At 35.1% G+C, this 144,179-nt stretch overlaps 1 pseudogene; it reads left to right on the top strand.

The window, feature by feature from the left end:
• Nucleotides 1-40,745: 40,745 nt before the first annotated feature.
• LOC131044905 (photosystem I P700 chlorophyll a apoprotein A1-like) lies at nucleotides 40,746-110,116 on the top strand (annotated as a pseudogene).
• Nucleotides 110,117-144,179: the final 34,063 nt, after the last annotated feature.

The following is a 144,179-nucleotide window of genomic DNA, read 5'->3' as shown; positions in this document are numbered from 1 at the left end:
TAAGAAGGCCTCTCACACACTTCCCAACCCCTTGGGTGAGGTGAGAGTTCCCATGGGTTGTTCTTCCCAACCCCTTACACATTACTAAAACTAGAAAGGGAAAAGGTGAGTGAGGATGGGGAAGAGAGTTTGACATCAAAAGGGAAGGTTGTTTATCTTAGGAGGAACCTTCTAAGTTGAATTTTCGCTCACCTTGGAAAAACCACTTTTTGAAGTGACTAAACAGTCACATGGGAGTAGTCACATGTTTCAAAATACCCCTAACCCATAGGTATACCCTTTGGACCTTTGGAAAAGCCCTAAAACTGACCCTAGGAGTCCTTTTGACCCCTTAGAAACCCAACTGAAGTTAACCTACGGGTCAAACCTGAGTTGACCACTCCCAAGACTCTCTACCCAAGGCAAATTTGGGACCACAGTCATTTGTTTGAATGGCTTTGGTAGAAACAAAACTCCCTCCAAGAGACAAGTCAAAGTCAATGACACTAATCAGCACATCTGTCAAGTGACACAATAAAATACAATATAAAAAATCACACATGGAATTAGTCTCTTGTAGGATTACACATATACATACAAATCAATTTTAACACTCAAGCATCATACACTTCACAAATAAAATACATTACAAACGGGGTGTTGTCTCTCCAAATAGACAACCCCTAGCTTAACAAACGTACATTGGTCTAGGTTTGGTTCTCCATATAAATTCCATGGTCACATGGATAATTTTCTTGCGCATCTCAATTAACACATTAGTAATTCCAAATAATCACAATTATACATAATTAAATACATGGATTTCATTGCACATCAAACACTCATACATTTGGCAACAATAATTCAATATCTCATTCATTCAAATTCGATTCCACATAAGCAATTAACATAATTCTCAAAATTGAACCATTCATAAAATAAGCATCATTTTTCTATCATCAAAATGAAGTCCTGCAATTCCAATAATGACATTCACCATTTCAAAGTAATTCTATTCTAGTAACATATAAAGTTTTCATAATCATCAAGCATAAAATAAAGCATCAACATATGTCAATGTGATCCAAATCATGGAATCATATAGGTTCTAAATCCATAAAGCATAAAATAAAGCATCCATAATAGTCTCAATATGCAAATAACTGAAAATGTCAAGCTGAGTCAGGGTAGGGCCTCACACCCTCCCCCTCTAGGCATGAACTTCCTCCTGGAGTTCATCAAAAAGGTGGGGGTACTGTGATCTCATACGTGTTGCATCCTCCCAGGAGGCTGTGACCTCATCATAGCAATCCCACTAGACCCTAACCTGGTCCAGCTCTTGACCTCGAAGGCCCAGCGTCCAGCGTGCCAAAATGCGAATGGGCTCCAAGGCTAGCTGCCCGTCTGACTCCACCTGCAAGGCATCGCAATCTAGAATATGAGACTCATCATAGATATACTTCCTCAAAACTGAAACATGAAACACATCGTGGATGCGTGACAAGCTAGGTGGCAATGCTAAACGGTAGGCAACTGGTCCTATCCTCTCAAGGATCTTAGATGGTCCTACAAATCGAGGTGCAAGCTTAGAACCCTTTCCATATCGGATTGGACTCTTATGCGGTCGCACTCTCAAGAAGACTCTGTCTCCAACCATGTAGCTACGATCTATCCTCTTCGCATCAGCATATTTCTTCTGTCTATCCTGTGCCTCTCTAAGATGTTGCCTAATCAAATCCACCTGCTGCTCCATATCCTGAACTATCTCAAGACCAATAGCAACTTTGTCCTCTATGCGGTCCCAACTCAATGGTGTCTTACAAGGTCTGCCATATAATGCCTGATAGGGTGGCATCCCCAAGGACGTGTGATGCCCATTGTTATAGGCAAACTCCACTAAGGGAAGATACTCTTCCCATCTGGTCTAGTGATCCATGACGTACATGCGAAGCATATCTTCTAACACCTGATTAACCCTCTCTGTCTGGCCATCCATTTCCAGATGGTAGGTTGTACTGAAATTGAGCTTGGTACCCATAGCTTCCTGTAATGCCTTCCAAAAAGAAGAAGTGAAGAGGGAATCCCTGTCGAAAATGATCTTGCATGGAACACCATGAAGTCTGACAATGTCTCGCAAAAACACCTGTGCTATTGCTGGTGCTGTGAAGGTGGTATGAAATTGTGAAAAGTGGGCCACTTTGGTCAACTTGTCAACCGTCACCAAGATGGCATCATGGCGACGAGATGACATAGGGAGACCAATGATGAAATCCATGGATATAGTATCCCACTTCCACTCTGGTATAGCATGAGATTGGAGCAACCCACCTGGATGGCGGTGCTCCGCTTTGACTCTCTGACACTCAAGGCATCGGGCTACCAACTCGGCAATAAGCTGTCACATTCCTGGCCAATCGTATAATTCCCTCAAGTCTGCATGCATCTTCTTGACCCCAGGATGTGCTGCATAAGGAGCTCTATGAGCCTCTGTGATAATGAACTCCCGCAATCCCCTGGAAGAAGGTACATAGATGCGCCCTCTATGGCGTAATAATCCATCAGACTCTAAGGAATAATCCACATATTTCCCTTCTAAAGTTCCCTGAGATCGTATAGCCTGGCAAACCTCTAAATACCATCCGTCCTCTGGCAACTGCTGCATGATCCGATCTCTCAAATCTGTGCCCATAGATATGGTGTATACCTCATGACATCTCCTACTCAAAGCATCTGCAACTACATTTTATTTCCCTTTGATGTAGTGAATGTCAAAATCATACTCGCACAAGAATTCCATCCATCTCCTCTGACGTGCATTAAGATTCAACTGAGTGAATATGTACTGAAGGCTCTAATGGTCTGAGTGCAACTCAAAATGATGGCCCAAAAGGAAATGTCTCCACCTCACAAGTGCATGCACTACTGCTGCAAGCTCAAGGTCATGAGTAGGGTAATTAAGTTCGTGAGTCTTGAGTTTCCTAGACTCAAAAGCTATAGCTCTGCCACTCTACATAAGGACTGCTCCTAAACCCTCTAGGGAAGCATCTGTACAAACCATGAAATCAGCTAAAGGATCTGGTACTACAAGGATAGGTGCGGTAGTAAGTGCCTTTTTAAGTTCCTGAAAGGCCTTCTCACACTTCTCTATCCACTCAAATTTCTTCCCTTTGCGCTGAAGAGAAGTAATAGGATGAGCGACTCTAGAGAATCCCTCAACAAAACGTTGATAATAACCTGCTAAGCCCATGAAGCTCCTAACCTCTGTCACACTGGTAGGCGCTAGCCAATCCATAATGGCTCTGATCTTTGATGGGTCTATTGAGATCCCATCCCCGGATATAACATGACCAAGGTACCTAACCTCTGTTCTAAAGAAAGCACACTTCGACAAACTGCCATACAACTGATTATCCCTCAAACACTACAAAACCTATCTCAAGTGCTCCTCATGCTCCTCCTCATTCCGTGAATATATCAATATGTCGTCGAGAAATACTATCACAAAACGGTCAAGGGATGTGCGGAATACTCCATTCATGAGACTCATGAAAACTGCTGGGGCATTCGTAAGACTAAATGGGACCACGACGAACTCATAGTGGCCATATCTAGTGCGAAATGCGGTCTTGTGGATATTGCTATCCACTATCCTCAACTAATGGTACCCTGACTTTAGATCAATCTTGGAAAATACTTTGGCATCCTAAAGTTGGTCGAATAAATCATCGATCCTGGGCAATGGATATCGGTTCTTGATGGTTACTTTATTCAGCTGATGGTAATCCATGCACAATCGGAGAGATCCATCCTTCTTCTTCATGAAGATGACTGGTGCACCCCAAGGGGATACACTAGGGTGAATGTGGCCCTTCTCTAGGAGTTCCTCAAGCTGCATCTTGAGCTCATTAAGTTCATCTGTGGTCATTCTATATGGTGCTCTAGAAACTGGTTTGGCCCCTGGAACAAGGTCTATATGAAAATCAATCTCTCTACGGGGCGGCATACCAGGTAACTCTGAAGGAAATACGTCTGAAAATCCCTTAAGGATAGGATGGTCATCAATAGATGGTTCCTTTTCCTCTTCTTCTTCTCTATCATAATGGTGATGGCAAATAACTAACACCCCTTTCACATGCTCCGCTTAAGCTGCATGGCAGAGATCATACGAAGAGACATGAGTCTCTGAATTCTAGTGATCACTATGGGAGAACCATGATCATCCTCACACTCGATCTTTTTCAGGTGACAATCCATCTTGGCTCTGTGGGCATAAAGCCAATCCATGCCAAGTACGATGCCATATGATCCGAGTGGTGTAACTCTAAGGTCTACTAAGGTGGTGGTATTACCAATCTAAAGCTGACAACCCTTAACCTCTGATTCCACTGACACTCTAGCCCCTGAAGCTAATTCCACTTCCCAACTGACCTCTTGTCTGATTGCCACTAGCCCGCAATGCTCCACAACCAATGGAGATATAAAAGAGTCAGTAGCTCCTGAATCAAATAATATAGATACACTGCTACCTCAATAACCATGGCCTGATGCTCTGCCTGGCGGTTGTCAACTGCTACGAAGACCCTATGGGACTTGCCCATATCTCCAATTATCGGCTTTGATGTTGCCATCCTCTGATTTCTTGCCATCTGACCCTGAGGACACTCTCTCTCCATGTGTCCCATGGCTCCACATGTGAAGCAAGTGCCACATGCCTGAAACTACACTCCCTGTGGTCTGGAGAAAGACTGTCCCCCTGTCTTGCTAGAACCACTATACCCACCTCTGGAGGACTGTTGAGTCCTCGCCGGAGGTGTGTAAGGAGCCTGAGATCTCTGATCTCGCCTCTGACCCTGTGACTACCACTGCTTGGGCTTTGCACCCTGCTGACTCTGCGGAGGCCTTTGCCTCTGGTTTTGCTGTGACTGCTGCAGAGGGGGGGGTTTGGAGAACCCCGATGTGTGTCTGTTGTTACCTTTCCAATGGGGTTTCTGAAACCCGTAAGTCTATGGTGTAGGGTTACGGTTCTGGAACCGATCCCTCGAGTCTTGGGGTTTGACCTGAATCTCCTCGGCTATCAAAGCCTTCTCCACAGCAACCCGAAGGCTCCCTGGAGCGGCCATTCTCACTGTTCCTGCTATGCCGGAGTTCAATCCTCTGATAAAATGATTGACGAGAAGCTTCTCATCTTTCAAGTAGTCTACGTATGGTAAGAGTTCAAAGAACTTGTTCTTGTACTAGGTCACTGAAAGACCCTTTTACTGGAGGTCATGAAACTCATCCACCCTACGCTATCTGAAATGCTCTGATAAGTACCTCTCCCTGAACCTCTCTGTGAAAATCTCCCAAGTGAGGGTTCCTATCTCTAAGCCACACTTATATTCTTCCTGTCTCCACCATGTGGAGGTTGTTCCTTGCAATAGGTGAACCGCTGCATGTGCTTTTAGATTGCTTTCATAAGAGCGCAATGCAAAGCACCTATCTAGGCTTAAAAGCCATGCCTCTGCTTCTACCTCGTCGATAGATCCCCCAAAAGATGGTGGTTGAAGACGCATAACCTCTTTGATTAGATCCCTTGGATCCCGACGTGCCCTCTCAATATACACTGGTGCTACGACTGGAGGTGGTGCTGGTAGGTGAACGGACTCGGGCTCATGCCCAGCCTGACTCTCTACGGGATTAGGAGGTGGACTCCTACTCCGTTCCCATTCTACTGTTCTACAGCTTCCTGAGTTCTAGTTCTCAACATTATGATCTATTGCCGGAAGCCTATCCTGTACTATGCCAATTAGGTTCTGAAGAGCTACCAAGATGTCTTGGTTGGGGTCAACTGATCCTTCAGGAGGAGCTTCTGGGTTCACTTTCGGAACTGATTCCTTCCTAATGACCTCTTCGCGTGCCATGCATTCATGCCTAGGGCCTCTACCACGTTTGCGAGTTTGTCACGTAGTTGGAGGCATCCTTTTTAAGAAAATAAAATAAAATGATATAAATAAATATTTTAGGAGAATATTTAGCTAATTTAAAAGCAAATACAATAAAAATAAATATAATTTAATTAAGTAAATAATTATAGCGAAACGTAATGGAGTAAGGTTCCTAGTGTTGGTAACCTGGCTTTGATACCAAAATGTCATGCCCAAACTTTTGGGCACAAACGGAATAAATTTTTTTTTTTTAAATACTCAACTAAGTGCGATTAACTTAAATAAAATAATGCAAATCTAGTTTGGTCTTAACTATGTTTTGAGTGAATCAAACAATTAATTTAATTTGGTGATAAAATTATCTAAGTTATCAATGAGCTAATATCTCTCCAAAAGAGTTATCACTAATCTTCCATTAATAAATAATTAGACTCCCTTAGCAATTAATCTCAAACAATATATATATAATTTCTAAAATTAATTGTCCAATAATCTCTTATAGTTCTTTAATTGCCTAGGGTCTAAATAAATTGTCCTAGTTATTAAATTTAACAACCCTATTAAATAAAAACCCCATAAATTAAAATACCTTTAAAATTTAAATGGGCCACTTGACCCTACAAATATCATTGTGTTTTTTTTTTCAAGGGTCTATTCTACACAAGAATTTTGAAATCTTCTTTTTTAAATGTTTCAACATTCATTAAATAATTAAAAGATCATTAATTAATTTTACAACTAACTAATTTGATTTCAAACAAATATAAAAGTTAAATTACTTATATATATATATATACATATATATATATATATATATATATATACATATATATATATATATATATATATATATATATATATATATATATATATATATATATATATATATTATAAGTATATTCTAAAGAGGAAGGGGAGGGGGTTTTATTTTATTTTATTAATTAACCCCTTATTTTTAAAAAAAACTTACAAGGTCACATGCTAACCTCAATCCCCTTCTTATATACCCCACACACACATACCTTATTTAAAAACCAAGTGTGCTTGCCCTAACCCGAAACTAGGGTTAGGGCAAATATGTTTTAACATCTATTATTCTTTTGAGTGTTGTGTGTGTGTGTGAATGACTCTTTTTGTGTGTGTGTGTGTGCAGGTGTGGGAGTGGCGACCCGAGCTCTAACCCTTGGAATAGCCGAAAGGAGGGAGGCGGAGAGAGTCGAGCAGCCAAAGGAGACGGCAGCGGAATTGGGGAATGGCGGTGGAGGAGGGTTTTGAGTGGGGGGCGTCGGGCGGAGGTCACCTAGACGCCACTGTGTTTCCCCACAGTGATGGCCGAGTGCCGCCCACTGTGGGTAAACACAGTGGCGGCCGAGTGCCTTACCACTGTAGTTACCCACAGTGGAAGGCCCCGTGCCACCACTGTGGTTGCCCATAGTGGCGGTCTCCATGCCGTCCACTGTGGGAAACCACAGTGGCGGCCCAAGCTGTGCCAGCCACTGTTTCTATGCACAGTGGTTCGGCTCTCAATAAAAACTGATTTATATTACATTTTTAAAAATAAAAAAATGTTTTTTCCCTTTTTTTTTAATAAGGTTATCCTATATATATATATGTGTGTGTGTGTGTATGTATGTATGTATGTATGTATGTATGTATGTATGTATGCAGATGTATATCTAAATCATTTTGCTTAAGAGGTATTTAAGTTTTCAGATTAATATATTTTAATGTGTAAATATATATATATATATATATTTTATAATATGCAGAAAACTAATAAATGCTTTGCAGCATAAGGTAGAGGTAATATACTTTGTTAATCTGTCAATAAATAGGCTTTAAATTTTGCCTATATTTTCTTTATTTACAAACTCAAGGCTAATTATTTCCTTAGCCTACTAGACCTAGTTTACAGGAAAATGAGATAACTATATGTTTTATTTGTTTCAAGCATTCTATACTGATAATGCATTCTAACAACAACTTAAAATACAATCTTTTTCGTAAACAAATTAGACCTAAAAACTAAATGCTAATCTTTTTTTTTTTATAAAATAAGCTACTACATTAAGATTTATTTTCTGCATTAAATGGGAAAATAAATGGCTGATTTATTTATTTGCAGTAGCATAATAACATAAAAGAACATGTAGTAATAAATTAAATTTATTTGCAGAATTCATAAAAATGCAACAGCTTGATATATGTATTTTTTTTGAAAACATAGAACTTAATAAAACTTATAAATTTTTTTTTTCACAAAAATAACTAAGTATACACATGCATTTCTTTAAGCATTTTATTTATTTCTAAATGAAGAATCATTACATATGGGATTTGAAAACCCTACTAGTCTCTCCTTTTTAATGGAGAAGAACTTATATTGAAATACATACTTTACTTGCTTTTGGAAGGATAAATACAACATTGACTCCTCTTTTCTTTTACTACAAAATAAAATACAATTTCCTTTCAAACTTTTCTGCAACATAAAACAGCAACAAAGCTCTTTATTCTTTCTTTTCCCATCCCTAGCATCCTGCAATAAAAACACAACTTGACCATGGAGAGCTCACCTCCCAGCCTAGGCTTACTAGAAGCCACCCCCGAGCTTGGAGAACCAAGCACTAGACGGGTCACACACATCAAAGACAAACACTCAACATGCATCTTCCCATCCCAAGCTACACTTTCACCAAATTTTGCGATGATCATTCCACGGGTGGAAGTGGACCAAGTACCATTGGGGAGATTGCAAGCCAAATTACAACTCAAGCCACCTCATGGCAATACAAAATACAACAAAAGATACATCTCCACACCTTATGCCCCCCAAAGGCTCAAAGGCCATATTTTCTCCCCTTATGACCCCCAAATGCATACACTAAGCTATGCAGCAAGGGTCACAAAGGACACCCTTGAGATCACTCTCCTTAAGGAGAGCCTCTCACCCAAGGTTGTCATACTTCTTCCACCCCAAGACCATCCTACTCTCCCAAGAGTAGGAGGTCTTGGACACTCCCAAAAGACAAGAACACACAAACAAAAAAACATAGAAATGAAAAAGACTTACATTTTTTTCTCCTACAACAATTTACATAACACATCTCTTTCAACAAGCATTTCTTTCTTTCAAAAACAACATAAACAAAAGGAAATTAATACCAACCTTATTCTGCCAATAGGTATGTTAGATTTAGTTGGGGATGAGCTGCCCAAATCCACACAATCTTTTCACCAACCCTTCCACAAATTCTATCCTAAAACTAATTTTCAAAACCATGCATAATCTCCAACCATGGAGAGTGGGTGATTACTCACTAAGTCCCTAATTCTTTCCTAAGAAGGCCTCTCACACACTTCCCAACCCCTTGGGTGAGGTGAGAGTTCCCATTGGTTGTTCTTCCCAACCCCTTACACATTACTAAAACTAGAAAGGGAAAAGGTGAGTGAGGATGGGGAAGAGAGTTTGACATCAAAAGGGAAGGTTGTCTATCCTAGGAGGAACCTTCTAAGTTGAATTTTCGCTCACCTTGGAAAAACCACTTTTTGAAGTGACTAAACAGTCACATGGGAGTAGTCACATGTTTCAAAATACCCCTAACCCATAGGTATACCCTTTGGACCTTTGGAAAAGCCCTAAAACTGACCCTAGGAGTCCTTTTGACCCCTTAGAAATGCAACTGAAGTTAACCTACGGGTCAAACCTGAGTTGACCACTCCCAAGACTCTCTACCCAAGGCAAATTTGGGACCACACTCATTTGTTTGAATGGATTTGGTAGAAACAAAACTCCCTCCAAGAGACAAGTCAAAGTCAATGACACTAATCAGCACATGTGTCAAGTGACACAATAAAATACAATATAAAAAATCACACATGGAATTAGTCTCTTGTAGGATTACACATATACATAAAAATCAATTTTAACACTCAAGCATCATACACTTCACAAATAAAATACATTACAAACGGGGTGTTGTCTCTCCAAATAGACAACCCCTAGCTTAACAAACGTGCATTGGTCTAGGTTTGGTTCTCCATATAAATTCCATGGTCACATGGATAATTTTCCTGCGCATCTCAATTAACACATTAGTAATTCCAAATAATCACAATTATACATAATTAAATACATGGATTTAATTGCACATCAAACACTCATACATTTGGCAACAATAATTCAATATCTCATTCATTCAAATTCAATTCCACATAAGCAATTAACATAATTCTCAAAATTGAACCATTCATAAAATAAGCATCATTTTTCTATCATCAAAATGAAGTCCTGCAATTCCAATAATGACAATCACCATTTCAAAGTAATTCTATTCTAATAACATACAAAGTTTTCATAATCATCAAGCATAAAATAAAGCATCAACATATGTCAATGTGATCCAAATCATGGAATCATATAGGTTCTAAATCCATAAAGCATAAAATAAAGCATCCATAATAGTCACAATATGCAAGTAATTGAAAATGTCAAGCTGAGTCGGGGTAGGGCCTCATAGGGTGCGAGCAAATTTTAGATTTTCAAGAGAAAGAAGGTAAATGTACACAGTGTTGAAAACTTTTGTGCTAATCTGAAGGAATATGGTGGATTTGGATCCTTTAGATATGTTAATTATCAATCCAGAAATGATGACGAAAAGAGACAAATTGAAGAAGCTATCCTTTGCACACTTCTGAAATTCCGATTGGTCCCATTAGAAGTCTCTAATTCTCTTCCAAAAGAATTATATGCACTTATTGATAACAGATGGCAATATGCCCTGGACTCAAAGAAACAAATCAGAGAAAGAAGTCTGGTACATCTCTTTCCTGATATGTCGGTAGTTGAAATAAAAGAACATCTGACAACTTACCACACAAAGTTCCTCGTCAATCAAAAAGCTTTGAAACTGATGAATGGTCTGTATATTGAAGTGGAAAATGAGACAAAAGAAAAGTGGCAGGAAATCTTTAGAATCAAGGATGTCGGTGAGCAAGTTGAAGTTGAAATAGTTGATGTCATCGAGCAAGACCCTATAGGCACCATTCAAATAGATGAAGATATCATGGATACAAAGGCACCGGAACATGAAATGATAGAAGGCAATGCATATGCAAAACTTGTATCCAGTGAATACGTTTTGGAACAAGTTTAGCCTTATCCATCGATCAAACAACCTATCTCAACCGAGGTCCCTCAAGATACTACACAAGGAAAAGAGGATGACAAGTCTACAGTAGGAGAAGGTACTTCTCAAGAACAGACCTCTCAAGCACCTTCTAGCACCAAAAATGTTGCAACCAAGACACCAAAGGACACTATAGAGGATAAAGTAACCGACCAAAGTGTTGCTTCTACTGAGCAACCTACCAAGGGTCATCAAGCCTCACAAGCTATTGTCTTAGTTCAATTGGTGAAAGGTAAAGAAAAGAAAATGAAAAAGCATAGTTTCAAAGTTGATTTGTCAAAACCAATAGTGTTGCCGAATGTTGATATATCTAAATTAAAAGGGCAAGCACTCATTGATTTTGATGAACTATGCAAAGCAAAGGCCGAACAAGAGAAACAAATGGATATTCAAAAGAAAAATAAAGTACTTCAGAAGGTGAAAGCACTCTTAACTGATATGCTACCTAAAGCTACAGTGACAACAGATGCAGCCATCCACATTCAACTGGATGAACTTCTCAATCAAATAGAGACATCTAGAGTAGATGCATCTAAATATTTGAGCAAGCTAAAAGACAAGGAGCTCACTATAAAAATGATAGAAGAGGTACAGAAAGCTATTGCTATTGGCAAAGTTAAACTCGTCAAATTTATTGTTGAGTTGTCCCCTCAACTCAAGCACATTCTTTATTTATTTCAGAAACTCTGTACATTTTCTTTATTCATTAAAGACATCAAAAATAAAACTGAAGCAATTGAGAAAGAGATCACCAATTGCACTTAAAGATTGTGTATGATTTCGAGGTCATCTAACCAATGAAATATTTTGCATGGTTATTCATTCGATAAAACATGTTTGTAAGATCGAAGCAATGAATGGATCACCGACATAAGAGATCTATTTATACAACATGGATTGAGATCAGATATATACATGTAGAAAGGAAGATATAGAAATATATGAAGCAAGACATGTGAAAGCACTAAGTGTTATGAATGTTACAGAGACACAAAGGTCACCGAGAAGGTTTTTAGAGAACAATCAAAGAACAGAGTAAACAGAAGGGTTTACCGAGCTACTATATGGGTTACCGAGGTATGCTATAAGCAAGGTAGTCTTATTTGAGCACATAGAATCTACTATAACATTTCAGATGTAAAGTTGTAGATATTTGTAATGATTTTATTGTAATATTTTGAAACTGTAAGAGAAACCTTTAACAGGGTAAAAGACTCTAACTAAGTCTATAAAATTGTAAAGCCTCTAACTAGGTGCATCATTTAGATTAAGTGTTGTAAAATCCTTTAGCAAGGTAGATCTAATAGATCTTGATACTCCTAATAGGGTAAGCTATCAGAAATAGCTAAACATGTAGCTCTAACCGAGCACCCTTTATTATTGTAGTAGTGAAGTTGTGGGTGCCATCCCCATCACAGTTTTTCCCTCTAACCAAGAGTTTCTGCGTAACCAAAATATAAGTGTTATGGAGTGAATCATGTATGATTGTTATTTATTTGGTTTAGCATTATATTATGTTACCGCACTATTCATCTTATGCTTAAAAGTAAAGTTATTGTTCAAGAAAAGTTTTGTAGTACTGATTCACCCCTCCCCTTTCAGTACATTAGCTTTCCATATTGGGCCTAACAACTTCCTCCCTAGGTTTAGGTGAAGGTTGGACAAATGGCAACAAATCAACATTTGGTGTCTTCAAGCAGGAAATGGTTTGAGAAGCAAGTTCATAAACCTTAGCATGACATCTTCATCGATGTTCTCTTGCATAATGATTTTGTTTAGTTTTAGTCGAGGGTTGTGAAGTTTGAGTATCAATGGACACAGGTTCCTTTTCTTCCTTTAAAGGATGAGAAATGAGAGAAGTTCTACTAGGTTGGGAAATAGGAGATGCCAAGCACTTTCCTTTGTAAGATGTAGAAGGTGGGACTACAACATATATAGGAGGAATAGAAGGTATAGGAGGGATACCAAGTCCATTATGAGAAGGAGGAATATGTCTAGGGTCTCTAGGATTACTCAAAGATAATATCATCTCATTTTTTCACTTTTGATAAGATAAAAAGAGAGCATCATTTCAAGTCTTAAGAGGCTCAAATTGTTTAGGCCAAAAGTAATCAAGGGCAACATTTCCATGCCTTGCCATGTGTTGGTATATTCTATGATTAATTTTTATGATAGTGCCATTAGGGAGGAATTTTAGATATTTATGAATAGTAGAAGGGATGGCCTTCATGGAAGAGAGCCATGGATTGATCCGATGTAGGAATGATAGAAAAAGTCACATCTAAGAACTTAGTACCAACCTCTATGGGAAGAGTAATGGAACCAATAGTAGGGCAAGAGAAGCCATCATACACCTTGCCCATTACATCAAATCTATCATATGTTACTTGATGCAATAGTAAAGTATAGATGTATTCTTCAATGATTACATTCATCATACATACTAGATGAATGGGCACTCCTTGTGAGAGTTTGTCTTTGATATTCGTAGTGATCTACAATGGTCCATCAAATGCATCAATAGTCTCATTAGGATCAAAGGTAATGGATAAGTCCTTAGGAGGTGTAGGATTGTTAACAAGATTCACAACATTATTAGACTCAATTCCAAAGTCATTGGGAGAATATGCAAGAGGCTTAGACTCAACCACATTATTAGAATGGGAAGGAAAATAATTAGTAAAAATTTGGAGCTTTTGATTAGGAGGAAGTACAAATTTGTTTTCTTTGTCATTGACACCAACTATGGATATGGTATTGTTATCAATGAAGTCTTGAATCTTACTCCTTAAGGTATAATACTTCTCAGTCTCATGACTAGGTTGATGGTGATATTGGCAAAAGGCTTTGGGATTATGATAAGATGGCAATAGTTTGAAGGTGTCAATTGGCTTGATGGGAGGAAGTTTCAACACATTATTATTTATCAATTTCAACATTATGCTATGCAAAGACTCGAAGAGAGGAGTAAATTATTTTCTAAAGTATTTGGATAAAGGGTCCACACCTAATGTCATGGATGCCACTTGAGTATTGATGTTGTCATTTATCTTGATGTATCCCTTGTTTGATTTAAACTTTGAAAAATATTGTGAAGAACTCTCATTCTTATCAACTGGAGCTATTGAAGGAGATGATTCAAATTGACTCACTTGAAGTTGATAATTATGAAGCATTGAACACAACTATGTAAAGGAAGTAAACTCGGAAAAGAGAAGCTTATCCCTAATGATTTTTTATAGATTAGTAATAAAAATTGTTTGAACATCATGATCAGGTATAGGATAAGAAATTTATGAATACAAATGTTTATATCTACCAATAAAATCATTCACTTTCTCTTTAACACCTTGCTTACAATTAATCAAATTGGTTAAAGTAATTGTAGCACAAAATATTATTATGAAATTGTTGGATGGGGGCATTAGCTAATTGTTGAAATGACACCTGATTTCGTGGCTACCACTTGAGTATTGATGTTTTTGTTTATCTCGATGCATCCCTTCTCCTATTTAAACTTCACAAATTATTGTTGAGCAATCTCATTCTTATCAACCAAAGCCATTGAAGGAGATCATTCAAATTGACTCACTTGAAGTTGATAATTATAAAGCACTTCACACAACTATGTAAAGGAAGTACACTCAAAGAAGAGATGATTATCCCTAATGTATTTTTATAAATTAGTAATAAAAATTCTTTGAACATCATGATCAAGCATAAGATAAGAAATTTGAGAATACAAATGTTTATATCTACAAATAAAATCAATCATTTTTTCTTTAACACCTTGCTTACAATGAATCAAATTAGTTAAAGTAATCTTAGGATGAATAAAATAATGAAACTTTTGGATGAAAGTATTATCTAATTGTTGAAATGATGTAATAGAATAAAGAGGTAAACAACATTACCATTGCAAAGCTTTATCCCTAAAGGTTCAATTAAACAATTTAGCCATAAGTCTTTGGTCATGAGAAAAGTCACTACACAAAGTTTGAAATGTCTCCACATGAGTCAAGGGATCAGTTTTTCTATTGTATAACTTCAATTGAGGGACTTCAATATGTTTATGAGGGATAGCATGGACTATGTCATTGGATAATGAGATCGCTACATCAAATGTGGGCACATTAAACTTGGATTAGGTAATGGAACCCAATTGTTGTTGTAGGGATGAAACAATTTGGGCTAAGTTATTAATAGTTTCTTCAGTGAATGGATTGAAACTAGACATATTTGATTGTGGTGGATTAATATTGTTGTATGTGGGTGGAGATTGAGAGTAAGGAGGTGGAACACTCTGATATGTGGGTATGGGAGATGACTGGGATACAAATGGAAGACTTACAGAAGGAGGTATATAAGAATGTTGATTAACAAGGTTGTCTCCATGACTAACATGTGTAGGATTAATATTTTGTGGAAGTAGTCATGATAGAAGATGCAAATGTAGGCACACTAGGCAAGGATGTAGGCATATATAGGAATATAATGATTGACTTGGCTAGTGGGTTGAGATTAACCAAGGACTTCGACACAACTTTTGATAGGCATGATATTAGTGTCAACAACATGAGAAAGATCACATAGAAAATCAACACCAATTTTATCACTTTGCACCATTCTTTTTAATCCTTCAATCAATGGGATTTCCTCACTTTTCGGGTATTGTTGACTCATCCATGTTGAATTTTTTAAATTCATTATCAATCTTCCCCATTTGGTCATTGGTAACCCTAATAAGTGACTCATCCTCATCATGAGTATTATGAAAAGAATGGGGATAAATGACATCATTTGTTGGGTTGGAAGAAGCACCAACATTCTCATGAAATAAGTTATCCAAATTAGGCTTCATATCCTTAGTAATTAAACCTTGGGAAGCCTTAATTATACAACTTATTCCCATAGGAATATTGTAGGTAGGACTAATGGTAACAAAACTCATGCACAGAGGGAAATTTAAATGCACAAAATGAAGATTGTGATTAAACAATGCAAAAAATTTGTAGAAGTGACTGGTTAACTAATTAATTATGAAATTTGATTTGTGAATTTGAAATATAAATTCCTCTAAATCATAGCATAACATGTCATAAAGATCAGATCTAAAAATGAAAAACTATGCAACCCACAAGTAAATTGTAGAATTATAAATTAGGGTTTTTATGAATTTAACCTCTAAATTTATGTAATTCAAGTGAAAATGAGATGTTTGAGTGCAAATTTGGATTTTTAAATGCATAAAAAATTAGATATAAGAGAATGAATCCAAACTAGGAAACTTACAAGTTCAAATTATAATTATAAATTAGGGTTTGTGTAAATTTCACCTCTAGATTTTTGTAATTCAATTGAAAATGAAACTAGCTAGTGTAAATTTGAATTTGAAAATGCATAAACAATCAGATTTGAGATCACAAATCATAAATTAAGGTGTAAGATGTTGGGTTAACTAAAATGTAATGGTGGTAAAATTAGGGTTAGGGTTAAATTAAGATAATAAAACCACTAAATTTTTCAATTTACAATTACATTAGGAGAGAGAGGTATCTAAAAGATCTGACCTTGGTAGGTCAATATTTTGATTAGATTATAGGCCTCCTAAATGGGGCTCTTTCTTCTCTAAATTGAATTAAATTATAATTGTAAATGATTAGGGAAAAATAGTGAATTATTGAAGAGACTAGGCATAAAAATGAGCTACAGATGTTGTGTGGAGCCACCAACTTGGATCTTAGTAGAAGAAGATGGTTCATATATGTTCTTAGAAGTTTGGCCTGATTTTTTGGGACCATTTTGTTGGTTGCCCTGGTCCTCCAAATTTCTCACCATCAAAAGGTAAAATTTGTTTGTTTCTATGAATCCTATTGATCCTCTCAAACATAACTCGATATCTATGTCTTGCACACAAAAAGAAGGGGGAAATTGTTGGGAATAGGAGTTTGTCTTAGGTCAAACCCTAGTTTTGGAATTAACCATAAAATTGAATTGATAATGTAAATGAAGTATTGCAGTAAAATACTTTCCTTTTGAGGGAAAGGTTGAAAATAAACAAAACACTAATGATATACCTTTAATGAAGTTTTGTTTGTCTTCACAAGGAATTAGGGTTTCATGTAGATAGTCTTCATAAAACATAGAACATGAATGTCATATCCAATGCTTGATATAAGACTGATTGCTTGCTTACTTGAATTTAGTATCTCTAAATTTCTCTCTTAAAGTTGATTATGAATTTGAATTAGGAGTGTTAGGCTCAAAATGAGAGGGGTAGACCTTCTTTTATACAGTTGGTTAAAAACAAATTGAATTTCTAACACAAGATGTCATATGATCTAGGTCCCCACCCAAATTAGGTCACCATTATGAGGCCCCAATATCAACCCTTTTTGAGAGGACCATGGCAATAGGAACCATGGTCCTAGAAATCAAGGCTCCAGGATCAAGGGGAGACAATGTAGATAGAGAAAAATTGTGTTTGATTGTTGGTGTGAGAAAAATTAGTTCTTTAGTTAGGCCTTAGATGAAAAACACCAAAGTGAGGCCTAAGTGAGGACAAAATTGTAGGTGAGTACAATTTATGATGCTACACTATCATAGTGAAAACTTTAAAGTTCAAGATCAGATCCTTCAAAAAGCTCACGGTTGCCCTTTTTATAGGTTCCCGGAACTAACAATTCCCCAAAAGAATCAAGCATCTTATACTCCCCAAAACCATTTGCATTCCTACAACATTTCATAATCATCATTAGGTTGTTGCAACCATATGTCCTTTGGCTTGATCATGTATTAATATTCTTTCTTGTGTGTGTGTTGAAGGCTTTCAGGTGCCACCAATTCTTTTTGTTGTATCGACTCATAATATTGATTCCCTCCACAATTTTTGTACTATCCATATTTTTTGAATCAGTGTGACAAGTGTAATTGTTTAGGAAGAGGATTCCTTAGACATACTAAGCTTGTGGCGGTCAGTCATGTATCACAAACTAATATCCCTTTTGAAATTTATGGAAATCCCATGGGGATCAGGACACATGACTGACAAAACAACTCTCCTAATGATGTTGAGACCCTTCTTGAGTCCAAGCCAAAATCCTAATATGCGATAGTATAGATGAGTTTTTAGGGGTTGAGAAAAAGGAGACTATCACAAAACATCATGGGGAAGACACGTGTCATTCCTTGGCTTGCAAGGCTCAAAAGGACGGAAGGATAGCTGCAAGGCGCAATGCCGAGAAAATTAAAAAAATACAACCTACAAAATTTCATTCACAAAACCATAGAGGATAAGAGAAAGATACACAATAAATGCATGGAAATATTTTATTTTTGAAGCAATAAAGCATGTCATCATGCATAATGATGCAATTATAATGCTCACCTCAAGATAACATCAATCCTGTCGATAACTGACAACACACAAATGAAATCCTAAACTCTAAAACTACAAATGATCAAGGATAAAGGTCTCCCAAACATTAGGAAAAAATCTAAGATTTGTGTATGATCACACATGACAATCCCCAAAGCTACCAAGTTGGATTCATAAAACGAGACAAACCATTAGGTCCTAGGTGTCACAAATGGGTTTGAGTGAAACCTTAAATGAAAATGGAAGGCACATCACCATCCAAAATCACTAAAAACCTTCTCAAGGAACCTAAGAGGATTCCCTAACATCTCTACCTCCACAACACATCTAAAATTGGGTCAAAATGACATCCCTGACCCCTAGAATCATCTTCAGACTGAATGGGCAAGTATAGACTCTCGTGGCAGAACCAGGAAACAAAACTAGACACTAGCATTGTAGGACACTAGAATGGTGTTTTTGTGTCCCCTTCATGTGCAGGTATCCTTGGGTTACATTGGCATAGCCAAATCCATAACAAAAAGAAGAATGCAGAAGAGCAACTAAAGGGGCATTACAAAATCAAGCAAAGAGAATATGTGTGTAGTAAGGTTGCAACCACTTCATTTTTTACTAGTTGGTTGTTACATGTATATGTGATGCATCCATGAGTTAGCCTCATTGTGTATATATGATGTATACATGAGTTAATCACATTGTGTACATGTGGTGTGTGCATGGGATAATCAATTTATGCAAATATGATGTATGTGTGACTGGATCACAGTACAAATTGGTTTGTTTTTATATATGATGTTAACATGGACTAATATTTTACTGAAATGCATTGAATTTCATACCACATGTGGATTAAGTCAAGATCATAAACTCAATTAATGTTTGAGGTCAAAGATCTCATGCCAATTATGTGGATGGAGTCTTTCTATTTTGACATGTGAACTACAACTCCTTGATTTCTATTAAGAGATATGTAGGTAGGAACATCTTGAATGAACCCTTGAGGATTAGGTCTATATTTGGGGATTTTTCTTGATATATGTGATTATCTTATTTAGTACAAGATTATACATTTGTGGTGTAGAGATTCTATCTTTTTTATCATTGATAAAGTTATGAAACTATCTCTTCTAATCGGAAAGAAATTGCTTGATCAATTACAATGATATTGAAGTCATAATGAAATTCAATAAAAAAGGTGATGACAATAGGTGATTATTACAAATAGTCACGCAATTTCAATTATTCCTAAATATATAATTGCAAAAAATTATAGTTAATAAAAAAAAAAAATTACAAAAATTAAGATATAAATTTTTTTACAATTTTATTGAATATATAAAAAATATATTTCTTTTAATCTACAAAAATTAAATATACAAAAGCTTACCTTTAAAAAATTAATGTCACAAATTTTGTATATATTTAAACAAAAAGTGGAGAACATACTCGAACTTTCATGCAATCTCTACAATCCATGACTTCTTATAAAAATAAACTAAACATAATATATTTGATTTCTCCTATAAGGTGCCCTATTGCTAGTAAATATAATGAAGAAAATGAAAATGAAACATTAGATTAGTATGTAACACTTCATCTTTTTTTTAGTTTTATATAATAGAATTAAAGACATTTATTGTCTTTTATATTAATATTAATATAATATTTTTAGTCTATAAAAATAATTGAAAATCTTGTAGGTAATAATTAGATATATATATATATATATATATATATATATATATATCATATTTTGATGTTAACTATTGACCTAAAAAATATTTTTAACATAGAATATATTATTGTAAGATTTAAAATATTGAAGTCACCAACATATCACTAAAAATAAAAAAGGTACTACAAGATAAAATATACATTAATACATAAAACATTTTCACAGTTATTACAAAAATAAAACCTCTATCAAGAAAATAGGTCTCCTTCTCCACACCTGCAAGTTGCTCCAGTTAATTCAATCTTCTTCCTCTCCCATTTACACTTTTCTCTCAAAACCATTCCATCTTCACTATCTTAGATTGTTGAAATCCCCTAGCAAATCCTGTAGACACTTATTTATGTCCACTAGAATTAAATGAATTCTATATTTATTTTTAATTATCATTCATTCAAGTATTAATTAAATTCACATTTAATTAATACTTTCCCATTTTCCAACTATTAATTAAATTAATATTTAATTAATTCACCTCAACCCCCTTCTTCTATTTAATTATATAAATTATTCAATTTATTTGATTTGATTCACATAGTCTAGTTCAGACTATTAATTAAATAAATAAATCATATTTGTTTAAATAATTTCCCTTTCACATTTAATTAAATCCCTCTCACATTTAAATAAATCAATATTTATTTAAAAAACTCATCCAATGCAAGTTGCACAATTGATTTAAATAAATTAATCTTTATTTAAAATCATGAAATCCATCTCACTTGCATTCTCCTACAAAACCCACTTGCACACTAACCCTTCTTCTAAATTCTTCTAAACCCTTCTAAATTAGCCTAATCCCCTTCTAAAAGTTTGCACATTCCTAAACCAAGGATTAGGAAGAAGTCACTTCTCAAAAGTATTAAAATCTTTCTCCCTTCCACAAGTTAACCCCCAAAGTCTTATTAATCCTCAAAGGCTTTAATCCAACTAACCCACCTTTAACCCTTGGTTAGATACTTTTTCTCTAATTGAACCATCCATCTAACCCTCAAGTCTCTTCAAGCATTCAATTCTTTGACCATGGTTACTCTTTAACCCTTGCACATTCATTTATCCTTTGGATAAAATCTTTATCCACTAACCTAACCTTAACCAAACCCCCTAGGGTGATCATCATGTCTCCTCAGGCATTTAATGCCTCTTCTCTCTCCTCTCAAGCCTCCTCATGATGCCACTTGTCACCATAGCATTGGTGTAAGTTGCAAACATGGATTGAGGATCAAGGCCTCTTTGTGCAATCCTAACCCTTGTTAAGCCAATTCAATCTTAGTCATCCAATTGCTCATTTCCTCTATAAATAAGACTCGTCCTCTCATTATCAAGGCTACACATGATCAAAGTTATTTCATTATCAATATATATACATTGTGGTATGGGAGTCTCTCTCACTAGTGTATTTTAGAATCATTTAGATTACAATCTCATTATCATAGCATAAAATCTGCTTTATAGCAACCTCTGACATTATCATATGGATCTTAGTTGCACAATCATATAGATCATTTTATCATAGCACTTATCCTTAATATGAGAGAAAAAACATGACTTGAGGAATCCTTGGAGATAGAGGACAATGAAACGGTTTTAAAAGGGAGAGTTGTTTAACTTGTTTTGTCAATTTAATCCTTTTATATGTAATGTTTCATTGGCATGTCACTAACATTTTGGTTTTAAAAGGGAGAGTTATTTAACTTGTTTTGTCAATTTAATCCTTTTATATGTAATGTTTCATTGGTGTGTCACTAACATTTTGATTATTTGATAGTCACACTTATGTGCTCACAAATCCATTTCCCCTCCTAATTTGAGACAAAAATCAAGGTCTCCACCAGTTGGTTCAAATGAAAAATTTAATAATGAACAAGTGGTCTCCATCTATAATTCTTTTAGAGTTTTGTGATAAGAGGATGATAACCCTATAGTCGATTCATCATGAATTCTTATATATTTTGTTTGAATGTGAGAATGCTTCCACCCTCATCAAAAATTTAAAGTCAAAGATTCTCTAGTGAAATGGAAACCAAATGTTCTACTTTTACAAGAAGTTAAAATAGCAATAAATGCATAAATGTGAATCTTTTTAACCTTTGGAAAGAAGGTATATTCATCCATACATCACATAGAGAAGCCAATGGTGGAGTTGTGCTTCGATTGTCTCCTTCGATATCAGAATATGTCAATGATAAGGGAGAGGGCCTGACACATAACTATGTCTAGGCCCTTTTATTAATGGACAACCTTTGGGTTTCTCTATATATGCTCTGAACAATCCAAAAGAAAGAGTTTCTCTTTGGAATTGGATGTCTAGAAGTCTTCCTAATGTTGATTGGGTGTTGGGAGGATATTTTAGTATGGTGGAACATCATGAGGATCATAGTTGGTAAATAGCTATCTTAAACTTATCCAAGTTGAATTTGAAAAATGGATTAATTGTTAGAATTTTCTTGAAGTTACTGATCCCACTCATAATAAACTCACTAGCCATGCTAATAATTGGTTTGCTTCGTCTAAATGCAGACCAAGTAGTGATAGAAAATTGGGCTAATAGGTTTGTTTTAATTTCTCATAACATCCAGTTGGACAAGTTCCCCTCAAATTATTGTGTGCGGGTGGATTATTCAACAACTTTATTAGATCATTTTTCAATCCTTTCCTCCTCTTTTTCTCAAAATGTGGATCTTTCCTCTCAACTCACCTTCAAACTTAATATCTCTAACCTAAAAAGCATTGAATGTGTTTAAGCTTTAGTGGGAATTTGGAACTTAATTCCTATAACTCTTAAAGGGGATTCATTTATTATTTGGTAGAATGCTACAATATCTCACTCTGATGAATTTATTTTATCCTTTGGATCTTGAAGAATGGCTTGGAGATGTAACTACAAATAAAAGTCCCTCTAAGGGCAGCTAGAACATGCTTGAAAAAATTGAACATTGATCTTTGAGATGAAACTTTTCAAAATTATATTGTTGTTATCGAAACTCACTTATGTAAAATAGATTGTTATAAATGGAAAGGTGTCAAAATCATAACTAGAATTCAATGGAATGATCAAGGAAGGGAATAAGGTTCTAAATTTTTCTCTAACTATCTCAATTATAAACATGAAAAAGAGAGAAGTGATTGTATAAGCGATGAAAGTAGAAATCGCACTTATAATGCACATAAATTATTAGTTTGTTCTATATTTTTTTTGAAAAGTTATTTAAAGAGGAAAACAATTGGACAAAATATTTAGAAGGCTTTGAAAGAAAGTATCCAAGATAATATCCATACGGGTTATATAGCAAATCCTTGGACCATATTCTCTCCTTGGAAAAAACTAAATGTGCACTTTTCTCTATGTAACCAAATAAAATCCCTAGTTTTGCCGGCTTCCAATTAAATTCTATCAATTTATGGGGAATCATACTAAGAATGATTTTTATATACGTTCTATTTAAAATCCTTTCAAAATGGCTCCTTAAGTCCAAACTTGTAAACAATGGCCTAATCAAACTTATTACTAAGGCGAAGAATGGGGATACTACCATTGATTGGCAGCCAATTACCTTATTGCATACATCATATAAAATCACTACAAAGGCTTTATCTATTAGAATAAAACCTATTGTTTAGGTTATTTGAGAGTCAAGAAAAAAAAATTCAAAAGGAATATATGTACTTGAAAATTTAATGTTGGCTAGGGAGAATATGGAATGGGCATGAAAATTCAGACCAAAATACATAGATTTTGACAAAGCATACAATATAATTCATTAGAGCTTCATTATTAAAATGTTGCAATAGTTGGGTTTTGGACCTAAAATTAAAAATAATAAATTTGAATGTTGTTCAAGGATGCTAATACCTACCTTATTATTAATAAGATTATTATCTACTCTTTTGAGTTACAATGTTCTATAAGGCAAAGATGTCACTTATACCCCTTAATATATATTCTTACAATTGATGTCTTGGGTTATCTTCTCCAAAAAGCCTACCAGATGAAGCTTATCAAAGGAATTCCTATTCCTCAAAATATTGTGGCATTTAATTCTCACTTAGTTGATGATAGAATACTATTCCTACATAAGTCTAAAGAGGAATTGAACAATACTTCAAAAAATTTAAATGTGTATTGTATTATTTTTGGTTCACATCTAGCTCATAACAAAACTAATTTTTTTATGACTCGGCTTGTTCCTATTCCACAATGAATATCAAATGAATGGAGGAAAATCAAACATGAAAAGATAACTAGATATCTTGGCATTCTTTCTGGTTTGGGAGTCCCTCTTTTTGAAATGTGGGATTTTTTTCAAATAGACTTAAGAATAAGTTGTTTAGCTTGGGCAATATATTCTTGTCCTTAGCTAGCAAGATTCAAGTTGCCAATAAGATTCTCATTACGACCCACATGTATTACTCCTTCTATTAGATGTCGTCCAAGCAAGGTTATGAAGGGTTGAACAAAATAATTCGTAATTTTTTGTGGTCCAAGTGGAATGTTAATGTCGAGTTCATTGCTTCTTCATGGTCAAATTGCATTCAACCAAAACAAAAAAGGTGGCCTAGAGCTTATAGATCCCAAAGCCCATTTACATAAAGGGATGAGCAATGAAAAATTATAATTTGTTAATTAATCGTGGAAGCTTCATTTAAGAAAAAGTGGCAAGTTGTTAACTAGTTAGAAAATGTTCATGTCTCATTTCTTTAAAATTAAAGCTTCATTTCCCCTTCAATCTATATAAAGATCATGACAAAGAGTTTGTAAAGTTTTGAAATAGAATGATTCTTTCCTACAACATGGTTTCAATCTTTCTTTAGTGTCAATACAATGGAATAAACATTAATTATCATAATCAACCATTGACTATTAGCTTTCCAAGACATGCTCATTACTTGTTCAAAAAAGGGGTTAGACATTTTAAGGATATTTGAGACTCTGAGATACTTGATTCAACTTCATATAATAATATCAAAGATCACCATGGATTAAATAATAAATAGAAGCAGTTCTCGATTTTTATTTAGTCATTAGTTCCTTTTTATTTGGCTAGGAAATTATGTACTTGAAGGGATTGTGACTTCTTTAAAGATTGGAAATAGTTGTCTTCCATTCATTTCAATCTGTTCCCGTTAAATAAAATTTATATCCAATTACTTCCTAGTTGGCATCCTACTCTTCATCTAAATCATAAGCAGAAATGTAGATTTAACTCCAAATTTTGGACCAAAATAAATCCTCAAATATGGAAATATAAAGTTAATTTTGATTACCAAGTGCTAGCTTGGAAAATACTACATTTGCAAGATGCCCATAAGAGATAGATTAAAATGTATTATCGTCAAACCAGCTAGTTGTCTTTTTTGCTATCGTGTTGAAAATTTGATACACATATTTAGGGAGTGTTTACTTGTTAAAAAGAAATGATCTACTATGTTTAGAAATTTATTTACAATTTTTTATCATGAATTAAATATATATGAAAAAAATATGCACTGCTATGCTTCTAATGACTATCATCAGGTGTCTTTTCTTTTTTGCACATCAGTTTTATACAAGAAGAATTGAAGGTCAAACATCAACTACAACAGATTAAGGAAAAAATTATGAAGTTTCAACTTGAGAGTAAGCTTACTCATTGTAAAATTTCTTGCATTCGTATTCCTCTGTCGGCTCTTGAGGCTTGGGTCAAACGAACATGGTAGGTTGACGGTGATATGGATACTATGCTCGTTGCAAATAGCTATTTTGTGGTCTCTTTTTCCAATTTAGTTGATTGGAATCAAGTTTTTGAGGGAGGACCCTATTTCTATAATCATGTTGGGTTATTTAACAAACCCTAGCATACGTGTTTTAATTCTACTGAGGAATTTCCTTCTAGGGTTCTTGTTTGGATCCACCTACTGCGTCTTCCGCTCGAGTTTTGGAGGGATGATATTATGTAGCAGATTGGTACTCTGCTTGGGAAGCCTGTTGCGGTTGCTCAACATACCCTAGAACGTAAGGTAAATTCTTATGCTCGTATTTATGTGTAAATGGATTTGAATAACCCCTTGCCGAATTCTCTTGAAATCTGTCTTGGAACTTCTTCATGGGTTCAGTCGCTTGATTATGAGTCCCTGCCTTTTCGCTATCAGGTCTATCATGAATATGGATGTTTGTAGTGGCATTGTCCTAAGGTTAATAACAATTCCCATTCTAATGGTTTCTCTCCTTCTTCACCACCAAAGGAGGTTGAAGCGGGCACAGGGAAAGCCCCAATGAGTGATACTAATTTGGGTATGGATAAGGAAGGTTTTGTTCCTGTTAAATCTCGGGCAAGGAATCGTGGGAAAAAAAGAACTCTTAGAGATAGGCAACCTGATGAGGGCCTCAATCGGTTTAAGGTATTGAATTCGGTGGCCTTAGAGGAGGGAATTTCGATGGATGTTGTTACAAATAAGGATTAATGCTCCGAGGCCCATATTTCACAGGATATTATTGTGATGAATGATCCTCCTATTGTGCAAGACCAAGATGTGCCCATGCATGAGCCTCTACAAGATGACATGGTTCTTGCAGATTTGGCTAAGGTAGTTTTTGCCAGGAGTAAGGCTTCTTCTCAGACCCTCGGTGTGCAACAACGCGCTCTTAAGAAAGGTCTCTTTGTACCTTCTTATACTGTTGGGAGTAACAAGGATCTAGAAAAGATTAAACTTACTAGAGATTTATTGGTGGAGTTTGGGTCTGTTAAGACCATTGATGCTCACTTTTATCCCCCTCCATGATTGTTCTCTCTTGGAATGTAAGGGGGTTGAATAGCACCTCCCATCAAAGGGATATTCATGACTTGGTTGCAGTTCATTCTTTGGACATCTTTTGTTTTCAGGAGACTAAGGTTTCTGTTGATGTCATGTTTCAGTATTCTTCTCGTATATGGTATTTTGGACAGTGTCAATGCATTGAGTCTCATGGTAATTCTGGAGGCTTGGCTCTTTTCTGGGATCCTCGTAAGATTGTTCCTCTTTGGTGGATTTCTAGTCATTCTTCTATTTCCATGGTTGCTTCTACTTTGGATTCTGGTGAGACGATTCTATTCTCTAATGTTTATTCTCCACTCGATATTTGAGGTAAAACCCAGCTTTGGGCGCATCTTAGGTTTTTCTGCTCTTGTTCTCCTTATCTTCCTTGGATCTTAGATGTTGATTTTAATTATGTGTTGAGTCTAGAGGAGAAAAGAGGAGGGTTGCCTCGATTGGGTCCAACTTCTGATCTTTTTCGTGCTCAAGTGGATTTTCTTGCTTTAGTGGATGTTAAGCCCTCTAATGGGATTTTTACTTGGAATAATAGATGGAGTGGAGAGGAAGCGATTTCTGAACGGTTGGATAGGATTTTTGTCTCATGTTTTTGGGTTGGTGGTGGTTTTGTTACTTCTTCTAAAATTCTTGATTGGAAAGGCTCTGATCATTGGCCTATTAAATTTTTTGCTTCTTCTTTTGCAGCCCTAAAGAATCCTCCTTTTAAGTTTCATCTTATGTGGCTTTGGGACTCTTCACTGCATGACTTAGTGGCTAAGTGGTGGAGAGAGGGGGGTCTTGCCTTTGACACAACTATGTATTTCTTTGTTAACAAGCTTCAGTAGGTCAAGTATCACATTAAGAGATGGAATGTGTCATGTTTTGGTAATCTTAAGTCCAGGAAGAAGAGTGCCTTGGAACGTCTTGTTGCGATTACTCGCCAGATCCGGGATAATGGTTTCTCAAATATTCTTCGTATAGTTGAGTCCCATGCTTTGCACAATGTGGAGGAATGGGAGCTTCGTGAGGACATGTTTTGGAAACAGAAGGCTCGGGTTGGTTGGCTTCAGGAAGGGGATAGGAATACTGTTTTTTTCTACCACTCTGTTCAGGCTCGGTGTAATAAGGGGTATATTTCCTCCCTGGTTTCCTCATAAGGGATTCAAATTTCATCTTTGCTGGCTATGTCTCGTGAGGCTCATCAGTTTTACTCTAATCTTTTTGTTGAAGATTCCCCTTGTTCTGTGGAGGAGGATAATTTGATTCTTTCTTGTATTCCTTCTCATGTGAACAATGTTATGAATGCTTCTCTCACTTGTCTAATTTCAATGCCTGAGTTAGAAAATGTTGTGTTTGGTATGAATAAAGGTAAAGCTCCAGGCTCAGATGGGTTTCTAGTTGAATTTTTTCAGGATTTTTGGGATATTATTAATTTGGATTTATTGGAGGTTGTTCAGGAATCTCTTCATCATAAGCAGATGCTCCATGCTCTAAATTCTACTTTCTTGATTCTCATTCTCAAAAAGGAAGGTGCTAGCAATAAGCTTGAATTTTATCGCCCTATTGCTCTCTGTAATGTGGTCTATAAGATTATTAATAAGTTGATTGCAGAGAGGCTCAAAACTTGTCTTCGTCTTTTGATTTCTGAGGAACAAGGGGGTTTTATGGCTGGTAAACAAATCATCGATGGGGTGGTGGTGGCTTCTGAGGTTATTCATTCTATGGTAAATTCAAAGAAGCGTGCTATGTTTATCAAATTGGATATGGTCAAGGCTTATGATAGAGTTAAATGGAGTTTTCTTCAAAACATTCTTTTAGCCTTTGGTTTTAGTAAAGAGTGACTGAGTTGGACTATGAGTTGTGTTACCTCTTCGTCTTTTTCAGTAATTGTGAATGGTGAACCTTCAGTAACTTTTAGTGCTTCATGTGGCTTTCACCAAGGGGATCCTCTTTCACCTTACCTGTTTATTATTATGGCTGAAGGTCTAGGTCTTCTTCTTAATTTTTGTGCTTCTCAGGGCCTGATTCATGGTTGGCAATGGGGCAATGGGGTGCCTCAGATTTTACATCTTCAGTTTGTAGATGATACTACTCTTATGGGTTTGGCTCGTATTAGGGAAGCTGGATCTTTTTATCATGTGTTGGATATTTACCTTGTTATTTCTAGTCATAAAGTTAATGAGCATAAATCTTCCATATTCTTCTTTAATACTCCTCTGGCCATTTAGAGGCAGAGTGCTGCTATTCTCCGGTTTTAGGTTGGGTCTCTTCCCTTTGTTTATTTGGGTATTCCTCTCACTGTTGGTCGTCATCCCAGGTCTTCTTGGCAGCTTCTTCTTGATAAGTTGCACCAAAAGGTTAATCATTGGACTCACCACTGGTTATTTACTGCTACCAAATTGACTCTTTTAAAATCTGTTATTCAAGCTTTGCCTATCTACAGATATTTTGTTCAAATTGCTCCTGTGTATTTTCTTAGGGAATTTGATGCCCTCTCCCAACAATTTCTTTGGAGTGGTTCTTTGTTGACTACTAAATGGAGTCTTGTTAAGTGGGAAACTGTGTGTAGACCTAAGAATGAGGGTGGTCTTGGTTTACGGTCTGCTATTTTGAATGGGCAAGTTCTTGCTGCTAAGTTGTATTGGCGTTGGTGCACTTGTCAGAATCAGCTTTGGGCCCATATTCTCACCCATAAGTATCTTCCAGAGGTTATTGGGTTTGATGTTCCTCGCTTTCCTGTGGAGGGACGGAGTTCTATGATTTGGAATACTCTGAAACTGGAAGCTCAGTTAGTTAAGAATAGGCTCTTTTGGATATGTCATTCTAGTTCTCAAGCTCTTTTTTGGCAGGATTCTTGGAATGGTCATCCTCCCATTCTTTCTACTAATCCTCACCTTCAGTCCCTTTCTGATATTTTTACTGATGCTGGTTGCGATTTTGTTGACCATTATAAGACTGCTCATAATGGTGGGTTGGTAGCTCGTTTTCGCTAGAAAAAAATTTCTGAATGGCTGCCTAGAGGTTCTATGGAAGATAGAAAAGAGCTGGCTCAAATTCTTGAGTCTCGTGAGTGCACTACCTTGCCTGGGAATGATGTTTTGGCTTGGGCTAGTAGTGATTCATCTAGAAAAAAAAAAATTTCTACTGGCTATGCTGAGCTATTGCAGCAGACTTTTGGGGATATTCAGGTCCCTTGGTGGAAGCAGGTTTGGTATAAGTTCTCTTGGCCAAAGTGCAACTTTTTCATGTGGTTGGTGGTTCATAATCGGTGTCTTACCTGGGATAATTTATGTAAGTGTGGTTTTCAAGGCCCCTCAATGTGTGTGTTGTGTTGTAATAGTGAATAGAGTGTTTCTCATCTCTTTTTTCAATGTTCCTTCACTAGGCATATTTGGCATTTATGGTGGGAGCTGTGGAACCAATCTTGTTGGCTTGTCTCTTCTTTGGCTGAGTTTTTTGTTAGATGGAGAAAGGCCCTTGTCAGAACCTCTTTTCTTCAAGTTGCTTGGACTCTTGGACCTTCTTTTATTCTTTGACATATATGGTTGGAAAGGAACTGTCATATTTTTCAAGATGTGGTGCTAGGAATCCACCCCTTGTGTTGGAAAATTCTCCACTCCTTGGGAGAAACTATTTCAGCAAAATGTGACTTGTATGAGGCTGTGGATTCGGGTGATGTTACATGTTCGACAATCGGCTCCATCTTCCTCCTCCACAACATGAACTCATGATAAATAGATGTAGACACCCTTTTCGAAAGATAGGTCGGGTGGGGAGGTGGTGTCCTCCTCCACAAGGTATTTTGAAAATCAACACGAACAGGTCTTCTCGGGGTAACCCTGGTCCTGCTAGTATTGGTGGCATTGGTAGAGATAGCTCGGGGACTGATCTGTTTCTCTTTTCTATTTATAAAGGTTGATATATTCACAATTTGATGGAGACTCTTGCCATTTTATTTGTTGTAGAGCATGCTTGTGCTCTTGGATGGAGCAGGCTCATTTGTGAATCAGATTCTCAAGTGGTGGTGAATTTGTTGACTCAGCAACATTCTGCAGATGGTAGTTGACAATTGAGTCCAGTTGTTAACCAGATTCTTCATTTGAGTGATTCTTTGATTTTTGTTTCTTTCAATCATATCCCTAGGGAGTGAAATGGTGTTGCCAATTGCCTGGCCAAATGGGCCTCTGAGTACATGCATAATTGGTATATCATGGATAAGGGTCAATTACCCTTGGATTTGTCTCATCAATTGGATCTGATGCCCTTGCTTTGTTATTCTTCTTCTTTGAATAAATTTTATAAATTTTAACCCCTCCTTTATTTCAAGCTTAGTCATTGTAAAAATGTTATACAACTTATGTAACTTTTGTCTCTTTCTTATTGTCTTTGTGGTTAAACTAGTGATTGCGGCTATTACATCAACTACTTATCTTTATTTCATTCTTGTAAAATAATTTTAATTGCTCTATTTAATATAATAAAATATATTAAACACAACTATTGCCAAAATATTATCACTTTTTTCTTTAATATTTTTTTTTTTTTTTTTTTAATTATTTACTGTATAAATACAAGCTGAATCTTGAAATCTGTGAAGAATTATAGAGAATTTGAGGGGCTTATATACTCTACTGACTGGCTGAGGAAGACATCGTAGGGCCAGATGGGTATTTGGGGAGATTCCATTGGACTTCTACTGATGAGGTTAATAAGCATAAGTTGTAGGCTCTGCTGATGAAGTCTGCTAATTTCATTTACTTGAGCTGAAATATTTAGCTTTGATTATTATGAATTCTTTCACTGAACAACATTTCACTATATTCCCATCAAAAAAATTATAGAAATGAAAATAGTTAGAATAAGATTGCATCATATAGATTTGGCTTTGTGCTTTGAAGATTACTTTCAAACATCATATGGTTAAATGGTTAAAAGGTAACATTTTTTGTAACAGGACATTCCATAATAAAATTTCATTTTATTACTTTTTAAAATTATGATTAACAATTTAATTTAATGTTTCAATAGAGCCATTAAACATCAGAAATTTTTCTTTTCTAATATTTACTGTTCTGTCATCATAAATTTGAAATACATTACAGAAAAACAAATGGGATAAGTTTATATCATATATTGGGCTTGGTTTTCTTGTGTCCATAGCCATAAGTTTATATCATATATTGGGCTTGGTTTTCTTGTGTCCATAGCCTACTTGGATCCTGGCAACTGTAAGTTGCTTTCTTTCTTTAATGTGTATAAATGATTATGGCGACAACTTGTTCAATGTCTTTTTCTTTTCTTTTTGTCTCAATGGAATCCAATTTAATGGGAACAGAAAGAAATATCTATTTTTTCTATTAAGATTTTTATAAACTTTTTAACATGATCCGTGATACTGTCACAAGCTTCGGATCATAATGATATGGGTTGGGGTCCTCCTAACAGGACTCAGTAATCTACTCCTACTTGGAGTGCAGCGATATGGGTACTCATTTTCTATATCCATCTTACTCTGCATTTAGTGCTTTCAGATTTTTATAGTAGTTTGGCTTGTATGTATGGACATAACTGTATCGATTAGGTTTTTTCTTCCAACTGTTTAGGTCTAACTTAGAGATTCTTCTTCAACGATGTTTTGAAATATGTGTTTGAGATAACCAACCTTGTTCTTGATTCATTTGAAAATCTCAGGTTACAAAGTTATGCTATTACAGATCAGAAAATTGGAGTTGCTATTAAATTTTCTACTATTTATAATGGCTGTCTGCTTCTTTCTGAAATGTAAAGCCCAAGTCCATAGAGGCCTTGAAAGGGTTGTTTGTTCCTCAGTTAAAGGGAAATGGGGCAACTGGTCTTGCAATCTCTCTCTTTGGTTCCCTTGTTATGTCGTAAGTTACTACCTTAGCACAGGATTTGTGGGTTGGTTGATCCACAATAATCTGCCAAAGGTGGCTTCAGTATTCATAGGACTGGTTGTTTTTCCAGTTATGGTAGTTTATGTACTGAGGATCTTATATTTGGCTATATGACGAGACAAGAAACAGCAGACATATACTCACCTTCCATGTAGGACGCCGACTCACCAAGAGGTCCCACAAAGAAGACATGACATTACAAAGTTAGAAACTTAGAATATAACAAAAAAATGCATCAATTAATCAAATAATTCAACATTTTAGGACTCTAAGGTTGAGACACCTTAATTCCAACATTCTGCACTTGTCAAACATTGTCAAGAGTCATTAGAAACAAGATTTAAACTGCTAGGAGTCAATTGATGAAACCACATCATCACAGCCATTCATGACACGACATAAATCTCATACATGCTCCCGTGACCACACAAGATACTTGCAACAACATCCAAGATGTCCACCCTATCAAGCAACAATTCTTGACATCCTCCAGCATGTGACCTATGGAAGAAAAGGAACAATCCAAGGTGTAAATGCACCAATCCAAAGAATACAAGCATTAGATCGAACTGATAACAAAAGGTTACAAGGTACCGCCACAACATTATTGTTTCTATCAGCTATCCAAAAGCATAACCAACTTCAAAACTTGTAACTAAAACACAATTTTGAAGCCAAAGATCCCTCCAATAACAAGATGAAACACCAGTTAGAACAACAACCAAAACTGATTGCTCACATCCTACTAATAAACCCATATGAATGAAAATAGGACCCACAAAAAATGCTAATACATCCAATCATCCATGCCTCAAAGGTATCCAAAAACATCAGTAGAGCTCATGCCAACAACATAACCAACCCATAAACTACAATCACAAGCTTCATGTGTCAAACCTCCTAGTAAAGAACATACACATCCAAGAACTCCCATTGCACTGGTAATGTCAAATCTTAAAAAGATAAGGCATGCAAAGTTTACCAATTAGCATCACATAGAGAGTGTATTCATTTAGTACCAAGGAACATCCACAAAGATATGCAAATCCTCCAAGCAAAGCTACTGCAAAAAACATCTAACTTATAAAGATAGGTTTTACTTTTTTTGTACATCAGTCTTATGCAAGAAGAATTGAAGGTCAAACATAAGCTACAATAAATTAAGGAACAAATTATGAAGTTTCAGCTTGACAGTAAGTTTAGCCATTGTAAAAATGTTATACAACTTATGTAACTTTTGTCTCTTTCTTATTATCTTTGTGACTAAACTATTGATTGTGCGACTATTACATCAACTACTTATCTTGATTTCATTCTTGTAAAATAATTTTAATTGCTTTGTTCAATATAACCAAAAAAAAAAATATTATCACTTATTTTTAATTTTCATATTTTAATATTCTTTTAAAAATTATTTACTGTATTATTTATACAAGCTGAATCTTGAAATCTGTGAAGAATTATAGAGAATTTGGGGGGCTTATATTCTCTACTGACTGGCTGAGGAAGACATTGTAGGGCCAGATGGGTATTTGGGGAGATTCCATTGGACTTCTACTAATGATGTTAATAAGCATCAAGTTGTAGGCTCTGCTGATGAAGTCTGCTAATTTCATTCACTTGAGCTGAAATATTTAGCTTTGATTATTATGAATTCTTTCACTGAACAACATTTCACTATATTCCCCTCAAAAAATTATAGAAATGAAAATAGTTAGAATAAGATTGCATCATATAGATTTGGCTTTGTGCTTTGAAGATTACTTTCAAACATCATATGGTTAAATGGTTAAAAGGTAACATTTTTGCAACAGGACATTCCATAATCAAATTTCATTTTACTACTTTTTAAAATTATAATTAATAATTTAATTTAATGTTTCAACAGAACCATTAAATATCATAATTTTTTATTTTCTAATATTTACTGACATTACAGAATAACAAATGGAAGAAGTTTATATCATATATTGGGCTTGGTTTTCTTGTGTCCATGGCCTACTTGGATCCTGGCAACTGTAAGTTGCTTTCCTCCTTTAACGTGTACAAATGATTATGGTGACAACCTGTTCAATGTCTTCCCTTTTGTGTCTCAGTGGAATCCAATTTAATGGGAAGTGCAGCATACATGTGTTTACAGAAAGAAACATCTATTTTTTCTATTAAGATTTTTATAAACTTTTTAATATGATGGGTGATATTGTCACAAGCTTCCTATCATAATGATCCAACAGAATGATTGTTACAATAACAACATCATTACTTAAGCAGCACATTATGAAAAAAAACCTAATTTCTTTATTGAAATTTGATATATAATTCAAAACTCAATTAAATAAATCCGTATAATTAAATAAATTGTATATTATATAAAATGATAATTGTCTCCACCCATTACATATATATCTACTCATTTAGCACCAGAAATTTTGTCAGATATATCAGCTGAACCAGTCCCTTGAAAGAAAACTTTGAAATATCCCCTTAATGCAGGGATTTCTACAAGTTGTTTTTACATGGGATGTTGGAGATGGGTGTTCTTCTGATTTTTCTTTCTTCTTCTATGGACAAAGTTGAAATGATTTATAGGGCTCTTTTCTATTTCTTTTAAGCTCGTTGAAAAAGCTTGAAGAATTCCTCTTCTATCTTACAATTTATTCAATTAATTTGTCACTTGTGCACCGTATTATCTCTCTTCTTTGAAATTTTCATAATTTACTACTTCTATAGTTAAAGCCTTCATTAGCTTGCATCTTATCAGTTTTTAATTAAAGGATATGTAGATTTCACAGAGATTCTAAAGCACAGTTACAACAAAGCACAGTTACAACAAATGTAAATTACTAGTGATAAGTGGCTTCCACTTATCAGTTATTGTAATAGTAAATAATGTCTGTGTTTTCTTCAGTTATTGGAACAACTTTTGCACTGAATTTGCTGTTTCAGATACATGTATGGGTTGGGGTCCTCCTAACAGAACTCAGTACTCTCCTCCTACTTGGAGTGCAGCGATATGGGTACTCATTTTCTATATCCATCTTACTCTGCATTTAGTGCTTTCAGATTTTTCTAGTAGTTTGACTTGTATGTAGGGACATAACTGTATCGATTAGGTTTTTTTGGCCAACTTTTTAGGTCTAACTTAGAGATTCTTCTTCAGTGATATTTTGAAATATGTGTTTGAGATTAACCAACCTTGTTTTTTATTCATTTGAAAATTTCAGGTAACAAATTATGCTTGTTGGTTAACAGATTTGTCATCTAACTCTATATTCTCACGTCCACAGAGATGACAAATGTAACCATAGTTGAACTAGTCTAACAAAATATGAATTGACCGATTCTCTACTTATTTTACAAGGTGGCAGCTACCTTCTAATGATTTTCAAATCATCTACCACTTCAACATAAATTCACCAATTGATATCCATTTCAAAGCACAGAAAAGCATCCACACACCATAATTCAAAGATTACGAATATATGAAAGCCACCTATAATTCTTCTATATCAAAATAGCAGATAACCACATGCACAAAAGTTTTTGTTATAATGAGAAAAACAAAGTTTTCCCAAAAGATCCTAATTAGAAACACAGTTCAGATATTTAACACATGAAAGGTAAACCGTTACTTTAAAAGTCTTGAGGCCTCTCGGCCAACCAATGATCAAGAAAAATAATTAAAACATTAAACAAGAAACCGTCACCACCTATTCAACTTCTGGTTCTCCATCTTCAACAATCTCCACCTCCTGTTCAACACGTGCCACCTCCTGAGCTTTGATCATTTCCCTGTATTCACGGTACCTATTCATAGCTGGCTCCATATTCGGGTCCTTTGGTACAATGGTGATCTGCAGCCTTGTCCTCTTCTTTGCAACCAACCCATCAATAGCCGCTATATTCTTGTGCATCTCATCCATCTCACATTCAAATGTAGAGGCTTGAATTTGCAGGCGACCCAATACTTTAAAGGATTCCAAAGACATGTTCTAAGGATCACTAACATTCTTCAGATAATTATCTTTGAATTAGCATATCATTTCACCAAGTTCTAGCACATTCTCCTCAAAACTGTCCATAAGATCAACATCCAGAGCGCAAAGATTTTCCTTTATTTTCAGCAGGTCGCTCAAGTAATGTCTCAGGGCACTATCAATGTCATCAATATAGTCACAATAGATTTTCTCCTTCCAATCTAATGCATCATGCCAAATAGGATTAACCTCCCTTGGATGTCCAACTATTTTCTCAGTGGTTAATATAGCATGGCTCAATGACATAAGCTTTGTGACTTCTTTTGAGAGTACGAAGATACTCCCATGCTCTTTCCTAACTTCTTACAGCTCTGTTAATAGCTCCTTCCTCTTGTTCCAAATATTTACATAAAGCTTTCTGAACCTAGTGATATAACTCATGCCAACACCATACATTTCATCAATCCAGTCAGTGACAATTTTAGCATATCCCAAGTTACCCTTGACTTTCCTCAGTGTGTCTGGATCAATCCCCTACACGTGCGAGCTTGAAGACTCTCCAGTAGTAGGATTTATAAAATATGAAACGAAATCCTTCAAAGATTGTACCTGAGATTGGAGCTCAAGATTCTTCTTCTTATGTTCCTGAGCTCTTTTGATTAATGCATGAACAAAGAAGTCAACATGATAGACCTCCCCCTCTAAGGTAGAGGGTCTCATATCTACATGGTTGTTCTTATAATCTTTCTCAGTTACATTACTTGCATCCACATTCCCAAAAGGATCAACAATTTCTAGGATTTGCTTGCCAGAAGGAGGATCAGAAACAATTCAAGACATCTGTTTAGCCTTCTTAGGCTTACAAGAACTTTGCAATAGCAATGCAACTATGTCAATTTTAGTAGAGACAGGGGTGGAAACCTTTTTTCTTCTCAACCTCTAACTTCAACCAAGTTGGAGAAGTTATTTCAGATTTTGATTCTTTATTGGTAACACCAAGGGTACTTTGCATAGGAGAGGAAGGGATTTTAAGCAAAGCAAAAAAAGACTAATCATCAATGATTTGTTGATATATACCCTCAGAATGAGAGAGGTGATTTTCCTTTGAGTGGTGTAGCTCGGTCATCTTGTTCACAAGTGGTTTTCAGTCGAGCAGTGGTCTCTTCCGGCTTTTCTCCATCACTGCTTGATTGAGAGCTTCTACCCGGTAGCCTATTTGAGGACTTGACTGTTGGTGTTTGAACAGGAGAAGAAGAAACTGTCTCATACTCTTTGCGAGATGAAGATTTTTGACTTTGAGAGGAACTGACCTGCTGCCTCAATTTGCCATTTAGTTAGTCAGATGTTCTCCTTAACACTGGAGCAGTACAGATCATTAGGTCCAAAACTTCTTCCTTAGACTATTCAACCTGGACAAAGAGACCGCGTTAGCAATAGTATGATATTCTGGGTCAATGATGACCTCATCTTTGGTAACATCATTTGGGACATTGAAAGAAACACCAAGGGTATGTATCTGCTACAAAGAGAGCCTCATATAGCTCCTTCTAAACACTTCGACATCATCTAAACAATATTCCCAAAAATCTTCAAGCTCGGGATGATGCATGTAACCTTTAGCTCCATACAGATGGTGCCTTACGTACCCTTTACTGTCAAAGTTGCTTCTGGCTTGTAAGGATAAAAAGTGAAACTTCTCCAGAAGTGTCCCCACTGCCTTGGCAGCACCATTCATTTTCAGCAAAAGATATTGGTGGACAATGGAAAAGGGTATCCCCTCTTTCCCATATTCAAATATTTCACATTCACTACAGACATTTGGTGGCAAACTTCTAAAAACACAATATAATCAGAGGGAAAACAGGGTAGTTTCAGTGGCTCCTTTTCAAAACCTCCAATTCTAAGATATGAGAACCGATCGAATTGGGTGTAAAAGCTTCCAAATTTCATCACAAAGTCAGCAAAAACACGAGAAAACCATAAGTCAGGGTTTCCTTCCAATTTTCTGACTAGACCCATTGAGAATGCATCATTGACGCGGGAAAAAGCATGTGTGCTCTTCTGCAAGGTCAGCTGAGGAAATTTTTGATAAACAGGTGTAGAAATAGGGGAAGGGTGATGAAGCTCTAGACCTAGCCAAACAGACTCTTGACTAGCAAGGATGTAAACAAGATATGAGCACATGTGAAAAGCAAGGGACTGGCAAAAATTCTGCAATTGCTCATTCAAGTGAAAACTAATGATAGAGGCCCAATCAATGAAACTATCGAGAGCACAGATAGTGTGGATAAAATGACACATCTAGAATTCAAAAAAATTGGTGGAATTACTACCCACGATGCGGTGCAATAGAACTATGACTTCCGCAACTTCATCTTTGAAATGCATTCTTTTAAGCTTAGTGGGTAGCTAAGACTTACCTCCCTTTTCTGACTTTAGCTAGTTTCTAGCTACACAATTCATGCAAAAGTCACTATGTGCACGGAAATACTCCTCACCAGCCAAAACATATTTTCAGCAGCTTCTTTCTCAAAGAGGCACAAAGCACGAGAAACACTTTCAGGGTTAATTTGCGCAATCACTCTACCACCTTCCGCTCAAATTTCCTGAGTCTCGGGGTGATATCTCTCGGAGAAAGCGACAACCAAATCTGTGCAAGGAACAGTAAATAGAAAACTAGTTGCGGAGGCCAAACCACATTGAACAATTTTCTGTCACAATGGAGTTGTCTTTCCTGTTTCTAGCTCTTACAAAAAGATTTCAAAATTCAATAGCTCCGTCACTGTGTCTTGCACGCCCGCCAACTGATTTTGTATTATACTCTGCTAGATGATACACTTAGAGAACTCATAAAAATGGAAGCTAGTTCAAAAATCATTTGCCACCCCGTTCATGTACTTAATTGATGTGACATGCCTTAAATGCTGCATTTACTTCACCTCTTTAAACGGTCCCTTAATTTGGCTTGTTCTTATTGACAAGGCAAATAGTGTTAGTTCATATAAAACCTGACACAAAGGCAGCGCCCCGAAACCTAGAAAAGATTTGACAAGTCGCTCAATCTAACTTATGAACCTAAGGTCAGAACTTGTGAGTTTTCTACAACCCGCGACAGAGTGACCAAACACAAGACAAGAGGCGTCGGGCGATCGGGGACTTCTAGAATTTCCTATCTCCGCGACTAACTTAGAAAAGGAGCGCGACATGCAACATGACTTCAGGAAATGACCGACTCCGTGACTAAAGGGGAGCGATTTCAAAATTTAAAATAAGGGGGGAAACAATGCTATTACAAATCAGAAAATTGGAGTTGCTAATAACTTTTCTTGTATTTACAATGGCTGTCTGCTTCTTTCTGAAATGTAAAGCCCAATTCCATAGAGGTCTTGAAAGGGTTGTTTGTTCCTCGGTTAAAGGGAAGTGGGGCAACTGGTCTTACAATCTCTCTCTTTGGTTCCCTTGTTATGCGTTACAGTGCATTTTCCCTTCTAAACAACATTGAAAAATTCTGAGATCCCTCAAACTGAATATAAACTGTATTTGATGCTCAGGCACAACTTATATCTCCATTCAATTTTAGTCCTTTCAAGGAAAACTCCTGCTAAAGTTTCTAGAATCAATGTAAGTTTATTCATGTATTGAGGTGGATGAAAAAGCAAATTTGCAGGTACCTGATTAATCAGATAATTCTATTGCTGTAACTGTCAATGGCAGTCAGCTTGGAAATACTTCTTTATATGGAGTGCATTTGCTCTATTTTAGGCATTTCTGATCATATAACTGCCTGTACATATAACTGTGTATGTTCCTAATCCTTACTCTTTAAGACTTGACAATTCCAAGAAAACATCTTTGAATGAAACAGGCCTTTCTCAGATGAAAAATGAAGACATGGAAGAGAAATCTAGCAACACGGTGCATTGCAATTATTCCGAGCCTGGTGGTGGCTATCATTAATGGGAGATCTGGTGCAGGAAAACGAATAACAATTCCTTCTGTATGTTTTAAGCCATTATCAGTAACATCACTCATAGTTCAATTCTTACAGTGAATTTTGGATAGCTTTTTCAGGAACATTGTTAGCGCTTTCTTTCATATGGTTTGTGTAGATGATCTTATCTTTTGAATTACCATTTTCTCTCATACCTTTGTTGAAGTTTACCAGCAAAGATGGGACCTCACGAAAATCCCATTATAGTTAAGTGAATATGTTGTTTCCATTATTTTCGATAAATTTGGGTTGAGATATTTTTGTATCATGTTTTGGATCATATTAAAACATATTGCAAGATCTAGAATTTATTTCTTTTCTTGGTGAAAGATTATAGTATGATCTGAAACAACATATAAAAATATCTCATGTGATATGATCAAAACATCGATACAAAATTTTCTTTTCTCGACACAATATTATCCAAAATACTTAAAACAAAACGTACATGGAAACATCATATTTCTGACAATATATTATCAAAAGTGATAGTGTGATAAAGTGTGGAAAGATCTCTAACATCCAGAAATTTGGCTTGTAGGTCACCATTTCCGCTTGGCTTATGGGATTGATTCTGATAGGCATAAACATATACTACCTTAGCACAGGATTTGTGGGTGGTTGATCCATAATAATCGCCCAAAGTCTAGAAGGGTTCGCTTGTTTTTATATATATATTGTCTTTTATATATTGATTCATGTGTAGGTTCACATTCCAAATCTTTAAATTTAAATTTCTTTTATATTGACTTCATATTTATCTTTCGCTAATTATTATGAGTTGACTAAAACAAGAATTATTACAAATTATATATTAGAACAATGTAGTTAAGCATTAACATTAATTCATTTGAGTCAATTTAAGATTATCATGGAAGCATAATCACAACATCATAGATAATCCCAATTGCATTATCATTTTAGGCATACTACATGCTTGCTTTCTTTTTTAATCTTGATTCATTCTCATTAAATCAGTCCACTAATTGACTTAACCAAAGGAGAATAAATCCTTCCCAACAAGTTTCCAATTGGTGTGTCTATTAGGTATAGTAAACCAAGACACATCATTTATAGTTACCACTTCTTTGTTAGTTCATTTTTAAGTGTCCGAGTTTAATTTTATACATCACATCAATTTTACAAGTGTGAGGATCAATTACATAGATGAAAATCTAAATCACACTAAAAAGGATACTCTCATGTAATCATCAATTTACGGAATTTAGATAGAATTAAACTATAAGAGAATTAACTGTCTAAATTATTTTCACAAGATGAGGAAGATAAATTTAACAAAGATAAGATATCATGCAAATAGATACATAAAAGAATTAAAGCATGAAGAAACCCTTTGTGGACAAAACCTTTACCAAAATATGATTTAACTCATGTATTTACTCCAAATTTATAATATATAAATGATATCAACCCTTAGGCTATCTACTTCGGTCCTCACAAATATATGACCCCTACCCCTTCCCCCCTTCCAAGACAAGTTTGTAACTATTTGATGAACTCCCTACTCCAAAATAGTCAAAATATGAGAACACTAATAAAAATCTCCCAAAAATTGAGTTATAAGACCCTAAAACTTCTATTTATCGTAATTTTATCTCAAACATGCTTTTTTATAGATTCTCAAGCATAAAAAAGAAAAGTTAAAACAATCTCCAAGGAGGAAAAAGAAGCCCAAAAATTAAGAAATAGATCCAGAAAGCTACTCACAACTATACACAATGAGTTAAAGTCTTTGTTGACAGACTAACAAATGATGTGCGCTCTTTTCAACAAATTGGTAAACACCTATTCCCTATTTTCATGAGAAAATAACCACTTCAACACCCTTCTTTGACTTGATTCAATTTATATACTATTTTTTCTCTAAATCATAACTATATTTATAAATCCAAATGTGAGAAGAACAAAACTTTGAATGATGCCTCCTATTCCGAAGAATGTTTGTAGGTGTCAAAATCCCAAGCCTTCTAAAGTATCAAATAAATAGGTCGCTATTTAGAAACATACCATGAAGTACAAAACAAGATCCAAATGTATTTGAATAAAACAAGAGGACTGGGACATATTAGACCAAAAATCTAAAGGTTTCATTAGACTTTGTTTGGCCAATATATTATTATTTAATATGCATGAAGAGATTACAATGCGAACCTTTGAAAAAAGTTGGATGAGATTTATTAGGATAAATCCCTTGTAAAAAAAAAAAATCCTAAGAAAGAAATTGTATGCTTTTAATATGATCATGGTGGTTCTATGTCCAAACATATATAAATGCTTTCATTATGATCATGACCTAATTGCACACCATTGGAGTGGAGATGGGGGATGATAATTGGTGTACGAATTTTCTATATTCTTTTCTAGATTCATTTGACCACCTTGTTATGACTATTGGGAGTACTACCACCAAGTTTAAAATAGACAAGGCGGTGGAATTGTTACCTTTCGAAGAAATGTTAATAAAGATTTCTCAATCTTGTAAAAAGGTACTATCTATTCATGAAAAATACAAAGAGAAAGGAAATAAGAAGGAAATGTAGTGAACAATTCTAGCTTTAAATCTCATGCGATATCCAAATCTCTTGGTAAGGAAAAGGAAAATGTTTGGATTACAAAAATCTTGGCCATTTTAGAATATATTAGGAGGAGGATAAAAAGGAGAAGAAGAAGAAGAAGAAGAGTTCTTTTGTAGATGAGTTTGAAAATTATCCCAAGATGGTGGGCCTTTATCATGTCATTGTCTACATATGTATTAGATGGTGGATGATGGTGGATGATGGTGGATGATTTATAGAATCCAATGAGTTTTTCCACATCTCACATTGAAAAACATGAAGAAAATGAAGATGGGAATTTGTAACTTATAGATGATTCTCATATGATCCTTTTTGGTCATGGAAGAGTTTTCATTTGGTTCCCTAATGGATGAGTAAAGGGAATCTGGTGTAATGCATATTCATGGTTTAGCATGGAACCTACTTTTTGTATAGAAAATTAATGAGTAGGTGTGAAAGTTGTTAGAATCTCAAGTGGGAGATGCAAGATGGTTATGTGGGCTATAGTGCTTGATAAGGGTGTCTACGTAAGTAGTCTATTTTAGGTGTATGCACACCCGGTTCAGTGTAATGGCTCATTTGGTCTTACAATGAAGAGATATATATAATCTACAGTTAACCATTGAAAAAGGGTAGGAAATATATATCCTTGTTCTTAGAGTAATTGTTGAAAAAAAGTACATATATTCTCCTTCCTTGAGGACTTTTAGGAGGAAGTCTATAGTGGGGGAGTGAATGTGAGGACTCATTGCCCACTTCATATAACAAAATATTAATTAAAGAGGTCTAGAGCAAGGAATATTTGGAGGTTGATGTTTTATAGCACATTGTTTTGTTAGTGACTAAGGTAATTTGATTTGCAACTTGACTATGGGTACATCAATATTCATGCAAAAGATATATTGTGGTCTTCTTTACTTTAAATATCTCATATCAGTTGAATATTGAACATTAAGTGTTTGTATGGAATTAAGGATGCTATTAGACATGTTAGATAATTAGATTTACACAATGGTTACCATGTTCTCTTTTTGTATTAGTTACAATTGCAACCCATAAAAGAGAAGGTGATATTTATGTTCTAGGGCACAATCTATTTGCTAATGCATTTACGCTATAATAATTTTAAAAATACCAACTTAATATTGATTGGAATGTAGTTAAGCATGTGGTCAAATTGTGAATCTCTATTATTTCTATAGCTCATAGGTTGAGTTATAATAAAGTGGCTAGTTTGGTGCCTTAGTTTTGTGTATAGAAATCATGAAGAGTGGACTTTGAAATGCAAGTGATAGTGAAAACCTGTGTAATGGTGTAGGCAATAGTGAAAACCTTTCGTTTTGGCATAATGATAGTGAAAACCTGTGTAATGGTGTAGGCAATAGCTGATTTTTGATATTTATGTGAATTTGTAAGGGTTTTTTGTTGACTATTGGCTAATTCTGATGATTTTATTATTTGTTTTACAGACTTTTTTGGATTTGATTTCCCTGTGCTACCAAAACATCTGGTAAGTAGCTTATTTTCTGGTTGCAATAGCTGCTTCACTTTTCTGTTTCAATATATTCTGTTATTCTAAAAGTCCAAATTGAAATTTTTTTGTTTTAAAGATATGTCGCTTGGTTGTTTTTTTAATAATTTTATTAGGCTTCAATAATCACACTTTCAATTTTGATTGTTTATGTATCCATCTTAATTTTATTTATCTTCAAGAAATGAAATGTTCGTGTTCATTCAGCTTTCACAAAATTATCTAGTCATTAGTCATATGTGTTGCTGTCAAGTTTTTTTGTGGCTTATTCAACGCTATCTTTTTTATAAAAATAAAAAAAGTAAAGTATTTCTTATAGTCCACGATGCCAGTCATCTATGTATGAGTCTACAGATGAATTAGAGTCCTATAAGACTACGTCGTACTCCTTGCAGAAGTACCTAACTGCACTACAAACGAAACATATATAATAACAATAATAATAAAAGAAGAAAAGCAAAATTTAATCATATGATACCTTATCCTGTAACTTGTAGCCTTTAAACTATAAGAGCCAGCATAAATGTTATAAAACTGTTAACAAATATATCATGTTTGAGCTTTGTTAAGGGGTTAATAAGCTCACTCTTGAAGACGATCATCTCTGTGCTATTTACTCCATGTGAAAACAAGTCTGGCAGCCATTGCATTTATAACATCTGTAGTAGCGGCTATACTGATTCGCTCACGAAAGTTGTGACAAAATAACCTCAAGGAAAAAGGAAAACAAAATAAGAGAAAAACCATACTACGTCCTTCACTGTACTCCTTTCTGTTTAATTCCAAGGTACCATGGAAAATTTCGATACTGCATCTTCTTTAAGAATGAAAATCTACATTCTTATGTTAGTCACTATAATTATTTTTACATCTACACACAATATCATTTATTGAAGGTGAACAGATTCTTAATGTTATTTGTATACTCTGTTATCTCACGGGCTACTTCCTTCACAGTATAAGAACCCAATGAACATACCCATTTAAATGATTGTTGCTTCACAATCTTATTGATATGCATAAGGATTGCCTGTAAAAATTGAATACTATAGATTGTTTGGTAAGTTGATGTTTCAAAGTTATGAATCTAAGCATATAACTATGTTGATCTATGACATGCTAGATACTGGTAATTTTGAATATTAGACACAATAGTTGCATGTAAATATGGATCAATATTGTTGATGGTCCTAAAAGTATTAAGGGTGAATTTCTTACATTGAACAATAAAATAATGAAATATAAAAACATAATTATTTAACTGATCCAGGTGGTGTATCTCACAGGCTTATTAAAAAAAAAAAAAAATCAAATTTGACACGTGGCACCCTACCTCTCTCCACCGGCGGGTCTGTTTCAACCATTTACCAAAAAATGGTGCTAAATAGGTGGTGGGTTTGTTTATTGTTTAAGTAATTTAAAGTTGGTTTTAAAACGTCGCCAGCAGAGGTCGAACTGGTGACTCCCCGCCAACCAAAATGCATGGTCGCTGTTGTGCCGCTCAGTGCCATTAACAACTGAATTCTTTCCCCAACCACATCAAACATTATTTTGTTATAAAAAACTTGTATTTATAAAATTTTAATAAAAAAAACAGTAACTAAATCTAAATATACAAAAAACTTGTATTTATAATCAATTAGTTAGACCGGTAATAGGTGTATGGGTGTATGCATGATGATTTGTTAACTATACAAAAAGAGGAGAATAAAACTGTCCAGGTGTCATCCTTTCTTTGGATGAGAAGTTGCTCAAGATTAATGCAATTCTGACTTTTCATTTTGATTTTTTTTTCTCTTCAAAAGGAGTAAACATTTATTAAGCAGAAATGAAGATTACAAATTAAGAATGGCGAATAGTCAAGCAAAGACCAGAGAATTATCCATTCCTATCCTCCCCAACTAATTGCTCTAGCATATGAGAGAGTTCAAACTCAATTATCCCCTATCTGCAATATTCTAACCTTGCATTCCATCATATGCCCATTTTGCCAAGTAATCCACTACTCTATTCCATTCTCTAGGAATATGACAAAAAGTAACAAAGTCCAAAGACCTACTCAACTATAAGTCTAGCTGGGAGGGATATTAGCATGTCTTACAACTAGAGCTAATTTTAAATCTTGACTAATGTAATGAGCTATCTAGGAAGTTGTATATAAATATTTATTAAATTTTTATGTTACAATAATATCTTGATTAAAAGGTTTTTGAATGAGCTTGTAGATTGATAGAGATAACAAAAGTGTTATTGATATTGTCTCGTAGAATCTACTTTAGAAGCTATCAACTATTTGATTCTTTATAGAAACTAAGGTATTTAATTCAAAATGCGAGAATTTCCCATTTGATAATAATAGATTCTAGATACATGGTTGGAATTGGTTATATGAGATGATGAAATAAACATGAACTAGCGATTGATGCTCTTTGAACTTGTTAAAACTGTAAGGACAAATAGTCTGCAATCTATTTTGTGAAATTAGAAATGTTGAACTACTAGACTAAAAAAAACTAATTCATTGGACAATTTTTTTTAATATTTCTCTATTGGTTGTCATTCTACTTTTTCAACTTAGAAGCTAACCAAAGATTGATTTGTGCCGGTTTATAATGTTTTGTGATTCCATCTATCGGTAGTTGTTTCTATATACAACATTTATGTGAACTAGCATGGATTTTTGTCAATGTATGGTGTTTTTTTATTGAATCTATTACTAATTGTCGTCTGTATACAACATTTCTATGAAATAGCATGGTTATTCTTCATAGTTTTTCCCTTTTGTTAAATATTGATTATAGCAAAAACTAGTAAATTAGGCTACGGAAACAAGTTCTCATGTGTGTGTTTTGAAGGGAAATGAGATCATTCTAGTAAAACCTCTAAGATCACTATGCACCTACAGTATCATGTTTTTCTTTATAACTGATTACAACATGTTGATGCAAGCACATACAACTATGTCATAAAAGCATAAACATACATAGTTCATTTCCCATGATTAAATCCTTAAAGGAAAGATGATGCAATTTACAGATCTAAGATAATTTCAACAACATTACGACATACAAATTCAATAATACAAAATTATGAAACAAGAAGAATGAGATAGAAGAGAGGATATAGATATACGTGGGAAAACCCCTTTCAAGTAAAAAACCCCAAACTTAAAAACATCTAGCCAGTGTATTATTCAATAACAAGTTACAATACATTTGCAGGATCTAAGCCTTTACATGGAGATTTACATCTTGTTTTTCTTTGGAGAAAATCTAGCAACATAACCCCTATAAAATGAACAACTCTCCTCTCATCAAGTCCTCTAGCAAACACTTGTATTTATAAGATTACAATCCATTAAATTTCTATTTTCCAAAGCATGTGGCTAAGCATGAAGATGCTACATAGAAGGTTCCAAATGTATCACGCATGTGAAAGGTAACTTTACAATTGACAACTCATGCAAAAATATGCAATTGTCAATTATTACAAAACTTGCATAAGAAACTGTACCTCCAAAGGTGCCCACATTCCATGTAGAACTCAACATGAAATAAAAACTTCATTTATGCATGATTCTTGCTTAAATCGCAACTTCCAAAATTGACTCTTAAATGTAGGTGCCAACTTCCTAGAAAATAGAAATCCATGTCATATACTCACCTTCCATGTAGGATGCCACCTCAACAAGAGGTCCCACAAAGATTACATGGCATTACGAAGTTACAAACTTATAATATAGAAAATAAATGCAACAATTAATCAAATAATTTAATATATTAGGACTCTAAGGTTGAGACACGGGTTATTCCCAACATTCTGCCACTTGTCGAAGACTGACAAGAGTCATTGGAAACAACAAGATTTAAACTACTAGGAGCCAATTGATGAAACCACATCATCACAACCATTCATGACATCACATAAATCTAATACATGCTCTCATGCTCAAACAAGACACTCGTAAAAACATCCAAAATGTCCACCCTATCAGGCAACAATTCATGTCATCCTCCAACATGCCACCTATGGAAGAAAAGGAACAATCTGAGGTGTAAATGCACCAATCCAAAGAATACAAGCATTAGATCCAACTGATAACAAAAGTTTACAAGCTACCACCACAACATTACTGTGTCTACAAGCTATGCAAAAGCATAACCAACTTCAAAACTCGTAACTAAAACACAATTTTGAAGTCAAAGATCCCTCCAATAACAAGATGAGACACCCGTTAGAAAAACAACCAAAATTGATTGCTCACATCCAACTGATAAACCCACATGAATGAAAATAGGACCCACAACAAATTCTAATACATCCAATCATGCATGCCTCAAAGGTATCCAAAAACATCAGTAGAGCTCATGCCAACAACATAACCAACCCATAAACTACAATCACAAGCTTCATGTGTCAAACATGTTAGTGAAGAACATACACATCCAGCAACTCCCACTGCATTGGTAATGTCAGATCTTAAAAATATTGGCATATAAAGTCTACCAATTAGCATCACATAGAGAGTGTATTCATGTAGTACTAAGGAACCTCCACAAAGATATGCAAATCCTTTAAACAAAACTACTGCAAAAAACATCTCATTTAACAAGTCTCCAAAGCTCTCCCAAGTTCTCCACATCCAACAAAGGAAAGAGATAAAGGAATCTCCAGATCATCACCAAAAAAATGATCAAGTACTGTATGCGGGAAAAGCGGGTCGATAGAACTCAATATGTGAAATATTCTAAAAGACTTGTCCACACACACACAGAGGACTTCTTGGTGCAAGCTATGGAGTCAGAAAGTATAACTCAGCTTCCCAAGGTGGGTCCCATGGTTCTCTATCTTACAATGTCCCTCAAACCAATGTTTTTGCTCTCAGATCACTGAGAAAAATGGTTTAGGGATGGCAAATGTAAGAACGAGGGATGCTTTTATAGATTTTAGAATGAAATGCATCCTAAGCTATGCATGATTCTAGAAATGCAATAAACTAGATTATAAGATGACAAGGTTGGTATAAATACTATCCTAACATGATATATTAGTCTATGATTGAGCTAAAATGATAAAGAAATTATTCTAAACATGCATATTTAGACTAGTTCCTGATTTAAAAGAGGCTAAAATGAGATATGAAAGCTTGAATGTATTTGAGCATAAATATGATACTACAAATTTGGAGGATCTTTTAAAATGGAGGAATGAGAGCTCTATTTATAGCAAAAACAGGGCAATGGATGGTCAGGATTGAAAGAGTTGATCAGGGGTTGAGTTTGAAAGTTGGGGATCCATGTTTGCAATTTGCACCAATGAAATGGTGACAAGTGTCAACATAGGGTTGGGTTGAGAGAAGGGGTAGGAGACATTAAATGCCTGAGAAGACCTTAGGGTTATCTAGAAGGTAAGGGTCAAGTCTAAATTAAGATTACCCAATGGATTAAGAGTTAATCCAAGGATAAACCCTTGTGCAAATGATTGAGAGATAATCATGGTCAAAGCATTAAAGGCTTGATGAGACCCTTGGGTTGGATGAAGGTTGAGTTAAAAGAAATTCTTTAACCATGTAAGAGGGTTTGAGTTAACCATTAATGGTTATGAAGACTTTGGGGAATTAAGTGGTTGAAGGCTTGAAGCCTTTAATGGTTATCAAAGACTTTGAGGATTTGAGAAGTGACTTCCCCTTGCTTAGGGATGTGACAAAGTTTAGAAGATGGGTTAGGCTAATTAGAAGCGATTAGAAGAGTCTAGAAGGGATTTAGAAAGGGGTTTAGGAAGGCAAGTGGGAGATGTAGGATTTTGCAAGTGGATGGAGGGATAATAGGATTTAATTGAAATAAAGTTAATTTAATTCAATTTGGTTGTAATTTGGGGAAATTAAATAAATTAGATTTATTCAATTTAGGATAACTATTTAATTAAATTTGAATTTAATTAAAAGTGGATAGGGGGGATTTAATTGAATAAAATGATTTATTCATTAAATGGTATAGTGAATTTAATTGAGTAATTTACTTAATTAAATAGAGGAATGCGGGTAATTTAATTAAATTGGATTTAATTAAATAGAGAAATGAACATAAAATATTCATTTAGGAATATGGTCATTTTTATACGTCTACATTTTGCCCCTCTTTGAAGTGACGTGTGTGCACATGTTATTTCAAAGAAAATGATGCGTTATCATGATTTATGATCAAATGTCATTTTGTGTTGCTCTTTTGATTTGCAAGTCGTGCCCCAGATTTGATTTGATGCGTGATGCCCCAGATTTGATATTTGATGGTGATGCCCCCTCGGGAGATGAATCAATATTTTTTAAAAAAAATTCATTTGATTTGATGAGTTGCGTGTGATGTGTAGGATTTCATCTATGTGAAAGGTGGGTAAATTGATTCATCTCCCGATAAGTTACAAGTTTTAGGGTATAAGGGAGACCGCGACCATATTCCAGGTCCGTTTGGCTAACCCTAATTTCATTTTCCTCCTATAAAAGGGGAAAATAGCTTTGATTTGATTCATTTGTGCTTTGTTGACTTTGGAGAAAGAGAATTTCGTCTGAAGAGAAAATGCCTATTCCGTATTCCAGACACCGTTTCAAGCGCGTTCGAAGGTACCGGAGACCTGCAGCGTATGGACCACCAGTAATTCAACATTTTTTACCCCCTTTTGATTTCTGATTTAGTCGTTTTTGGTCGTTTTTGGATTTTTAAAACTCGGTTTTAGCGTTTTAGCGCGTCAAAGTCATAGATTAGCGCATACGAAGTTTTAAGTAGCGCATCAAGTTTATTTTAGGGGTAGCGCATAGGAAATATAGGTTAGCGCATAGACGCAGAATAGCGCATGGCAATAGTCGGGTAGCGCATTAGGTCAGCAAGTTAGCGCGTAGGGTAGACCTAGCGCATAGGGGTCACAGGGGTTCGCATGGGTAAGGGGGTTTAGCGCGTAGGGCTAACCTAGCGCATAGGGTCAAAGAGGTAGCGCCCGGGAGGTATAGATTAGCGCGTGGGTAGGTTTTAGCATATAGGGTAGATTAGGTGGCGCGTGGGGGGAAAGATTTAGTGCGTAGAGTCAGTCTAGCGCATAGGGTAAATAGATTAGCGCGTAGGAAAAACAGCCTAGCACGTGGGTAAGTTTTAGCGCAGCGGGAGTCTGTTTTAGCGCATCTGGAAAAAATTTTGCAAGATGAGGTGATTTGTAAATTTGTTGTGTCGTGTTGTCATGATTTTATGGATTTGTCCAATATGAGTGTCGATATAGCTTGTTTTGATTTGCGATATTTCAAGTTATGTATAGATATCAATGTGGTGTTTTGATTAAAATATGATTTATTTGCGTACCTTGTTTCAAGTTCAATGTGTGAAGCCTAATTTGTGTTACAAGCTGGTATGGGTTGGAAACTTGAGTTGTGTTACAAGCTGATATGGGTGGGAAACTTGAGTTGTTTTACAAGTTTATGTGATTGTGAAGACTTGAGTTGTGTTACAAGTTTTGATATGGTTTTTGATAACTTGAGTTGTGTTACAAGTTGATATGAAATGATAGGATTTTGAGCTTGATGTAGATGAGCAAATTGTTTCATGTTGTTGATGTGAGTTTGATTTTGATATCTTCATTTTGATGTGGAAACTGATATTGGATTTGTTTTGCTTGTTGACAGGAGCGATTGGGTGTGGTTCAGTCGTGAGAGAGATTTCCGAGACCGTGGACATTGATACCGCAGTTGACCCAGGCTGATCTGGACATCATTGAGAGATGTGGGTTGACCTCCCTTTTGGATATGCCTCGGTTCACTGTGAACCGGGGGCTACTAACGGCATTGGCAGAGAGGTGGCATAGCGACACAAACACCTTTCATTTTGCGACCGGAGAGATGACAGTCACACCAGAGGACTGTTACAAGATCCTGCGGATTCCCGTAGTAGGTGCACTACTACCGTATGAGCAGTCGGAGGAGAGTGGGACAGAGGCTCTTCGTCGTATTTTCCATGATGAGACAGTCTGCAGTTATGAGATCCCATGGCAGGAGTTCTTAGACCTGGATTACGCACCACTGCCATCTATACTAGCAGGGTTCATTGGTGGATTCCTTTGTCCTGATCACAGGTCAAAGGGATTCTCTGTGGGATGGGGACTGGTATTGGAGGAGATGGTGACATAGGGGCGGATATTTTCATGGGGATCAGCTATGCTAGCCCATCTGTATAGGGGCCTAGATGAGGTGGTATACCTCGGTTACAGCAGTTTGTTAGCTGGCATGACACTGTTACAGGTATGGTGTTGGGAGCACATTCCAGCGGCGAGGCCACTAGCAGATAGAGACAGGCCCGTGGGGTGCGCATATGCGTATGGATATAGGGGTCTAGTTGTCCAGTGCAAGCTGGGCAAACTAGAGCATTGGAGGAGAGTTCTCGATGATATAGATACGGTCACCTGGTGACCGTATACAAGATGCGAGGTGTGGGCAGAGGACGGGCTGGAGATGCCCTTTATTTTTATGACCAGATACCTGATCGGGAGGACCCCGTTTGTGATAGAGAGGTTTGTGGTGACCCGAGTTTTGAGACAGTTTGGGCGCCAGCAGGGTATTCCACAAGGAGCGTGCCTATATGCACATCGGAGGCAAGATGTAGCGGATTGGGGTCCGACCATTGATAACGCAGTGGCAGTGGAGGAGTTTGTCGGGTTGGCAGGGCAGATATGGGATTATGCCCTAGAGATTCTGGATGTGGGCATGACCGATGAGTTTTCTAGATTGTTTGTTGCGCGGGTGGTGGCCAGGATATCTGATCCGGAGGAGATGAGGCCAACTTTTGATTCCGATGATGAGGAGGGAGAGGGAGATGATGATGATGGAGAGGATGGAGGACGAGGACGAGGGAGAGGAGTTAGAGGGAGACGGGGAGATAGAGGGAGGAGAGGAGATAGAGGTGTGGAGAGAGCGGTGAGACAGGGGGTGATAGACAGGGGGAGAGGTGGATTGGCTATTGGAGCTAGTGGAGAGGGGAGAGCGGGGGAGGTGCTAGCTGCAGTGGGGGGTGCTAATGAGGCGAGGCGACCAGCACAGAGGAGGAGGACGGATGTGCTCCCACCCCCAGCACCGAGGACAAGCAGGGTTGGAGGGGTTGCCCTTGCACAGGTACCACTATGGGTTCGGGTCCCTACACATGTTGAGGATGCGCAGATCCAGACCCTACAGGTGACTGTACAACAGCTACAGGCACAGATTTTGACATATCAGCGGCAGATTGCATAGTTGACCACTAAGCGGAACATCGAGATAGAGCAGAGGGGGCGAGCGAAGGAGGTGGTATCTAGTATGCAGAGAGCAGCGGCAGGTGGTCCGATGAGAGACACCCTGAGAGAGCTAGCATTGAGAGCTTAGGAGGTGGAGTACTATCGGCGGCACTATGAGGCTGCGATACCCAGGGACCGGCGAGTACAAAGCTTTACACAGTCCAGATCTAGTCGATCTCGAGATACTGGGTCGCGGTCTGAGAGCCGAGGTGTTACAGGGCCACCGAGACAGGACCCTCCTGGGGATCCAAGGGCAGGTACATCTGGAGCTAGACCATCTCCGTCAGGGGATAGTCATACTTGAGAGACGTGGTCTCTGTTGTATTTTTTATCATTGTTATTCTTTGTACTGGACACAGTGTTGATACATTTTGTACCTTTTGATCATTTTTGAGATATATATATATATATATATATATATATATATACGGAACCATTTTCTTTGATCATGTGGTGTGTTTATATGGATGCATGTTATGTGGGTTATTTCTTTATGATAACGCAATGCTTTAAATGTATGATATAATGTATGATGCAGGATGTATGCTTTTATATGCTGTGAGATGTATTTTGAAAATGAGATGTATGATAATGATATGCAACTAAATGTAAAATGATATGCAATTAATTGTAAAATGATATGTAACTAATTGTAAGATGATATGCAACTAATTGTAGAATGATATGCAACTAATTGTAAGATGATATGCAACTAATTGTAAAATGATATGCAACTATGTTTTTGGTAGCATCCTCATTCTATATTTGCCATCCAATATAGCCATTTGTTTTCTTTCTTTGTAGATAGCATCATTGAGCATTGATTTGTTTTAGGATATGTTGAAAATTTATACAAGCATAATGGTATAATTGAACCATAATGACCTGAGAGAAATTTACATGATGTTTGATTTTGCAAGATAGCACAAGCGTCAAGGTATAATTGAACTAGGACGACCTGAGTGCATATTGCGTAAACAGACAAGATTAAATCATTTGTATGCGTGAAGTGGAATCAGGCCTTCAGTGATATTCGATGTATCACGTCTCGAGGCAAGTATTCACACAGTACAATTGATCGCCTCCCAAACAGAAGACTAAGAAAATTTTGGATGTTCTTCATGATCTCTAGCTTAGAAGCATTTAGTGAGACAAGGAAGAGAATCCAATCATTAAAAAAGTTCAAAATGCAAAACTAGTTAAGATTTTTATGCGATAATGCAACATTTAGTACTTCAGAAAATCATCCATCCTTGGTATTTCTTGTGAATTGTTTTGTTTTGTTTTGCGATGAAGCGTAGTTTTGGTTGTTGGATGTCATACTTTTGAGTTTTGCAAATAGCTTTGATGTCTTGAATGTTTGCACTATTTAGACGATTTGAATGCCCCTAGCTGAGTGTGCCTCTTGATGTGAATATGTATAGTGATTTCCAAGCAATGGTGGATTTGTGGTAAGAGGATATATATGGATAAACCAGGATAGTGACTACACTAAGTATGTCCTGAATGGATATTTGCTAAGTGTCAGGCGATGACCGATAGTGTTTGTACGGATAAAATGGTATGGAGATAGATAGAGGAGCCATTCTTTTACAAGAGTGCCTGTTTACCAGGTTTTCACCATTTGTTTTTATTGTACTTTATGTTTTTGCTTTTTCTGGATTTTTTGATTTTTTTGCTTGTTTTGGCTTTTTCTGTGCACTAGGCTACTTAAGTGTAGTATTTCTTCAGATGGATGTTGTTAGTTGGTTCATCGAGCACATCTCCTTCTGAAGTCGTGAGCTGATAGGCACCTGATCCATAGACTGATATGATAACATAGGGACCCAGCCAATTAGGTTCAAATTTCCCTTTCTTTTCTTGATCTTGCTGATTTCTTGGATTTTCTTTGAGAACTAGGTCACCAACTTTGAAGTTGCGGGGGATGACCTTGTGATTGTAGCTCCTGCACATGCGTTGCTGATATGCTTTGAGATGAGTATAAGCATGCTGATGTCTTTCATCTAATAGTTCAAGTTCTTGTAGTCGGTTAACTCGATACTCTTCATCTAGGATTAAGCCTTTCAAAGAGACTCTGAGAGATAGGATTTCTACCTCCAGGGGTAAAATGGCTTCTGATCCATATACCAATGAGTATGGTGTTGCTCCTGTAGGTGTGCGGATGCTAGTTCTCTATGCCCAAAGTGCTGGATTGAGTTGTATGTGACAATCTTTGCCTGCATCATTCACTGTTTTCTTGAGGATTTTCAGTATTGTCTTGTTAGACGCTTCCGCTTGACCATTTCCCTGTGGGTAGTATGGTGTAGAGAACCTATGTTGGATTTTGAATTTTTCACATAGTTCTAAGACATCTTGATTTTTGAAAGGCCGTCCATTATCTGTGATGATTGAACTTGGAATACCATATCTGTAGATCAGATAATTGAGGATAAAAGAGGCAATTTGTTTCCCTGTCACTGTGGTCATGGGAACTGCTTCTATCCATTTGGTAAAGTATTCTATTGTTGTTATAATAAACTTGTGTCCATTTGAAGATGAAGGATGAATTTTGCCAACTAAGTCTAGTCCCCACTGACAAAAGGGCCAAGATGTTGTAAATGGCTGTAGTTCCTGTGCTGGTGCATGTATCAGATTACCATGGATCTGGTGTTTAGGACATTTCTTAGTGAAGTGATATGAGTCTTTCTCCATTGTAGGCCAGTAGTATCCCATCCTTAGAAGCTTTTTAGCAAGAGTAGTACCACTTGAATGTGTGCCACAAATACCTTCGTGAAGCTCATGTAAAGCAGAATCGGAATCATTACGATCAAGGCAACGAAGAAGAGTACCATCTAGACCTCGACGATACAAAGTATCAGCAGTAAGGGTGTAACGAGCAGCTTGAAGGATAAAGTTACATTTTTGGTTACGTGATTGGTCAATTGGTAAGATATTGTGCTTGAGGTAGTCGTATATCGGTCCATATAACGGAGAATCTAAACCAGTCAAGGCATAGATAACCTGGGATTCAGAGTGGTCATAGGCGGGGGAGAACAGTTGCTCTACCAGGAACTCGTAATGACTCTGTTGCACTGGAATTTGTAGTAATGAAGCGATAGTAGCCATTGCATCGGCTACTTTGTTGTTCAATCTCGGTATTTGCTCGAAAGTGATGTGTACAAAATATTGTTTGAAGTCATCCACCATTCGCTTGTAGGGTAGTAGCTTGTCATCCTTTGTCTGATAGTTGTTGTTGATTTGATGGATGACCAGTTGCAAGTCCCCATAGACTTTTAACTCTGTGATTTTCCATTCTACGGCCATTTTGATACCTATAACCAATGTCTCATATTCATCCACATTATTTGTGCAGGGAAACATAAGCCTATATGATCTTGGTATAGTGTGTCCTTCAAGAGTGATGAACAGAATGCCAGCACCTGAACCATGTTGTGTATAAGATCTGTCAAAGTATAGGGTCCATTGTTTGGTAGAAAGAGCAAGAACGTCCCTGTCTGGAAATTCAATCTCCATGGTGTGTTTGCCTGGTAGCGGTGCTTCAGCCAAACTGATCTGCAATTGCTTGTCCTTTGATTGCTCATCTTTTTGTGTATTGGATGTCAAATTCACTGGGAATCATGACCCATTTAGCCAATCGGCCTGTAAGAGCTGCCTTGCTGAGTAGATATTTGAGAGGATCAATTTTTGTGACTAGCTTAATGGTGTGTGCTAGCATATAATGTCGAAACTTTTGAGATGCGAAGACCACTGTTAGGCAAGCTTTTTCAATGAATGTATAGTTGAGTTCATAGCCATTCAATGTCCTACTGATATAATATATGGCGTGTTCCTTCCCTTGTTGATCTTCTTGTGCCAATAGTGCCCCCAGCGATATATTTGTTGTTGAGATATATAGGATAAGAGGCTTTCCTGTGACTGGTGGTACCAGAACTGGTGGATTCATCAGGTACTGTTTGATTTGGTAAAAAGATTCTGCACACTTGGTCTCCCATTTGAATGGTACATTTTTGTGTAGTAAATGGTTAAATGGTAGACTTTTATCTAATAGTTGAGCGATGAATCGCCTGATTGATTGAAGTCGTCCTTGTAGAGATCTAAGTTGACTGATATTATTTGGTGGTGGCATTTCCATAATGGCTTGTACCTTTGTTGGATCTACCTCAATACCTTTAGCTGAGACAATGTAGCCTAGTAACTTGCCTGATGTAACCCCGAAGACACACTTCTTAGGGTTGAGCCTGACTTGGAATTTCTCCAATCGATCAAAGATCTTTGTTAGGATGCTGAGATGTTCTACTCTGGTGAAGGATTTAGCGAGTAAATCATCCACATAGTCTTCTATAAATGTATGCATCATGTCATGGAATATTGTTGTCATTCCTCTTTGATAGGTGGCCTCTGCATTCTTTAAGCCAAAAGGCATAACATTCCAACAGTACGTTCCCCAAGGACAAGTGAACACGGTTTTATCTTGATCTTCTGGGGCTATTTTGATTTGATTATAGCCTGAGAAACCGTCCATTAGTGAGAGCATTGCATGGCCTGCTGTGAGATCTATAATTATGTTGATACTGGGCAGAGGAAAGTCGTCCTTTGGACAAGCTTTGTTGACGTCTCTGAAGTCAGTGCATATTCTGATACTACCATCTGGTTTTGATACTGGAATGATGTTGGGAATCCATTCTGCATAGTCAATGGATCGGATGAATCCGACATCTAATAATTTCTTTAGTTTAGTTTTGACCATGAGTGCCACCTGTGGATTCATTTTTCGTAGCTTTTGCTTGACTGGTTTAACTCCTGAAGAGATGGACAAGTGATGCATGATTAAGTGTGGATCCACTCCAGGCATATCAGCATATGACCAAGCAAAGTTAATTTGTTGTTCTTTAAAGAAAATGATGAATGCTACTCTTTCTTCCTCTGTTAGAGATTCTACAAGGTGTAGGTTTCTGACTGCTTTCATGGTACCAATGTTGATTGATTGAGTGGGCTCAATCAATATGGGTGATCGCTCATGAAAGTGCTCAGAAAGAGTGTCAAGTCTCCCATCATTAGGTGCCTTAAAAATGTTTTTACCCTCAGATGCATCCTTTATTTTTACTTTTTTGTGATCTAGAGTTGCCATTGACTGGTTTTCAGCATCAGATCCTTTATTTGGTTCATTTTTGCGACTGAGAGACTTGGCACTCCCTGGTTTGCAGACATCGTTACTTTGTTCACTGGTAGAGCCTGTTTCTGGATTTACGGTACATAGGTAATGGATAATAGACTCATCATCTGGGAAAATTGGTATATCATGGATTTCAGGTTCATCCCAGTTGATGAGGTCAGGAAAGACAAGCGGTAAGGAATCATTAGGTGGATCAAGTTCGGCTACTGTGAGTGTTAGGACAGAGTTTTCATCGTGATTGTTCTTCGTTTTAAAGAAGTCCTGAATTTCATCGAGGTCTTCGATGGTATTATCTTCTACATAGACTTGTTCATAATGTTTCTGTTCGCTTTCCTTGGCGTCATAGATATTTTGCGGTCCAAATTCAAGAGGTCTATCTCTTGCGTTATGTTCTTCTTGAGAAAGAGATATAGAATCAGTATCATTAGGGATATCTGTAGTGGCATTGGAGCAGGTACCCCATTCATATTCATTGGAATCAGTCTCCGAGGCATCATCCCAGATTCTATCAGTGCTATAAACTGGTATGTTGTATGGTGAAAACAAATTTTTGATGATAGATACCATTTTGATAGTTTTAGTTGATTCTGTGTCAGATCCGTCTTCTATTTTTTGTATTTGTTCATAGATTGTGCTTCTTCGGGGAGAAACAAAGGTATCCGGAGATGATTTTATTTGTTCTTGAAATATTGGTGTTTGAATATGAGCTACTACTGCAGATATGGCCTTTTTGTGTTTTAGAAGCTTTTCCTGATGTAACTTCTGATCTTGACGTTCCCATGCCTTGCGGATTGTTTTTGCTGATTCAAAGAGTGCTTCCTGACAGAATTCTTCTTTGTACTTTGTCTTTACTTTCCATTGAGGTTTTGTAGTTAGGTGGGGTGGCCTTTTTAATAGGAAGGTGAGCTCACAACCCAATCCTGCTTTGTTTCTATTGGGTTGTGAAGGAAGATTTATAGGTTCAGTGACTTCTTCCTTGTGTTTCCCAATAGGTCCTTTACCATCATATCCCATTTGCTTCATGATTAAGTATCCTTTTCCATATAGGTGTGTAGGTAGAACAATATCCAGAGCAGCTGCTCTATTATCTTCTTTCTCATCTTTGTATAACTAGCTAAGAATATCCTTGTCTTCTGATTCATGTGCCAGAGTGCCCAATTGGATGAAGGTACCATCAAATTTGGTGATGGGCTGAGTGACCAGATGTGTTGATGTAGTAGGCAATCCATGAGATCTAGGTGATGTTGGCAATTTGGCCAAACATAAAGGCTCCAAAGAGTATTCTCCTATGCCTTGGTCTTTGATTTGCATTTTCTATTTGAAGTCTCCCAATGAGGAGTTAGATTTTGTTGTTTGTTGATCTGATGTTGAAGATCGCTGCTTTTCTCTATTATGAGGAACCAAACTGTCTTGGGCTGCCCCCATTGCGTTGCAATGTTGAAATGGATTGTGATCAACAGATATGGAAACTTCTTGTCCGTCATAAGGAAATTTGACACACTGGTGATATGTGGAAGGTACTGCTTGCATTTCATGTATCCAGGGTCACCCTAATAAAATATTGTAGGTAAGGTCTATGTCCAAGACCTGACATATAGTATCCTTTTGTATTGGTCCCACTTGAATAGGTAATATCACAGTTCCTTTAGAGGATCTTTCCTCATCATCATATGCCTTTATGGTAATCTTCTTGCAGGGATCAATAGATTCTTCTGAGAAGCCTAATGCACGGATAAGCTTTAAAGTACATATATTAAGTCCGGCTCCTCCATCTATTAAGACTCTTTTTACTCGGTGTTTGCAAACAATGACTTCGATATGGAGAGGAGTAGTATGCGGATGGCTTAAGGAAGCATCATCATGTTCTGAGAAGGTGAGGTTATGAGGTCCAGTCATATGGGCGACCATGGCTTGAAATCTGTCTGTATCCAAATTTTGAGGTACATTGGTTTCCAATAGCGCTTGTTCTAATATGTCTTTGTGCTTTGGTGATAGTTTCAACAATTCTAGTATAGATATCTGTGCTGGAGTTTTACGGAGTTGGTTAACCAAGTCATATTGGATTTTTGGTGTGATAGTTGTAGGTGCAGTATGTCCTTTCAAGACATATTTCTGAGTTCAGGTTGTTACATTGATAGATTCATGATCACGCTTATCTCGGATGGTGATGACATTTACTTGATGCTCTTCAGCTGATATGTGATTTATGGTGTTGTTGTAGATATGGTTGATACAAGTTCCACGTGTATCGTTCGAGGTTGAAGCTCCATCTTTGTAATTTGGAAGAGGATTTTTAAAGGCTCCATGATCACCATTTGTTTTGAGACCATCTATTGTCAAGTCACCTCGATCAATCCACCACGTGTTTTAACCTCATGCAATCATTTGTCTAATGACCCTTGTTACGATGGTAATCAAAATTTTGTGAATCATTCCACCAAGGTGGTTTGATTTGGGGTTCGTAGTTGCTGATTGGAGGCAAAGAAAGAATCTTGTGTGTCAAAAGTTCTCGTAATGTTGATTCTAGTGATTGCCCTAGTGGTGTGAAGATACGCTTTTGAAAATTGTTCGTGTTGTTGCGTGAATTGTTGTTAGGTCCTGGATTCATGTTTTTGCTTTGAGTATCATTGGTGTTATTTGTGTTAAGTTGTCCTTGATCGGTGTTTGGTGCATATGTGTGAGCATTTCGATTAGCAGTCTTAGGATTTTTTGTGTTTTGAGGATTTCTGGATAATGCGAGCACTGGTTGCTTAGATTTGGGATCATATGATTCATTGTTGCCTTCATTTTTGTTTCAAGTCCAAAATCGAGATTTGTCAAGGTTGGTGTTGTTCTGGTTATTGTAGTTTGATGAGTTTGTTCCTTCCTTGTAGAATTTGAGTGTTCCCTTTTTGACACATGCTTCCTCTACTTGAATGCCATTCTCAATTAATTTAGCGAAAGATGGTATGCATTGAAGTTTTAGTCTATAACTCATTTCACTATTCAAGTTATCGATAAAGATTTCCATTTTCTCCTTCTCGGGAATATCTCGAGGATATCTGGATACCATACGTCGCCATCGTTGAAGGAATATCATGAATGTTTCATTGTTCTTTTGTTTGGTGTTGCAAACATCTAGCATGGTTATGGCATGTTGGATGTTATAGGAATATTGGGTTATGAATTTGTTAACCAATTCATCAAATGATCTAACAGGTGGTGTAATTCTGGATAACCATTCCATGGTTTGCCCTCCCAAGCTTCTTGGGAATAACCTCATCAAATAGGTGTCATCATGAGCAAATTCAAGGCTCATGGTGCAAAATTCTCGAACATGATCTCGGGGATCACTTTTCCCATCATATTTATCAAATTTGGGAACGTCTGAGTTGGGAGGAAAAGGCACCATGTTCAATCTTCTGTCAAATGGATAAGGACAGATTTCGTTTAAAGAGTACCACACTGTTGTCCCTTGTTGCATATCCTGTATTTGCCTTTGCAACATTTGCATTTGTTGAGTAAGGGTAGCCAAAGGTATATTGTCTTCTCGAGGGAAAAGTTCTTCCCTTGCATTTGTTCTTAGCTGAAAAGGTGTGGTAAATGGTATATTTTGCTCTGGTGTTTCTAGTTCGGGTATACGCATTTCTGGTATGTGTTGTTCTGGAATGTGTTGCTCAAGTATGTGTTGTTCAAAGTTATGAATTTTGTCTTCTCTTTGTTTCTCTTGATATGCATATTGTCGAGATCCAGTTTTAAAGATGTTCGAGTCTAAATCTTCGGGAAGTTTAACACCTTTACTTGTAAGCATGAGCAGATATTTTTCTTTGTCATTTTCCATGAGCCTTTCTACAAGTTTTTGGAATGAGGGGTTTTCCTAACATTCCTAAAGAAGTGCTTCAGAAATTTCAGGTTCTTTTAAGGGTGGAACTTCAAAAGGATTTGACAATCTTTGATTCATACTAGACTCCGCGTGTGTCTCGCTTTGTTGGTTTCTTTGAGAGCGAGTAATAGGCATTTTACTAGAGACTTTCAGTGGTGAAAGGGACAAAAGCCTCGTTGATATGTTGCTCGAGGGTGGGTGGTTCTGGTTGAGATATGTTATAAGTGATACACTCGTCGGGCAAGAATGCTGGTGTAGCGTCCTAAAATTGCGACACTTGCAATTTCGACCGCATTTGGGTCTTCACGATGGTGATGCAACACTAAACCTGAATGGAGACCCCGAAACTTGCTCATGACACCAAAAACTGCATTTTTCCAGCACCCTGGCCTGATCCTCCTTGCACCCTACTGTCCCAGGAGGTGGGACCAGAGCGCCCAGCGCCCTGGTCCCTGGCCCTATTTTGGGCCCGGTCTCCTATGGGACTTCGGGCCTTTTTGTTTGCAAATTGGAAAATAACATTTCCTGGTCGGCCTAAGGTCGGGAAAATCAGTCTATCAGCCCTAATTGACAAGTATATAAACTACATTTTCCTCTTTCATTCGATATGATGGAAAAAGCGTGGAAACTATACTCAAGCATTCAAGCATTCAAGCATTCCTTCAAGCAATTGATCATTCTAAGTCTCCATTCAAGGCTAAGTGTTGCATTCAAGACAAGGATTCAACCATTGAAGAGGAGATCACATACTACATGCTACATACAACATACAACATACAACAAACAACAACATCTATACCTTCGCACATAAGGATACAAACATCCTTACAACAAGGTACTAGTACTTGTTTTACATTACATTTACAACATTTCTCATTTCTTGGTTAATTCCAAAACCGGGGTTTGACCTAAGGGCAAACCCCTAATCCCTAACCCCCCAATTGTCTTCACTTTTCTGTGTGTAGGTTGTAGGTATGCGGCTGAAATTGAAGATCTGGAATCCTTGTGCAGAGATGAACAGATCCCCTTTCGTTTCGCAGATTTTTCGGAGGACCGTGTGCACGCCGGGCGCCATCGTCCCGTCAACTTTTGCTCAAATTTGCAGGACAGCGCCGTCTCGACATTTTACTGCTAATTCCAGGTCCGCAGCTTCATCCTATATCCCTAACTCAGTTTATAAGTGAATCTTTCTCACTTTCTATGCATTGCTAGCTTAATCATTCTATCTACATTCTTTACAAAAGAGGGTATCCTTGCTATCACAACCCTTGAAACTCATATAGAATCCAATCTTGCATTGCATGGGATTGGATCTTGTGGGTTTCAACCCCTCTTTTGAATGTAAAGTCCCTCCTAAGTGAAAACCATCAACCCTAGTGACTCTCCCTTCTCCCTCCTCGGAGTTGGGGAGGGGAGAACGACTAGGGTTCGATTTTTCCGCTTTACAGCTAGATTGATTTTTCTGCCGCGGTTTATGGTTTGATTAAAAGAAGACTTTTGACAGTAGGCTCTTGTCTTCAAGGGTTCTTTGTCAAATTCGTTGGATTTGTTTTGGATATAACATTTGACGTGATGAAGGAATACCCGATGAGATTTGAAGATTTGACGATTGATGTATAAGAACTTGTTTCTCTTGATGAATTTGGAAAAACTAGGTTGTTGTTTCTTCAACGTGATGTTACGATAAAGGTTCTTTCTTCTCAGAATATGAGGATTAGTCATGCATGAGTGATCAATGGTTTCCTTTGATTTGTTTGGATTCAGTTGATCTTGTTTGAAAATTTTCAAATCTTACTTTATCAAAGTGAAGGTTTAGATGCCCCTTCATGACAAAGTGTGTCAAATGATATGGATAAAAGCTTCCCGATATGGAAACTTGATTTGACAACTTGAAAATTTTAAACAAGTGTTTTTGTGAGATAAAATCCGTAAGATGGTAAAGGATTATGTTGATACTAATGATGAGGTTTCTAGATTATGATAAGATAGACATGTTTTATCGTGCGATTCGTTTAGGATTTTACAACGTTTGTTTTGACACAAATTTAGCTCAAGAAATAGTCTTAACGGTTTGTTTTCGCTACTCTTGTTTGATGAAAAATGATGTTTGATGGAGAAGGCTTCTGAAAATATTTTCAAAATTTTAAAATTCCTCCCTATTTTGCCCTCTGTTTTTGTGTTTTGGATCACGTGCTAAAACAGAGACTACATGCGCTACAGAAATTACTCCACGCGCTAAAATAATGACCACACACACTAGGCTGCCCCCAGACATGCGCTAAAGTTTTGAATGTTCAAAAATGTTTTCTATTTGTTTTGAAAAATCTATGTGCTACCTTGGGCCTGCAACGCGCTAACTTGTGAACCCGATGCGCTAATGTTTCTTTGATGCGCTAAATGATTTCACACTGTTTTGTTTTGAGATGAAACGCTACTGTTTGGAACCGACGCGCTAATGTAAGGGTTGGATGCGCTAACAAAAATTCCTCACGCGCTAAGAAGTTGCTCTTATGTGCTAAACTGCCCTGATTTTCCTTTGGTTGATTTTTTGCAAATTTCGAATTTTTGTTGTGAAATTTTCAAGTTTGATGGATGATTTTCTGAAGTAGTAAATGCAAGCACGACACAAAAAGTACAACCATTTTGCCTAATCTAACAAAAAGTGTATGTTCTGCGAGGATGTGTTCAAATCCTCAATGTTTTAACAGGTTTGGATACGAATAATACACTTCAGAAAGACTCTTTAGTCAAGGGTCATAAATAACATCATAGCCCACTAGTTTCGATACTCCGTCAGCTCAAACAGCCGTGTCACTCCCTAGAGGGTGCCCGTTTTTTTGCCTTTTGCCAGAAATTAACCCAAAGTGAATCGCTTCACAGTTGAGTAGTTATCTTGGGAGATATATGGTGAGTAATCTTGGAGGCGGATTCTTCCCCACCCTTGCACTATGATGTTATAAATGTCTGGTTACTGACTCGGTTCAAAGCTTCTATTTCTATGGTTCGTAATCAGGCTTCCCGTTTGGCCGTCAGTGATAAACTCCCTCAGGAGGCTTCCCAACCTTTAGAACAAAGGCTTTATGTATCTCAAAGATACTGGGGGAAGGCTAATCGCTGCGCGCAACCGTTGAAAAGGACTTTCGTCACTTTCCACGTTTGATTATAGTGGGTTGGAATTCTTGGTGTCAAAGTCGTTCCCCACTTAGGTCGTTCCCTTCACACCAGCCATAAACGGCTTTAAGAGTTGATTTCAACTCCTCGGGAAGGTAGGCCTGCTAAAGGTTTTATTGCTTGAAGTAAAGAAAGCTTTTAAGAGTGGTCTAGATTTTTGATCACCCAGTTAAGGGGAGAGCATATTCCTTCCACTTTCGAGATAAGGCAAACAAGGTTCCTTTTATCTTTCAAGGAAATGATTTGCTAAAATCTATATGGAGATGTTGCTCCATGAAAATATGGTGTTTATTTTATCCTTTTAAGGCAATGATTTTCTGATCTATGAAAAAGAATTGGTCAACAAAGTAAATTCGATATTTTGTCAACAAAAGAAATCGATCAAAAAGGGGAAGATCTTCCCTCTTTAGTTGCAAATGACTTTGGACATGTGTGATTCTTTTACTTTGCAAAAATTTGAAGCGAATCCTTTTATGCACCAAAGGATGGTGAAGTTCTTTTTAAACACCTTTGTTTGCAAAAATGAAAAATTTGACTTGTTCTTTTTAAAGCCCAAAATGAAAATTTTGTCTTCCTAGGAAAAGCAAGAAAAGATTGTTTTTGTGGTTCTTTTTATAGCCCAAATAAAGTGAGTTCAATTTTATTTAACAAGAATTAAAAAGACTTTAAATTCTAACTAACTTAAACAAGCTAGTAAAAATTTAAACAACTTATAATTCTAAAAATAACACTAAGCTCCTCCCTGCAATAAGATGTCAGAAATCCTGTAAAATACCCACCACAGTAGTTAGAAAATATAGGATTTTGTGGACTTCAACAAGTCTAACTTTAAACTTGGTTACAATTTTAATTTTTGCCTTCTGTCTATGATGCGCTACAGAAAGGACTGTATGCACTACAATATAACCTAGATGCGCTAAAATAATGTCTCAATGCGCTACACTGTTTGCTGGATGCGCTATTCTGTGCGTCGAAAGCGCTACTCTGTTTTTCTCCCACACTGAGACCTACAGGAAAATTAGTGATTTGATGCGCTAAAAGATGGACTTCACGCGCTGGATGATGGACCCCACGCACTAAACAGTGAACTGGATGCACTAGGCTATTAACCGGATGCGCTAAACAGTTAACTTAACGCGCTAATTCACTTTTCCCGCGTGCCTGCAAAAGTGGTTAAATTTAAAAACCTATTTGATATATGGGGTTGAGCCCCACGGTGGGCACCAGAAATGTATGCGGGAAAAGCGGGTCGATAGAACTCAATATGTGAAATATTCTAAAAGACTTGTCCACACACACACACAGGACTTCTTGGTGCAAGCTATGGAGTCATAAAGTATAACTCAGCTTCCCAAGGTGGGTCCCATGGTTCTCTATCTTACAATGTCCCTCAAAGCAATGTTTTTGCTCTCAGATCACTTGGCAAAATGGTTTAGGGATGGCAAATGTAAGAACGAGGGATGCTTTGATAGATTTTAGAATGAAATGCATCCTAAGCTATGCATGATTCTAGAAATGCAATAAACTAGATTATAAGATGACAAGGTTAGTATAAATACTATCCTAACATGATATATTAGTCTATGATTGAGCTAAAATGATAAAGAAATTATTCTAAACATGCATATTTAGACTAGTTCCTAATTTAAAAGAGGCTAAAATGATGAGCATAAAATGAGATATGAAAGCTTGAATGTATTTGAGCATAAATATGATACTAAAAATTTGGAGGATCTTTTAAAATGGAGGAATGAGAGCTCTATTTATAGCAAAAATAGGGCAATGGATGATCAGGATTGAAAGAGTTGATCAAGGGTTGAGTTTGAAAGTTGGGGATCCATGTTTGCAATTTGCACCAATGAAATGGTGACAAGTGTCAACATAGGGTTGGGTTGAGAGAAGGGGTAGGAGACATTAAATGCCTGAGAAGACCTTAGGGTTATCTAGAAGGTAAGGGTCAAGTCTAAATTAAGATTACCCAATGGATTAAGAGTTAATCCAAGGATAAACCCTTGTGCAAATGATTAAGAGATAATCAAGGTCAAAGCATTAAAGGCTTGATGAGATCCTTGGGTTGGATGAAGGTTGAGTTAAAAGAAATTCTTTAACCATGTAAGAGGGTTTGAGTTAACCATTAATGGTTATGAAGACTTTGGGGAATTAAGTGGTTGAAGGCTTGAAGCCTTTAATGGTTATCAAAGACTTTGAGGATTTGAGAAGTGACTTCCCCTTGCTTAGGGATGTGACAAGTTTAGAAGATGGGTTAGGCTAATTAGAAGCGATTAGAAGAGTCTAGAAGGGATTTAGAAAGGGGTTTAGGAAGGCAAGTGGGAGATGTAGGATTTTGCAAGTGGATGGAGGGATAATAGGATTTAATTGAAATAAAGTTAATTTAATTCAATTTGGTTGTAATTTGGGGAAATTAAATAAATTAGATTTATTCAATTTACGATAACTATTTAATTAAATTTGAATTTAATTAAAAGTGGATAGGGGGGATTTAATTGAATAAAATGATTTATTCATTAAATGGTATAGTGAATTTAATTGAGTAATTTACTTAATTAAATAGAGGAATGCGGGTAATTTAATTAAATAGAGAAATGAACATAAAATATTCATTTAGGAATATGGTCATTTTTATATGTCTACAAGTACAAGTGACAACACATGACCATAAACTAGTGATCACCATAGCTCCGCCCATAATCACAGAAAACAATGTCATGTGAACCTAGGTAAACATCCAAAAAAGATAACCAAAACCAAAGAGAGAACTTGCAAATCATAAGCATTTGGCATGTCCTTCTACATACACCTCTAGATTCAAACTATGTCAAGTATGATCTCCTTTAAAACTCCAAACAAAAATCTTCAAAAACACCCAATTTGTTCAATCTCCAAGATCAAACATAAAATATCAATCATGTAACCAACATGAATGTAAGCCTCTCAAACCAAATAAGATCAAACTAAATTTGTTTCCCATACCAGGAATTCAGCCCAATAAACCATCTCCTATGATCCTCATAAATGAAAAATATATACCCATGGAGATAAATATGTTGAACACTCATCAAATGAACTCTCCAAAACTAATAACTATAGCTCAAGATCCATCTCCACAACAAGACAAAACATTTAAAACATAATGCCTCTGAAAAACACAATGGGTCATACCTTTTAGGTGATCATCTATCGAGAAGACCAAGAGTAATGAATGAGATTGCACCCCCAAGATAAACCAAGTCTCGTGACTCATCCAAGGACCATCTCAACAAATGCCTCACCTAAATCTCCAAGTATCTACGATCACAACAATTGATTAACCCATGCTAAGCTCCAAATACAAAATTGCACTCTCATGAAGCTTTCAAGAACATGAACAATGCACTCAATACCAAGAGAACTAACTAGACCACTATCAAATATCCAATCATGAAGAGTGAATTCACAAAGCTGGTTCCCACTTTTGCCAACGAAGGAATTTGGCGAAAGTGGGAACTTCGATTTTTTATGTGTTCGAGCGAAATAGGGGTGTTCGCTTGAACTACCCCTTGGAGTTCGAGCGAACCACGTTGCGGACCTGGGTTCGCTCAAACTGCGGGTGACTTTTGGGTTCGAGCAAACCCCATAAAATATTAATATTTTATGGGGTTCGCTCGAACTGTTTTTCAGTTAGGGTTTTTAAAAACATTTATAAAAAGCGAAAGTGACAGTTAAAGGGTCATTATCAAAGTTGTCTTTTTCTATCTGGTGGGGGTTAGATCGAACCAGTCATCAGCATCACGTCACCGAGCTTTGTCTGCAGTAGCTAGCGTCTTTCATATTTCAGTTTTCGACCTTTATTATATCAGGTGCACAAAATAACCCTTTGTTCGGTTTAATAATGTCTTTTTTTATTAAATTAATAAATAATTTATTTTTTAATTAAATAATTGTATATAGTTATTGTTTTTCAACATTTTAGAAAAATGTTTGATAATTTATCGTTTTTCATTATTTTAGAAAAATGTTTGATAATTTAATGTTTTGACTGAAATGTGTCAATTTGTTTTTAAAATTACATAATTGTATATATGTATATTTTTTTCAACATTTTAAAAAATTGTTATGAAAAACATAGAAAACTAAGGTAGTAAATCATAATTTAGAAAAACATTAGCAAAAAAAGAAAATTAGAAAAATGTCGCAAAAGTAAATATACTAAATTAAACTTTAGAAAAATTAATAAATTTTAATTTAAATAAACATTATAAAATTTGGATAACAAATTTAAACAAATTAGACAAAATAAATCCTGTACAATGTGACCCATTTTCACATCCTATTACACGCACAACATGACCCCTTAAGACCACTTATGCCCTGATGACACTATACGTTCCCTTAGGAGGTCATAGAGGATCACATATAACATACTAGTGTACATATGACATTCCCTTTAGGATCACATAGTGTCCTAAGGGGTCATACGTGGTCCTAAGGGGTCACACATGTGTTATAACACATACGTGACCCCTTAGAACCGCATATGACCCCTTATAAAATTGTAGTGTGAACGACATACCCCTTGGTCCATCAAATAGTGTCTTAACACATGCGTGACCCATTAGAACCGCATATGACCCTTTATAAAATCCTAGTGTGAACGACATACCCCTTCTAGTCCATTACAAAGTGTCTTAAGGGGTTGTATGTGGTCCTAAGGGGTCACGCATGCATTAACACATGCGTGACCCCTTAGTAGGTCACATAGGACCCCTTATAACATCCTACTATACATATGACATTCCCCTTAGGATCACATAGTGTCCTAAGGGGTCATATGTGGTCCTAAGGGGTCATGCATGTGTTATAACATATGCATGACCCCTTAGAACTGCATATGACCCCTTATAAAATCCTAATGTGAACGACATACCCCTTAGTCCATCACATAGTGTCTTAAGGGGTTGTATGTTGTCCTAATGGGTCACGCATGCATTAACACATACGTGACCCCTTATAACATCCTATTGTACATATGACATTCCCCTTGGGATCATATAGTGTCCTAAGGGGTCATATGTGGTCCTAAGGGGTCACGCATATGTTATAACACATGCGTGACCCATTAGAACCACATATGACCCCTTATAAAATCCTAGTGTGAACATCATACCCCTTAGTCCATCACATAGTGTCTTAAGGGGTCGTATGTGGTCCTAAGGGGTCACGCATGCATTGACACATGTGTGACCCCTTAGTAGGTCACATATGACCCCTTATAACATCCTACTATACATATGGAATTCCCCTTAGGATCATATAGTGTCCTAACATATGCATGACCCCTTAGAACTGCATATGACCCCTTATAAAATCCTAGTGTGAACGTCATACCCCTTAGTCCATCACATAGTGTCTTAAGGGGTCGTATGTGGTCCTAAGGGGTCATGCATGCATTGACACATGTGTTACCCCTTAGTAGGTCACAAATGACCCCTTATAACATCCTACTTACATATGACATTTCCTATGTGTCCTAAGGGGTCATATGACCCCTTATAACATCCTACTATACATATGGCATTCCCCTTAGGATCATATAGTGTCCTAACATATGCATGACCCCTTAGAACCGCATATGACCCCTTATAAAATCCTAGTGTGAATGAATGTATACCCCTTAGTCCATCACATAGTGTCTTAAGGGGTCGTATTACATTCCCATTAAGATCACATATTGCAGATTTAATACTTTTATAATCATATGGGCCCAAATATAATCATATCCAGGCCCAAATGTTATATATCATGTTCTTGAATTTTTTATGTATGTCAAAGATTTATTTATATACACGTGTTAGATCTCTCTATCTCTCTGAAATATATGTTATCTCTAGATCTAAAATATATGTTATCTCTCTCTCTCACTGAAATATTTGAAATTTTTAGATGTGTTTTTTGAAAATGAAAATGATCTCTCTCTCTCTCATGAAGATTTATATGTATAATCTCTCTCTCTGCTTACGTATTTATTTTAACTTTATGACATGTACCTAGATAGATGGCATCCTAGGATATACCTTCGTAGGCTCTTGATTAGGATCCACCTACGCAGGCTCCACGTCAGGAGCCACACATTGATGATGTTGATCCTCCACAGCAGGATCCCCCCTTGCCCGACATTGCTACTATTTTTCAGTACAGTGATCGGGAGTTGCATAAGTTGAGGGCCATATTAGATGACCCTCATACTGATGGCGTGTACAAGAGTACACGCACGTCCATTTTTGATAGTTTGCGGACATTGAGGGACTGCTTAGTTTCTCATACCTCATTCTCACCTGAGGTTATAGAGGATATATATAGACAGTTGAGGAGTGAGGTGAGGGTTCCTCATTCTTTTGCTGATGTGGTGGGGGTGGTCTCGAAGGAGACCATCAAGGAGAGATGCTTTCCACAATATCAAGAGAAGAGTAAGGTGAGGGGATATCAGGTTACCAGATGTATCGACCCACAAGTTGGATCACTGATTTACCCACGCTTCTTAGCTGCCCATGGTCGTTATCCTAATAATTACCAAATACCATTATACTTTGCACAGCAGGTATTTGCTGAGGTTCATTGTCAGATGAAACCAAACTACCTTGATATTCCAAGATATTATGGACAGGGGAGGGGCAGGATTGTTGGTAGAGATGCACATCGTAGGCGTGATAGAGCTCCGCCTAGACATAGGGACCTTGTTGGCCAGAGATTTCCTGTAGTAGTCCCACCCATGGCACCCATAGTGGATCAAGTTGTGATTTCTTCTCAAAGAGAAGCAATTGATAGGATTGGACATATTACATTAGCAGCAGCCACCATATCTTCTGACAGGGTGGGCAAATATATGATGACTCGACCACGTTCGCGATTATCCACAGATCATGCATCTTCTAGTCGTGGGGGGGCTTCAGATTCAGATGATCAGTATATTTCTAGTGGCATCCCCTCCCTAGATGAGGTATCAGCTATAGTCGGAGGTAGTAGACATGTATAGATGTCACAGTATTTAGCCGAGGACCTACTATATGCTTATAGTTTTATTTTATCTCGACTTGGGATACCATTGGCTGATGTAAGAGAGGAGATTATCAGAGATGGTCAAGCTACAGTGGCATCGACGCATACCCCGAGGCAGTCACAGCATTCTCATCAGTCTATGCATTCTCCAGGCACTGACCCACCTACAAATCACTCTGTTGCTGCAGAAGAGGAGCTACAAGCTGATCAGGTCCATATCACAAATGAGGGCCACTTGGATTCATTTGAGGAGGAGATACGAGTTGATCAGGTCCATATCACAGATGAGGGTTTGGACTCATTTGAGGATCAGCTGAGAGATTTGAGCCATACTGGATTTATGGACATGCTACTATAGTCAGACACTTCGTCCACGATGACCACTCATCTAGTTAGCCCCTTGCACTCCTCAGTGATACGTACAGCTAGAGAGAGATATGCATGCACGAGTGATGTTGTTGATATGATCACAGGACAGGATCAGACTATATAGCCTACTCCAAGTGATACATAGGTATGTACATGTACGTGTGCGTTTAAATTTTTAGAAGATATGTATACATGTTGAAAATTTGTAGGATAAATCTATATATATATATATAGATCATGTTTAATAAATAATCTAGAGTTCTAAGTTTTAATTTGTAGATCATTTAAATTGATCGTGGACTAATCCTTAAATTGATAGTTAGCTCATGTTACTCCTTCCTTGAGCTCTAAGCGTGTGCGTAGGAGAGATTCTTTAGATGTTGTTAGTGTACAGGTTAGTTATGGTTTTTGGTACATGTATGTATACATGCATGTTAAAATTTTTATTTAAATTTTTATTTAACTCTACTTGGATTTGATGTACATGCACGTCTAGAGAGATAGATATATTATATTTAATATTTAAATAAATTCTACTTTTGCAGGACTCCCCCTCAGATGGTCGCTTAGTACGTAGCCGACATGATCCTTGTTGATTTGCTCCAAACTTTATAGCTCATTTACATTTATCTTTTTATAGACTTTCATATTATATATATTCATGCACGTACATGGAGTTTAGACTAGATTATACTTTGTACCTGGTTTGTGTTTGATCAGATTATACATACATTTGATTATATTAGATTTATACATGTATACATTTGATTAGATTAGATTTATACATGTTTGAATCTTATATTAGATTTATACTATGTTTGATTAGATTAGATTTAAATACATGTTTGATTAGATTGTATATTTCACATGCATGTATGTAATGAAGTTTAGACTAGATTATACTTTATATCTCCGTTGTGTTTGATCGGATTATATAGATTTATACATGTGTTTGATTATATTAGATTTGTGTTTGATTAGATTAGATTTAAATACATGTTTGATTAGATTGTATATTTCACATGCATGTACAATGAAGTTTAGACTAGATTATACTTTATATCTCTATTGTGTTTGATACTAGGATTATATATATTTCCACTGCATCATGTGATATGAAGTTTAGAGTAGAGATTATATATATTTCATGCACATGTACATGTGTTAGATTATATATTCCATGTGCACATGTACATACATGTTAGATTATATATGTACTTTATGCTCGATGGATTGGATTGGATTATATATATATCACGTGCACATGTTAGAAATACAAGTAGATATGCATTAAAATTTAAAAGAACATGTTCAAACAAAAGAGTATGTATGAAATGAACAAACTAATCTTAAGAGTATTTAATTAAATTATTTTAACTAGTGGTCCTTACAAATTAGATGCATTTAGAATTAGATACAGTACCTTATACATACAAATTTTAAACATGTACATGTACTTGAATTAACTTTGAATACATCCTAATTTGATATAATGTATTCAAACTAAAAAAATATTTATCCTTTAGTTTCAAAACAAGTTAAGAGATCTAGAATTTATCTTGAGTATTAATTCAATTCATGTGGGCTGAACCACGTGTGTACTTTGGATTACTAAATATATATATAGTTCATACCACATCAAGTGGTTCAGAACGCTCTTCAATAACACTTAATATTTTGTCATGATCTTCACTATCTAGTCTCCACTTTTGAGACTACCCTCGACGTGGAACTGTTTGAAGAATTAGGCCAACAGCAATGACCAAGTGACTATACTGATATACCTTGTTGTCAATTTGGTATTCAATGAAATGAATCCCATGTTGAACAATTTTAACTTGTTTGAAATATGTCCCTTGCACTACAACTGATCCTGCATGTACATGTATATCAGAAACATGAGAAATTAATTAAAAATTTATGTGCATAAGTGATTTGTACATGTACATATATTCAAATTAGAACTCAAACCTGTGGGAAATGACATTCCATCACTCATCTCAGATTTTGATAACTTCTTTCTCTCTTTTGTGCAACGCAATAAATAATAACTAACACCTTCTATATTTCCATCTTCTGCTATGACTGCAAAAATATCTCCTGCAATTTGACACAAGTTAAATAAATTCTAAGTTATATGTCATTTTTAAGGAAATATAAACATGTGTACGTCATGTATGTACCTTTTTTAATCAATCCTGAAATATGATCGTAATCACCAGAAATCAAAGGAATGTCTTCAAATTTTTCATCCTCATTTGAATCCTTGTATGTGTCAGAAACATCTAGTGGCACCATTTTCCATTCACTAACATATCTAAGCTCTTGGTTCTTGCAATCAACATAGTTTTCGAAAATGCATTCAAAACAAAAACATGAATAATCCCTAGTGTATAATATCCATGGGCGATTATCTGTAGTCATGACACAATGCAAAGATCTTGTCCTCTCCACGCTCTTGCATTCATGCATTGATTTCCTATCCACATCTGTAAAATGTACATGTGTACAAGAATGTACATGTAGATCAAGTCGTTAAATTGAAACATTTGAACTAGGAACATTTTTTTTTAAATTAAATAAAATACTAAAAGAGAACACGTACCGGTTATCTCCCAAAACACTCTATATGGAATGGGTTTGTATGTTCTCGATGATGATTCCCCAGGATAATTAGGTTGCTCAAAGTGTTTCTTACACCATTCAACAACATCATGTGCATCTTCTATACGTTCTCCTGTGTACTTTATTTGATGCTTTCGTAGAGCACGTTTGATACAAGCTCTTGCACCATCATGTTCACCCTTTCCATGACCACTCTCAAAAAAACTCCAAACATGTGGTATTTTCTCATTTCGATGATATCTACATAATGCATATAATGGCCTCGAAGATTTGAATTGTGCCACACATCCATCAAACCAAACAAAATGTTTAACTATTGTTATGCCTCTATCTTTCAAATATTCAAAAAACTTCGTAAAGCAATGTTGCACAAAAAGTTTGTCATGCTTCTTATCATCACTGATATAGAAGTGGTACTCTTTCTTAATGACACAATTTTCAAATGTACTATCAACACCATCCAAATTCATCTGTGCATGTCGATAACACACATGCAACAAAATAGTGATTTGCTTTGAAAAGTAATACTCTGATTGAATCTCTTTTTGATGTACAAAAGAGTAATTCTCTGTGAAGTCAACTATAGATAGAATAGTTCCAAGTGGGAAAGTGTCTCTTAATCTTTTAAATTGTTCTGCTTGCCACTTGGCAAAAAAACCATGGCATATGTATGGTTTTATCAACTTACGAAAATTTTCCATAAATGTTCCAATAGGTATTTCCTCTTCTACATAATCTAGCCTTGTAGATTCCTTTCCAAATTTTGTTTCAAATTTTTTGTACTTGTAACTCTTGCAATTTACCATCTTCCTCGTGTCAGTATCTTCATCTCTCAAAGGCAATTTAGCCAAGTCCCCGCATGTTCCACAAATTCCTCTTATGCAATTTATTTGACCGGTTGCATTATCATCTGATTTATCACATAAGATGGATGCTATGAATTGACTTGTTCATTTAGGAGGAGCATTTTCAAAACCATCACTATCTTCTCTAATCTTTCGAAACACCTGATAGTACAATTCAAATTCGATGTGATAACGACAACAACAAGTTTTGAAAACTTTGTTTAACTTCACATAATATGGCCTTAACCATTCAAACATGGTTTGTCCAATCTTTATATGAGGGTTTGTTTTAGTAAACAATACATACAATTCATGTTTTGTTGTGTCTATCCAATGTTTTACATGGAGATCATAACAATTAGGACCAATCCTTTGCTTGATAACATCTCTACTATTTGATGAAGGACGAGTATTATCATTCCAAAAACTTGTCACAAAGTTCCTAACAACATCTTCAATTCTATCAGAATGAGGAGCTCTACACATAATTGCCCAATTCCCTTCTGAGGTAGTATCATCCAAAATCTTTCTCCTTTTAATATATTTAGATATTGTCCTTCTACTAAAACCAAACGCAGATGGCAGTGAAGAGATTTGTCTTTTTTGAGACAATCTTTCATTTACTAAAGATGTCAACATCACTCTTCTTGAAATGGTCTTATCTAGGTTTCAAGATTTTTTACCAATGTTCACCAAACCTTTCTTAACATTATCAACAATAGATTTTTGTAGGTGAGAAGTTTTCCTCTTTTGACTTCTTGTATCTATACCCAACAATTTCATTGGATCTATTAAGTCTTTATGAGTAAGTACAATTGATAACAATTGAGCTTTTTCTAGTGTAGTATCAAGATTGTTGAAATGAGACATTATTTCTTTTCCACTTTTATTCATTGACCTCCTTTTAGTATGTCTAGGTTCTTCACTGAGACGTTTCAACTCATCCACATCCATTTAAAGTAAATGATCTAAATTTTTATAAGAAATATTTCTCTTCACCTGTTTAGCTAGATCCACAATATTCTCATCCATATTAGTGGTAGGAGGTAAGGAGCCTGACCCCTCTCCTTCAAAGGTCTCCATTGGTTCAACTTGGACAATCTCCTCCCTATGTTCATCAACTATATTGTGTTCTTCAACAAGTTTGTTTGCCTCGACTCTCACTTCAGAACTCCCTTCTTCTCGAGCCCGTTCTGAACATAATTTAAGAGTTTGTGTAAGGTTCTTGAATTAATCGGAGATTATTCAATTAGGTTTAAGAATAGGGGTGAATTTGGCTTAAAGTTTTGTAACATGTTAAAATTAGCCCGTTCAATTTGGTTTATTAAATTTAATTACTTTCAGGACCTTATTGTTATAACTCTAAATAAATTACCTGTTTAGGTTTAAAGTTCAATTTGTTCTCAGGTTAGGATTAAAGTTCGATCTCTAATTTTGAGCAATAATTTAACACATAAAATAAAATTTTGATAAATTAGAAATTCCAATTTTGAAAATTAAAAGTACAAATATTTTGATGCATGCATACGATAAAGGTGACCTCATATTAATTTGTTATGGACCATAATGTAGGTGGACTATAATTTGTCACATCTATGTATATTTAAGACCTATTATTGCATAATAGACCTCCTAATCTGAAACGTTTTTGCATGTACGTGAAGTCATATAAATAGTTCACCTAAATTATTCAACATGTTTAATAGACCTTATAAATTTATGTCACATTTAAGACCTATAATCAATGTAATAGTCCTAATAGGCCTTATTATTAAAATCAATATGACCACATATGAAAAAACATTTCACAATTAATATACTTAACTCCCCTTAAGATAGATATATTATGTGATATTAAAGGACCTATCACATGAAATTACTTGTACATGTAGATTAAATAATCAATATATATATAATTTAGAACTTAGAAATTATGACATAATAGGTCTTATTAATTTTATGACTTAATAGGTCTTATCTATTATAAATGGACTTAATTATATAGGAGAAAAATGCAATTACACAACAAGCAAGTTGATGGAATTTGAAATTTGCAAATACACATGTATTATCTCAAATTAATTATGCTTTCCAATTAAAACAAGATTATTTTTAATCCTATTATTTCCAATTAATTTAATTAAGATTTTTTAAATTAATTTTTATTAAAAATATTAGATTAAAAATATTGAACTAATTAATTGTTACGTAATACATATTAAATTAAATAGAAATAAAATTTAAAATACATACTTGCTTCAAGATATCTTTGTCTTCTTTGTTCTCGATATCTTTCTTCCGTTTCGGGAGAATAATTCCTTGAAGTCTTATTTTGCCTTCTCTTTTTGTTCCCCATGCTTTTACAAAAAACCTTCAAATTATTACCCTCAAAATAATTTTCAAATGTCTTCTCTCATCCAAAAATGCGAATTATTTTAATCATTTGTGTGATAAAAAATGAAAAAAATTATGGACATTTATACGACTCCACAAATAAATAAAAAATAAAAAATGCGTCGGCCAGAGTTCGAACGAAACCCAACAGTTAAAAATGGTCGGTTTCGTTCGAACATGACCGTTACAAAAAAGTACGGGCCAAAATCAAGCCCATTGGTTCAAGCGAATGGGGGTTTACTCAAACCCCTTATGGTTCGAGCGAACCCCATTCGCTCGAAATACTGTTCATTCGAACCCTCCAATTAGAAGTTTTTCACAAAAATTTTCAGAGTTTTGAAGAATTAATGACTTCGGACCTCTGGTTCAAAGCACGAATGAAATAATCTTGATAACCCAAAAATATTAGATGGTAGTACTCGGAGCAAGCTTTCCAACGAGTATAATTTTGTTATATTTTGAATTTATTATGTTTTTGTTTTTTTTAATTTTATGGAAAATTCGTTTTTCACCGAACATGAACTTCTTTGTTCAACGCATTGGGAAAAATAAGAAACTAATTCAAAAAAATTCTGAAAAATATATATGCCCCTGGTATTGATGTCTTCTTTCTAACAAAAAAAAAAATTGAATTTTGATTTATATAGAACAAGTTATGTGTTCAAACGTAAACCTATGTCTGAATTATGACTAGTTGGACTTCAAAACTTTATAAAATGAAAAATATTGAACATATCACTATAAGACCAAATGCAAGCCCTAGATATTGATGTTATAAACCAAAATTCGAAATAATTGAGTTTTTATCATTTATAGAAAAAAAGTTATGCATTTCGGGAGGCACATCACTCTTAAAAAATGTAGTTTGTTGTAAAAAACTACTTTTCGAGGGAGATGGAAAACATTTTAAAAAATCCTTCAAAAAAAATTGAAAAAAATGTATATACAATCTACAAATAAAATGCTAGAAATCACTAATTTACATCATCTTCCAATTTTTAATAGTTTAAAAGTTATAGTTCTCGAAAGTTGAAGATTATTTAAAAAATGTACATCTCAGTGTCAAAAGTGGCAAAAAAGTGGGAACCATTATTGTGAATTCACCCTGAATCAAGAACATAAACATGACAACATGATCTAAGCATCTCCAAATAGTGGACATGCAAATGTGAAATAACCCTTCTACAGCAACAAGATCTTAGAGCTCCTCCAAAAATATTTACAACACTAAATATGATCATCTATCACCAAGTAATGAATCCAAATTCACTGCTAAAGCTCTCATTGAACCATGATACCAAACTCTTCAAGCATCATGATAACCATCATTGTCAAGAAACTCACACAAAAAAGCATATCCAAGCTATCCATCACATTATGATAAACATGTTATAGATCCCCAAAATTGATTATCCAAGTACTCGACCATCATCCATCCTCCCATCTCAAAGAAATATACTAATGCACCAATGACCACAAACAAGGCCAACTAACAAGTTTGCGTCAAGAGTGAATCAATCACATGGATATAGACAATCCACAATGAGTCATCTCACTACAATCAATAGGCTCTGAAAACCTATAAATCACATAACTCAAAAATCCAATCATTGAAACATGCAAACTCATCATCACACCAATAACTTACAAACTATAATATCAAAGAGAATATCCATGTAGATAGTATGACTCAAACACCAGATCAGGCATAGATTTGATTTGCCAGACATGTCTACATACAAGCACAATAGTCCAAAAACGCATCAAGAAATTATTATACAAATGCCAAGAGACTAATCACATACCAGCATCTTGACACAAAGAGGATCAAACACCTTCTAAACACATGCAGAGCCACAACTATCTCATCTAGAATTTCCCTATAAGAACCATGACCTAGAAAATAGCTCATCTACAGATCTACAAAACCACAAGCTTTGATTAACCATGTAAAACCTAAAAAATACCATGTCAATGTACACACGTGAAAATCCATATCCACTTAGCGTATGGAAGACCCACAAGTCTAAAAAACACCAAAAAGGTTAAACCAAAAGAATGGAATAACATAGATGAGCATCACCATAGATTTTGAATAAAAAATCCATAAAACCCTCATATTCAAGCACCACGAATTTGATCCATGCAAGTACAACCATCCATAAGGAAGAAGAGGTTCATGAACTACAAGCCCATTTGTAAACCAACTCCACAACCACCATCATGTTCATGCATACAAAGGAGATAAGCTATTGCAAAAGCTTCTAGATCATACAATGATCAACTTCATTGCCTCCATGCACTTGGGGCTAATGAAATAGTTACTTGCAATATCAAGGACTAAAACAAGCACCCAATATAAGCACATTAACATCATAGTTTAGACAACCCAAAGTTTCTCCATATTGCTAGAGAGCTTAAAACAGATGCCCAATATGAAAACTCTGTTGCACACAACCACAAAGTTTGACATCACCACCACATACCAAGGTTATAACACTGTCAAACATGAGTTATGGATCAATATCATATTAAATGAAAGCACCTGATCAAATTCATGGAAATCCATCTTCACGGTCCTTCAAAATGCCTATTATCTCCTGAAAAATTAAATCAACTACAAGACTTCCACTTTGTTCAACACACCACAAGACTGATAGGGGGGTTAATTAATCTGGACCTCAAAATACTTTACTTTTGATCTATTAAACTTCAAACCATAATTAACTTATTACTACAACTATGAAACATGAAGGCACAAAGGAAAACAATCACATGAACACCAAATTTACATGGAAAACCCTAAACAAGGAAAAACCATGGTAATAATCACACTCAATATAAATAATTGATTACAATGTTTAGGCTCAAGGCCAAGGATCTCACTAACCTTGAAGGTCATGCAAGCCTAAGACACACAACCTTAGGGCAAGATACAAAGGGCTCCACAAACTACCAAAGGAACACACCTTATTTCAGTATGTGTAGAGGATCGATGAACTAAATGATCAAGATCTCCTAATAATGAATTATCCTTGAACCACTATATCAAGCGATAAATATCATGGCAAACTAGTGCAGGAGCACCTAGTTGAGTTCATGCCTCCATGAGGCCATTTTGTCAAAATTGCTTTGGTTTTGTGTTTTGATCATGTAATGAGGTCTTATTAGACCATTTTTGGTTGTTAGGAGTCTAGTTGGAGTCATTTGGGTTTAGGAAGTGCACTCATGTAAAAGTTGCTATTGTTGTCAAGCAACTTTCCTTGATAATGTTGCCATAAACACACAAAGTGATGTTTGTTATTTTGTAATTCAAAAAATAGTTGGTAACCATTGGAGGAGACCTGTTGAAAAACCTATAGAATTTCTTGTATCATCAATCATAGGGTTGGTTTATGTATTTTGATAAAGTTTGAGGAAGAAACAATCAATAAAGAAGTTCAAGTTCCTTCATTTCTGAACATTACTTTGTTGTTCCCATGAGTTGTACGGCCTTGTACGGCTCGTAGGTGATCTCTCATGCATTGAAATTGATGAACATGTGATACTTCTCTCATTTTCAATTGGTTTGACTCTTTTTCATTGAGTTTGAATGATTTTATTGCATTTTTACAGACAATAGTCTTGAAACCCTTGTTTTGAGGGTTTGAAAGAGAAAAAATAAAGTTTTGAGTCATTCCACTAGTGAAATGGCCTAAGAAGTGGTGGAATGGAAGTAATTTTATTTTTTTTGTGTTTATAAAGTTTTCAGGGGAAGGGAATAATATTTGGTGAAAAATAGGTGATTCCCTAGGGTGTTAAGTCTCAAGATTAGGTCTAATTGACAGAAGGATAGCCCATTTTTTAGACATACTTTCCAAAGAAACCCTATTCCATTTTAAAATATGATGTATAAAGACCAAATTGGTATCCAAAAGTGGTCTTATATTTTCTATATCAGTTTTGGTTTGAAAGTTATGGCCAAAATACATGAAGTGTTGCTCCCTTTAGGCCTAATTGTTGAATTACCAGTCAATTGGTGAGGGTATTGGTCCAAAACAACCCTACTTTCATTTTGGATATGTTATAGAGGGGCATTAAGGGTATCTCAAAAAGTAACCAAATTGTGGAGATCAAATATGGCTAGGAAGATATGGTTGAAATACCTGTTTTGAGGTACTACTAGGAATTGGGAGCCTAGAAAGAAATAATCCACCATTTAAAGGTTTGAAACTTAAATTTGATGTTTGAAAGCCTTCATAGTTGTGAAATATGGTATTAATGAATTCATATCCACCCCTGCTCTACATCACCAACACATCTAACCTCAAACACCATCTCAAAGCTCTTCACAAACTGTCTTTCACACTTCTATTATACCAAATATACTTGCACATCATTCATATCCACTTCACATAAATTCACATACTTTCCATATCCAACTCATACATATGCACTCATATATATAAAATAATTCATTGAAACTCTAGTTGAGGGTCGCCCATAGATAGAATAAACAATATTACATAAATTTGGTCACCCAAATTTATAAAATCCATTGTGGTCCACTCTAAGAGATAAAGGGGACATGACACATCACAACACATCCTTTCTAAACTATTCCAATGAACCACACATGCTAACACATCCTCCAAGGTCAACATCAAATGAAATGTGTAGATAAACAATGTAGCACACCAACTAGTCAGCCCAAAAACATCCTTTAATGCACAAAACTCAATGTGGATCTATACATGCCACATTGACACCCATATCAACATATAAAATAAACCACCAAAGAATATCTAGACCAAAAATACATGATCCAGATAGGATACACTACCACAGTTAGCCAAAAACCAAACTATCTGACAACTCGAAACTCAAAACACCATAACTTCACTTGCCAATCAAACCATCACTAGAAAAGTGAAATAGAACACTATACAAACCAAATGAACATGGCCTCCAAGACACAACACTGAAAACCACATATTAGAGAGACACCAATCATTCTCCAGACTATTTTTGACAAACACCCCACCGTTAAAAGCAACAACAACTAACTCAACCATCTAAACAATAGAGGACATGTAAACTTGATATCGCAATATGCATATATCACAAACATTGTATCTAAAACCATACTCCATAATCTTCACATACCAGATTAATGCAAATTATTCTCCCATTGAGACATTAAAAACTCTTTCATACATAAATATTGTTTCCTGCATATTGAAACTTTCACTAAACCAACCTTACAGAAATACCTCAACCTTTTTCAATGTGATTATGAGACCATGCAACAACATTATAACATTGACTTCCAAACCATATGAATCACATAGTAACATCAATGACAAAACCACATAGGTGAACATCAATGACAACCCAACACAACAACTCAAGTTTCCAACACATTCATCAAAGGATTAATCATCAACCGATTTCTTCAAAAAAAAATTACTCAAGCTTACCAAGCTAAGAAACCTTAACAAAAGAAACATCTAGAACAAGAAACACAGTGAATCCTCACATGCAAGTACCATACAAATTATGGAACGAATCTCTAATACCAATTGAATGGAAATAAGAGCATCCTAGTAAAACCTCTTAGATCACTATGCACCTACAATATCACGTGTTTCTTTAAAAAATATTACAACATTTATATACAAGCACATACTATTATGTCATAAAAGTGAAAATAGACATAGTTGATTTCTCATGGTTAAATCCTCAAAGTAAGGATGATGCAATTTATATATCTAAGAAAATTTCAACATCATTGTGACATACAGATTCAACACTACATAATTATGAAATAAAAAGAATGAGATAGAAGAGAGCACATAGATATATGTAGGGAAAACCCTTCGAGGTAAAAAACCTCACACTCCAGAACATTGAGCTAATGTATTGTTTAGCAAAAAGTTATAATACATTTTCAAGATCTAAGCCTTTACATGGATATTTACATTTTGCTCATCTTTGGAGGAAAACCAACAACATTCCCCTATAAAATGAGCAACTCTCCTCTCCTCAACTCTTCTAAAAAATACATATATTTATTAAGATTACAATGCATTAAATGTAAAGTTTCTAAAGCTCATTCCTAAGCATGAAGATACCACATAGAAGGTGCCAAATACATCACACGTGTGAAAGGTAACTTTACAATTGACATCTCATGCCAAAATATGCAATTGTCAATTATTACCAAACTTGCATAAGAAACTACACTTGCAAGTAAGGAACTACACCTCCAAAGGCACCCACATTCCATGTAAAACTCAACATGAAGCAAAACCTTCATTTTTGCATAATTCTTGCTTAAATTGTAACTTCCAAACTTGACTCCTCAAAGTGGGTCCCAACTTCCTAGAAAATAGAAATCCATGTCATACACTCATCTTCCATGTAGTATTCCACCTCACCAAGAGGTCCCACAAAGATGACATGACATTAGGAAGTTATAAACTTAGAATATAGAAAATAAATATAACAATTAATTAAATAATTCAAATGTTAGGACTCTAGACACCTTAATCCCAACATGTTTAAGAACCTTATCAAATGCCTTATGGGTCTTTTTGACGACTCTTTCACCTTTATAAAAAAATATTATTATTTTTAATTTGAATAAAATATATGAAATTTATGTGATTTCGAGTTGTCCTATTTTGTTGCCATCAATACATTTGTAGGATTCTAGTGAATTAAGGTAACTAATCTTAATTAATTAGATTTTTTGAAAAAAAACTTGTCTAGATTTTGTTCTTTGTTCTTTTACTTTTAAGCTAAAATCATGACACATTTACTACCATAAAAGAATTACCAATGAATACCATTATTCTAGATGATTGGATAGATAACTTTCATGATATATGGTTCCCACCTACTAATTGAAGAGGTTAAAAGAAGGATCAATCTTAAAAACTACTTTAGCTATCCAATCAACTTATTTTAATAAGGCATGGGACTCTTTGGATATTTCATTCTTTCTGCACTAATTCTAGGTTCAAATCATAGTAGGCAACCAATCTAGGCACACGTAATTAGCTATTCTTATGGTAAAATCATGGGGGCTTTAGTTAGTGAACTTGGGTTATATCATGTGTGTTCATGGCATACTAAATAATACCCCTATTTTCAAAAAATATTACCATAAACTCCTTTTTTTGTCACCCCCTTCCCAATACACAGCCTGAATTAAAAATCCCCCAATTTTCAACAAATTTTTTTTTTTTCATAGCCCAAATTAAAAAAACCCCTATTTTCACCAGATAGGCAATATATTGTTAAATATTTTTGGGATATTAAACCCCCCAATATGAATGCATGTGATATAATATTGCCTAGACAGTGAAGCCCCAATGGGTAAAATCCCTTCATAAATAGATTCTAAATAATGGTGGTAAACTGATGGCATACTATCTTAGGGAATTGTCGCACTTGGGAAAGAATAGAAAGTAAAATGAATAAAAACAAATAGAAATCTTACATTTCAAGTGATTTTGAGGTGTATTTGGAGATGTTTGAAATGGATATCAATTGCACTCTTAAATGTTATTTTTACTTCATCACTCAAGCTTCTCTCGTCATTATGGGTGTAGCATTGTAAATTGTAACCAATACAATGCATAGCTCATATTTGTGCTCCTACTTTAGTGTGTCCTATATCCATTCCCTTAGATTTGTTTTGGTCCTCTTTACTCCAACCTTGATGTCACATGTTGACACCACTGAGTGGGCCCCATCCTAGAGCTTCCCTCCCCTAGTCTATAAGTTTTTGGTCCTATTTTTGGAGGACTAGGGCATGGGGCACCATGGTCCCCCTTAAAGAGGTCTCAATTTGAGAGTGGGTGGGCTCTCTCCCTCAATGGAATTTGGTCCCTGAGGCTACACTTAACCATTGGAGGTCGGCTTGATCAATAATTACCTAGGAAACACTATATAAAGACATCCTAGCAATTCCTTTTGACATAACTCATATGCCCTATCATTCATGCATCTATCAAGCATTCATCATTAATCATTTTCAAATATTCAAGGTAGTGAACTTCATCCTTCAAGCATTATGGAGCAAAGTTACATCAATCTTCATGCAAGCATGTGCGTGTTTGATTAGGTCTTTCATGTTCATCTTTTTTTCATGCCATTACATCCAACATTTGTGATTACATTCAAAGATCTTTGCATCATCAATCTTTCTATCAACCATTGAAAATACAAGGTATATCTCCTATTATTTACTTTAGTATTTACATTATTCAATTCAAGGTTAATTCCTAAAATGGAGTTTGATCTAAGGAAAACCCCTATCCACAACCCTTTCTTCTCTCTTTCTATGTGCAAGATATTGACTCAAGAGTTGTATTCAAATATTTCAACAAAGTTGATGATGATGAACAAGTTCAGCTTTCGATGGAGTGAAAATCAGAGGACCAAGGTGAATCTCTACTATCTCGTCTAGAAAAATTAACCCAAATTTTTGGAAGCAGGTTCTGAACCTCTTATTTTGCCTAGGTTCATGGCTTTGGCTTTGTTAGACATCTATAGCATTTTGTTTTCATCAATTTATATCAATTAGCCCTTGCCTTTCCCTAATTTCACAATTCACATGATCCAAATTTTAACTAGAAAGAGGGGGCAAACTAAAAACCAATGAAACTAATCATAATTTCAACCCTTTTCCTATTTGGATTGTGGCTAGATCTATTGGATTCACCCCTCTTTCAATGTATTGGTTCCTTAAGTAAGATTAGTGGTTTTATTACCTTAACTGGTGAAACACTAATTTTACACCATTACATTTTGGTGAACTCAACTTCTTACATAATTATTCTAGTTTATGGTCTCAGATCTAATTTGTAAGCACTTAAACACTAAATTTTGCACTCATAAATCATATTTTCAATTGAATTACCTAAATTTAGTGGTTAATTTTATAAAAACCCTACTTCATTATTCTAAAATTGACTTGTGGGTTGCATAATTTTTCACTTGTGTTTTCAAATCTAATTTGGGGTGTTTTCATAATGGAACTTACCAATTCTAATTGGTTTGCTATTTCACATATGATTATATTCTTTCTTAGTTACATGTATCAAAATCGTGTGTTAGATAATGGTTTCTTTCACCTTACATTATTTATTTCCATCCATAGTACTCTTGCATATTGCATCTTTAGAATTTCAAATATATTTCATACTTGCAAATCATCTGTCAAAGATTTTATCCATATTGTATGTTGTTTTATGATGATAATTCTAAGAAAATGTATTACATTTGTAGATCACATAAAAGCTTTCATAGACAATGATAATCCTATAGATGACATTGAAAGAGCTAACACTTGTACCTCTCCTAGGGTATCTCATGTTAATGAGGAAAGAGTCAATACTCATATCATTTACCTCTCTAATGTAGAGAAAGCATTGAAGAGAAAGATGACACCGTCTTCTTCTCATGTGCATACTCTAGTGCAAGGGGGGGAAAATCAAAATGTTGGTGTATTTTCAATCTCTTTGGATCCTCCTTATTCTCCTAGAGCTTATCTAAATCATCAACATATTTGTAGGAAAGATGATGTTATGCATTTTGTTCATGACTTATATCCTCACATACAGCTTTAGATTATTAGGGCCCTCCTTCCCAACCTATCAAACAAGACATTAATGATGATAGGAGAAATTCCCAATAAATGATATCCCTTCTTCATCTACTCATCCCTTTGATTCCTCAATGTTCCCTTACACCACAAACTTAAAATAAATCCATGATAATGGTCTTTCTTCTTCACAATTGAAAAATTCTTATAGGAGTGGTTATAATATAATCTCAAAACAAGGTTATATTGGACAAGGAATTGCAAAACATGAACAAGGAATCAAAGTCCCTCTAAAACCTCCTTCACAAGCTAGTACATAAGTTCTAGGACATCCTCATCATTCACCTATGGATGATCTCCTTAAAGTTCAAAATCTTAAGGAGTATTTTACAAAACATAGACTCTATCCTCCATCTAAATGTTCTTCTTCCTCAAATAATCATTTATGCACATATCATCAAACTAATGATCATCATACAAATGAATGTATTGATTTTCAGAATGAAATACAAAGACCCATTGATAATGGAACTATCAAAATAATAGAAAATAATCATTCTTCTTCTAGCACACCTTGTCCTGCATCTCAAGAGACAACACCTACCCCTATTGACAATCAAGACAAAGTAGCTACAAGAATCTTTTGGAGATTGAAGTATGATAAGAATTTCATTTTTCATTAATTATAATATATCACAATAAGAATAAAGAAGGTGATGAGTATTATCTTTTTCATCATTGTTATTCTCATTCTCTTGGAAATTACAAAGATTTTAAAGAATTTGTTCAAAACCAATATGATCAGGCTCGCATAGCTCTTGCAACTGATCTTACATTTTTTCTTGGTAAAGAGGTAGTGTATTAGTACTCCCTTCACATTATTATGTTGCTCCTCACCCTCTAGCATTAGTAGTTTCACTTTATTGGGGGCTCTTTGTCATGTGTGGTGATGCATCTTAATTTTCCAAGCATACTTAGACAAAAAAATAATTCATCCTTGTCTCCTCACTTAGGGGGAAATGATAGTATATTAAATCCTCTCTCCTTTCAAATATTACCTCTTCTTTTGAGTTATATTTTTCATATCTTGATGTCTTTTCTCGCATTGAATCTTCCTTCATGTGAGTACATGTGTGTTCCTTGCTTAGGACCTTTTCTTTGCTTGAAGTGTTAAATCTTTTATGTATAATCTCTCTTTGGAGCTTGTGTAATCCTTCTCTTTGTCCCTATGTCTGTGGGGCATTGATCTCTTTTATCCTTTCTAATGATCCACTTTTCCTTTGTTGTGCAGTGTTTGCTTATGATATGATGTCCTTCCTTGTGTGAAGTTATTTGTTTACTCAAGGATTCATGCTTATATAAGAGGTGTGTATCATTGTGTATGTCCTCTTCTTCACTTGGTAATGTATGTCTATTAGAAACAAACCTATCACTTTGGGTCAAAAGTGTGTTATCCTTCATGTCAAAAATACCTTTTTCCTAGCAGTAGGAGAAAGGTATGCATTCTTGAACTCTCCTTCCTTTTGGTCAACGATATTAGTTTTTTTCAAAATCTCCTCTTGGAGGTAGATGTATTTGAGAAAAGATCTCTTCCTCCTTCTCTTCCAAAGGATTCCCTTTATACTTATTGCAAGGCATCTCTTTTACAACTATATTTTTCTTGCTTCTAAGAGTCCTACCACTTTAGCTTGGACTAATGCAAAAAATCCCACACAATCAAAAACGAAAAGCAATAACCAATAGCTATCATGGATTGTGAAAAAATAATGCATTTTATGTACATTATTTCCTGAAGGATAACTCCTTGGTGTTGAAGGTGTGTATCCTTGTTTCTAGCTTCCTTGAGATATCAACATACCTCTATGTTGACATCTTAAATGGGGGCATACATATCACCCTCTTTGTACTATATTTTTTATTTTGTGTGTCTTATACGAGGTGTACATTCTCAAAACCAGACCTAACTCTTATAAGAGAAGTTTCATTCTTGAAACTAGATGTAGCCCTTTTATATGTCTTATAAAAGGTATACATTCTTGAAACCGGACCTAACTCTCATACGAGATGTTCCCAAAAATGTGTACATGTTTTATTTTTATTACATGTCTTATGCAGGTTGTTGCATGATCAAAACCAAACCTAACTCTTAGACAAGATGCTTAACTCCTGAAACTAGACAACGATAGATGCAGCAGGGTGAGTTAACTAGCATAACACAGCTTGCTAGACCTTTCAGCTCTTCCTTTTTCAAGATGAATGGAATAGGCATAACACAACTTGCTCTAGACTATTATGATTCTCCTTCTTTACATGAATCACACAACATCAATAAAACTTGGTGCCCCGTGAGTCACCTAGCATAACACAACTTTCTAGCATGTCGATTCCACAACCTCTCTTACTCTTCTTCTCATGGATCACCTAGCATAATGTATCTTGATAGCCTATGGAATCCATGCTCTCTCATTTCTCCTCCCCATGAGCTCATAGTTTTCTATTTGTGGGTCATGGTTCATCACTTGATGTATCCTCTTTCTCTTTTTATGTGACCACTTATGTTCTTATGATAGCATTTTGAGAATGATATTAGTGGCTAAGACATTTGATTATTGAGGTCTCTTCAACTAGTTGACTTGGAACCTTTTTGTTTTTAGTACTAACCCCTTGAGTTGTCTGTCTTTTGTCTTTGTTTGGCTTTTTGTCTGTCATGTTTTGTGTATCCTTGCATGTGATTGTGTGAGTTAAGATCCTAATATTGGGGGTTTCATTCCTCAAAATTAGCAATGTCTTATCTCCTTGTGATCTCACTCCTAGTTGCTCCTTTGTCCTCTCTTCCATCTTTCTACTTTACCACAAGTATTTGCATAGGCTCATACTCCTATTAAAGTGGGGGCTAAATGTAGCATTGTAAATTGTAACTGGTACAATTAACACCTCATATTTGTGCTCCTACTTTAGCATGTTCTATCTCTATTCCCCTGGGTCCATTTTGGTCCTCTTTACTCCAAAGTTGATGTCACCTATTGACACCACTAAGTGGACCCCATCTTGGAGCTACCCTCCCCCGGTCTCTAAGTTTTTGGTCTTGGTTTTGGAGGACTAGGGTGCAAGGAATTGTCGCCCCCCTTAAATGAGTCTTAATTGGAGATCGGGTGGGCTCTCTCCCTCCCCAATGAAATTTGGTCCTCATGGCTACACTTGACCATTGGAGGTTGGCTTGATTGGTAATTTACCTAGGGAACCTTATATAAAGACATCTTATCATTTCATTTTGACATCACTCATATACCGTATCATTCACGCATTTGTCAAGTATTCATTATTAAGCATTTTTAGATATTTAAACTAGCATTTAATCCTTCAAGCATTATGGAGAAAAGTTACATCAATCTTCATGTAAGCATGTGTGTGTTTAATTAGACCTTTCGTGTTCATGTGTTTGTCATGCCATTACATCCAACATTTGTGATTACATTCAAAGAGCATTGCATTATCAATATTTCTATCAACCATTGCAAATCAAAGGTATATCTCCTAGCATTTACTTCAATATTTACTTTATTCAATTCAAGGATAATTCCTAAACCGAGGTTTGACCTAAGGCAAACCCTAATCCACAACCATTTATTATCTCTTTTTGTGTGTAGGGAATTGACTTAAGAGTTGTACTCAGAGGTTCCAATAGAGTTGACAACAACAAATAGGTTCAGCTTTTTATAGAGAAAAAATTGGAGGACTGAGGTGAATCTCTACTACCTAGTCTTGGAAAATCAGCCTAAACTTTTGGGAGTAGATTTTGAATCTCTTCTTTTTCCCAGATCCTTGTATGTGTCTCTATTGGACATCTAGAGCAATATTTTTTCATCAATTTACTTCAATTATCTCTTATCTTGCCCTAATCTCATAATTCGCATCCAATTTCAACTAGAAAGAGGGGGCAAACTACAAACCAATGAATCTAATCAGAATTTCAACCCTTTTCCTATTTGGATTGTGGCTAGATCTATTGGATTCACCCCTCTTTCAATGTATTGGTTCCTTAGGTAAGATTAGTGGTTTTATTATCTTAATTGGTGAAACTCTAATTTTACACCTTTAGAATGGTTAAAATGACCCATGGAGGCTTTCATTTTTTCTTTCAATTGTCTCAAATAAAATGGATATCTATTTGGAATGGATATCAGTTCCAAACAGATATTTATTTACAATCTTACATTAGTAGTTGTTTTTGTTAATTCTTTTGAGATTTCTTATTGTTATATAACATAGATTCTAAGGAATTGTATTCTCATATAATCCAATACTTGCATGATGGTACCTTAGTTAATCCTACATCAAACAATGTTCTTACTCGTATACATAATCTTTCCACATGTTACACTATATTAACCAATGTTCTTTATTGAAGAGGACCTATCATGCAATGGTTAACTCCATACTAAAAAAATCTCTTACATACCTAATGTTATGCATATTAAAGACTATGGTGGGATCATGTTTCAAGAGAGATAGAGTGAAACTCCCTTGTAACCAATTCAATGTGGACCAGAATGTATAGTAAACAAGTTGGTCTAGCAATAAGAGTGAATTATGTGCAACTAATAGGAACCATTTTCAATGTTTGATTACACCAATTGTAGGAATTATTATACCATAAATTAGTGATATGTTTTATAATTGGGTCACAAATCAGTGTGAGAATACTAATGATTAACTTAAGAATGACAATATTTCTTGCTCTATTATCATATAACTATGAGCCATTTTGTCTTTGATAAGGAGAGTAAGATAGAGAGTTTTAGGTTTAATTTTTACTTTATTTCATTTGGCGACATAGACAATGATAAAGGATTTGAGGATTTTTTCTTTTGTTCAATAATAGTTATATTTTATTAATAGTAATAAAGATCAAGTACATTTTGTAAAGTCTGCATAAAATAGAAAGACAAACCCTTGCTTCCAAAAACTACCACCCAATTCAATCACCATACCAAACAACAAAATTAATCTATACTTCAAACAGGCCCTTCAAATGATTATCTGTCACCAAATCCAAGAATGCAAGTTGTTGCCTTGGTGTGATAAGAGTGAAAGTCATCTCCATCTGGTACTACACATCCACCCAACATAGCACAAAACACTAAATACATCCCATTACCACCTACCACATAAATAGCAACTCACCTCTCTATGCCATAAATACCACCCTACATGCTACCATAAATGCCCTTTTTAATAATAATTGTTAATGGCTTTGGCAGTGTACAATGTTGCTCATGTTCTAAGGTCTAGCTCGCAGTTGTCCTCCCACAAGCCACGTAGATCATCTTCATTGAGGGAGAGGGCCAACTTGGACAATTTGTTAGAAACCATATTACCTTCCCTCAAGATATACAAAATTCAAAAATTGGTGAACGTTGCAAGCATATCCCTTAATATTTGAATATATTTATTGATTCGCCAAGCCCTCATTTCCCCTTTGATCAATGCATTGATAATAATCTGGGAGTCACCCTCCAAGTGAAGATTAGAAACATTCAATTTTTTGGCCATCATTATTGCCAACAATGCGGCTTGAGCCTCAACCACATTATTTGTTCCTTCACTCAATCTTGAAGCACCAAAAGAAATAATACTTCTTGTACAATCACTGGCAACATACCTTTCCCTGGAAGGACTAAGATTACCCCTTAATGCCCCATCAAAGTTCACCTTGATCCATCCTTGACCAAGAGCACTCCATTTGACAATCCTACTCTCCTTAAGATCTAGATTAACCCCAAAAGGCCCATTAGGGTATTGCAAGAATATGTAGTCAATAATTAGCAACCATGCCCTTCTTTTATGCCTCCTACAATAGTCATTTTGTCTAGTGCATACCTTCAATTATGTCTACTTTTTCATTAAATGGGTATATATTTCTTTACAATTTTGATACTCTAACATGAAAATGATAATTTACAACTCATGGGTTATACAAAATGTGGTTATTAAAATGAGAATCAAGTGAATATATTGAGCATACATTCATGGATGGCTCATGTATAGATGAGGAGCCAATAATTATTGGTTAAATATTCTTATATTTAGATCAAACATAACTATTGATCTTGGTATATAATAAAGTCACTAGCCTATTACATCACATAGGGGAGACATAAATAAACTATTAGAATAAATCACATAGCAATAGGAAAGAGCATTGTTAGGTGATAAGAAAGAGTCATGTGTTATATTTCCTTTTTAAATAACATTTGTGGTGTAACTTTAACTTTGATTGTTCATTTAAGATGTTGTGTGGACCAATGAAATGTTTATCTCGAGTATGGAGTGGAATTTTGGCTACCACATGGTGTTATATCCTTGAGAACATAGTGGGAAAATTTTTAAGGTTAAGACTTTGACATATGAAGGGAGGGTGCCATATAATGGAAAGCCTCCACGTGTGCATTAGGTCTTTGGAATAAACAACAAAAATGTGAGCCTACATACTAACATAATATAAATGGCATAAAAATACAATACTATTTTGCTAAGTGGGAAAAGGTTTGATGATAACAATTCATGATGCAAATAGGTCATGTAATGCACTGAGAGTTCACTATGTATTCAAAAGGCTACACAATGGTATATCCAAGTATGTGTAATGAATGTAAGACTAGCTAGTGACATTTTGATGTGAAAGAGCGCAATAATAGAGTCATTCATCAATGACAAAAAAATGTATAACAAGGACAAATTAAAAGATGAAAATTAATTGGCAAAGTCAACATTGAAATATAATAATAATGGATGCAATAGACAAAATAAACATGTATATAAAGATATTTGGTCTTTTCGATAATTTTATCTAAAGATTATAGACACACTTAAACATTTTTACCCATATAAAAACATTGAATAATTTTATAAATAGTTTTAATAACAACTCGTAAATGGGAATGTGTTCCTCATGTAAGCATAATGAAAAATCAACAATAATCTAGAACTTTAACCCACAAAAGATCAATAATAGAAAATTTGAAACATAGAATTAAATAGAACACACCATCACACTTTCCTATGAATATAACAACAATGATGACTACATAGAAAAATACATAAAGATTTAAATTAAACTTATAATGCACAAAATCATTCATCTAAGAAATTTATATTAGATGTTTCCCATGTATTGGTAATTCAAAAAAATTCCACACTTGGATTTCTTAAATAAATGTGCTATAGCCACAATAATTCTCAATAATATATGAATGTGCCATGAGAAAAATGGCTTCAAAATGTTTATGAATTTGTCTTGAGATGGGACAAATATGCATAATGAAAATGCATGCATCGTTCAATGAAACACAAACATTTGTTGTGAACTTTAAAAACATATGTTAAATATCAAATAGGCCCACAAAAAATAAAATTATCTTTTGGGACATGGGACATGGTGGGTCTAAGAATGTGATAAAAGAAAAGAAATAGTATGGAAATATAAACTATATCAAATCAAATTTTGAATGCCACTAAGACCTTTAATCAACCAACTTAGAAACTAACTTCAAATTAGAAAATTATATATAAATGTGTGGATATGTTCATGATTTCTGTTGGGAATCTTGAAATGTAGAAAAATATATCTCTCTAATATATCTTTCTCATTAGTTTTTAGGGATGAAGATTAATTTATATATGGTGAATGATAAGAATATAGAGCTAAGATCAATTTCAAATGGAAAGTTACGATTCTAATTTGAATTAGAGAAGAATTTCTTATGGTAGTTTGTGTATTAGTTTGTGTATGGGATGAAGATTAATTTATTGTAGTGGATAGTAAAGATTTTAAATTGATTTGGGTTTGGATAGAGGGTAGTTGTGAATGAATGGATGAGATTTAGTTGATTGGATTGATGGTTAAGATTTCAAATTCATTTATTATTTAGATTAAAATTATGTGTTTAATAAGTTGGTTGTTGGAATTGGAGGGTTAGAATGATAGTTATGGTTAAGATTAGATGTTGATTACATTTATAATTTCTAAAAAAATTAAATAAGGATTTTAGATGATGCAAATTTTAAATTATAGGATAATTTCTTTTTTTCTTTTTTAAATAAAGAAAATGTTAGAGATTAGCTAATTTACTTAAATAGCATGATTTATTTAATTAATTAATGTTAGTATTATCTAATCAAATAAATAAAATTTGTTTTCTTAGTTGATGGGAGAAATGTAATCTAATTGAATAAATACTTTATTTAATTAATTAGTATTAGAAGTGGGACCTGGATTGATTAGAAGAATTCATTGAAGTGAGAAGATGCCTTTTAAATGTCTACACGTCCAATTTATATATGTAGAACCCTTGGAATACTATTAAAATAACAAACCTAATTATAAGTGAGATGAAACAATTAAGAACAATTAAGTGTTCTTTATTTAGCCTATGATGTAGGATCATCTTTAAAAACTATTAAATTAACCAAAATAATATACATATAAATCTTTTAAAACTATAAAAATAGAACTACAATTAACAAAAAAGACCAAAAAGAAAGCAATAACTAACCAAACATGCAACTAAATAAGGAAACACAAGGAATAAATAAAATTAAAAACAATACAATGAAAAAAAACTAAACAAAGGACTTAATAAAACAAAAAGTAAAAGACAAAGGATTAAGAATTTAAAGCAAAGACCAACAAAAGGAAGCAACAACTAAAAAAATGTTAGAAGGGAACTAGGACTAGACAAGAAAGAAAAACAACAAAGCCAAATAAGTAAAAGAAAAGAAATGAAATTGAAAAGAAGCAATAGCCAAAAGGAAAGCCAGTGGCTTAAACAACAAGAAAGGACAACACAACAAGAAAGAGCAAAAAAAGTAAAGAAATCTTAACAAGATGCTACCAAAATATATAAAATGTAAAAATAAAAGAAAAGAAAAACTAAAATTTAAGACAAAAGGAGCTCAAATGACAAAGAAATATCAATAAAGCATCAAAGCGAGAACACCAAAGAATAAAAGAAAAGGACACACTTGAAAGAGAAAGACTCAAATAGTGAGGGAACACAATGAACCAACCAAACCCAAAGACAACAAGGGTACGACCACAAGAGAAGGAGAGAGGAAAGAGAACAAGGGAAGGAAGCCTACCTATTGAAAGAATCATAGGGGAGGATGGTCAAGGAGGGAATGACAATGCCTAAGGTTTAGGTAAACATCTACTTTTTAGTATCTCTCTTATTATTTCCTTTACATAAGCTCTTTGGAATTATTGTTTTTTTGTCTTTACCTTGGTTTACTCTTTTAAAAATATTTCCTAGTTAGTATCTTGATATTTTATATTCTATTAAATTTTAGCTTTTTCTCATAGGTTGCTATTTAACTTGTTTTCTTTTTTTTTTATGTTTTATCACCCTCTTTTGGACCTCGTGCCACCTCCTCTCTCCCCTCTTCTTTTTAAGTGTGGTTCAAGTCTGCAACTAATCATTTTATATCTCTTAACTTTCTAATCATTTTATGTCTCTTAACTTTCTAGTATCTACTTTTGAAAGGATCTTCAAAGAGACATATGTGCACTGGAAGATCGTAGTTTAAATACATATTTGCATGTGAGTTAACAGGGTACTATGGAGCTTCAAAACATAGCTAGCATAGAGGACAATAGTGTGATAGCAAGGCCAATAAAGTATAAAATGTAGCAAAAGGTCGAATTTGTGAGTCATAAATAGCATTTGGGTGTGAATAAAGGTTCCTCAATAGATATACCATGCATTAAGAAGCAGTTCGAAGTCATTGTGTCTCAGTTTAAAGTAGTTGAGAGGGTCTTCATGACCCTAATCAATTGAATCTGACCCCCAAAGTTGGATGAGCTAGAAGACATCATGGAGAGCAGATTAAGAAGCAATCTGATGAGGTAGACAATAGGTAGAGGGGATCTAGGAGAAGGTTTATGAGTTGTCCAAATGGTGGGGCAAATATAGGATCAATTAAAGACCTATTAAAGACTAATTCCAGGCATCTATGGCAATTTAGGACACTTCATCTAAAGATGAGTCAAAGAGGGAGTCTTCTCCTCATTTTCCCACCTTTTTTGAGCAGGTTTGGAAGCTGAAAAGTACCAAAAAGGAGCTTACACAACCAGGAAAGTGATGATCAAGTAACAAACTTCTTCTCCTCTCTTCTATGAGTTTAATGTTCAATAATGATGTAAATAGTTGTTTCTCAGCTTTAAAGCACAACTTTGTTGTTGAATTTCAGTTAGTTCTTGCTTTTTACTTTGTTACCATTGTAGCTATTTGAAGCTCTGTCAAGCAAAGGAATAGACTTGTGACTCATTTTCAGTTACTTAGTGGTTGTTATAGCATTGGAAGTTCATATTTTCAAAGCAATAGAACAACATTTTTAAATTTATATTGTTGTAAAGTTCCTTTACTCAACAAATTTCATACATTTGCCTTCTTTATTGTTGTTCATGTTATGTTGTTTAGTGATTCTTGAGCATATTTTATTGTATTTTAAACTTAAAAACCTTTGAAATACTATCACACAAGTTTGCATAAATAATTTTGAGACAAAGATTGTTGGCATTATAATAGACAAGAAGAAGGTTGGCATTCCAATTACAATGTGAGATTATTGGCATTTCAATAAGGATATTGAGAAGGTTGTTGCTGACTATGGATATAACTGATTAAGGATGATTACTATCTTAATATTATTATTTTGTCATTGATGTCAAGAAATTGATTTTCTAATTCAGTATGATGTTGCCATATCTTAAGAAGTATGATTTGATGAGTATAAAGATGTCGGTAAAAGACACAGAAAGAATATGATGAATAAGGGGATAAGTTATTCAATGGGCAGCTATTACCGAGTTAGACAATGATGAGATCATGATGTTTAGATTGTTTTGATATCCTACATATGCTATTGTTTGAAAGGTTAATACTATACTATGTTACCGAGCAAAGAACCTAGTCGGTAAACCCTAAGGTTATCGCTATCGGTTAATGAAGGCAGAATGTCTACCAAGTGAAGTTCAGTATTTACCGAGTTACAACTGAGCTATAACGGAATGCATTAAATGTTTACATGTGATATTTAATGAAGGAAGATGATGAGCTGGAGCGAATTAAATGATTGGTAAGCCGTGTATGAAGATTGTTAAAGAATCTATGGTAAAGAAAGATCGGCAGGAAGATCTGCAGCTCAGATTGAACCGCAATACCCTAACACAAGTTCCAAGGTGAAAATGTAAGTTCCAAGGCGGGGTAAAACATTTTCAGATCGAAGGATACATTGAACCTGGACAAGATTGAAGATCTGATGGCTATGATTGATCATGGGAAATGTGATCAAGGAGATTAAGCGGTTAGAAGATTGTTTATAAATAGGAAACTGTTGATAAACAATGTATGCAGGCAAGTGTATGCACAAGGATGCTACATAGTGATTACCGAGCATAGAAGCTTGAAGACCTGTTAGAATAATAGAGTATAGATGCCCAGCAAATAGACAAGATTAGTTCTATGTCTAAATTGTATTGAACAAATAAGAATCTGCTTTAGCATTTTTAGATGTGAAGTTGTAGACATATTTTTATTACTGTTATTTTGAGAAGTAGCAGAAAATCTCTTAATCGAGTGGACTTAACAGTCTTATTTGTAAAATCCTTTAGCAAGGTGACATTCTTATTGAGTGTTTGAAATCCTTTAACAAGGTCACTTCTAACAAAGTGAAGATCCTAACATATCTGAGGGAAATCCCTTAACTGGGTCACATCTAGCAATGTGTTTGTAATCTTTAACAGGATTTGCTTTTAACCGAGCATACTCTAGAAGAGTGTATTTCTTAGTGGGTCTGAAATCCCACAGTGCTTTTTCCCTATTTGGGTTTCCACGTTAAATCTGGTGTTATGAGGTTTATATTGTTCATATGCTTTTGAGTTTGCATGTTTGACAGTTTTGGTTATATGACTGATATATATGTTACCGAGGTTGAATCTAATGTTTTTATGGATGATTAAGTTTGTATGATTCACCCCCCCCTCTCATCTTGTTGGCTATTGGATCTGTACTTACATTAAGTATCAGAACTATCAAAGACAAGCAGGTCATAGGATGTAGCTGAGTACTCATGATTGTTTTGTTGTGAGAAAAACTTTCTTTTCCTTCAAGACATCACTATAGCATCCCCTTCTTATGAAATATTGATGTGAGTATTGTCAAAATCATAGATGGTGCATATAAATGAGATTTTCATTGGGTTATTACGAGTATTAGCAGCAGGATTGGGTCCTTTTAACTTGGTGTATTACCATACTAGTTGTAGGTTTCATTTTACAGGCATTTATTCCCCTTTCCTCAACAAGTCAATAGTTTATAAGTAGGTTCTTAGTAAGTTATAAAATGAATGAACCTACTCTGGAGGTTCTCTTTCATTAAAGGTTACCCACAACCTGTAAGAGATCTCATGTATCAACAGGTGGCTAAGTTAATAGCTTAGCTCAGGAGAAACTTTGTTTGATAGCATTTTTTAAGCTACAATCTTTGCAAGAAGAAAAGAAAGAACTTCACTTCCGGAGTTGTACACAACTCTAAAAACATATTTTCTCAATAAAGATCATTGTTCTTTACCTTCTCAAAGCTTGTCTTATTGTGTGTAAAGTAAAGATGGATGAATATACTCGTGAAATTTCATGTTTCCTTTTAATTTTGTCTCTTTCAAAACCTTTAGGCAAGATAAAACATATTTATAGGCAGGTCATGTGATTGTGTGATGGATATAAACAACAACTAGTTGTGAAATTTTATTTTCCTTCTTGAGTTGTGAGTAATTTCACCTCTCCATGAAACACTTATTCATAGGTATGAAGAAATTTTAAGTTGTGTCATGTTATAGCCAATTAATTGAGCAATTGTGTGTATCAATCAATGGGTATAGATTCTCGAAATTCAATTTGATGCATTACCGTAGTGTCGGATTTCTTTTAAGCATTTATTTCTCCCCTTTTCCTAGAAAGCAGTAGTTTTAGGTGATTGTCCCAAAGAGAGCCAGCTCTTCAATTGGAGGTTTGATCTCAAATATTAGAGCCCACACTGAGATCATTCTCATGTTTCAATGGATGGTTTCAAACCTAGTTCAACAATGGCACACATTCAATTGACAGTAACTACAACATCAGAGCACCAGTTTCTACCAAGTGTGTTGGTGTACAAAATTTGTATTGATATCTTTCAATATCTCTTGCGTCCTCAAATTGTGTTGATTTCCTTCAATTATACTATAGTAGTTGAAGTATGTTAATTTCCTTGAAGTGAACTATAAGTTAACTTAATAGAGCATTCCAAAACTTTACATAGTTCTAGAATATCTACTAGTCTATATTTTGACTATAGAAAGAGAAACGCAATAAAAAATAATGTGTTGTGTGATTTCCTTGTGTAGAATATTTTAGGATTATTATACTACTTGGTTCCATGTAATTATAGTTATGGTTGAAATTATAGTTTCATTGTTGTGAGTTAAACATAATAGGTTTTATGGTGATAAGTGTAATTGGAAGTGTATTCCATGCTTCTCTACACCTAATTGGTCTCACAACAAGATAATGAATGACATGGTTATCAGAGAAGTACTTGTCATACTTTGTCATCTTTGATGTAATCGTATGCATGTGTGTATTTTTTCTTTAAAATGAAGTGTTTTGAACTATGCATGTTATTGGTTATCTTGGAATGAGTATTTGGGATATGGATGTTGTTTCAAAAGCTTTTTTTAAAATTGTTTCCCTACAATTGGTTGTTTTGGACCTATTGTTTTGTGTATTGCTATGTAATAAAGGAATGAACTAATAAAGATAATCACAAGTTTCATATTGTATCACATTATTGGATTATAAATGGATACATATTTGCCTTGATTAATAGTTGGAGAGGAAAAGGGCTTCCTCTAATGGTGAATTTAATATTTTCCTTGATCAACAATGGAAACTCAAAGAGATCATTTTGAAAACATGCTTATCATTATTTATAATTGTATAGACTACTTGAATGTGGAAAAATAGCTAGTGGCCTAATATAATCACTAATTAGTATATTTAGGGTTGTGGTAGTTGGCCTATTGTATAATTGATTATATTGAGATGTGTTTGGTTGTATTGTATTATTAATGAGTGGTAATTAATATTCATCTTAATATTTCTATTTGATATCATTTGCTTTATCTTCATATTGATAAAATATTTTTATTATTAAAAGGAAAAAAAATAGCCACTTTTGTGGGTTTTTTATAATTATGCATGTTTCGATGGGGAGTCACATGTGTACTAGCTTGAAAACATCCTCACATGTGTACTATCTTGAAAACATCCTTAGTAAATTCATTCTATATCAATCCAATTCCCAATTGTTCCTCCCAATGTGTACTAACTTAAAAACATGCTTAGGAAATTCATTCTATATCAATCCAATTCCCAATTGTTCCTCCCACTATGTACTAACTTGAAAACATCCTTAGGAAATTCATTCCATCTCAATCCAACTCCCAATTGTTCCTCCCACTTCCATGATGAGAGATGTAGATAAACATGGTAGAGAAAATATTACCATTTGAATATGATGTTTAATCCCTATTGCTTTCTCGATGTTAAAGTCAAATCTTCTTACATGTACATTTCTATGAAATCTCCATAATAATATAAAATTTGACAAGGTGAATATGCTAGATATGTGAAGAAAAGATCATGGCTCTCTTAAGTATTTTTTCACATATCATTCCCCATGACTTGGTAAACACCCTAATATGTATCAATAAAGTATCTAACATGTTTTTTCATATTTTTGTCTCCACTTCATCATTGTAGATGGGTTCCAACCTATAGTTCTCCTATTTTAATCTATAGTGAGGTAGATATTTGGCTATGTAGTTGATTTTATCCTTATTGTACACATTGTCTAATGCTTACAACTTTGGTTTCTCTCTAGAAATTGGCTTTATATTAAATTTTTTTAAAACATTATCTCATTTACAGTGTATATCTTATTAACTTGTGCATGTTTTATAATATTAGTTTTTCAATCATTTATCGTTATTGTTAGTTCAACAAATTACGTGTCGATGAAACAACTTGGTAGCACCACATTTCCCAAGTTCTTCCTACAAACCTTACATGGATGAATCAATCCAAATAATTCCTTGAAGAAGATACTAAATAGATCCCATGCATTCCTTAAAGTCAAGGAATATTTGATATTTTCTTTTACGTCCTCTAATTGATCTATCAATACATCTTTCCTAGCTAAGTTCTTAAATTTTTTGACTTCCTAGTGAATAGTTTAGCCATGTCATAAGTAGGGGTCTATCTTAGTGATATTACAATAGATTCTTAAGATGACTTAAAGATGATAGAAACTTAATTTGAAGATGATTTCATTATGAGACATCACATTGATAAGTACAAAACAAAATTGAAAAATGTATGCCTTAGACATTAAAGTTAATGATCTAACTCAAGAAATCATAGTAATACCATTTTGTACTGAAAGATATAAGAGAGGGGAAAATATCACTCAATAAAATAATAGGGAAAAAATGACTATTGAGATAAAAAATATATATAGAGAGAAATGTTTCATGAATAAAATTAAACAAATACAAATTAAATCTATACAGAAGATTTTATGACTCGTTAGTCTACATCACTCTTAAATATTTGACCTTTTGTTCAATATAATCGATATAAATTAAAAAGTATTGATTTTGAGTGTCTCACTTGGGCCGAAAAGTGAGACACACTATTGTGCTACCATCCCACAAGAAGCATACACTATCATGGATACCTTAAAATTATCCTAATAAGACTTGCACTATTATCCATATATTATATTTGTTGCCTTCATTTAAACCCAAAACAAGTTTATTTCTATCAAACTTTAAATCATTTTTTATAATACAACCTACTTCCTTCAAATTTTGAAGTTAAGAAAATATTTGTTTTTTATCTTTTATCATCTTACACCTTGCAAAAATAATCTTTAGCCCCAAGGTGCATTTATACTTACACTCTCTAAAGTGTAAGGTTATATAAGATTGAAACAAGAACCACTTTTTAAATCATTTCTAAACCATATGCTTAGATTATATGAAGTGAGAGTGTCTATACAAAAATTAAATCTAATTATTACTTTGTATTATAAAATAAATAAACATTGTTTAGCACTAGAGAACAAGTGATGATATTTAAGAGATTATTACTTGATAAAATAAGGTGAAAAACACAATAGCTCTCATGAGTGAAGTGTTAATCTAAAAATAATAGTAGCACATGTATAATGCATAAGAGGAAGCCTTAATAGATGCAATGCTAAATTATTTTAAATTATAAAGTTAGAATAATATTTAAACAAGTTCTATCTTAAATTTTATTAACTCTCAAAACCATGCACTTACATATATAAGGCTAGTGTATAGTTAAAAATTTAACCAAATGATTTCCTGTTAATAGGATTTTGTGAATTTGACTCTTGAGCTCTTCATGCACAAGCAATATGGCACCTTCCACCATCTGGGTGGGTGAAGCTTAATTTCGATGGATCCTCCCGAAGAGATCTAAGACCATCATGAGCTAGTTGTCTTTTTCATGATTCTCAAGGGAAAATCATTTTTATTTCCCCCCGTCCATTAGTTTCAACAACTACTAACAAGGTAGAGTTTTAGGATCTCTTGCATGGGCTCAAACTTTGCGAGGCTCGACAGGTGACCAACCTAGAAATAGAAGGTGGTTGCCTCATGGTGATTAATCCAATATAGAAACGTTTCGCCCTCAATGTCTTTAGGCCACAGTAAAACTGGCTCCAAAAAGTGGTTATAAACTTCGTGTTATTAGCTTTTTCCAAAAATCACAGAAGTTTGATCGTGATCGGCGTAACAAGTTGTGGCTTTGATTTTTTGAAAAAATTAATAACACGAAAGTTATAACCATTTTTTGAAGCCAATTTAACCGCGTTCGTATCTTCAAGTCCTCTTAGATGAAATTATTCTCATACTTGCTCATAATCCTAACTAAATGGAAAATCGTGTCTTCTGTTAAGCCAACTTAGAGGTTGATGTCATTTCTAACAATGTGGAAAACGGTGTTGCTTCCTTCTTCTCAATCCCTTCAAATTAGTTGGCTAATGCAGTTGCTATGTACTTGGTCATCATCTTTCATATCCTCAAAACTTGACATGAGTTCCATGGTCTTTTCTAATGTAGGATTATGGATTTCCTCGCCTTCAGATTTTAAATTAGTCACATCAATGTAGTTTTGTTTACCTTCTGCGACACCAAGCAGAAAATGATGGAGCCAAGTGGCATTTAGTGTCGGCACCCTAATCAACTCTAGCCTCGTCAACTACATTCTCCATATATACACCTTGCAATACAAATTAAATTTTATATTTTTTTCAATCTAAATTCATACAATTTGATAACTCTTTTAAGGCATCTATCTCCCTCTCCATAATTGCGTTGTATGGTTCCTCTGGCTTGCGCGGAATGGAATCCCATCTATTTATAAAGGGACTAGGAGGCTTGTTTCTAGGCATTCAGCTTCTCAACTCCGACTTATCTTTTTATTATCAATATAAAACTTAGTTTATTGATTAAAAAAATATATAATCAAAGATTAACGTGTCTTATAGGATACTGTAGTGTCATAAATTGTCATTGGTCTAATTTACACCTCATGTTTGTGCTCCCACTTTAGCGTGTCGTATCACCGTCTCCTCTCAAGATCTGGTTTGACCCCATTCTCCAAATTTGAGACCATGAACACCCATTGGTTGGTCCCATGGTGAGGTACCCTTCCCCATTGTGCCTTATCTTGGTCCTATTCTGCAGAGGGACTAGGGTACCTGGTCTGGACCATGGCACCCTAAAACACCATGGTCCCTCTCAATGGGGCCCTAATTTGAATTGGGGCAGGTGTTATATCTCCATGTCAAAAATTGATCCCCGTGGCTATACATGATCATTGGAGGTCAGCATAATCGGTAAATTACCTGGGAACCCTATATAAAGACAGTTTATCGATCTATTTTCATCTAAGAAATCTAAGACTCCATCCCTATTATTCATGCATCGATGAAGCATTCATCATCAATAATTTTTAGACATCTTCAAGGTCAAGCATATTCATCCTTCAAGCATTGTAGAGAAAAATATAATCAATCTTGTGCAAGCATGTGTGTGTGATTAGGGTTTTTCATGTTCATGTGTTTGTCTTGCCATTACATTCAACACTTATGATTACAGTCAAAGAGCATTTCAGCATCATCAATAATTACAAATCTAAGGTATACCTATTCAACATTTATTTCAGTATTTGCATTATTTCATTCAAGTTTAATTCCTAAACTAGGGTTTGACTTAGGCAAACCCCTATCCCCAACATATTTACCTTTCTTCTTGTATGTAGGAAACAAGTGCAGAGTTGTACTTAGGAGGATCATCAAAGTTCACAAAGATGAAAAAGTTCAACTTTCAACTACAAAAAATTTAGAGGATCATGGAAAATTGATACTACCTAGTCTCGAAAAATCAGACCAAACTTCTGAGAATAAATTCTAGACATTTTATTTTGCCAAGATCTAGGTTGGTGGCTCTGTGGGACATTTGTAGCTTACTGTTTTTGTCAAATCACTTCAATTATCACCTATTTTGTCCTAATTGTCAACAATCCAATTCAATCCTTGGAAAGAGGAAGTCAAACCCTAATCCAGTTGAATCTTAATCAAAATTCTCAGGCCTTCCCTAGTGGGATTGAGGCCAGATCTATTAGGTTCAGCCACTTTCCCCTTATAATGGTCAATTTGGGATTATTTGTGGTTTTATCATTTGAACACTAATTCCCAAATTTGCACCATTACAAATACTTTGTAAAATTTGTTGGCAATAGTCAACAAACAAGGATAGTCAAGGAGGTTGTTACTTTACAAAGTGAGGTGGTAAAAGTGTATTATGTCTAATCATGGATAAATTACTCATATGAAAGTAATCGTCGTGTGTCCAATGAATAAGAGGAAACCCTATTCTTTAAATAATGTTTCAATTCAAGTTAATTGTAAGGTTATAAATAAGATTAAAAAAGTGCTCCTTTGTTGATCATCTCTAAACTCTAAACTTACATCATATAAAGTTAGTGTGTGCTCAATAAAATAAAGTCAATTGATTTTCTTGTCTTGTAGAATACTTTATAAAATTTGTTGGCAACTGAATTGGTCGGAATATTCAGATTTTTTGACTTTTCGCGGAGGACTCAACCCAGTAACGGGGGGTCTGTGGCTGACCGATACTGCACACCACCATTTGGCTATTGCAGTTCTTTTTCTAATCGCTGGTCATATGTATAGAACCAATTGGGTTATTGGTCATAACCTCAAGGATATTTTGGAAGCTCATAAAGGTCCATTTACAGGGGAAGGACATAAAGGTCTTTACGAGATCTTAACTACTTCATGGCATGCTCAATTAGCTCTTAACCTAGCTATGTTAGGGTCTTTAACTATTGTCGTAGCTCACCATATGTATTCTATGCCTCCCTATCCATATCTAGCTACTGACTATGGTACCCAACTGTCTCTGTTCACGCACCATATGTGGATTGGTGGATTTCTCATAGTTGGCGCTGCTGCACATGCAACTATTTTTATGGTAAGAGACTATGATCCGACTACTCAATACAACAATCTTTTAGACCGTGTTCTGAGACATCGTGATGCAATCGTATCACACCTCAACTGGGCATGTATTTTCTTAGGTTTCCATAGTTTTGTCTATATATTCATAATGATACTATGAGTGCTTTAGGACGTCCTAAAGATATGTTTTCAGATACTGCTATACAATTACAACCTATCTTTGCTCAATGGGTACAAAACACTCATGCTTTAGCACCCAGTTTGACAGCTCCTGATGCAACAGCAAGCACCAGCTTAACCTGGGGAGGCGGCGATTTGGTAGCAGTAGGTCCAAAGTGGCTTTGTTACCTATTCCATTAGGAACTGCGGATTTTTTAGTACACCATATTCATGCATTTACTATCCATGTGACTGTATTAATATTACTGAAAGGTGTTTTATTTGCTCGCAGTTCTCGTTTAATACCCGATAAAGCGAATCTTGGTTTTCGTTTTCCTTGCGATGGGCCTGGTAGAGGAGGAACATGTCAAGTATCTGCCTGGGATCATGTCTTCCTAGGATTATTCTGGATGTACAATGCAATTTCGGTAGTAATATTTCATTTTAGTTGGAAAATGCAGTCTGACGTTTGGGGTAGTATAAGTGATCAGGGAGTGGTAACTCATATTACAGGAGGAAACTTTGCACAGAGTTCCATTACAATTAACGGGTGGCTTCGTGACTTTCTATGGGCACAAGCTTCTCAAGTAATCCAATCTTACGGTTCTTCATTATCTGCCTATGGCCTTTTATTCTTAGGTGCTCATTTCGTTTGGGCCTTTAGTTTAATGTTCCTATTTAGTGGCCGTGGATATTGGCAAGAACTTATTGAATCTATTGTTTGGGCTCATAATAAATTAAAAGTTGCTCCTACTATCCAGCCAAGAGCCTTGAGTATTGTCCAAGGACGTGCTGTAGGAGTAGCTCATTACCTTCTGGGTGGAATCGTCACAACATGGGCGTTCTTCCTAGCAAGAATTATTGCAGTAGGATAATGACTAGGAGGATTTGAAAAGCATTATGGCATCAAGATTTCCAAAGTTCAGCCAAGGCTTGGCCCAGGAGGAGGTTGTTACTTTATAAAGTTGGGTAGGAAAAATATATTACATCTAATAGATAAATTGTCCATATGAAAATGATAATTGTGTTTTCAATGAATAAGAGGAAGCCTTATTATAGAGAATGTTTGCATTCAAATTAAGTGTAAGGTAGTTAATAAGATTGAAAAATTATGGTACTTTGTTGTATCATCTCTACACTATAAACTTGCATCATATATGTTTACTATGTGCTTAATAAAATAAAGCTAGATAATTACATTGTCTTGTAGAATACACAATAAAATATATTGGCAATAGTGAACAAATAAGGATAGTCGAGGAGGTTGTTTGTTTACAAAGTTAACTGGAAAATCCATATTATATCCAATGGATAAATTGTCCATATAAAAATAATAGTTGTTTGTCTAATGAATAGGAAGAAGCCCTACCGTATAGAATGTTTACATTCTTTAAGTATGATGTTACAAATAAGACTGAAAAAAGTGTTACTTTGTTGTATTGAACCTCTAAGCATACCATGGCTTAACCTCATCATCCTTCCTCAACCCACCAGTGACTGGGGCATCATGCTACTAGTCCCTATCCTTTTCTATCCACTAGATTTTGTTCTTTTTTGACATATCATCACTTCATGATGCTATATCAAAGAGGGGCAAATGTAGACACATATAATTGACTAAATTGATATTTAATTAATTATGTCTTTATCGCATGGTTAATTTAATTAGTCATATTAGTCTACCATTACCTTCTAATTAATTAAATTAATATCCCCTTTTCACTTCTTCCAAATATTGATTTATTTCAATAAATCAAACTCGCCTTTATGGAATATTTCATCGTTGTCCCTAATCCTAATTAGCTAAATTAATCCATGATTAATTAAGCTAATTTAGTGATTCCTACAAACCTATTATCTAATCCCCTCATTATCCTAATTAATCGATTTTGTTTCTTCCTAGGTTGATCACACATGTGTGAGCACATATCCCCCTTCTCCCAAGGTGGGACCACATTGACTTTTCATCCCACTCCCCCTTGTGACACTTGTCACAAGGCTAAGCTTACAAATTTGGGACCACATTGATCCTCACCCTCTCCCCTTTGTGACACTTGTCACAAGGCTAAGCCTTCAAACCTAGGACCACATTCGCTTTCAATCTAAGCCCTTGATCACCCTTTTAATCTTGATCGTTCATTTCTAGGCTCCCAACTCTATAAATTGAAGCCTCTATCCATCAATAGGATCTACTTTTTTATGCATCCTCATGCTTCCCTTTTATCCACTTTTTCATTGCAAACTTGTGTTGTCCTTTTGACATCATAAGCATCTCTAAATCATTACCCATATATCCTTAATTTGTTATGCAAGTGTGAGCAATCCACACTTAACTCCGCTCAATCTCCCAATCTTCATTTGGTAACCTCAAAGCAATGCGGTTCATGGAGACGAGGAGGACAAGGAAGACCGAAATGGCTTAGGGAGCATCATAAGTGAAGTCTTTCTTTATATTTATGCTTTTTCATACTTCCTTAATATCGTTTTTAAAATGGTTTTATTTATAATGATTTCTAATCTTACTAATTTTGACTAACCATTTTATGATGACCTCGCATTCATTTTATACTTACCGGTTGGGTAGCAAAGGCTGTGCACTTTGGATTTATACTTATCGATTGTTTGCTTTGAATGTTTCTAAAGTCTTTTATGCATACCTTGCACCCTTTGGGTCAAACAACGCCTCTCATATGCATTAAAAACCTTTTCATTAAGTGGCATGTTTGAAAGTTATTATTTTTTTAAAGAAAACTTATGTCAAAGCTTTCACTTAACGTGAAGTAAAGGCTTTTCTTTAAGTTACGTTTTTATATGATAACTTTCATGTTTGAAAGTTATTATTTTTTTAAAGAAAACTTATGTCAAAGCTTTCACTTAACGTGAAGTAAAGGCTTTTCTTTAAGTTAGGCTTTTTAGGATAACTTTTTAAAGGTTTTTTTGGATAACTTTTTAATTAGCCTTTTTATAGTTAGATTAGTTTTCAAACATGGTTTTTGTTTTTGTTTTTTCTTTTTTTTTTAAATTAGATTTTTTCGGATATGTTTTCTTTTTAGTTTTTTTAATTGGTTTTTAAATAGTTTTTAATTTAATTTTTAGATTAGATTTAAATTAGTTTTGTTAATTTAGATTTTGTTTGTTAGATAAGTGAGATTTTTTTGTTTGTGTGATTAGATTAATTCTATTAGTCTATTTAGTTATTTCAATCTAATTTTTATTTTGGAAACTAATCTTGGGTTTACATCTTGTGCAAGACATCAAGGAGCGTTTTTTTAACAATTTGTTGTGCAGGTGTTGGAGACTTTGATTTTGCAATAATTTCTCTAACATGTTTCAAATGATGCAAAATTGATCAATCCTAGGATAGGTAATTTTTGCTTTTCACAATTTGATTTCAATCACACTTTGCTATGATGCTTTAAAATAAACAATCACACTTTGCTATCTTGGATTAAAACAAACTATCATTTTTGCAATCTTGGCTAAAACGAACATTCACATCTTGGAATATGGGCTAAAAAGAACAATCAACTTGTCATTTTTCGAGTTTAAAAAGAACACTTCATTTTGCTATCTTGGCTAAAAAGAACATCATGGTTGTTGGAGCAACATCTCCGAGTAGCAAATAGATCACATTGCGATGATGGGTTAAAAAGAACAAGTGTCTTTTGTGTTTGGCACGCTTGTGCAAATTTGTAGAGTGGTCCCAATTCTAACACACTCTATCCTCTCCCTTGGCTCTTGTGGTCTTAGGTGCAAGAGGAAAAGTGTTAGTAACACTCTAAATTTTCTATTTCTAAGAGAGCCCTGCCAAGGGACACATCACCCTTGGGACGACCTTGAGCAGTAAATCCTTTGAGCCACTACAAAAATCAGGTGAGAGCTAAAGTTGTAGCCTTAGGTGTATCTATTCCTACAATGTAACTTGTCGAAAGGACATATGGGCCCCACCATGAGTTACTAGGCTCTAAAGTGAGTCACTGCAGAATAAACTTACATCTAAAAACATCGAACATTACTAGACACCTCTTATTTTACAAGCCCGCCCGTTCTATTGATAGAGGATATTTGTGAAAAGTTTAGTGCAAGAGCATAGAAGGTTTTGCTCCCAAGATACTCACCATACATATTTCCTTGAGTAGAAATGGGGCTTTTTGAAAAGATACTTGTAGCTTGATAAAAGTGGTGACTCCCCCATCATAGGGACCACCTATTTGTTATGCTCGCGCAAGACTTAGTATATCACATCCTTACCTGCCACAGCGGGATGCATAAGGTATGTAGTACCAAAGTCGAAGAAATATCAAGCTGTGGGCTGAAAATATCGCAACTGACCATTTCCTTAGGGATAAAAAGTGTTTGAGTAGTCTTCGTCTTGTTTCATACCAGTGAAAATTTGGGCCAACTTTAAGCCTATGAGCATACATGCATTATCAGGGTCAAAAATTTAATGAATGGGTTGATTTAGACCCACACCTTTTGTGCCATTTTTGAAAGGGCGAGAATATGTGCTTGTGTGCTTGATGTGTTTTCTTGTCAAAGGAATCAAACACTTGAAACAAGTTACACCCCAACAACCGATCAAAACGAATCTCAACAAATTTTACAAATGCATCATATTATCAAATCCCTCAAGAAGTCATTCACTTCTAATCTTTCCAAAATCAAAGCATCATAATCATTTTCTTCCATCTTTCTCACTTCAAAATCATTTCCAAAATCAATCATCAAATTCATAGTCTCTTAGTAGAAATTACAAGGTTTACACTCATTTCAAAAGTCACCATTCCAAAGCATAAAAAATTCATTCAACTCTCAACACAAAGAGGTCTTGTCCTTAGTTCTTTTGAATATTGCTTATCATACCAACAAAATTACTTTCTAGTGTGTCTCTACATATAAAATCAATCGTCCTAAGGGACATTGCTAAGCACCATAGATAGGTTAAAATTAGTTCATGAGTGCATCCTCTCATTACTAGGTAGCTTGTGTTTGTAACAACACAAACCTTGCTACACCTCATCTCACAATTGTAAAAACATCAAACAAGCAATCTCAAAAAGGACTTTGTTGATATCCCACCTTTGAGTGTAGGAGATCAAACATCCACAAACATTGCAACTCATCATCATCATCATAAAGTCTTGGAACTATAAGAAGGGATTGTCGGATGTAAAAGAATTCATCTTTAAAGCATCAATTAGAATTCAAAGGGAAATCACGAATCCCTATATAATCAAAGAATTCAAAAAAATAGACATTGAAATAACACAATCAAATCAAAATAGGAATTATAAAGTAATTCAATCAAAACTCCCTATTCCATGGTTGTGTATAACTTCCATTGTTCTTCTCCTCTTTGTGGTATGGTGGCTCTCAGATATTGCGTTGGCAACCTGCAATTGACACAAAGATTCAAAGTTCGTGATTGTTGAAAATGGAGATTGAATGCTCAATTTATAGATTATTGGAGAAGATTGATTGAAAGGTGGAACAAATTGATCAAGAGGTGGAACTCAGGTGAGCTCACATGAAAATTGATAGTTCAACTATTGATTTGGAGGTGAAACTGAATAGATTTAATAGATTAATTGAGTCAACTGATTGAGAAAAAGCTAACTGAAGGAAGAAAAAGAATGATTGGAGAAAATTAAGAAGATGACAAAGCTAACTAGAAGATGAAAATAGAGATTGGAGAGATAAATGATTTAATTAATTAATTGATTGATTGAATTAATTAATTTAGCATGTGCTTGCACTTTAACTTAGATTTTCAATTTAATCTTTGCATGAAATTTAATTCAAATAATTGAATTTATTTTAAATTCAATTTAGTATTTGAATATATTTAGAACTTGACTTTGATTTTCAACTTGATTTTTTAAATCATGCACATGTAATTGAATTTGGAAGAAATTAGAAGAATTTGAAATTAAATGAAATTAGAATTTGGGGATTTGGAATTGAAGAATTAATTAGCTAATTAAATAATTTAAAGAAACTATTTAATTATTTTAGAAATGAAATTTAATTAAATAATAAAGATTATTTAAATTAAAGGATTAAATTACAATTAATTAAGTAATAAATATTTAATTAATATTTAGAAAAGGGTTGAATGATTAATTGATTAGAGATAGAAATTGAAAATAGAATTTATTTAAATTGGGAAATTAATTAGAATTAATTGAATTATAAATATTTAATTAACATTAGATAATGGTTAAAATGATTAAATGATGAAAGAATAAGAAATAGAATGATTATTAAGATTATGAGGAAATATGAAATTAGAAGAATAAGATTAATTAACTTAATTATATAATTAAAGAATTATTTAACTAATTAGACGAATAATTAGTACATGATCAATGAGACATTTTTAGGTGTCTACATTTGCCCCTCTTTGAGACAATGTCAGAATGACATTGTTTCAAAGAAAACAAAAAAAATTATGCCCTGGTATGCCCCGACGATACTTAGGGTGTAATGCCCCCTCGAGAGATTGTTTGTGCATTAAAGACATGAATGATCTCTTGAAAAAAGAAGGATGTTAGATAGAAGAATAGTTAGTTGATTAGAGATAGAGATAGATGATGTGACGATGATATTGAGATAGAATATGAGAGAATAAACCTTAGAATGAAATAGAATAAATTAGAAGCAATTGAAGATGATTGATTTAGAAAGAGATGAGAAAAAAATCTGCAAACTAGCAATAAGCAAATGAGACGAAATGAGAATGAAATTGAATGAATCACGAACCTGTATCATTTATTTTATTGCACGATATATTCATCACTGAGCCTTATTATTGAACAATGAAGATTAGCACATCATGGTATAAGGAACCAAGATGTAAAGATATCTCATTGAAAAAAGAAACACGTAGCAGACAAGGAGTGAACCCCTCCATTCTGGGAAATATAGTAGGGGTCGAGGCATGTGTGGCATTCAATAACTAAATGCTCCTATCATAGACACCCACTAGAGCAATTTCCCTAGAACTTCATCGGTTCGCACCACAATCAACAAACAAAGAAAAAAATAACACCCATCATGGCTCCTCTAGTCAGTTGTAGACATCCTTGAGTAGCATAGGAACATAATCTATCACCAAATGATAAAAGATAAAGACTGACCCAGACAAAATTCAGTAGCTATAATGACCTTGTGCCTTCATTCTCAATTGCTTGATGTGATGGTTGATAATGTCTGATCTCATAAAGTTGCGAACCATGTTTAAGACTGATCTGTCTGATTTCGAGTGTATCCTCTTCTATTTAAGACAAGATAATGATCACTTGATATGGATATGATATGATTGATAAGATAGTTCGATCAATTGATTGCAGATGTTTGACTAAGTAGTCGTATCCTTTGTTAACTTTGTGTGAAGCGTTTGCTGGATATTTACTAGGGTATTTGATTCTTGCAAGATAATTTATTGCAAGTTTTTTTATTGGTTTTTTATTGTTGAGTTCTTTTCCAAGAGCTTTTTCGATGTTTTTGGATTATGTGGATCGATATTTGAATGTTTTTTTTATTTTTTCAGGACATTTTCCAGATGTTTTTGGTATTTTCAAAGGACATTATATGAACGTTTTTGGTATTTTCACTACTCTTTCCAATGTTTTTGGATTTTTAAGTTTTCACATATTTGAATATTTTGTATTGATATTTTCAAGATATTTTGCAGATGTTTTTGGTATTTTTTCAGGACTTTTTAAAAAAATTTCAGGACTTTATATGATTTTGTTTGTATTTTTTCAGTTATGCCCCCAATGTACAGACCTGTATGACATGATGATCTGTAGAATGCATGTGGAGATAATGAATTTTCGATATGACCTATATTAATGCAACATGCATGATGAAGATGCCTTTCCTATTCGAACAAGGATGACTGTGTTTGTTTGGCATTTTGTAACACACCTATTGAAAATGGAGGTACAAAACATTTAGTAGATAAGCAGTCAATTGATTCCTAAGGTCCCTTGGAACATCCAAATTAAATGCGGAAAACTTCTCATTGATTCTTGAAACTTTGATCTTCTTTTGCCCATATGTGTGCAGATGAGTTAATTCCCTCTCTTGTATTCACTAAAGATCCTTAGCATCCTATATGACTAGCTATGTGGATTATCCTAACTTTAAAGGCATCCTGAGTAGAGCCTTGCTACCAGCAAGCTTCTAGAGCTCTGACGAGGTTATAGACTATAATTTCTCAAATATTGCTCCATTGCCAACAGGCATTCATAGCCTTGATGGAGTTACTTGCATGTTCCCATAGTCAAGCTTTTTGTCGCACTTTATGTGCGTGATATTTCAGTTATATATCATTTCTCTTTTGCCTTGAGATGAATATTTGGCATAGCTCTTTTTCTTTTTATTTTCTTGCCTTGACTTTGTAAGTAATGAAACCTACTTGGGTGTGACAATTACAGCGGCGCTGAAGTAAAATTTTAGATTTTTCACTAGTCATATGATCAACTAGGTGTCTAGAATGAATGAGATTTTCTTAATATATTTGAGATATAGCAATTGATAGATTTTGGGTCAAGTCTCAAATAGTGAAATCACTACCCAATCATAAGTAAAGCGTCATCACAGGGTCATGTTGAAAATGAATGACCTTAGGACCTCAAAGACTTCATGTTCGAATATCTAAGAAAGGAGATGACCCTTGTTTCTCTTGAATGCAAACCGATGACAAACTTGGACAGTTGCCTTGTTTTATTGGTGCTGCCATATGCCAATGCAGAAAATTTTTACGAATGTGATGCATTTGGAAAAGAAACTATATGTGAAGCAGTGGTTTGAATAAAATGAGATGCAATACGGAAAGTAAAACTTATACTAACCCAGCCCTTAGATATAATATCGTTTAAGGTGCATGATGTTCATAGGGTCAAGGAGTTTTGTGTAGGTAGTTCATTGGTCTTTGTTTGAAGAGACAGATAAAGATGTCTTTTCCAATAGGATATAAGGATTCAGCTAAGTGTACATGTTCGACATCTCCAATGTTGATTTCCTTAGTTTTTGGATTTTGTGGATCACCAAAGGGAAATCCAGCTCTGGAACCCCTGAATTCAGCTATAGCCTTATCATTTTTAAAGCAATCCAACTGTGGTAGATTCTCTTGCCCCCAGTCTTTCAAGTGTGGGTATATGAGGCAAATAGATTCTAGTTCTTAAGTTGTGACATGAGCAGGTGTTATGCTTGTTTCTATTGATGCACTTGAAGAGGGTGATGAATTCAACCAAGTGTTGATCTCATTAGTTGGTGTTGTGCTTTTTTTTGTCACTACATTAGCATTTGATGATGGCATACATACAATTGTTGACAAGTTTCTTTGTGTAATATGATCTGGATTAGTGATTTCATTGATAAGGGGTTCATGAACAACTTGTGTAGAGGGATTGGGATCATGAGGGCGACTAGGAGAAATGGTAATTTCATTTGAGAGGGAATCTTGTGAGGAAAATGGAGGATTATGAGATGGAGATGAAGGGATGGAGGGATCTCAATCAGGATTTGGAGAAATAAGGGGATCTTGTTTAGGAGGTGGATGTTGGATGGGACTTGAAAGGACACTTTGTTCTTGAGATGAAAGGGTTTGATTATGAATGGAATAGAAAAGAGTGAGGGGATCATCATAAGATTCTTGGTCGATGGGATCTTGATCAAAAATTGGGTATGATGGAAGTGGTTGTTCTTGATCTTTATTTGTTTCATGACACATTTCTTTTGATTTAGGATCATCCTCTTTACATGGGGAAGAAGTTTGTATATGCATGGGATATTTTTGGAATGTTTCAACATTTTGGCCTAATGAAGAAGGATTTTGAATGAGATCCTCTGAATCATGACTTGAATTAGATTGGATTTGTATGATGGATAGCAATTGGGAGGTTGTGTTATCGGATAGAGATGGCATGGATTGGTCTTGCGTGACTTTAGGAGATGATGAAATGGTGGATAGATATGGTTGATTTGGGATTTGGTTGAAATGGATTTGATTTTGGTTTAACGAGGTTTGAATGTTGGGTTGGTGTGAATTTTGATTTGGACTTTGGTTGAAAGGGGTGTGATTTTGGTTGAACGAGGTTTGATTGTTGGGTTGATATGATTGGTATGATTGATATAGTGGGTTGAAAGAAAAATAAGGTTTACATGACTCTAGTGCTGGTTGAAATGAGGTAGGAATGATTTTGTTGAAGTGTGAAGGTTGGCATGTTTGAATGGTCTCACCAGAAGAAGAAGGTTGGCCTGATACTAATTACCTCGTGGTCATCACTTCTCTCATCATTTTTTCTAACTAGCCCCTATGGTTGTTAGGACTAGTCATGTCTACCAATTATTGTTGCAAAGTATTGATTTGTTGAGCTAAGGTTTCTATGGATGGCGATGGAATAGGAATGGAAGGGATGAATCCTCCACCTTCTTTACAAAATGTATAATGCCAATCCATGATGTTATCTTGACTAGTTTGGACCTAGGATCACAACATGTAAGATGTTTTCTCTGTTTCTCTGAATCTGACAATGTTTGATTTGTTGAACTTAACAAACTTGTTTGAGTTGAGGTTGAGTTTGATTGATCCTCTGATTGTGTTTTGGACATTTGGGGTATGAATTTCTAGGATGATTATGCAAATGATGATGGACTAAGACAGACATATATGAGGTCTAGACAAGGACTTATATGAGGACAATAATGAGGACTAAAGATGATAATAAGGACGTAAATGAGGACTATGCAAGGACTTAGGATGATAGTAAGGACGTAAATGAGGAATATGTGAGGACTAAGGATGATGGTAAGGACGTAAATGAGGACTATGCAAGGACTTAGGATGATAGTAAGGACGTAAATGAGGACTATGCGAGGACTAAGGATGATAGTAAGGACGTAAATGAGGACTATGTGAGGACTAAGGAGGATATTAAGGATGTAAATGAGGAATATGCAAGGACTACCTATGGTCAGAAGTGTATAAACCTTTGAGTTTTGACATTTCAAAAAATGGACTTTGTTTTCAGTAATTTTGTGTGTAGGACAAGTTTTGTGTTTTGCCAAGTCTGAGAATAATTGTTTGGAGGTAAATATAGCTGACTGAACTGGTTTTCAAATAATCTCAAAAAAATTAGAGATACGCAAGATACGGCCTGAAATAGCCCAAATAACTGACTCAATACTGGTATGATACAACGATACATAAAAGAACACAGAAGACAATCTTAGGCTGGAAATTGGAAACCATTCAAATGAGGCCCTTACAATAAAATACCAAAACAAAAAGAATAGATAGAGAGTCTGGTAGCACTGGATCCACTCCACGACACCAAACACACACTTCTTGGGCATGCCAGTCTCTCTTACCCTGAAGATCCAAAGATCTTATAACCGAGGGATTTTTGTATCATAATGCAAGGTACATAAAGGGTATCTATGGGGTATGATCCACACTCCCAGAATAACTGAATGTAGGGTTTTGGGCTACTAAGTTGATTCTTATTGTAAAATTTCAAGGGGTCCCGATCCAACGACGGATTCTCAGAGCAAGCCACTTAAAAATTTAGTTGAGCTTATTGGTGCAGGGAAGGCCCCCACATACAATGAATTCACTCAACACTCTAGTCGCCTGACCAATATATTTATATCACAGCTCAAAAAACCTACTTAAGTGTACGTTGGGAGAGATGATATCTCCAACATATCCCAATTCGAAATACCTCTACGGGTGATGAAATTTCCAGTCAAAGATACCCCTCTCTACGTGAAATAAAATAAAATTGAGTGTCATTGTCACCTCCTTCCTTTCTCCCAAGACCCCGAAGGCGAGTGGAAAGTTAGTTAATGCAACAGTAGGTCCACCCCAAACATGATAAAAGTTATTTCCCTTAAGAAAATCAAATGTTATTTAATCTATGTGCAGCATGATTCACGTTCATTTTAAAGCCCAAATTGAGGTGTTGAATACGCATGTGCATGTCAATTTTTTACACCAAACTGAAATGTGAAGGCATGCATGCCAATTTTAACCATTGTTGCTTTTAAGCCCAAATTGAAGTGTTATACATGCATGTCAATTTTAACCATTGTTGATTTTAAGCCCAAATTGAAGTGTTATACATGCATGTCAATTTTAACCATTGTTGATTTTAAGCCCAAATTGAAGTGTTATACATGCATGTCAATTTTAACCAATGTTGATTTTAAGCACCAAAAAATGAAGTGTGAGAGCATGAGTGCAATTATTTTAATACTAATCTGATCCTTTCTATAAATTCGCCATAGGCTGCAAACAGATGATTAGTAGTAAAATTAAATCAATAGAAAATAGATAACCCAAAATTAACATAAACGAATGCGTGATGATACTTGTGCAATTGTGTGACCCTGAATAGGCGATTCCATAATTATGTCAAATCGATTGCATGACCGTGACAAAGAGAATGTGTGATCCTAACAGGTCGATTGCGTGATGATAACAAGGCGATTGCATGACACACAGGCAGATAACACAAAAAATTAAAAATTGAAGCTAAATTTGATCAGAACCTTGCAAAATAGATTGTGAGGCTCTAGCTAGATCTCTCATCATCCATTCAATGTTAACCAAATCATACTTCACCAAATATGAGAGAACTAAGTTGTTGTATCTGTCGGTGGCTGGTTGGTCTTCCCAATCTTGTATCTGCTTTTCTACTTTGAGAATTCTCTGATAACGTCTGGCATGTCTTCTTTGCTCCTTTGTCCTTCTGGCACCTGAAATCTTGAATTGTACCTTACGTGCCATAAACTATTTGTAGTCACACAAATCTGTCCAGCTTAGTTAAATAAATATTTGATATTTATTTGATTAAAAATCCACTAGCCATCAATTAATTAAATTAATATTTAATTAATTCATCCCCAAACATTCTTCTATTAATTAAATAAATTATTCAATTTATTTTAATTAATTCATTAAATCAAATTCAAATCAATTAAATAAATAAAATCTATTTATTTAATTAAATCCCCCTATTCCTCTTTTAAATAAATTAAATAAAAACATTTATTTAAATCATTATCCCCCCCCCACTTGCATTTTCCTACAAATGCAACTTGCACACATTTATTGAAATAAATGAATTTTTATTTTTAATAAAATCCTATTTTCCCTCACCCACCAAATCCACTTGCAAAATCTAATCCTCTTCTAGATTCTTCTAACCCTTTCCTAATTAGCCTAATCCATCCCCTAATTATTGTCACATTCCTAAGCAAAATGGAGTCACTTCTCAAAGACTCCAAAGTCTTTGAAAAGCATTTAATGCTTTGTGTGTTCAACAAATTAACCCCCAAAGTCTTCCAAGACCACTAATGGCTCTTACATGACCATTTATGGCTCTTACATAACCATTTATGGTTATTTCAAACTTGTCTCCCCAAACATTTATTGTTTTGACCATATTCATCCATTTCACATTTGCACAAGAGTTTATCCATTGGATAAAAGCTTTATTCTTTGAATAAAGAGTTTATTCATTCAACCAACCTTGACTCTAAATCTCAAGGTCATATCAAGCATTTAATGCTTATTCCCTCTCCTCTCAACCTATCTCACATTGACACTTGTCATCCTGGGATTGGGTTGAAAGCCCTCACATGGATTTGAAATCATTCAATCCTGACCCTTGTTGAGATTGCTCAATCTCAACCATACATTGCTCCATTTTTCCTATAAATAGAACCCATTTCTTCATAATCTAGATCCTGAAAACTTGTATGCATCTAAGCTATAGACATTTTAGAGAGCATTTTTAGCATAATCCTCTAATACCTTGTTGTTTTGGTTAAAATATATCATTTTAGCATCAATAGCATAGCATTAGCTTCTCATTTCATATTCGAAGCTCAATATTACAATCTCAATCCTCCATAAGCATCCATAGTGCAAAAAGCTGCTGAGAGCTACACTATTTTGGAACTTGGAGAGGAGAGGAACAAGGGAGAAAGGAACCAAAACCATGCTAAGAGGCATTTGGAGATGCCTCATTATCTTTGCTTCTTTAGTTAGATATATTAGCATGTTTTTAGTATCTCTCTTGATATGCCTTTTTAGATTAGTTTTTGATTGACTAACACTAACAATCTAACGATCTTTTGGTCTTTTGTGTGTTGTTTGTCATTTGCTAACCTTGTCCATTTAGGAGGGCATCACTATTATAACAAAAACATGCAATAAATATAATTTGTTTCCAGCAATTTCATGCAGAATTACACAGATTAGAGAACATAAAGGAAATAAGAATAAAAATAACATAACAACAATTTTCTTAATGAATGCATAATAATCTCAGAGCGAATGTGTGATCCGAATGTGTGATCCTGAGAAGTTGATTGCGTGATCCTGAAAGGTAGATTGTGTGACCCTGAAAGGTCGATTGCATGACCCCGAGAGGTCGATTGTGTAGTTCTGTCTATGTGATTGCATAATGATGCAACCGCGAATGCATGATGAAGAGATCTTTTTTTAAAAATCCATGCAAAACCTGCAAAAAAGGAATAAATCTGTACGATCTGCAAAAATAACACAGAAAACAGAGAAGGTTAATTAGTTGTTGTTCATGTCGGGTTCACCAAAATGTTGCATGTAAAAGAATTCATCTTTAAAGCATCAATTAGAATTCAAAGGGAAATCAAGAATCCCTATCTAATCAAAGAATTCAAACAAACGGACAATCAAATAGCACAATCAAATAAAAATAGGAATTATAAAGTAATTCAATCAAAACTTCCTATTCCATGGCTACGTATAACTTCCATTGTTCTTCTCCTCTCTGTGGTATGGTGGCTCTCAGATATTGCGTTGGCAACCTACAATTGACACAAAGATTCAAATTTCGTGATTGTTGAAAATGGAGATTGAATGCTCAATTTATAGATTATTGGATAAGATTGATTGAAAGGTGGAACAAATTGATCAAGAGGTGGAACTCGGGTGAGCTCACATGAAAATTGATAGTTGAACTATTGATTTGAAGGTGAAACTGAATAGATTTAATAGATTAATTGAGTCAACTGATTGAGAAAAAGCTAACTAAAGGAAGAAAAAGAATGATTGGAGGAAAATAAGAAGATGACAAAGCTAACTAGAAGATGAAAATAGAGATTGGAGAGATAAATGATTTAATTAATTGATTGATTGAATCAATTAATTTAGCATGTGCTTGCACTTTAAATTAGATTTTCAATTTAATCTTTGCATGAAATTTAATTCAAATAATTGATTTTTTTTTAAATTCAATTTAGTATTTGAATATATTTAGAACTTGACTTTGATTTTCAACTTGATTTTTTAAATCATGCACATGTAATTGAATTTGGAAGAAATTAGAAGAATTTGAAATTAAATGAAATTAGAATTTGGGGATTTGGAATTGAAGAATTAATTAGCTAATTAAATAATTTAAAGAAACTATTTACTTATTTTAGAAATGAAATTTAATTAAATAATAAAGATTATTTAAATTAAAGGATTAAATCACAATTAATTAAGTAATAAATATTTAATTAATATTTAGAAAAGGGTTGAATGATTAATTGATTAGAGATAGAAATTGAAAATAGAATTTAATTAAATAATAAAGATTATTTAAATTGGGGAATTAATCAGAATTAATTAAATAATAAATATTTAATTAACATTAGAAAATGGTTAAAATGATTAAATGATGAAAGAATAAGAAATAGAATGATTAGTAAGATTATGAGGAAATATAAAATTAGAAGAATGAGATTAATTAACTTAATTAAATAATTAAATAATTATTTAACTAATTAGACGAATAATTAGTACATGATCAATGAGACATTTTTAGGTGTCTACAGGGATCACCCATCCACTTTTTCATTCATCTCATTCTCAAAACACACTTTAACATGGTTGAATCTAGAGCTCGGTATTAGAGACGCAAACAAAGTGAAATGCACCCAGAATCGAAAGAGGATGAAGAACTCAACAACCCCTTTCATCATGACGAATTTTTAGGGGAAGAAGGCCCAGATTCTCCCACACAAGAGGAAATTGAGCGAGCAACACATAACCCACGATTTAAAAAAATCTTTGATGAGATTCTTAGAGGGAATGTTGATGCTCATTTCCTAAGACTTGCTCGAGAGGGTGCAAAACTCTCTTTAAATTTTGACTTATCACAAATTCGAGAAACACTAAAGCAAGCCCAAAACAGTCACCACAATGAGAGAAGACATCAACATACCGACAATTACGATGACACCTATCACCAAAGGAACCATCTACCTCCTCTCACAGAAATGGATATGTTGTGACAACAAATACAAGACCTTGCACAACAAGTCAATTTAGGAAGGTCACATAAACAATACACTCTCGAAGATATTTGTCCCTATCCATTTGATAGGAACATGATCATGCCTCCTTTCCCACGTAATTTTGAAACACCAAAATTTGATAAATACAAAGGGAAAGGAGATCCAAGGGACCATGTGAGAGAATTTTACTCCGCATTCTTAGAGGTGGCATATGACGAAACATATTTAATGCACCTTTTCCCTCAAAGTTTAGGCAGAGCGGCCATGCAATGGTTTTCACGATTGCCTGGAGGAATAAAAACGTTTGAGGACCTAATACAAAAAATTATCACTCATCATTTACATAACATATTACGTGATGTCTCCATGGTTGATTTATGCAACACCAAACAAAATAATGGAGAGTTATTCTCAGCATTATTACAAAGATGGAGACACTTGTCTACCAGACGTTCTTTCCACATTCCTGAGGAACAATTGGTTGAAATATTCATTTCAAAATTAAATGAGTAAATGGAATTTTACTTAGAAGTCAAATGTTCAAATTCTTTCAAGGACGTGATAGCCCTTATCAAGAAGGGACTTGTAAAAATTTACAAGGACAACAAGGATGGTCCATGACTAGCCTACAGTAGTGATAAACCCAAATTTTGGTCCAAAAACAAAAACATTGTTAATAGTGGTGTGGTAGACACAAGAACCGTCAAAATTGCCCAGCCCATAGTCAAAATTGTGAGACAAATAGATAATCGTAAAAACCACAATATCAATCAAGGTCATCCCCCAAACAATCAACCTTCCAGCACATAGCAAGAGGCACTTAAAAATAGGTACTCTAGCTACAAACCCAATCAAACATATAAACCCTTAGGAGAACCTCTTGAAGTGGTATTACAACAACTTCTATCTTCCAATCTTATCACATTGCCTAGAACCTCAGATTGTGAGCCTCATGTTAAACCTCTATGGTGGAGGGATAATGAGCATTGTGAATTTCACAAAGGGAAGGGTCATAAGACAAATAATTGTCATCAACTAAAGGACATTGTTCAAGACCTCATTGATCAAGGTGATATAGAATTCGATGGTCACAATGCAACAACTTCCAACATGGATCACATCATGTTCAAGAATCCATTCCCATCATATGAGAAAGGAGGTCCATCCCATCAAGGTAAGAACCAAGATAACACGACAGACTATACATGCGCAACATATACATATACTATCAATAATCTTTATGATGCCAATGAACAAGTTGCTACCATTACCATCAAAGGAAAAGATCCTACATGCAATATTGTTACCCACTGCAACAAACTTGTCTTACCAGGAGCACCATCAAAAGCAGCATACATGCCCAAACATTATAGTCTTGTTGATCAACTGGATAAAACTCCTGCACTCATTTCCATACTAGAGTTGTTGTGCCTATCACCCTCGCACAAAACTTTCTTGGACCAAGCTCTCCAAGAAGTGTCAGTTCCATCCAACCTAAACACAGATCAATTTCAAGCCATGGTTGTAAGTCTCAAATCATCACCATGACTCACTTTCACTGAGAGTGATGATGTATCTTTTCAGTAGCCACATAATGCCTCTCTACACATTGAGGGATTCATACATCAATATAGAATCAAGCGAGTATTGATTGACAATGGAGCTGGTCTTAACATTTGCACCTTGCAAATGATTACAACATTGGGATATTTTGAAGGAGTAGTAGACACCAAAAAGAAAATCACCATCAAGGCCTATGATGATGTTGAACGTTCCTCAAAAGGGAGTATCACTTTACCAGTAAGGGTGGGACCTGTGGTGAAGGATGTGGTTTTCCAAGTCCTAGACCTCCCTCTTTCATACAATCTCCTATTAGGTAGACCATGGATTCATGTCATGCAAGTAGTACCATCCACTTACCATCAATGCATCAAATTTCCACATAACGGAGTAGAGATTACTATCCTTGGTGATACCAACCCATTCGCCTTTTGTAATAACATAAGGCATCAACTTGATACCATAGTACCTAGCAATAGAGAAGTCACTGCCTCGTCATCCTACATCCACCCAGCAAATCTCACCAGTACACCAATCCCTACGCCCAAACAGGAGAGGTTGAAAATGAAAGTAAAAGATGAAGGCCCGGGAGAATATAAGATTAGCCAACTTTTTTGTATTGGCCAACTGCCCCTCTCACCTAAGACTCATGGAAAACCACAAATGCTACTCAAGACCCCTATTGTGGCCCATATTGATACACTTGATGGATTCATCCCAGGAAGATCACAACAACAAGAAACTATTAATGAAGACTTGGCAGGATGGATATACAGAGACCCTTCTGATACAGCTAGACAACAGGTCAGGATCCCTACAAAGAGGTTTGGTAAAGGTTTTAACCTAATGCAAAACATGGGCTATGATGGCCATAGTGCGTTAGGGTCCCACAAACAAGGTCTACAAGAACCATTACAACCACGGGATACAACTGGACTCAGATTCAACCCTGGTTTAGGAGTCTCTCCTAAGCTCAAAATTCCTGGCAAACAAAATAAGATCACTTCTAAGATTACCCTTTCTAGAAGCAGGACAATATATATTGTAAATCACCCTACAAAATCTAAAAATCCAAGTCACGCTAGCACCTCTCACTCATCGAATGCATAGACATTGAACACACAAAGGGATGCACAAAGGTCAATCACTTCCAGATTGCCACTTATGTCCATTTCAGTTACTCAAGCAACACTAGCAACCTTATTAGATACAACACCTATTGCAGTTGTCACCAAAACTTTCACACCCGGAGGCATCCCCATAATATAAAGTGATAGAGTTCTACCAAGTGATTTTGAGACGGATTCACATGAATACGAATGTGGTTCTTTGGCTTCACATGAATCTGAAGAGGATTCTCCTAGTACTCTTGTAGACAAAAGTATTAAAGGTGATGCATGGATTAAGACCTTTTGGTTTCCGAATGATGAGGATACTTCTACTAGAGATAGGTCACCTCCCAAGCACGATTACGAAGAGGATAGTACTGATGATGACCTTGATACCTCCATTTTAATCATAACTAATGCATCATATGAGCTTAACCTAATTGATGAGGCCATGCCAATCATCCACCTTGAACTCATTGACTGGAACCAACAAGATCCCCTATGCCTTGACACTTTCCAAAATGATGAGGTGATAGTTGACTTTCTCGAATTACGAGATAACATACCAAGTGGGGATCACAAGGATGGATTTTCTATTGAACTCAACAGCGCAACTTACTTTGGAGCGAATGCTAAACCTTTCAGCTACAAAAATATAACAATAAAAGATGGATCTTCTAGTGAAAACCACATTGTGGCACTTCTAGATCCCAAAAAAGTAAAAACAAAGAGCACATCCAAAGGTGAAAACCTCTCTGAGGCACCTGAGGATGAAAGGTTTGACATTCTCCCCTTCAGCACAAATCATGAATGATCATCTATTCTTATGGAGGAAACAAAGGAAATAAATCTAAGAACATCAGAAAGTCCTCGAATCATACACTTAGCTTCTTCATTGACTCCATAAGAAGATCCTAATTTTACAGAGTTCTTCAAAAAGTGACAAATCAATTTTGCATGGTCCTATGCAAACATGCCCGGAGTAGATCCAAATTTAGTAATGCATCACTTGACAAACACAGAAGGAGTCAAACAAGTAAAACAAAAGCTAAGGAAGATACATCCTCAGATCGCACTCTTAGTAAAAGCGGAACTCAAGAAGCTGTACATATTTTAGAGATATCCAACATCATACCAGTAGGAAAACTGACTGGGGGCATCCATATATGTACAGATTTTAGAGATCTAAACAAAGCATGTCCTAAGGATGACTTTCCTCTACTCAACATTGATATGATCGTGGACCTAACAGCAGGACATGCAATGTTATCTCTCGTGGATGGGTTTTCAGGATACAACCAGATCAAGATCGCCCCAGAGGATCAACACAAAACAAATTTTACATGCCCATCGGGTACATACTGTTGGAATGTGATGCCATTCAGTCTCAAGAATGCAAGAGCTACATATCAATAGAAAATGACTACTATCTTCCATGACATGATGCATACACTAATGGAAGACTATGTGGATGATTTACTCACTAAGTCATTAACAAGAGAGAGTCACCTCGTTGTGCTAGACAAAATTTTCACCAGATTGGAACAATATAACCTTCACCTAAATCCAAAGAAATGTGTTTTTGGAGTGACCTCTGGGAAGCTCTTAGGTTACATTGTCTAGAGCAAGGGAATTGAAGTTGATCCTGCAAAAGTCAAAGCAATCATGGAGATGCCACCTCCTAAGAACATCAGTTAGTTAAGAACATTGCAAGGGAGGCTACAGTCAATCCATCGGTTCATTGCACAGTTGGTCAATAAATTTCATCCCTTCACGAATCTGCTACATAAGAATGTTCATTTAAAATGAGAAGAGAATTGCCAGCAAGAATTCTAGCAGCTAAAGGACTACCTGATGAAACCACCATTACTAACACCACCATCTCCAGATAGCCCATTATTGTTATACATATCAGCTACAACTATGGCCTTAGGGGTATTACCAGCACAACATAAAGCAGAAGGAAAAGAATGTGCAGTGTACTACATCTCAAGAACACTAGTAGGGTATGAGCTCAATTATACACCTATTGAAAGAGCTTATCTTGTAGTGATTTTAGCAGCAACCAAACTGAGACATTACATGCTGACACACAAGATACAACTCATTGCCAAGATAGATCCACTCAAGTACCTACTTAGTAAAGCAGCACTAACAGGTCGCCTAGCAAAATGGGTTATGATCCTTAGTGAGTTCGATATTGAGTATGTAGATCGAAAGGCAATCAAAGGGAAAGTCATTGCAAATCAGTTGGCTGAAGCACCACTCATAGGAGAACATCCACTCATCTGAAATTTTCTAGATGAGGAAATATTCACAGTCATGCCAGCACAACATTGGAAGCTTCATTTTGATGAGTCATACACTAGGCATGGTTCTGGAGATGGTATTCTTTTTATCACACCTCAAGGTGATAGCATCTCAAATTCATACAGGCTCACATTCCCATACACAAACAATATAGCAGAATATGAGTCCTTAATCACAGGACTTTGAATGGCAGTACAATGGAACTTGAAGGAGCTACAAGTATATGGCGATTTACAGTTTGTCATCCGACAAGTTAATGATGAATACCAAAATAAGGATGATAAGCTCATTCCTTACAAGAAAATGGTTGACACTTTCAAGGAATTATTCATAGCTATCACCTTTAATCAGCTTCCTTGAGAACATAACAGAGTTGTAGATGCAATGGCTTCAATAGCCTCTCTTCTTGATCTTCCACATAACTCAACATGCTATGAGTTCTTAGTAGAACAACTTTGGATCCATGCTTATGATATCCTGGAATGAGATGGTATGTCACCTCATCGGTCCTGATTCCCCATGGTATGGTGAGTTTTATGCTTACCTAAGCAACCAAATCCTTCCACCAAACCAATCAAACAACCAACGAAAAACCTTTATATGCCAATCTGCCTGACACATCATCATTGTTGAAACCCTATACCGACAAGGTCTCGATGGTACTCTCCTCTAATGTTTAGAGCAAGGTGAGGTGACCACAACTTTAGAAGAAGTACGTGAAGCTATCTATGGGGCTCATTCAAGTGGCCCTTCATTAGCTAAAAAGATCACGCGGGCAGGATACTATTGGCCCTCTATGGAAAAAGACTCCTACTACTTTGTCAAAAAGTGTAAGAAGTGCCAAGTACATGGAGATTTGATACATGCACCAGCGCAGAAACTACAACCCATCACAACACCATGGCCCTTTTGTCAGTGCGGACTAGACCTTATGGGTAAAATCCATCCATCTTCATCTAGTGGTCACAAATTCATCATTACTGCCACTAAATACTTCACCAAGTGGATCGAAGTTGTTCCACTTACCCAAGTAATGGGCAAAAAAATCACTTCATTCATTCTCAATTACATCATATGTCAGTATGGTGTACCCTTGTCCATCAACATAGATAACGGGCTTCCCTTCAACAATCAGGATGTACGTGAACTTTGCAACAAGTTTCATATCCAACATCGTTTCTCCACCCCATATTACCCACAAGGAAATGATCAAGCAGAAGCCTCAAACAAGAACATATTGAGGATCCTAAAGAAGACAATCAATGATGTCGGTTGAGATTGGTACATTCGTTAGAATCTAGCACTATGGGCATATTGAACTAGCATTCAAACCCCTATAGGTGCAACCCCATACTCACTTGTATATGGAGCAGAGGATGTCTTGCCTATTGAGGTAGAATTACTATCCCTATGGGTTTCCTTGCATAATTTGATTAATGATGAAGAGTATCAAGTATCATGTCTTCATGACTTGGAACTGCCTAATGAGAAGCATTAGGTTGCCTACAATCACCTAAAAGCATATTAGCAGTGCATGAGCAGAAGCTACAATCACAGGGTCAAACCTCGCACATTTGAGGTAGGAGATCTTGTTCTCAGAGAGAATCTTCGCAGTCAACCAAATAGGGAACACTGAGGCAAATTTGAACCCAATTGGTTGGGTCCATATGTCATCACTACAGTCTTCGAGTCTGGGGCATATCAATTAGCAACTTTAGAAGGAGAACCACTAGCAATTCCAATCAACAACATGAATCTCAAAAAATTCCATACATAAGCTATGCAGAACATTAGGCTCATCAAATATCAGAAAATACCAAAAGCATTCAGAAAAAGTCCTTAAAAAAAGTACAAAAAAAATGAAAAAATCAAGCAAAATAGTAAAGAAAAATCATTCATCCAAATGGAGAAAACCACTTCGGTGGTGCCTTGGATAATTATGGTGGTGAAAACTTGGAAAATAGATGTCATTCATAAATATTGTAGCTCCATTATCATTCAGACTTGTTGTGATCACATCTATTGCATCCGCTCATACATCATATCTATCATGGCTTGTTAGTGTGAAATCAAGATTATTGCCTCATGTGTCCCACATTACTCTTTCACACCAACACCTAACTAGGTGCAATATTCTTAACCTAATGATGGGATTGGATTCTCCATGCCTATGATTCACTGAGTTACTCAATCAAAAAATATCTTAAAATAATCCCAAAACAATTCATAAAGCCTTAAAAAGACCAAAAACATTCGTAAAATCTCAATAAAAAAAACATTCAAAAATAAAAAAACATCACAAAAATCGATCAAAAACTTTGCAATAAACTAATTCTAGTTCACACAAATATTCGATCAGATGCAAAAACAAACTAAGCCTATAAATTAAATACTCAAACAAGACAAACTATCAATTAGTCTGTAAATGATCAAATGCTTAGGCTAAACATCAAATAATTGTCTTAACAAGGATGCATCCTTCCTTACAACAAGACATGATGACACATCTTTTGGAAAGAATATTCTTTGGTTGTTCAACTTTTGATAGTGCTTTTGTCTTTTACTAATTTACATCATGTTCCTATGTCACTCAAGGATATCCACAACTGATTAGAGTGGCCAGGATGGTTCATGGTATCTTTTCTTTGTTTTCTGTCTATGGATTGTTCCAATGAAGTTTTGGGGAAAATACTAATGGTGTCTACGTGGTAATTTCACTAATCTATGAGATCCAAAGTCATGGATCACTATGGCTTATTGACTACAACGTATACCTCGACCATCAATGTGTGCACTAGAATGGAGAGGAATATTCCTTGTCTGTAATAAGTGTAACTATCAACCTTGGTTTCCAATATCTCAGTCAAGATTAGAACATATCTACCATTGCATTTCATCCATCCATCAATCCATATCACTGCATATCTTTCATACATAGCTAATCCCCACCCCCTCACCCTCCCTATCCAGGTCATCATCACCGCATAACCTGCATCATTATCCATCTCCTTGATCAAGCTACATAGCCCTTTATCATCTAGGTCATCTTATACACAACCATAAGTTGTTGTGTTTGTCTTTTAAACCCAATTGTCAATTGGTCAACCAATCAAACACAATCCAAACAAACAATTACATCAATTGTCTAAGTCTCAACGGGTAATTTGACTCATAAACCTTGACTTCATCAAGGAATTCAATCAATTGTCTAAGTCTCAACAGGTCACTTTGACTCAATTACTTGGACTTTATCATGTCCAAGCGACTAACTGACATCAATTGTCACACTTTGACTAAAACTAATGCAATTCAACCAATTTCTTCCGATTGCACCAACCCTATATTGATCAATTGCACAACATCAATAAAAGGCATCATAATAATACATTTGCACAATATTACCAGCATGAGCTAAGGGTACACACTGGCTTATCATTCTCCTTTTTCTCTCGCCGTTTACTTTCATCCTATCGTCGCCTCCTTCTACCTTGTGATGATGACCTTTAATCCACTATTGTGAATCCAAATATTCTCATCAATCTGAGATTTTTCCCATCTTTCTGAGCTTACCTAGACTCGTGCATAATCCAAGCACCTATCCACAATGTGTTAACCAAATCCAAGCCGAGATCCTCTTGACTAGCGTCTCTCCTGGTCAGCTTAATCTATGTCCTATCATCAATATATCTTATCATCAGTGCCCATCGAGATGAATCCTTCCCATGATTGGCAGTTGTTAAGTTATGATACTAAATGTAAGAACTGATGCCAATAGCTAACAAGATGAGAGGGGGGGTGGAATCATACAAACTTAATCTTCCATAAAATCAATAGATTCAACCTCGGTAACTTATACTTCAGCAATATAACCAAAAACTACTAAACATGCAAACTCATAAACACATAATCATCATAACACATATAGCACCAGATTTAACGTGGAAACCCAAATAGGGAAAAACCACTGTGGGATTTCGGACCCACTAAGAAATATACTCTTCTAGAGTATGCTCGGTTAAAAGAAAATCCTGTTAAAGATTACAAACACATTGCTAGATGTGACCCGGTTAAGGGATTTCCCTCAGATCTATTACGATCTTCACTTTGTTAGAAGTGACCTTGTCAAAGGATTTCAAAAACTCATTTAGAATGTTATCTTGCTAGAGGGTTTACAAATAAGATTGTTAAGTCCACTCGGTTAAGAGATTTTCTGTCACTTACAAAATAACAGTAATAAAAATATATCTGCAACTTCACATCTAAAATGCTAAAGTAGATTCTATTTTGATCAAAACAATCTTGTCATAGGACTTATCTTGTCCCTTTGCTGGGCTCCCTACTCTGTTATTCAAACAGATCTTCAAGCTTCTATGCTCGGTAATCACTATGTAGCATCCCTGTGCTTACACTTGCCCACATACATTGTTCATCAACAAATTCTTATTTATAAACAATTTGCTAACTGCTTAATCTCCTTGATCAAATTTCCCATGATCAATCTTAGCCATCAGATCATCAATCTTGACTAGGTTCAATGCATCTTTTGATCTGAAAACATTTTACCTTGCCTAGGGACTTGCATTCCTTTCTTGAAACTTGCACTAGGTTATTGTGGTTCAATCTGTATTGTAGATCTTCCTGCCGATCTTCCATTGCCATAGATCCTTAACAAACTTCATGTGCGGCATACCAATCATTTATACATCTCCAGCTCATCATTGTCCTTCATTAAATAATGCTTTTATTCATCCAATGTGATCTGTCATAACTCAGTTGCAACTCGATAAATACTAAACTTTACTCGGTAGACATTCCACCTTCATTAACTGATATCGATAACCTTAGGGTTTACCGACTAGGTTCCATAGGGTTTACAGACTAGGTTCTTTGCTTGGTGACATAGTATAGTATTAACCTTACAATTAACAACATATGTAGGATATCAAAACAATCTAAACATCATCATCTCATCATTGTCTAACTCGGTAATAGTTGCCCATTGAATAACTTATTTCTCCCCTTTCTTATCACATTCTTTCTGTGTCTTTTACTGACATCTTAATTCTCTTCAAATCAATCTTCTCAAGATATGGCAACATCATACTGAATCAGAAAATCAATTTCTTGACATCAATGACAAAATAATGTTATAAAGATAGTTATCATCCTTTTTCAGTTATATCAATAATCTTCAACAACCTTCTCAATATCCTTAATGAATATCAACAATCTCCTTCTATTGAAATGCCAACAGCAACTTATCCAAATCCATGTTCTACTCTTGGCAAGAGATTTTTGTTGACCACATGAGTCATTTTCTTGAATGATCTTTTTGCTTTGATTTTATTTTGTGTCCTAGGACTATACCTCTTCATGGCTACCTTGATCATTTTATATCTTGGTATGTCTGGGTTGGTGTACATTGGGGCATAGTTTTTGTGCTATGGCGTGTTTGCGATTTGTCTTGTACGTTCCATCAAGTCTCACATTTACATCATCACGGGTGTTTGTGAACTTGTGTACATTGAGATAACCTATTCTCTGCGAGTCTAATCTACGCATCAAATATTCATTACATTCTAATTCCTATAATCAGTAATGTCGATAATCCTTTACAAAATCAAACCTAGGATTACTCTCTACATAATGCATAACAACAATCCCATCCTTTTCATCACCTTCCATTCAACCCATCTTATCCATAATAATTCCATTCACCTTAGAATATCCCTTTTCACCTAAGGCTTCGGTTTATTCATCTTTCTTCTCACTCCATTTTCCCTTTCATTCTCTATTCTGATCCATATCAAGAGAACACCCGTGTTCTTAACCCGCATGTCCTCTCGAGGGGGCATACCATGGCTTCCTCATCATCCTTCCTCAACCCACCAGTGACTGGGGCATCATGCTACTAGTCCCTATACTTTTCTATCAACTAGATTTTGTTCTTCTTTGACATATCATGACTTCATGATGCTATATCAAAGAGGGGCAAATGTAGACACATAAAATTGACTAAATTAATATTTAATTAATTATGTCTTTATCGCATGGTTAATATAATTAATCATATTAGCCTACCATTACCTTCTAATTAATTAAATTATTTTTAATTAATATCCCCTTTTCACTTCTTCCAAATATTGATTTATTTCAATAAATCAAAATCACCTTTATGGAATATTCCATTTTGGCCCATAATCCTAATTAGCTAAATTAATCCATGATTAATTAGGCTAATTTAGTGATTCCTACAAACCTGTTATCTAATCCCCTCATTATCCTAATTATTCCATTTTGTTTCATCCTAGGTTGCTCACACATGTGTGAGCACATTTCCCCCTTCTCCCAAGGTGGGACCACATTGACTTTTCATCCCACTCCCCCTTGTGACACTTGTCACAAGGCTAAGCTTACAAATTTGGAACCACATTTGTCCTCACCCTCTCCCCTTTGTGATACTTGTCACAATGCTAAGCCTTCAAACCCAGGACCACATTCCCTTTCAATCTAAGCCCTTGATCACCCTTTTAATCTTGACCATTCGTTTCTAGGCTCCCAACTCTATAAATTGAAGCCTTTATCCATCAATCGGGATCTACTTTTGTATGCATCCTCATCCTACCCTTTTATCCACTTTTTCATTGCAAACTTGTGTTGTCCTCTTGATGTCATAAGCATCTCCAAATCATTACCCATATATCCTTAGTTTGTTATGCAACTATGAGCAATCCACACTTAACTCCACTCAATCTCCCAATCTTCATTTGACAACATCAAAGCAATGTGGTTATTGGAAACGAGGAGGACAAGGAAGACCGAAATGGCATAGGGAGAATCATGAGTGAAGTCTTTCTTTATATTCATGTTTCTCATTTATGCTTATTCATACTTCCTTGATATCATTTATAAAATTGTTTTATTTGTAATGGTTTCTAATCTTACTAATCTTGACTAACCATTTTATAGAGTTACAACATCATATAAGGTTAGTGTGTAATTGCATAAAATAAAGTCAACTAGTTGCTTTATCTTATAAAATACCTTATAAAAGTTAAAAAAACAAGGATATTTAAGATGGATGTTACTTTACAAGTAAGGTGAAAAAAATATAATAAATCTTATAGGCAAAGTGGCCATGTCAAAATAATAGTAACATGTAAAATGTGTAAGAAGAAATGTTATTATAAGGATTGTTTAAATTCTTTCAAGTATAAGGTTATAAATAATATGGAAACAACTTCCACCTCACCGCGTCATATCTAAACTAAACTTTACTAATAGGAGATTAGTGTGCACTTATATAAAAGTAAGCTAGATGATTGGTTTGTCTTGTAGAATATCTAATAAAATCTTTTTGGTACTAGTGAACATCATATTCACTGGGATTGTTATGTTACAAGTTAAAGTGAGAAAAATGTAATAAATCTAGTGGTGAGTACAATGCTTACTATATTAAAAGTTATATTTAGGTTTTTTTAAATATAAGATTATAAATAAGACTAAAACAAGTGTCACCTTATTGCACATCATCTCTAAAATTACATGTCATATAAGGTAGTGTGTACTTCCATAAAATAGTGTTAAAGGGCTACTTTATATTGTAAAATATCTTTAAAAAGTTGTTGAACAAACATGGGTATTTAAGGAGGCTATAACTTTATAAAATAAAGTCAATTGATTATCTTGTCTTGTAGAATACTTTATAAAATTTGTTGGCAGTAGTGAACAACCAAGGATAGTCTTGATGAGGTTGTTACTTTATAAAGTTGGGTAGGAAAAATATATTACGTCTAATAGATAAATTGTCCATATGAAAATAATAATTGTGTTTTCAATGAATAAGAGGAAGCCTTATTGTAGAGAATGTTTGCATTAAAATTAAGTGTAAGGTAACTATAAATAAGATTGACAAAATGTGGTACTTTGTTGTATCATCTCTACACTCTAAACTTACATCATATATGTTTAGTGTGTGCTTAATAAAATAAAGCCAAATAATTACATTGTCTTGTAGAATACAAAATAAAATATGTTGGCAATAGTGAACAAATAAGGATAGTCAAGGAGGTTGTTTGTTTACAAAGTAAACTGGAAAATCCATATTATATCCAATGGATAAATTGTCCATATAAAAATAATAGTTGTTTGTCTAATGAATAAGAAGAAGCCCTATCGTAGAGAATGTTTACATTCTTTAAGTATGATGTTACAAATAAGATTTAAAAAAGTGTTACTTTGTTGTATTGAACCTCTAAGCATACCATGGCTTCCTCGTCATCCTTCCTCAACCCACTAGTGACTGGGGCATCATGCTACTAGTCCCTATCCTTTTCTATCCACTAGATTTTTGTCTTCTTTGACATATCATCACATCATGATGCTATATCAAAGAGGGGCAAATGTAGACACATAAAATTGACTAAATTAATATTTAATTAATTATGTCTTTATTGCATGGTTAATTTAATTAATCATATTAGCCTACCATTACCTTCTAATTAATTAAATTATATTTAATTAATATCCCCTTTTCACTTCTTCCAAATATTGATTTATTTCAATAAATCAAACTCATCTTTATGGAATATTCCATTTTGGTCCCTAATCCTATTTAGTTAAATTAATTCATGATTAATTAGGCTAATTTATTGATTCCTACAAACATGTTATCTAATCCCCTCATTATCCTAATTAATGCATTTTGTTTCTTCCTAGGTTGCTCACACATGTGTGAGCACATATCCCCCTTCTCCCAAGGTGGGACCACATTGACTTTTCATCCCACTCCCCCTTGAGACACTTTTCACAAGGCTAAGCTTACAAATTTGGGACCACATTGATCCTCACCCTCTCCCCTTTGTGACACTTGTCACAAGGCTAAGCCTTCAAACCTAGGACCACATTCCCTTTCAATCTAAGCCCTTGATCACCCTTTTAATCTTGATCATTCATTTCTAGGCTCCCAACTCTATAAATTGAAGCCTCTATCCATCAATCAAGATCTACTTTTTTATGCATCCTCATGCTGCCCTTTTATCCACTTTTTCATTGCAAATTTGTGTTGTCCTCTTGACATCATAAGCGTCCCCAAATCATTACTGTTAAGGAATATAGATCAGTGGTAGAGAAAAACAATAATATTTTAATCTCAATGTATGTTTGATACTTACTTTCAGATTTTATCACAGTCTTCAGATATTCTTTCGTAAGGATAATCTCATATTTGATCTGAGAATACAATAAGCATAATGCTATATAGTAAGAACAGACTTTCAAAGTGATCGCTGATATGTTTATACTAATCACTAATATATATATTCGATTATGTATATATATTAATTATCGACTACTTGTTGTATAATGTAATTGCCACGGTTATAGATTATATTATCAGCAAGCATTGATATCATTGGGCATATATATATTGGTGAAGAGTTATGTCTACATAGGGGCATGACCCCTACATAGTTTTATGCCACGTAGGGTCATGACCCTACATAACCATAACACTTCAACATATATTAGCAATCATCATTAGTTATGCACTGAATCATTTTATCATGCTCGATACTATTGTGCTTAACAATAACAATTCAGTGATAGTAATATCAAACATGACTTGATAGTCATCGGATAATACCATTACTGTCATTGATCTGTCATAAGGCAGTTAGCAATATGTTAATGTTACTTTCATTCAATATATATGTATGTGATTTTAATTGAAATGATAAATATATATATGTGATGCTCTACAAAATACCCAAAGGTTAGATTGGAACCTGTAGTCATATAACACGCAAAAACACACAAGAAATCGTTAGTGTTATTCAACCAAGAACTAATCTAAGCAGGCATATCAAAAGAGATACTAAGATCATGCTAACATATTTAACAAATGACACAAATATAAGAAGGCATCTCCAAATGCCTCTTAACATGTTCTTAGCTCCTTCCCCTTTGTTCCTCTCCTCTCCAAGTTCCAAAATAGTGTAGCTCTCAGTAGCTTTTTGCACTATGGATGCTTATGGAGGTTCAAGATTGTAGATGATCTCAAGCTTATGTAATGCAAGTGTAAAACAAACTAATTAAACATATTATGAAAAAGAACTAAGATTTATTTTAGTCCAAGATAACAATATATTAGTGATTTATGCTAAATGCTCTCTAAAATTCACTATAGATTAAATGCATACAAGTTTTTAGGATCTAGAGTATGAAGAAATGGGCTCTATTTATAGGAAAAATGGAGCAAGGGATGGTTGAGATTGAGTAATCTCAACAAGGGTCAGGATTGAATGATTTGAGATCCATGTGAGGGCTTTCAACCCAATCCCAGGATGACAAGTGTCAATGTGAGATAGGTTGAGAAGAGAGGGAATAAGCATTAAATGCTTGACATGACTTGGGAGTTAAGTTGGGAGTTAAGGTCAAGGTTAGTTGAATGAATAAACTATTTATTCAAAGAATAAAGCTTTTATCCAATGGATAAACTCTTGTGCAAAGGCAAAAGGGATAACCATGGTCAAAGCAATAAATGCTTGACGAGACCCATGAGTGCAAGTTGAAATAACCATAAATGGTTAAATGTAAGAGCCATTAATGGTCATGAAAGACTTTGGAGGTTAAATTGTTGAACACACAAAGCATTAAATGCTTTTCAAAGACTTTGAAGTCTTTCAGAAGTGACTCCAAGTTGCTTAGGAATGTGACAATAATTAGGGGATGGATTAGGCTAATTAGGAAGGGGTTAGAAGAATCTAGAAGGGGGTTTAGGAATGTAAGTGGATTTGGTGGGTGAGGGAAAATAGGATTTTTATTAATTTATTTCAATAAATAGGTGCAAGTTGCATTTGTAGGAAAATGCAAGTGGGGGGGATAAATGATTTAAATAAATGTTTTATTTAATTTATTTAAAAGAGGAAAAGGGGGATTTAATTAAATAAATAGTATTTATTCATTTAATTGATTTATGAATTTGGTATAATGAATTAATTAAAATAAATTCAATAATTTATTTAATTAATAGGAGAATGTTTGAAGATGAATTAATTAAATATTAATTTAATTAATTGATGGCTTAGTGGATTTTTAATCAAATAAATACGAAATATTCATTTAATTAAAATGGACAGATTTATGTGACCACAATATGTATATGTATATGTATATGTATATGTATATGTATATGTATATGTATATGTATATGTATAGGTACATGTATATGTATATGTATATGTATATGTATATGTATATGTATATGTATATGTATATGTATATGTATATGTATATGTATATGTATATGTGTGTGTGTCTCTGTCTATGTGTGTGCGCGCGCGCATGTGTGTGTATTAGTTTACTTATAATATATTGCTTGCTTCAATCCAAATGAGGCTACATCCTTAACACTCCCTCTTAGCAAAAGAGGATTGAATTTCATAATTATGTTTAAGGAACAAAATTCTAGATATATATTCATTTGGCATGAGCATATACATTCACTCAGTAATGCTTACCAGTGAAATACTTCATATCTCAGGTAGATATAGATTATCTGATCTCCAGCACTCTGGGACAACAACTACATGAAGTCTATCAGATAACAAACTTGATCCTAGAACAACTATTAGATTGTCATTATCACAAGTATTATGTTCTTCAACATATTAATTGTTGTCATTATCACAGGAGCAATAATTTTAGTATCATGACATCCAGCACATTCTAGGACAGCAAATTAATGTAGTCAATCATGATATGATTGTTATCATAATCTCCGACACATTTCGGGACAACACTTAATGACAACAAATCAATAACTCAAACATAACAAATTAAGTATCAAGATTTCCAGCACATTCTAGGACAATAACTTAATGTAGTCAATTTTGATAATAAATCAGGCTATTGTTGAGGTCATCACCTTACAATAGCGATCTTACACATACATCACATGAAAAATCATCACCTTTCATTACATAACACACAAATGCAATATTGCATCCAAAATATTCATGAATATATCAAATTACATATGACTGAGATTCAATATCAGAAATTTCAATTACAATTTAGTCATACCAAGTTTACCTCTAAAGTACTCCACTTTCAACTTTGCAAGAGGTTCGGTGAATATGTTGGCACTTTGCTCTTCAGTGCTAATGTAGGCCAATTTGATAACATCTTTGTCTATCATATCTCTTATGTAATGGTAAGGATTTCTATATGCTTGGATTGATTATGAAAAACTGGATTTATAGAAAATTTGATGCAACTTTGATTATCATAGTGAATCACTGTGGGGTTTAGGGGCTTCCCAAAAAGTCCAACTAGCAATTTCCTTAACCACATTGCTTCACAAGATCCCATGGAGGCAGCCATATATTCGACTTCAGTGGAACTCTGAAAAACTGCTGACTATTTCCTGCTAAACCAGGATCTCATAGCTGATCCAAGACTCAAAAAACACCCTGTAGTACTTTTATGATCAATGGAATTGCCTACCCAATCAGAATCAGAATACCCTTGGAGTTGTATCTCAACATTTTCATACTTCAGGCCAAGTCCAATAGTATCATGCAAGTATCTCAGAATATGCTTACCAGCCATTAGGTGAATCTTCTTAGGTTTGCATATGAAATGACTTTACACATTAGTAGCATAACAAATATCAAGGCGATTGCTTACCAAGTACATAAGAGATCCAATAATTTGTCTATAGTATGTAGGATCTGTTGTTCTCAAATTATGATTTCCCAAATCCCCTCTGTAAGAAAATTCAAAGCCTCTGTTGCATATGGAGAGAAGAACAAGAAAATAGAACTCCAGAATAACATATAACAAGGTTTCTACAAAACCTTCTACACTTTAAGATGATCCTAAGCTTAGGTGGGTATACCTCTTATGAATACTTTCACAATTTCAATATAAGATCCACAGTAAACCAGTGTTAGAAACCTGTGAACCTCATCACCTCAATAATACTGAAACTAAAGAGAAAACATGTATTCATTTTCAATCTTTACCCCAAGGAAGATAGAAGAACTCCATAAATGATATCAGTGCCTATTCTGGGATACAGAGTCACCCAAACTAAACAAGAATTCCAAATCTTAACATTCACATACATTTTATTGCTTCGGCTTTATCAAGCTAATATATGCTTCACATATATATAGGTCTTTTCTCTATTCTAAACCCAGCCATCAAATTCAAGCGAAAAAAAATTGATTTACTAACAGAAATTTCTCATGTATATTTAATTCACCTCCTTGAGAGAAAAACCTAAAACATGTCTGTAAGGTTGCCTTGCAAACCCTATTCAATCAAATAAACCTAGATTATTTAAAAGGAACCAGTAAATCAATGAATCCACACAAGAAGACAATAAAGATTTAGACTCAGAAAGCTTGGATCTATATATTAATATTCATTTTGAAAATTTTACATAACTCAAGATGATTTCTGAAAGAACCAGAAAACCTTAGATATATTTTAGTAGAGTTTCTTTACAATTTCTTGTGATGTCCTTTCCTAAAGTCCTGGTATCCATTTATAATGATATGGATGCAAACAAGCTTTGGAATTTCCTAGGAATAGTTTGTTACAACTGTGATTCCCTCTTAAAAGAGGATACAATCATTTTCATTCCTAACTTCTTGAGGTTTGTTATAT

The sequence above is a fragment of the Cryptomeria japonica genome, chromosome 1 (genome assembly GCF_030272615.1).
Source record: "Cryptomeria japonica chromosome 1, Sugi_1.0, whole genome shotgun sequence".
NCBI lineage: Eukaryota > Viridiplantae > Streptophyta > Pinopsida > Cupressales > Cupressaceae > Cryptomeria > Cryptomeria japonica.
This window is presented reverse-complemented; position numbering and strand designations above follow the sequence as displayed.